Source organism: Channa argus, chromosome 1, assembly GCF_033026475.1.
Source record: "Channa argus isolate prfri chromosome 1, Channa argus male v1.0, whole genome shotgun sequence".
Taxonomy (NCBI): Eukaryota; Metazoa; Chordata; class Actinopteri; order Anabantiformes; family Channidae; genus Channa; species Channa argus.
Genome location: NC_090197.1, coordinates 36,802,389 through 36,940,555, shown reverse-complemented (window position 1 = coordinate 36,940,555; position 138,167 = coordinate 36,802,389). Strand labels below are relative to the sequence as shown.

At 38.8% G+C, this 138,167-nt stretch overlaps 11 protein-coding genes across 16 annotated transcripts; 5 read left to right on the top strand and 6 right to left on the bottom strand.

The window, feature by feature from the left end:
* Positions 1–1,329: 1,329 nt before the first annotated feature.
* hmx3a (H6 family homeobox 3a) lies at positions 1,330–4,463 on the bottom strand. Its single transcript, XM_067517634.1, has 2 exons — positions 3,802–4,463; positions 1,330–2,916 (listed from the first exon to the last, which is right to left on the bottom strand). Exons 1-2 carry the CDS (start codon positions 4,088–4,090, stop codon positions 2,294–2,296), a joined length of 912 nt encoding a protein of 303 aa, XP_067373735.1. The 5' UTR covers positions 4,091–4,463; the 3' UTR covers positions 1,330–2,293.
* A 17,982-nt stretch (positions 4,464–22,445) lies between these two features.
* On the top strand, positions 22,446–27,134 carry ikzf5 (IKAROS family zinc finger 5). 2 transcript variants are annotated; one of them, XM_067517622.1, is made up of 4 exons: positions 22,446–22,903; positions 23,028–23,191; positions 23,501–23,674; positions 23,913–27,134. In XM_067517622.1, the coding sequence occupies exons 2-4, from the start codon at positions 23,059–23,061 to the stop codon at positions 24,869–24,871; spliced, it is 1,266 nt and encodes a 421-aa protein (XP_067373723.1). In that variant the 5' UTR covers positions 22,446–22,903; positions 23,028–23,058; the 3' UTR covers positions 24,872–27,134. The 2 variants fall into 2 exon arrangements, with proteins under 2 accessions (XP_067373723.1, XP_067373712.1); XM_067517611.1 differs by having other exon boundaries at positions 22,447–22,899.
* On the bottom strand, positions 26,887–33,453 carry LOC137133697 (CUB and zona pellucida-like domain-containing protein 1). The gene is made up of 21 exons (XM_067517533.1): positions 32,872–33,453; positions 32,561–32,617; positions 32,317–32,415; positions 32,060–32,104; positions 31,873–31,971; positions 31,614–31,664; positions 31,377–31,475; positions 31,135–31,179; positions 30,954–31,052; positions 30,696–30,749; positions 30,510–30,608; positions 30,248–30,292; positions 30,064–30,162; positions 29,916–29,951; positions 29,692–29,833; positions 29,253–29,458; positions 28,746–28,921; positions 28,378–28,608; positions 28,135–28,295; positions 27,128–27,372; positions 26,887–27,018 (listed from the first exon to the last, which is right to left on the bottom strand). Exons 1-21 carry the CDS (start codon positions 32,936–32,938, stop codon positions 26,972–26,974), a joined length of 2,202 nt encoding a protein of 733 aa, XP_067373634.1. The 5' UTR covers positions 32,939–33,453; the 3' UTR covers positions 26,887–26,971.
* Positions 33,454–35,436: 1,983 nt separating this feature from the next.
* On the top strand, positions 35,437–39,731 carry agt (angiotensinogen). Of its 3 annotated transcripts, none has more exons than XM_067517589.1 (7): positions 35,437–35,593; positions 36,679–37,123; positions 37,307–37,673; positions 37,959–38,083; positions 38,184–38,329; positions 38,821–38,977; positions 39,074–39,731. In XM_067517589.1, exons 2-7 carry the CDS (start codon positions 36,719–36,721, stop codon positions 39,248–39,250), a joined length of 1,377 nt encoding a protein of 458 aa, XP_067373690.1. In that variant the 5' UTR covers positions 35,437–35,593; positions 36,679–36,718; the 3' UTR covers positions 39,251–39,731. The 3 variants fall into 3 exon arrangements, with proteins under 3 accessions (XP_067373690.1, XP_067373699.1, XP_067373682.1); XM_067517598.1 differs by lacking the exon at positions 35,437–35,593 and adding an exon at positions 35,653–35,935; XM_067517581.1 differs by lacking the exon at positions 35,437–35,593 and adding an exon at positions 36,245–36,276.
* Positions 39,732–40,679: 948 nt separating this feature from the next.
* cog2 (component of oligomeric golgi complex 2) lies at positions 40,680–49,161 on the bottom strand. The gene is made up of 18 exons (XM_067517546.1): positions 49,004–49,161; positions 48,144–48,305; positions 46,753–46,818; positions 46,592–46,672; positions 46,362–46,465; positions 46,042–46,150; positions 45,534–45,713; positions 45,120–45,244; positions 44,685–44,811; positions 44,436–44,575; positions 43,363–43,424; positions 43,126–43,277; positions 42,801–42,986; positions 42,598–42,670; positions 42,207–42,349; positions 41,597–41,736; positions 41,187–41,370; positions 40,680–41,033 (listed from the first exon to the last, which is right to left on the bottom strand). Exons 1-18 carry the CDS (start codon positions 49,058–49,060, stop codon positions 40,938–40,940), a joined length of 2,187 nt encoding a protein of 728 aa, XP_067373647.1. The 5' UTR covers positions 49,061–49,161; the 3' UTR covers positions 40,680–40,937.
* Positions 49,162–50,344: 1,183 nt separating this feature from the next.
* Positions 50,345–78,698, top strand: pgbd5 (piggyBac transposable element derived 5). 2 transcript variants are annotated; one of them, XM_067517558.1, is made up of 7 exons: positions 50,345–51,123; positions 59,620–60,050; positions 62,992–63,126; positions 66,337–66,517; positions 71,507–71,704; positions 72,678–72,801; positions 73,209–78,698. In XM_067517558.1, the coding sequence occupies exons 1-7, from the start codon at positions 50,751–50,753 to the stop codon at positions 73,402–73,404; spliced, it is 1,638 nt and encodes a 545-aa protein (XP_067373659.1). In that variant the 5' UTR covers positions 50,345–50,750; the 3' UTR covers positions 73,405–78,698. The 2 variants fall into 2 exon arrangements, with proteins under 2 accessions (XP_067373659.1, XP_067373667.1); XM_067517566.1 differs by having other exon boundaries at positions 50,349–51,123; positions 72,696–72,801.
* A 12,587-nt stretch (positions 78,699–91,285) lies between these two features.
* Positions 91,286–101,044, bottom strand: klf5a (Kruppel like factor 5a). Of its 2 annotated transcripts, none has more exons than XM_067517497.1 (4): positions 100,745–101,044; positions 98,606–99,719; positions 97,089–97,148; positions 91,286–93,590 (listed from the first exon to the last, which is right to left on the bottom strand). In XM_067517497.1, exons 1-4 carry the CDS (start codon positions 100,907–100,909, stop codon positions 93,412–93,414), a joined length of 1,518 nt encoding a protein of 505 aa, XP_067373598.1. In that variant the 5' UTR covers positions 100,910–101,044; the 3' UTR covers positions 91,286–93,411. The 2 variants fall into 2 exon arrangements, with proteins under 2 accessions (XP_067373598.1, XP_067373607.1); XM_067517506.1 differs by lacking the exon at positions 100,745–101,044 and adding an exon at positions 100,339–100,642.
* A 1,959-nt stretch (positions 101,045–103,003) lies between these two features.
* On the bottom strand, positions 103,004–120,039 carry pibf1 (progesterone immunomodulatory binding factor 1). The gene is made up of 18 exons (XM_067517471.1): positions 119,405–120,039; positions 119,124–119,224; positions 118,569–118,767; positions 118,347–118,466; positions 116,909–117,042; positions 116,318–116,426; positions 116,107–116,226; positions 115,940–116,001; positions 115,617–115,742; positions 115,000–115,098; positions 111,360–111,525; positions 109,374–109,524; positions 109,091–109,181; positions 108,509–108,611; positions 106,051–106,181; positions 104,731–104,815; positions 103,293–103,472; positions 103,004–103,086 (listed from the first exon to the last, which is right to left on the bottom strand). Exons 1-18 carry the CDS (start codon positions 119,669–119,671, stop codon positions 103,033–103,035), a joined length of 2,298 nt encoding a protein of 765 aa, XP_067373572.1. The 5' UTR covers positions 119,672–120,039; the 3' UTR covers positions 103,004–103,032.
* A 171-nt stretch (positions 120,040–120,210) lies between these two features.
* On the top strand, positions 120,211–128,450 carry dis3 (DIS3 exosome endoribonuclease and 3'-5' exoribonuclease). The gene is made up of 21 exons (XM_067517460.1): positions 120,211–120,861; positions 121,222–121,379; positions 121,599–121,795; positions 121,975–122,048; positions 122,199–122,366; positions 122,579–122,743; positions 122,896–123,009; positions 123,438–123,575; positions 123,761–123,907; positions 124,301–124,417; positions 124,517–124,618; positions 124,790–124,854; positions 125,095–125,179; positions 125,312–125,439; positions 125,761–125,847; positions 125,970–126,126; positions 126,857–127,071; positions 127,183–127,351; positions 127,450–127,608; positions 127,707–127,829; positions 127,989–128,450. Exons 1-21 carry the CDS (start codon positions 120,643–120,645, stop codon positions 128,055–128,057), a joined length of 2,856 nt encoding a protein of 951 aa, XP_067373561.1. The 5' UTR covers positions 120,211–120,642; the 3' UTR covers positions 128,058–128,450.
* Positions 128,451–128,587: 137 nt separating this feature from the next.
* bora (bora aurora kinase A activator) lies at positions 128,588–133,671 on the bottom strand. The gene is made up of 12 exons (XM_067517484.1): positions 133,518–133,671; positions 133,093–133,247; positions 132,828–132,934; positions 132,514–132,559; positions 132,353–132,428; positions 131,989–132,024; positions 131,808–131,864; positions 131,436–131,716; positions 130,446–130,608; positions 129,757–130,346; positions 129,519–129,659; positions 128,588–129,344 (listed from the first exon to the last, which is right to left on the bottom strand). Exons 2-12 carry the CDS (start codon positions 133,240–133,242, stop codon positions 129,324–129,326), a joined length of 1,668 nt encoding a protein of 555 aa, XP_067373585.1. The 5' UTR covers positions 133,243–133,247; positions 133,518–133,671; the 3' UTR covers positions 128,588–129,323.
* Positions 133,672–133,713: 42 nt separating this feature from the next.
* mzt1 (mitotic spindle organizing protein 1) lies at positions 133,714–136,576 on the top strand. The gene is made up of 3 exons (XM_067517519.1): positions 133,714–133,982; positions 134,176–134,321; positions 136,066–136,576. Exons 1-3 carry the CDS (start codon positions 133,931–133,933, stop codon positions 136,087–136,089), a joined length of 222 nt encoding a protein of 73 aa, XP_067373620.1. The 5' UTR covers positions 133,714–133,930; the 3' UTR covers positions 136,090–136,576.
* The last annotated feature ends 1,591 nt before the right edge of the window (positions 136,577–138,167 follow it).

The window sequence follows — 138,167 nt, the reverse complement described above, 5'->3', positions numbered from 1 at the left end:
TGTTGAAATACATTAGTTTTCATTGCTGTCTAAGTTTTGTAATAAATTAAAACTGATCGTTGCTATTTTATTGTGGCGGTGTGAGTTCCCTCCCTCCCCTCATAGCCGCCTGTCCGCACCTGCACTGCTGCTTTGTAATTTTGTAATATGATAAAAATTAAAATAAAACAAAGCCCGTGTATTAACTACAACAATTTCAGGCTCAGGTTCAGTCAGTGTTGTAGGTAATGTGATGTGGATGCTGACAAATATGCCTTAATTACGGCGTGATTGTGAAATCTTTTTCTCTAAAGATTTAAATGCACTTTTATCACCATGAGACAAGGCTGCAAATGTTTTTAATTTCCATTAACTTTCTCTCGAAGTACTTTTAATAATGTTAGAAGGTGATTTAAATCTTTCCACGTTTGCCCAGAAGTTGTTTCCCTGTATGAAAATCGTTAAAGCGGGGTAATTTGCATTGAACAAATACGCCTTTATCATTTAAAAAAATAAAACAAAAAAACGTATTAAATGTTATTGAATCAAATTATATACAAGCATGTGCATGACAAGGCATGAAATGTTTAGTGACACCTGTGGGACCCTGTTTAACCAGTTTCATGACAGTTTTCTTTCTTTTTTAAGATAAAAAGTTTTTTTCCCTGCTACAAAGAAATACACGCTTCAATTTAAGATTAAAAAAATTATATGTCTGGTTCTCATAAAACATAAGTTGTTTAATTACACAACTGGCCGATATCATTACTAAGTGGAGTTGCAAGTTTTCTGCATAGTATTTGTAAAACAAAAATCAGTGTCGAGCTCATAAATGCATAAACGTGTTTGAACTCAGTATGAAGGAATAATGAATCAGAAAAATAAAATAATGTTTTAGAAACTTACGACCCAAACAGTTGGGTGGGCATTTGGCACCTCGCAGTAAGCACACAACAAACACACCATGGCCATAGGAGAGAGGAGAAAAAAACGAGCTATCCGACAGGATCTCATATTCAGGGAGTAATGTCCTCTGCTGAATACATTTACCCATAATTTTGACAAGATGGTGACAATTACGCATCTAATTTCCCGAGCCACTTTTTTATGTAAAATAACGTTTTTTTAAGTGTATACCAGTGAGGAAACCCACCTGCCCAAGCCCTCTTGTTTGTGTGTGTGTGTATTTTATTACATTATTATTTTTTGCGGGGTTTTTATTTCTAAGGTTATGGTGGCAACATGTAAAATGTTTAAAACAAGTTCTTTCCAGAGGGCTGTTCCATTCGTCCTCTTCAGGTCTTTTCTGAACCACTACTAGATGCAAAAAGAAAGCCATAGAAAAATGTGTTAAAATGTAAGGAATAGCCTCCATTTATTTCACAATATGGTTCAGCAATACAATATCAAAACGTTGTTACTGTACAAAGGTGAAACACCCCTCCCTGCGCCTCATTAAATTTATACATTTACATATTTTGTACACCAGTGTGTCGATATTTTGCGCTCCTGTTAAAAAAACAAACAAAAAACACAAGAGACATTGGAGCTCACGCTTGTGCTTGAAGGACGTGTCCGTGTGGAGGGTACAAGAGTGAGAGTCACTAAAACTAAACATAAAGCTACATGGATATTTTACAGTTGAAAGTGTCCTGATTGTCCCCCGTCAAGCGGTTTAAATATATAAAAAAAGGGAAATATTACAACAAATCTGCTCAGTAACTAGACTGTAACTAGATGACAAAAATAAACCTGTCTGCAGTTTCGTGGATTCATTCATTCACATCACACAGTCACGGTATTGCACATCATCATGTTATCAGTTCCGGAAATGCAAATTAAAAATGAAAAAAATCAAAGTGTGTTAGATGATAAGCAGGCCCGCGCCTTTAGGTTGCCAGTTTTTGTAAACATGGTGATTTGTTTTTTCTTTTTTTCTTTTTTTGGGACATCACACAGACTTTCTTTGTCCAGCAACAGTCGATGTGGAGAATGTGTAAAGTAAAATTGGAAATAAAATACAACTCATCAGACTGTATAAGCAGGTGGGATCCTGAGATGATTATTTCATATATTAATAATAATAATAATAATAATAATATAAAACATGGGTTTGAATTGTCTGATCACGTGTAAACGGCACGCACCTTTACGGAAAATTACAATAAATTTGCCAACAAAGGTCCATTTAGGCCTGACAGTGTGTCTCTTTTATTTTGTTTCTTCATTCTGTCAGTTGTACAAAAATAGTCTTTGTTTTTAAACTTGATTTTGGAAATAGAGAACAACTTAAGGCCGTAAAGCTGCTGAGTTTTCAGACCGGTCTGAGCAGCGGCACTGAAGTGACGATGGGGTGGGAGTAGTAGACCCCGGGGTGCGGGAAGGTGAGCAGCGGCTGGCTCACGGGCACGTTGGCAGCGGCGCCTCCGCTCTCTGAGGCCGAGTTCTCGTGGTAGAGGATCGGCACCCGGACTATTCTCTGCGCTGCGGCGTGGCTAAGGTTCGCGGCCTCCAGCTCCGCGGCCAGCTGCCTTTTCCACTTGTTCCTCCTGTTCTGGAACCAGATCTTCACCTGAGTTTCCGTCAGGTGGAGGGACGCTGCCAGACCGGCCCGCTCCGAGCTGCTCAGGTAGCGTTTCATGTCGAAGGTGGACTCCAGCTGGAACACCTGGCTCCGAGAGAAAACCGTGCGCGTCTTCTTCTTGCGGCACGGCTTCTTGTCCTCGTCCCTCTTTTTCCACTCCTCCAGCTCGTCTTTTTTGGCTTCTTCTGTGTCGCTCTCCTCCAGGATTATTTCATCGCCGCTTTTGTTATTGTTGTGCTCATCGTCTTCCTCGTCGTCTTTGGTGTCGGGCTCGGATTTGAGTACCAGGTCTGGAGAGTCTCTGTCCGTGCCCGAGGTTGGAGAGGAGTCTCTGGCTCCTGGTTTCTCGTTGACTGAAATGTAGACATAGGGAGATGTGGTCATAAACACTGGGGCCTGATGCTCTGTGTTTAATTACAGCCTGTTGATACAGGACAGCCTGTAGGGCTTTAGGGAATACTATATGGTTATAAAAATGCCAAAATAATTACTTGCCACATAAACCTAAACCACTTTTAAAGCTAGAAATGACTGACAACATCGCACTGAAAGCACTTAGATTACAGAAATATCCAAACTGTCGCCTTATTTATCACATTTTTTGAAACAAAGTCGGGTTTTACAGTCACTGTCTTAAAATTACTAACAAACTCAAATGCTTCCAAAATCGCTTGTTTTCTTTGGAGGAAAGCACGACACTGGCAATTCATAAGGTCCTGTTTTTATCCCACGGAAACAGTGTCAGTAACCGAGCCTCTGGGGTAAGACGTTCACAGAGAGCGTCCAAAGACAAATCAAAAGCACGCTTCGCATCGTCGCCCTCATCCCAGGATTTGGTGATGTCTACTTCATTTTATGCACGGCGTGTCACTTTATTGATCTATTATCCTGTCGTGGCATAACAATGGGCCTTCATAGAGGACGAGGCATCATATCACTGAAGGCTCTGTGGTGCACTAAAGACAATTCATGTTGCTATTATTTGCTACCACCAACAAGCACAAAATCAAGGTTTATCGAGTAAGGGGGGGAAAAGAGTTATGAGTTGGTACTGACAAAATATTATGTGTGAAACTGCACGTTTCTTAAAGGTCATATGCTGAATAATATTTAAACAGATAATGAAGTTTCTCTATTAACGAGTAAGATAAAGACATCAACACACGAGGAAACGCTGAAACTGCTTTTGCATGCGCGATACTCTGTCTGTACCTATATTGTTTTAATTTTCGTCTTACCTTCGGTTCTGAGCAGGTGGGCGGACGAGCTGAGGGTGTAAGGGTACCACCACGCCGAGGTGCGCTCCAAATAGTGAGCCGGTAGACTGAACCTCTGTGCCGGCAGGTCAAAGCGTGGAAAGTTGAAGTCCCCGACTTGGGAAAGAGAAAATCCTCCCTCTAAGGCGGCCTTTGTGGCAGCCACTACGGGCTTGGGTTTGGATGGTTTGCTATCACAGTTCAGCAGGTTCTTTATGAAGAAAGGAGATTCCTTGGCCGAAGCGCACGTCTCTTGCGTTGTTTCTGGCATGGCTGTGGTTGTGGTCTGAACGCAGAGAACCACGGAAGCAGGAATCACCCCCCCCCGAAAATAAACGTGGCTGACTTAAAAACTGACGATGTCCTGACTACGGAAACTCCCTGTTTTGTTCTTCTCGGCGCGTTAACGCGTAGACTTGATTTCACACCCGAGGAGCGCGTCAAAACATACGTCCTTCTAAGCTACAAAATTAATAAAACAAGATCTTCAAGAGGCAAAAACATGTAGAATCACGAAGATGCCTCATTCTCTTTTGTCAAAACGTAACGCGTGTCCACCGTGTCAGTCAGTCTGGCGTCTGATGCTAATGATGAAATAAAAATGTCATCCAAGTTAAATGCGGAAAGTATAGGCGATTGGGCATGTACAATGGCAAATGGGATTAAGGGAGAGACTGTGCTACAGAGAGAGAGAGAGAGAGGGGGGGGGGGGAGAAAGAGAGAGAGAGAGCATCCTCCCCTCTCTGTGCGCTCTGGCTGCAGGCGGTGCGCGCTTGCCTGTTATTGGTCTCATATAGTCCCAATTAGGCAGTAAATGAACACAGGGCTGTTAGCGCCCAAAAAAAGAACAAGCACCCCAACACTCAACTAACATCACAGTCAGACACAGGCTGACAGCAACGACGTTTTTAATGTTTAGTCACACGTTGTTGAACCTCTTCTACTCCGGCTGCAGGTGTCTGCTGGACGTTGTTTAAAATTGTCATAGAAGTAGATTTACGAGATGGTAGAAAACATTTAACTTCCACAACTGCCACAAATGATGTTTAGTATTTCGAGGCATTTAAAAATAACATTAGCCTGCAGGCCCAAAGTCTGCATTAATTACCAAAGGCCTTGGGGCGGCGTTTCGTGTGAGTCTTCAAACTGAATAAAAAAACTACTACTACTGTTCAGCAGCAAAAATGCGGCCACTTTCTTTCGAAAATAATAATATTACCCTAAATAGTTTAAAAGTCTCGTAATGGCGTTAATTTAGTTATTTTTAATCAAAAAGTCCCGTTCTTTCAGGATTATTAAAATGTTTATTCTATGTGTGCGCCGTCACTTGTCTTCTACTACACAGTCTTCATCAAATGGTCTCCATATTTTAGCCTCTAAGTCAGAATTTGAAAAACGCCTAAAATCAGGCTGCAGCTACTCGACATGTCACCAATGGGCGATTAGATTCATATTTCTAATTCATTGATTTTCAGCGAGGGCCACTTCCACAAAGTCTGCTTATCACACTATTCATTTATTCCTCCCTAATCGATTTGGTTAATTCATCCCTCAGATTGCGCTCTTTGTAACTGTGCTAAGTATATTCACTCATTGATATTAATTGACTTGTTAAAAAGCAGTCCATTGGTGGGAGTCTGGTGTAGAAGAAGAACGGGGAGGCAGCGTCCTCTGTGGGTCGTGGGGGTGAAATGCAAGTGTGTGTGTGTGTGTTGACGTTTGTTTCAATCACATTGTGGTGAGATTTCATCATGATGTTACAGTACGAGTATTTTCCTCCAATTTGGGGCCAAAAGTGGTTCTCCACAAGGCAAACCACTAAATTAAAGGTTAGAAATGAGGATTTTGCTTAATGTTGGATCTATGGCATTTAGTGGTTAAATTCAAACTCCTAGAAAATAATGTGAGTCATCTCATTGTCAAGTTGAAGAAACTAGTTTGCAGAAACACTAACAAGCTGTTTTCTTACAGCATGTGTGCTTGAAACAGCTCGATCACACGTGTGACCTAACAGACTCATATCAGAATCATCTTCTGAAACAATCACATTAGCCACGTGACATGCAGTCATCACGACAGGTGTCAGGTAAAGGTTGTAGTCAGTCCCATGGTGCTTTATTTTTCCATTAGCTACATGGACTGTCACATCCGTGTAATTAACACGTCTTATTCATTTAGTGAGCTGCTCAAGTGGAGATATCATGTTACTGTCATGTAATTACCACCTTTTTTACGTGTTCATCATCTGATGTGGACAGCTCTTTAGAAAGGGGGCCTGAATCTTCTTCAACACACTATAATTTTTTGTATTAGTTGTTTGGTTTGGAAATTGTACTGCAGAGTATATTTAGTCAAGTACCAGTAAAAATTTGGATACCAGAGCTCTCTTTCACTTGGGTGCAAATAATTTAACCTCGTACCATTTATATGCTTCTCGACACAGTGGAAAGCGTAGTAGTAACTAAGTCTATTCTGCTCAGTTGGCATTATCAAATACCTTGGGAAGTACAACATTCATTTTTAACAACTATGGAAATCAACTTAGTTCATCTGCATTTTACACGTTTTTCTCAATTGGCTACTGATTAATGCCAGAATTTAATCCATAACGGGTAACAGGTTGTTGAAGATTTCTCACATTTATATACATACATACATACATATAATAGTTGATCTCTAAATTAAAAAAATACTTGAATGCCAGATACAAGTTGCAAAAAGAAGAAAAGGGGCTTATACTGCTACAAGGTTTGAGTATTTCCTGCAGTATTTCACTGACAACTTCTTCATGCTTATTTTTATGAACCCAATACAAACAGGCATCATATTTGTTACTGAAGTGGCACGGAGACTATTAACTGACCTTTAACTAGGTTCATGTTGCTCGTTTTTAAATGGTGAGAAATAAATATATTTTTGTGAGTTGTTTAAATATTATTTCTCCTTCCTTAAAATTGCTTTAGCTCTTTCATATAGTGACACTTGTCGAACAGAGCTAACGAGTACACCATAAATACTTCCTACAGTGCTTTACTGCTGTCCTGACAGTTTAACACGCTTAAAAATATAAACTAAAGTCCTGTAGTTTATAATTAAAAAAATACAGTTGATATTATGCATTGATTAGAAACATGCTGTGGACAGTGACCAGAGGCCATATAGGCCTTCAGAATGCTCCATAAGTCTATTTTTGTTGCTCCTCCGGTAGGTTACTGTGACTTTTATATTATTTATTTCAAAGCACAGAGATATTGATTATTTCACAAGGAAAAATGACAAATGGCAGGAGGGAATGACACCGTCAGCAGGTTCTATTAAAGAAATGATAGTGTTGCTCGTGGTTTGTTAAAAGGTCCAGTTTAGATACTTTATAGGTTTACATCCATCATCTTCTAATGACCTATTTGATGAAAAACACGCGCTCTGGTGACAACAGCCCTGTGCAGCCAACTTCGCTTTGTAATTGCTCCCATATTAAATATAGATTTTTGTTTTGATATCTTGTGAGAATTCCTTTCTGTGGGTCAAAATTGTGATGAAAGACGTGGATGCAATGGCAAAAGCTCAGTGGGAGAGAAAACTATGGGGAAAAATAGGTGGGTATGATATTTTGTAGGTAAAACTGAGTTTGTTAATTTGAATTCTAAGCAGCAATAGAGGAAGTATCCAGACCCTTTGTTTAGTAACAAACAATAACAAATATAACAATACTGCAATATAAATATACATAGTTGCAGGTAATAGTCCTGCAATGAAAATAGAAGGGTAGTTTAGCATTATTGGAAATATGTACAGTACTGCATGTACAGTAGTACTCCTTATCCACCTATATATAGTATTACTGGAATAAAGAGGTAGATTTTTCTGATGTTAGGAGTAAAAATGTAAAACAAGTAAAAGTGCTACAATGAAAATTACACTTTAGCAGAAGTATCAGTATTATTGTACTTAAGTACATAATACATGTACTTTAAAGAGTAAAATGTGCTCAATGTATTAAATGGTTTCTGTCTCTTACAACATTATATATCATTAGATTATTGTTGCACATGCACTCATGACTCAACTCCATTGTTGTAGTATTGTAGTTGATCAAGGTGAAGCTAATTTTATCTACTTATTTTTATTAGTAGAATTATCTCTGACAATACATAATATGTTTTATTTAGAAATGTTGTAATGTAAAATCTTAATCTATAAAGCAAAGTAACTGACGTAGTAGTAAAAATGGAAGTAGGCTACCAAGTACCTAGAACTGTGCTTTAGTACAGTACATGTAACTTTCCACCAAGGGGCCTTAGCCTAGTTTAGCAATCAGGAAACTAAAGAAAAACATTTATGTTTTATCCATCTCAGTAAGACTATGGATCATGTGCTGCTGTGTTACTGCTGATATAACAAAATCTAATAGTTCAAAATTGTTCTGATCTAGGTAAACATGGATGACATCTGAGGAAACATTCTCAATGCTCGTAACCTAGGAGTCCAGTGGTTTTCTTTTGGTATGAGGAATTGAAATAGACAGCTTGCATGGAATCCTGTTGGACAACAAGATTTTAGTGTCAAACTATATCCACAGAGACAACACCATTTATTGCTGAAACATGTCCATCCTGTGTTTCCTTTTTGCACTTTTAACAGGACACTCCAGCTGGGACGCGCCATTAAACCAGTGAAGGCCAACGCTGAGATTGTTTAGATTTAAGTATTGCATTTAACTTATAAAGGAATTGGTGGCCCTCCACTGACCCGGCAAGCTTTAATTGGGATTGTGCAGGTATTGATTGCAAGTGGCCAGGCGAATCTTGAATTACGGCCTGATTAGCTTTTACTCGGGCCCTTGCACCAGCCAATCGAAGGAGCTCAATGTCATTCAGGTTGGAACACTTCAGCGGCCACTTGACTTGAGGGAATCTTGTTACTTTCTGTGTAAACAGGAAACAACATGTATTTAAGATGAAGATGGCAGCCTTCCTGGCAAATGTACCTCAAGTTAGAGGCTGTAATATTCCCTGAGTTTGTTATTGTTTTCCTTTAGAAATAATTTGGCAACATCATGCTTAGCATACCCCTCCTGAGATAGATATGGACACATTATCTCTCCTCTTCTCATTTTATCACTCCCTTTATTGTTTCCCAGCAGAGAAGATGACCTCTGTAAGGTTTGGATGGAAACAGTCATCTGAGCGATGTAGCTCTTTTTCTCTATTACCAGCAGCTTCGTCTGAGCCCTCCGGGCACCCAGCCTTGATTTTCACCCTCTGTACATCCCAAAACTCTGCCCTGGATCGTCAGCTTTTATCCAGCCTGCCTGCATGTGTCATTACAACTCGGTAATCTGGAGAGGGCAACAGAAAAGTTCTCATCAGTGTCAGCCTGAGATATAGATATGGGCCCGGTAACAAATGGCCAAATGCACAGGCAGCAGAGCAGACCATCAATAAAGCAATTTCTTGTGTCATAACAGCCACGCTTTTTCTAAAGCCAACCTTTCAAAACTTTTCCCTCTGCAAATCGCTGCAGCCCCACCATTAGAGTCCTGCCTTGTGAATTTAATGGATTCCGTACAAATAATATTCCACCATAATGGAAAAGGTTGAAGTCACTGAAGACAGATGAAGTCATAAACACGTATAATTGAGAATCAAAGACCGATAAATTTTAAACTGCTATCCATTTTCTCTTTTTAGATGATGATCTATGTCAGCCTGGTTCCAGGAAAATGGAAGAGATTATGGGGGAAAATTATAACAATAAATTTTCTAAACATACACCTTGATTATGCTTCGATTTTTTGGAGGGGTACAGGGCGAGGGAGGGGGTTTGAAAGAAGGCTAGGATTGCTGAAAGCTTGCTGGCTAAATGGCACCATAAAATAGGCTCCCCTGCTCTTTTGCCTGCTGAGCAGAGGCATGCCTGGAGGTGTGATTTTCACCCCTTTAATGGGGGAAATGAATTGTGTAATTTATTGCAAACGTGCACACAGTGAGATTAGATCAGCATATCCCATCAAAGGAACAACAATCAATCAGCCTCTAGTTAACAGCATGAAACACATAAACCAGGGCACCTAATGGCTTTCCAATTTAACAGATTGATAGACTTATCCGGTCCTAAGGGATGAATTAAGAAAACCGGGTACTTTCACACAGGCACTGGCACTTTTGACAGGGCCTCCCCCCCAGCTTACTTACCATCCTCACTCCTAAATATAAGGATATGGTTAACATGAAAATAAAGAGTCAGATTTCCCAGTTCTTTTCTCCACCCCCTTTCTGTTTGAGAAAGCACTCCAAAGCTGATTTGTTATTCAGATGAGGCAGGAGTGGAAGTGTGTCAGATGTGGAGAATGGGCTCATTTTAATGACCTGATTATCGCGGGTCATTTGGAACTGTGAAATCAAGGGAGCTATTCAAAGCCACTTAACAATATCTAAATGTGACCCGGGTGACCCATTCGACCAAGAATGTAGTGTACAAGCTTGAAAATATTAAAGGATTGGTTTGACACTTTGAGAAATATTCTTATTTGCTTTGATGTCAAGACTTAAATGGGAAAATGTATATTACTCTTGTGCTTGGTTTGTTTCGATGGTAGAAATTTAGCACTTTTTAAGCTTACAAAAACATGTTATATGTTGTATGTTTAATCAATACAATAACCACAATTTGTCATTTTATGGGGGTATATGTACCAGACATGCAGTTACTGTTGCCAGCCAAGAAAAAACATCACACACCCTTCATAAAATATTGAATTCCAACATATGTTTACAAATCAAATTTGTGTCCAAGTCAAACATGCAAGATATAAGGTGTTGATGAGTGAGGCTTATTGGCGTCCGTAACTCCCATTAAGAAAACTCCTCATTTATATACAGTGATGCTGTTTGGAGAATACACAGAGTCCACCGGAGAAGTGCAGTATTAGCAGCAGCTAATGCTAGTGGGCTAATGAGATTCAGTACAACCCCCCCAAAAAACAAACCAAGCTTTAGCACCAAATATTCACACTATATTGACTAGGTAACAGATTTAACAGAAAAAATGCTGACCAACAGGAATTAATTTTCTTACTGATGCGGTATGTTTAGCTTGGACAAAAACATATAGAGACTGACTATTTAAAGCAGTAAAAACAGTGGGCTTAACCCGGTGAGGTTAACTAACGGTACCATCTTTGCTAAGCTTTGCTAAGAACACAGAGCCTCGACTCAGCGTAATGCACACTTAGTGTCACCATATTATCTTGTACACATCCACACAGACAGATGATCTCTGTGTCACTGCATAATTGAGGAGCTTTTTGTATCAAGGATGAGAAAGTGTTACGCTAGACCCCATCACCAGACCAGAGGAACCGAGTGAGACCAGAACCAACGGTCGAGCACTTCATATCCTCTGTGTCTGATGTGTACGTTCCACCACTATATGACTGCAGGCCTTGACTCAGACACTTCAAGAAATGGATTGAGATTCAGCTTATGGACTGGAAATGAGACAAAATTGATTACCAATTGATCAATAAATTGGCTAATGAATAAGAGCCCATTACTAACCAATCAAAACTAATAGCACTTTAAATGCCTCTTTGTTACTCCTTTTCCATCAGCTTAGTGGAAAACCAGCTATTTGACATGCAACAGGATCAATGCTGCAAAACTGAAGAGGGTAACAGGAAATACCAAAATACAAAACAAGAACAAGACTATTAAACTCAACAAGCACCTCAGTGAGCAGTTCAAAGACCAGAATTTGCGTTCCTACTAGACACTAATACTAGTATCCATCCTGTCAACACAACTCCGCTGACCCTCTTGTTTGGTCTGTGAGTACAGCAAGTAGCACATGATCACAAGGAGCGCCCAAACACGATGGCCCCCCGTTCATGAAAGACAATAATTGGTGTTTGTTTGTTCTCCTTTCTCCCTCTCGTGTCACTGGGTAGTAAAGAGTGCTATTACTGTGAGCTTATTAGTATGGCTCTTTTGGAGTAGCTGTCAGTACTCCATAATGAGAGGAAAACTGAGCTCAGAGAGGCCTACACACACACACACACACACACACACACACACACACACACACACACACACACACACAAAATTACTGACACACACATAAAGAAAAGAATCTTTTGCAATTCCTTCAATGTGTTCAGTTCTTACAATGTTATGTATTTATTGGAATAAAATAAAGATAATATTATTTTTGAGTCAACTAGAATGTCAACCTCTTCTTGGAAAGCAGAGACAGAACTATAAGCCACTTGGGTTTGTAATGAGACATCATCCAAAAAAACACATATGAGTGTGATATGCGTAAAGTAGAAAGAAATGTGAGGAACCGTTAAAAGCAAGTCTTAAGTAATTACCTTGCTTGTATATTCACCATATATATCACCAGCAGCCAGTCAGATACAAGGATTTAATCTACATATTAATGTACATTATTTTACAAACCAGTGTGTTTTTCTGCAAAATGTTCAGAAAAACACAACAATTCATCATTATTTTTTATGTATTGTAAGTATTATTATTTCTACTACCACATGGAAAAAATTGGAAAATTGGCTAAAATTGAAACAAAAACATAAAACTAAACAGAATAAAGAATTAAATACTGCTGCTGGTACAGATGTCAGAGAAGGTAACAATAAGTTATAGGTAAAAATTACCCTCTTCTAAACATATTACTACTCAAAATTTGTGATATTTGTGCAGTGGAGAACATGTCTCAGAAGGTGTGTGCTTAACTCTATTTCTGTACTGCAGTTACAGTATCTTGGATCTACTTACAAACAGCTCAAGAGACCCCTGTGGCTCTCTTAAATTTAAGGGTTATTTTAGATCCTGAGAATTTGAAGGAAAAATGTATTCTTACATTTGCAAGTATGAATACTTAAAAAAGTTTATTTAAAATATACTTCATTTTTTGGAGGTTGAAAATTGGCTCTGATGTTTGTATAGTTTTGGCCATATTTTGTAGGTCCCGGTTATATGTCGAAGTGTCTCTGGGCAAGACACTGAACCCCCAACAGCCCATTCCCCTCACCAGCAGTTCAGTGCTGGTCCAGGACCGGTAGAAATTTGGGAGGGTTTGCGTCAGGAAGGGCATCCAGCGTAAAAACTGCCAAATAAACATGCGGACAATGATCCACTGTGGCGACCCTGAACTCACGGGATAAGCCGAAAGCACAAAAAACAAACAAAACAAAAAAAAGCTTCCATACAGATATAGTGTATAGATACATATATACATACTGCAGATACATATGCATATTTCAAATGTAACCTAGAATCAATAAACTCCTCAAACATTAAATAGAAATAGTCTGAGTCATATCATCAATTTCTTTTAGTTTAAGTAAAAATGGAAAATGTACATGCACATACTAGGAACTACAACCAACCCCTAATGGATCTCTCAACAATACTCTCTAAATACATCAACCATTCACTGCAGTCTTTGACAACTCTATCTTCCTCACATCTTAACGCACCCCAAAGTCCTCAGGGCACCTGGGAAAATTAACCATTTAATAGCAATAAATAACAGATTCTGACTCAAGGGGACTTCAAATCAGCCTCTCTCTTTCACACACAAACACGCAACAACACATGTACACACACACACACAAAGATTGTGACAGCTTTAATATAAACTGAAAAGGTTTTAACTTTGTGCATTTAAGTTTGTTTCCTGGAGTAAATGATGATCAAACAAATTAACAAAAAGAAACAAAGCAGCAATGATAAGATAATAAGGTTACCTTTACCTGAGTACCTGTCCAAGCACAATTTTGAAGTACATATACTTTACATGGGTCGATTTTAATACATGCTTCTTCATACTATACCTTTAGCTATACTATATATTAATATCTTTTTAAATAATGACAAGCCACAATACTAATTGAAATTTAAGGTGGTTCCAACTCGACCAACTACAACACTAAAATGCTACTTTCTTATGTAAAATGCTACATTTGATCAATTAGTAATTATAATCAAATAACACATTTAGCTTTAACACATTTTAACAATAATTACATAATTAAATGCCATTTCAAATTCCTAATTTGGAGTATTGCTATGTTTGCTTAAATTTACATTTAGTATTATTTGGCAATCTGCTTTTGTCCAAAGCAGCTTAAACACACACACACATGCGCGCACACACACACACACACACACACACACACACACACACACACACACACACACACACTTAGGTTTGCTCAAAGACACGGGGGAAACAGGGATCAAACCACCAACCCTGCAGTGACTGAATGACCACAGTCACCCTGCTGTCTTTATCAACAGGGAGTTGTAGCAAGACGATTCTGTGCTTTTTTTATACTGTTGAACCCACTGTTACATCTTGGTATTTATCTTTTCTGTCAATGGCCTAACCATTAGTGCCTTGTACTTCTTTCCTTACTTCTCTCCTTTTTCTTCTCTGACAATGTATACTGTTACAGGGCCTTGTATTAGTCAAAATGGAGCATTGATTATTTGTAAAAACATAAGTGCAAATCAAATCAAAATTGCACAGGGACAGATGAGAGCTGCCTACCTGTGCACACACAGGAAAAAGGGGCAGTTATTGACCAATTGATTTGATGTGAAGGAAGGGCATTCTTTTTCCCGCTGTGGAAAACCTGCAACTGTAAGGTTAGCAATCACTCCTCCACCTCACTTTTAACTATAACTACCTCTAACACCCAACTGTGTCCTCAATCTCCACTCCAACTGGCCCAGGTATGCAACTTTTCCGTCAGCACCGTTATGTATTTGGCTTTCTATTTCACTTTAATAGGGGAGAAATTGGCAACATATTCTTTTACAGCCCCATGGCACCATTAGAAAGCCTGCTGTCATTTGGATTATTTATGAAAAACTATTTTATGCTTACTTACATTTGCTGCTTATTTTCCCCAAGTGTGACCTGCAGCAGATTTAGCTTCATTTCGAAAGCCTTAAAGCCAATTCTTTATGTCTGCAGGTCAGCCTTCTCGATTGAGTCGAGATTGAAATACCAGTGTGTAGTGGGAAAGGTATGGCAAGAGGAAACCAATAGTCTTTTATTGTGCAGAGGGCTATACTAAAGAGGAAAGGAAGGGGATACTAAAAGAGGAGAAACGATAGAGGGGTGAAGCCGGGGGAATGAGGGTGATTTCTAGTTGGATATTGAACTGGAGACACCTGCAGAAATAAGAGGCAATGCAAAGGCAGCAACAAAAGTCGAGGAATGAATGGGCCACAAACATCCAGCTGCTCATGAGCTGCAAAGACAACAAAGACCAGCCAAGAACTGAGTCAGCAAATTGGTATAGAAAGCAAAAACACGAAAGGCATAAAAAGAAAGCGGTCTTAAATCCACAAGATTTTATATTTCATCCAAAAACACATCAAATATCTTTGCTTGTGTAGTGTTTTACAAGGGCTACAATGATAAACCTTGGTAGGGATATGTGTTTCTCATCTTTTTCCCCTGTGTTTCTAAAATCTATACTCATATTCTTTTCTGTGCAAGAAAATTGGCAATCTTTGTCTTTCAACGTATCAAATAAATCAAAATAAACTTCCTCACTAAGGAGCTCGACAGGCCAGGACAAAGCAGTCACACTCCCCTTTGCAGCATGCATCTATACTCATAATCCCATACTGTAGGGTCTTTCATTCACACAGACACACACGCACACACACTTTTGAGCTGGGTTTGGCCTGGGCTTTATACAGTGACCCTAATAAAGTGCGGCGTGGCTGGGCAGGTTTGTCACTGTCACAGGTAAATGATGTAATTAATGAGTGTGGAGCGCCTTGGATGGAAGCCGGGGTGTTAGCTTTTAAACACCTCTCCAGCTGACTGGGTTTGGGGAGGCCCAGCTGGACACAGCCAGCGGATCAATATGGGGTCAGGGGTCAGTCAACCCTCCCATTATGGCTGAGGTGGCGCCCATCATCGTCTGGCTAACGATGCCTGCAGGAGGGCCATAGAAGGAGCTCCAGCAGGGAGAGGAAGCAACTCCATGGAGCTTGGTAGTGAAGCTAGTGTGGGATAAATCCTTAAATTGGCACCACCTGTCCGTAACGTGTGTTTACATGCACGAGTATAAGACGAGTATCAAACAGATTGTACTGTGGCTAGAAACTCTCAGTATTGTGTTTTTCCAGAAATGCTGGTCGACTTGTTGGGTCACAACTGAACAATAAAGCAGAGAAAGTCTGAAATTTTGACTCAGTGACTGAAGGTTTTGTTTTTTATATATTCGTCCTTTAAAATCAGCATAAATCAAGCAGTAGCAGTAGCAGTAGACAGGAATGCATTAGCTTTCTCCTTTATGTTAGGACTTTATGTTACTCCGCTGGCAGACTATTGAGAAAACAGGATTTTAGAACAAAGAACCAGCACACATGAGGACTTCTTGCAGGGTTTAGCTATTGTTTGAACAGATCTCCAGCTGAATGCACTGATAGACCCAACATTGCAGAGCTGAATATTGCTGTATAACAGGGGTCACCTGGTGCCCGTGTATCAAACTGGTAGCCCTTCACGTTGATCGGTTACAAGAAGTAGCTCTCAGTTTCAAAAAGGTTGGTGACCCCTGCTGTATAATGTCGTAGCCTGTTGCTGTTTTTAGAAAATCTGTTATGACACAAAAATAATCCCTCTGTATGCGTATAAATAATTAACCTAACTGTATTTGTAGTAATAGCCTCTGGCTACTGTCAGCATTGGACAAAAAACTTGTTCCTGGTCAGACTGGTTTAACCAGCTTTTCACAAGGAAAAACTCATTTTGTTAGAAATTTTGTAATAACCAACAATGTGAAATCTGGTGTCTGTGCCCTCTTACACAGAGTTTACAGACAAATGCTTGCTCTCTAGAAATATGGTGATATTCTTATGTTCTGTATATCAAGTTTGATATCAAAATGGATGTTATTCCAAAAGATGTCGTCATTTTCACTTAAGATGACACTAAATCACAGCTTTAACACAATTTCACAATTAGGAACAACTTGGACAATAAACACGAATCTGTGTAATTATTAAACTACACTATAAGAAATGAAAATGTGAAGAGTTTTATGAGTGTGCTGTAAAGAATAAGCAGAGAGCTCATTAATCTAACATTAACGTCACAATAATGGAACACTGCATTTCAGACCACTCTTTACGGCACAGAGGTCAGAAACCAACAGCTAATTTAAAGTGTGTCTCACATTTTGGAGCTTTGAGTTTGTAGTTTTTAGATGCCCCAAGGAAAACCGTGAGTTTTGTTCATGATGTTGATACATTATAAATATTACAGCAGGGGAGCATGGGAAATCGTTCCTGGCCAGATTGGGCTTGATCAATATCCTCAAAGGGCAGAAGCCCCATTAATCTAAAACTTCCCTCACATTAGCAGGACTGTCCAATTCAGACCACTCTTTACTTAGACTCAATAGCCACTCCAGCAGATCCATACAGAGATCAAAACTCAACAGCTAATTTAGAGTGTGCTGGAGTTTTTAATGCTGTGAGCTCCCCAAGGAATACTGGGACTCGTTTTGTTCATGATGTCGATGTTATGTTATTATACAGATCTTTATTTGTTTTATAAAACATCATTATGAGCATGTTTTTCTCAAACAAGTCAAAAATTGTCAAAACATTGTCAAAGTCATAAAGCTATGGGGTTTTTAAACAAATTAAAATGGACATTAAAAAGCTGAAGCTGTAATATTATAAGGGTGTTACTTTGTAGAATATGATAATTATAGAATTTGCTTTTCTTTGAATGCATTGTGTAATATTGCAGGTGCTACTGGCAACATTATAGGGATACATAAAAAAAAACAGAGCTGTTGCGATTAATTGATCAATCTGTAATTAGCTGTTTGAGAAAAAAAAATTGGATTACTATTAATTAACATATTTTGATTGCCAATTAATCATTTATGTCAAGCATTTTTTATAGTACACTGTATGTATACCTATATTCTGTTTTCGAGCATTAGTCAAACCAAACTAGCAATTTGAAATCACCTTGACTTCTGGAATACGTTACTACACATTTTCTTACCATACGTTTTCACTATATTTTGACATTTCATTAACCAGAAAATTAATTTATTAGTCAAGAAAATGTAAATAGGAAAAGTAATTTGTTAGACTAATTAAAAGAAACTATCATTAGTAGAAACCCTAAATAAAAGAGGTTATAGTCAGTGCTATTAAGACAACGATTGAAGATCAGTAACAAATGTGGCAGACATGCTCAGAGTTGATCCTCTACGTGTGACCCATTGGTGTTTGAGGACGTGCTAGTGGACGCACTATATTATCTTCCTATGGGACAGAATAATCCATTAACAATCCTTTTGCAGTGTGAGTGAAATGCTCGTATTAGGGCAACTGTGCGTTCAGAGGCATCATTCAGGACAATGAGCTATGGCCAGAGAGTGACAAGCTAGAAAAATGTCCCCACTTTTCAGGCTTTACAAATGACGTTTGGCCACGATAACTCACAACTAGACACTTCATTTCAAGTTGGGAGATAGCTGGCCAGTCAAAAGCTATTATACCATCTTCTTTATTTGTGGCCCATGGTTTTGGTAGTAGGACCATCAAATAAATATTGCTAAAATGCCACTTCAGTCAAAGATATTGGCCAATTCTTTCTCTGTCGTGACTGGGTCCGGATGGCAACCTGTTTCTGATGGTATAAACCTTTAAGAGTCAGGTGATCAGGCAGCTGGCATCCATCAGTCCCAACGGCACCATGAGTTACTGGTGGACATATATATATATATATATATATATATATATATATATATATATATATATATAAATATAAGAGTGACCAATGCCTCTGATCCCTTGCAGCCATTCTCAAAGCATAATAAATGAATTGATTACCAATTTATCTTTGAGAATTGCTTGCTTAGAGGAATAATCACTCGCCGATAAAGAAGAAATGGCTATGAATACATTTCAAGGATGACAATCTTTGAGGACTAATAGTATAATTTGTCACCTGTGACAGTCTATTTGATTGTTTTTAATATTTCAGCCTGGTGTAATATTGGACAGAAACACACCAGGTTGTCAGAGCCAGGCTGAGATGTGTGTGAATTTGTCGAGTGGCGCTTTAATGCGGTAATAAGGCAGTCAGAAGAACACTTAGACTTCCTAAGGTGACAGCAGCTTTATCGCGCATCGCCTCATAAACTCTCATCATATCTGTTCGGCACTATTATGAAATGGGTGTTTAGCATGTGTTCGTGTGTGGGTGTGTGAACTAGAGACAGAATGAGTGAACAACTTGTGTGTGTTTTTGTGTGCAGAGGGTGATGAGATGAGAGCACAAAAAGATCAGCATGAAAAGTTAGTTGATCCTAACTGCAGGCAAAAAAACGATAGGTTTTGACCTTTTTTTATAAGAAAAATAATCCCATCCTCCCACGCTAAAGTGAAGCATTTCTCTTTTTGCTCCTATTCCATCGTAAAGCCCAGGCAGCTATGGTCAAACTTAGGTCAATAAAATGTCTGTCTGTCCATTGAGTTGCCACATCTATCAAATGATGAAAGTTTGTCTTTAAAGCAGAGATACAATTCAGTGGGGAGATAGTGGGCTCTTTCTGTGAGGCATGCAGGAAATTAATCAAGGAAATGGGGTTTTTGGTGTGCCTATATCACATCTAATCTATCCTTTGTCCACGTGTAGCCGGCTCCAAGCCTCACCAATCAAGAGCGACACGCTGGCTTTATGAAAAGCCACTTGTTCCCTGCATAATTGGGGGGTCTCATTGCTGAGTTAAATGTGAGGCGGAGGTGTAGGGAGGTGCAGTCTTGTTTGCCCATGTAAAGTGTGATCCAGATAATAGCATTCTCATCAAAGGCAGCAATTACATTCATTACAACGGCGCAAGGCACGCCTGCAAGGAAATTAAGTGGTGAGAGGAAAGAAAAGCTTAATATATACCTCCTTTATGCTATCCCCCCACCTCTCAGTTCTTTTTCAAATGCTCCACGCGGAGCGGGAGACCTCAAGAAAGAAACAGTCTCGGTAGAAGAAGAATAAATCTTGTCAAAGTCCCCCTTCACCTTTCTGTCTCCAAGAGCCTCCCGTCTACCGTTACTATGACTGCACTTGTCTAGGATTAAAAAGCTTTCCAGGAGGGGTGATCTCAAATGCAGCTTTTACACAAGCCCAACAAATGACACCAAGTCTTAAAAAACTGCTTAAGACCTTCTCTAAATTAAATTCCCATTTCTTTCAGGAGAAGTAGAAGCAAATTAATTGTCTTGTGTGGCATTAAACCACAGCCTGTAAACCAAGCAGTTAAGAAGAGAAGGGAACCTTTTCATTCAGGCCTTTTAAAAGTGAATCAGTGCAAGTGGATAACACTGTAACCTTCTCAAAGACAGGTGTTGTCCCAGAGTCTTTTCTACATGTGGCAGTGTGTGTATTCATACTCACTCGTATAATTTGGATTAGTCCTGCAAAGGTTTTGAGTTCAAGTTAGACCTTTTCAAAATGTTAAGTACATGAGTTACTGTGTAATTGTATCAAAATACACATACGTTTGGGATTAGTATGTTTGATTTATACTACACTAGATACATTATGTAATTGTATCCATGGCTGAATGTAATCCATTCAACATCAGGATGCAGTTTTTCAACGAACCAAAAGTAATTTCTCTGCAAGCTTCCATCACTGTGACCACAGCATTATTGAATGTAAATGCCAGACCAAGTAAGCCCTATTAGAGTATTACCTGCTCTCAGACTCATTAATACATTCGCAGTGCCCTTTAACAGAACCGCTTAATATATCGTGCAGTGGACATGTCATTAATGCAAAATTAAGTTTGACCAATTTTTACCCTCAAGTATTTTTAGGCCTAATAAATCTGTCCCTCAAACCAAAGGCTGCATTGGTTCTCACTGCAGGAAATGCTTAGCTGGAAACACAACACAAGATTATAGTTTTTTTCAAAGATTTATATTATAGGAATTAAAAACAAAACTACTGAAACAAATGAGATCCCCCTGAAGTGCGCACTTTGTCTTTTCAATCATTGTGGCTGTGTGTAAATTATTCAACAGGATCTGACCCTGTTGGAAACCTGAGCATAATTAAATTGCAATAAAATAACATTAGTGTGGACAGGCTGTTAGAAGGTGGTGTAATTGGCTGCTCTGTCAGTTATGGTTGAGCTGATGAGTTGACTGTCATGTCTCTGACTGGTCCTGTACACGTCCCCACCTGGGACTGGCAGCTGACACCGTCAGGCGTGACAGCTGACTGTACACCTAGCCATGTCTGCACCAGTGACAGCCATGATCAGGTCAACCTGACGAGTTAAGCTTGTTCTACAAGGCTGGGGCCTATGAACAAATCTCACTTACATGTTTTAGCTTTATATCCTTTGTCATCTGGAGCATTAAGTGTACAGTATGTAGCGGAAGGGGAAGGATCGTACGTGTTTTACTAACGAGACACGAGCGCCATCTTGTGTCCAGATGTTGTAGCGTACTCACATATGGGCTGGCAACAGTAAGGACCAAACAAACGTACCTGTCAAAGAATGTTAAAATGCTTAATAATTGTCCAAAGTGACAGCAACATTCAAAACACAACCCTATACACTATATAGAAATATAGTGTAGATAGGTGTATACATTTTCAACAGTAGACGGGTTACTCATGTTACGGGATAAAGACAACACTGCTCGCAGGTGTGCATTACTGCTGCTCAGACAGTAGTAGTTGTAATGTGGTAAAAGGATACAGGGGCCTCACTCAGCTTGTTCGTTTATCATTTTCCCCTCAGTGGTTCTCTCACAACTTTGACACATGCTGCAATGCGATCTTCACAAAGCGCTTACCAGTAAATTATTGATCGCGATACAACATATAAATGAGTCGATGGCTTTTTTAAAATACCGCATTTGCCACTCGCGTATAGTTGTAGCCCACATCTTAAAATGTCTCATGGTATGAAGGTGGGCATAGCTTTACTTTGCTGTTAGCAAAATGCAGTGTTTCAAAAACACACCTGTAGAAATAAAAAAACTTCCAGTAAAGTGTAAGGTCATAAAGCATAATAAACAGGTAGTGTTAGGCACAATTTTGTCAAATTATAAATCTAAGAGTAATATTTTCAAATGACTAAATGCTATCTAAAAACATATTAAGACATATCAATTTTAAACCTATGCAGCAGTCTGTAAGAAAGCACTAACGTTATTATTTCACACATTTATTTTTGAAAACAGATATTTTAAATGTGCAAAATACCCTTTTACTTCATGCATTGGAGATTGGCTTTTACATTAGTATATAATGCAATTTTTTAAAAATAATATACTGTTCCTTACCAAATCCTCTGTAAGTTAGCACATTTTAGGCCTTGTGGACTAAAAAAAAGGTGTAACGTCGGTCTTTAGACACAGAAAACTAGAGGGCAAGTACGTTATCGACTTATGCTTCACGTCACAAATGTTTAACCGTAATGTTTTGTTGATTTCATAACGTTACCGCGTGTAAAACGTTACTTTAGACCAACGTAGCACTGCTACTAGTGGGAACAGTTCTTCGCAGAAACATTGCGCGGAACGGATTTCACTGGTGCACACAAAATGAACTTTCACCCCTGAGACTGGTTTATTGTTTTGATTTAGCAGATTGTCTTTTGGTGTTAATTATAGCGAGTGAGTCGACGGAAAAAGTGAGAAACCAGTAGCAGTCTTGAGTATTTACTCATATGCGTACAGGGGATGTAAAGAATGGCCGTGCTGAGCAGATACCAGCGCTGGTGTTGATAAAGATGCTTTGCTCCCAGATAAGCTAATGTTAGCTGTGTGGCTAGCGTAGCGTACGTAGCTTTGGTAACAACATGACGATGATGATGAGCGGTGTGTAGGAGCGAGCGACCAGACATCGGATCGCGCCGATTTCCTGCTTGCCAGTCTCATTTCCAGGATTGTCCTGTCTTTGTGTCTGGACAGCCGCAAAACGTCTTATCCAAGCAAGCATACACAACTGTTTACATTGATCTGACAAGTCAGCTTCAAAGAGGTTGGTGTGTATTTTTCATAAACGGCTAGCTAATGCAATACTTATAATTTCTTTCTGTTTTTCATTTGTTTGTTTTTTTATGAAATGTTTTACTTTAGTGATTTTATTCTGGTGCATATGTGTCGCAGAATTTAGTGTTGGACATTTGCATCACTTTCAATGGGTGAGGAAAAGCCGGACACGCTAGACTTTGTGAAGGATTTCCAGGAGTATTTGAGCCAGCAGACTCAACATGTCAACATGATATCAGGCTCAGTTAGTGGCGTAAAAGACGCGGACGAGCTGCCAGCAGGTAACTAGCTGTGTGTCATTTACCTACTGTTTATAATGTTAGACGTCTGGGTTTGGTACACTTTGATTTAGTTTATTTACAGACTGTGGTATTTAGTGTATATGCATTATCTGGCATCCGGACCAAGAGTGTTATCACCAAGTAACAACTGAATTATTAAGGCTTTGTCATTCCTATTTTAGTATTTCATTAGAAAGTCCATCAAAATGTGTTTGTTATTGTTTTAATATCATTTTAGAACCACTAACTGGCTTGTATTGTAACTTTCTTTGTATAAATTACAAGTCTTGTTAATATTCCCCTGAGCAGATTGCAATCAGAATGGACTCGAACATCCTTCTGTGGACATGTCACTGGAGGACAGCTCAGGAATCCTGGTTGATGGCTTTGAGAGAACCTATGATGGCAAGCTCAAGTGCCGCTACTGCAACTATGCCACCAGAGGCACAGCACGACTCATTGAGCACATCCGTATTCACACAGGTAGTATTTGTTATTCATTTTTGGGGTAATACGTTGTCTTGTTTTGTCATTTTGGATGTTTATTCATTAAAATAATAAACATGATTGTACACTAAGGTTACATTAGTTATTATTATAACTAATGTTCCAACAATAACAGGTCAATAAAGACTAGTTGTAATTAAAATGTCAGTTATATTTATAAATTGTGGAATCTTAGTTATGAATCTTATTTAGCCTGTTTTCCTCAATTCAACAGGAGAGAAGCCTCACCGCTGCCATCTTTGCCCATTTGCCTCGGCATATGAGCGCCACCTGGAGGCTCACATGCGGTCACACACAGGCGAGAAACCTTACAAGTGTGAGCTGTGCTCCTTCCGCTGCAGTGATCGCAGCAACTTGTCACATCATCGCCGCAGACGCCACAAACTCCTGCCAATGAAAGGTGCTCGCTCACTTTCCCATAAGAAGATGCTGAGTGTTTTACAGAAGAAGGCGAGCTCACTGGGCTATGGCCGCAGGCTCCTTATCAACTTCAGCCCCCCTTCTATGGTGGTGCACAAGGCTGACAATGTGAATGACTATTCACATGAGCTTCCTCACTTACATCAGGAGACCTATGATAATCAGGGTCGAGCAGTCGATGATGGTCTCTCCACAAATCAAAATCACCACCACAATGATATGGTTATGGATAACCCCCTGAACCAACTGTCCACTTTGGCAGGCCAGTTGGCCAGCCTCCCTTCACAATCCCAGGCCCAGACTCAACCTCCAATGTCTCCCGGAGCAGAGTCTATCGTTGATGAGAAGCCCTTCCTCATACAACAGCCCCATCCTGCCACAGCTCCTGTGGCTGTGACAGCTAGCATGGCACATTCCTCTTCCCCAATCACTCCGGAGCCCCGGGCTCCTCCCCACAGCAATTGCAGCCCTGGAGCAGGGCCATGCAGTGAGCACAGTGGGCGTACCAGTACCCCTAGCATCTCTAACAGCCAACCCAGCACACCAGCCCCAGGTCTGTCTGCTCCACTCCAGGACCCCCACATGCTGCACCACTGCCAGCACTGTGACATCTACTTCCCTGACAACATCCTGTACACCATTCACATGGGGTGCCATGGCTATGAGAATCCATTCCAGTGCAACATCTGCGGCCACAAGTGCAAGAGCAAGTATGACTTTGCGTGCCACTTTGCCCGCGGACAGCACAAGTAATGGACGAACAAGGGAAACCTTTAACGGACAGCTTTGTTTTATTAATTCTATAGTAATTTTATTTATTGGTATTTTAACTTGGCCTTGATGTAGCCTAGCATTTGAAAGTTGTACTTATACAGGAAAATGTCAACATTCAGATAACTAAAGGTACCCATCCAAGTGTATTATATAGGGATGAACAGTGTTTTTGACGGGTTGAGAATTTATTTGTGGTGGTGGGAGCTTAGCAGCCAAACAGATTAATGCTGTTTGATGTAGAATGTTACCAAAATCATAATATTCCTTGAATATTTTATTTATTTATTTATTTATTTAACTTTAGAGTTTATTAAACCCAGCTCAGAGAGCTGTCATGTATTTAAGTACACACATAAAGATCTCAAACTGTTCTTTTAATGTAAAACATATTCAAATGCAAAGGTAACAGGGTAAGGGAACTAACAAAACTATCTTTCAGTTTACTTATCTAAGTATAAAATTGGTACCATTTGATAGAGACTATATTGCCAAATGCCGGACCGAGGTTGCTGCTGGATGTGATCCTTTTTTCCTAGAGCATTATTGTTAGGGCCAGAACACATATTTTGAGGAAATCATACATGTGCAGTTGCAATATATTGTTATTGTCAGCTGTCAGCTCCCACTGATGGAGTAAATCAACTGTAGCACACCGTTGCCTGCACCATTAGAGCTGATGGGGAAGGTTACCTCTAAAGCAAAACGGTTCTCTCTCAAAAGCATGTTCCTTTAGAAGAATACAAAGTACAAAAAAGAAACAAATGCTTTGAGTGGGCCACCCAAATAAATTCTCAACACTTTTTGAGCTATAACTAAAGATTCCTCAGATGTTGCTCATACAGGAATCAAACTGTTGGCTTTGAGTGATCGTACTTAAGCCTTGTTGAAATTATTTCAGTGCTTGGTGCATTACTACTATTTCTTTGCAGTGCCTGACATAGTTCTTGTGTTCAAAATAGAGAGGACTGTTACTTTTTATGATAGACATAATTACAATATCCTCTTGATAGACCCAGAACCTTAGAAAAAAAGTTTGGCAATTGTAGTTTTCTGTGGTAGCCATAATGTTTTTGCCAAAATCCTGCTCCATGAATGCTGCTAATAAACTATGGAACCAATGCCAGCTGTACAATATGGATGGCATCAACAGTAAAACTGGCCAAACTTTGTATCGATGGTTTTTGGTTAGCCAGCTATGTTTTTAAACTAGATTTTTCTGAAGTCGTTTTTTTTTTTTTTTTTGAAGTTCCTCAACTCAGTGCCCTTCTTCAACCAGCATCATGGTAACATCACTCATTTTATTTGAGTTTTGTGTATTCTCTGAAACATATCCTAAATCATTCTGACTTTCTGTCGAAGTCACCTTAATATTCAGTATCTCCATGTTTAGGACAGTGCCGCCAAGTTTTGTGTCTCATATCAGCACTTTTTCAGAATTGCCACGTAGCACTGGGGGTGCCAGGTTTTAACTTTTATAACAGTACACAACTTGAGAATCCCCGTTAATCGTACAGACGCCAGTGCTTTTCTGAATATTTACTGAGTATTGTATTCTGAGTGGTTGGATAGATGTTCAGTGTCAAAAAAGCAAAATGCTGTTGCAGCAAGGCTGCAGCTTTAGCAAGATTGTTGTTTGTCTTGGGTACTGTTGTCTGTTGCTTAGCAACATGTGTGGAGAACATAGTTATTGTTTTTAGGACCACCACCATGTCACCATGCTTACCAGTAATAGAGGTAAGCATCTAGTAATGGCTGCCTTATGTTCTCACAGCGTGTCGTAGGTTCATAGATTATGGTGAATGTTGAAGCCTTTTTGGTGATCACTCCCCTGCTTTGGGGATGGTAAATCATTTTATTGTGAGATGGATTAATCTAACTAATTTATAAGTAAAGTGTTTTCTAACTGAGCTGTGCTTTGTCTTTTGTTTGTATCTTCTCTGACATAATATAATACACAAAGACAGATTGTATTTTGATGATGCTTTTAATCAGATCCTGTGCTAAAACTAGGAAAAATCGTGAAAAGAATTGAAAGAGCTGTAATGATTGGTAAAGATGACTGAAAAAGATCAATGCATGTTAAGCCTTGTCCTGCTTAAAAGTCTCTTCTTCCTTTTTCTCAGAGTCTGCCAAAGAAAAATGGTGAAATGTCTATTACTGCCATGATTTTTCTGCTGATCTTGCATAATTCTTTAGTTTATTTAGTGACAAAACAAAAAACAATTGGCTACACACCTTTGAGTTGAATGGGACCCAGGACCAGAGTTTGGCTGTGATGTTTTGACCCCACATCTCTTGCCACACGTTTGCTGCAGCCGCGGCGGCAGCGGGAGTTATAATCGGAGGCTTGACATATCAGGACTTTGCACTGGATATAGACAGACTCTGTGGCTCGAAGGAACTGAAAGGCTTTAAATGTGAAACGGGCATAGGCACGGGTGCCAGTGATGTAGGCATAGTAGGTGTTGTCTACAGGACATCTGAAAGTGGAACAAAGACAGTGTAACTGCACAATACAGATACCCTGAATATGGTCACAGATTATCATGTTAGCAAGAGAGAAAGGGATTGTAGTGACTAAATATTTTATGTACTGTAAAATTATTTAGAAGTGATTGAGGAGGTTTCTTCAGATCCTGCATTGAAAATCACTTTCTTAAAAGTAACATTACCGCAGGTAAAAGTCCGCCAGTTACATTCTTACTTGAGTGTAAGTTTAAAAACACAGCCAAATGTACTAAAATATGAAAGAGCATTCATTCTGCAGACAAATGACATAACATATGGCCATCTGCTTGTTCCTGATGCATCAGTCCATAAGTGGTAATAACTGTAGCTGTGTCCTTAATAGTTTAGTTCAGCACAACCTGAGGTGATGGGTCAGGAGATGTTTACTGGGCTAAGAAAAAAGCTATACATGTATACATATATGTTTTTGTGTTTTTTATTTTAGCTTTTTATTTGAAATGCTTTGTATCATTGGGCCAAATGACCCCAGCTGCTCTTTATTTTTACGTGATCATAGGAAAAACATTTGGAAACTGCAATAGATATGTTTAAAACACGTACGGTATGTTTGTAAATAGCTGTAAATATAGTGGAGATCAAGTGTAGTTGTGTGAAAGTGTCATAAAAGAAAAATATTAAAGTTAGGTACAAGTACTTCAAAACTGTATCTTGTCACCCCTCACAGTTTGTACTACTATGATGACTTATGATACAAGGCAAACTCTTCTTCCTACCCGCTACGGACCAGGTAATACGGTCTGCTTTGGAAGTCATGGGGTGATGGTGAGGCAATACAGGTGTCAAGAAAAATGACCAGATTGTTGTCGCCCCGAATCAGGTCTACTTGGACGTACAAATTCTGGTTGAGTGTCACCACATAGGGAACTTGGGTCACCTGAGTAAAAAACCACAGCATCATGTGTAAGCATTTTCAACAACCTTATCTGAACAGTCATCACTTTGCTACCTGAACTTACCTGAGAGTAGAAGTTGCTGGATGTGTAAAAAGCCATGCTAGTATTGAATCTGCCTGTGCCTATAATGCTGCTGTTACCATGATGTTCGACAAGGTACATAATCTGAGCCACTGAGTCTTGCTCCATTCGACAGCCCACGTTCATCTTGAAGTGAGTCTGCCGTGTGATCTGACCAGAGCTAGATGTGTAGGCACGGATGGTGTTTGTGTACACAATTATGCCTTTCTCAAACTGTTCAAGGTAGAAGATATTGAAAGTAGTTACACTCAAGAATCCCCTTGTATCTGTATCTTTCGTTTTTATGATTTATGGGAGAATTATATTACAAAGTACTGTGTGTTAATATTTTCCAGAGGATGATGAGTTACCTTACGAACGTTTCCACAAGCGTTAATAGGGAAACTGAAGACCACCTGATATGAAGAAACCTGGGGTCTGCAGTTGGGGTCATCCAAGTACAGACTGTGGCCGTCATAACCCAGAGAGTTCAGGTAAGACCTCTCAATCACAATGTTCATGTTGTCTGAGGAACAGTTCACTCGACCTGATTAAAGACGGTATTTAGTTTAAGTTTTCTCTAAGTTTGTTGGGACAGTAATATTTTAACAAATATGTGAAGGATAGACAGGAATCTTTAGAGAAACATTGTGAGAGTAGTGCACGTGGACTACATTCTTTTATGCCCCTATAGCACCACAGGCTTTCTGTGACAAATTTTGCCTGATGACATCAACCTTGTAATACACTCGCTTTATAATAGTCATTATGCACTGTTATCACAGAAGCTGATCGAGGCTGCAGGAACAATTAGCACACATATAATTCAATAAAAACTAGATGTCTTATACCCACTGTGGACTCCACTATGATTGTACCTGAGCGTGATGGCAGAGAGCTTATGAACTCAGCAGAGAACCCTCGGCCAACCAGTGAACCATCAGTTCGAAAGACAACAGTCAAGTAGTTGGAGGAGGAGTAGAAAGAGTTTAGAGTGTTGTTGCACACTTTCCCCAGATATAGTGAACTAGTAGACGGTCCATCGTAGACTGAAATGTAGTCACAGGAGCAGCAGTTCTCCAATCTGTAGTTAAAGAGATTAGTCATTAGTTAGTATGAATATTAATTCATCAGGGCAAACATTGAAAAGCAAAGCCAAGTGTCCTTGACGGAATAATGTAGAGCCTAATTCAATTTTATTGTTGCATATGGTTCCTGAGCTGCTGTATTGGATTGCATTAGATTGTACAGGTGTACCTAATAAAGTGGCAATTGAGTGTATATAATTATACAAACAGCTTTCTGTTCTTCACTCACTCCAGGTATGTGAATGCCAGGAAAATTCTATGGTCCTTTGCAGCTTGGAGCTGCCAGACACAGTTGGCATTGCTGTAATAGTAGCTGGGGTATCCTGGGCTGGAGAATGTGCCGGAGCCAAACAGAGAGCCTCCACAAAATGCTAGGGGTGGATAAGATAGCACAGGTGTCATTGTAATTAGCTGTATTTGCAGAGGCCTTACTTTGCATGTTGAGAATCCTACCTGTGGTTGGACTATAAGTTGTGGAAAAGCAATAGGCTGTAAATAAATAAATACATAAATAAAAATAAGACATAACATAACATTGGCATAAGTGTGAGGTTTTTGTAGAAACTGTGATGTGCTTAGCTTTGAATGACATAAGACCTACAGTAGTAGTCATGACAACAGTTGCCACGGTATTGACATATGCTTGTGCAAGAGCAGCTTCCCAGGTCCCTGCCGCAGTTGTAACGACATGAGTCCCAATCTGAAACGCACAAAAAGGTATTAAAACGCTCCACCAATAATGACACGTATAACTTCCCATATAGCTTGTTTAAAGATTTTCATACGCTTTGTATACGTGACAGGAGCGGTTGTGGTCCATTCACAGTAATCTAGGACAGAAAAGAATAAAGTTATTACTGTAAATCTGCCTGTTCCTACAGATTAAAACAAACATTAAAATACACTTGCTGTTTATTGTGCAACTGTAAAAGAATATTTTCACACCATGGCTGTACAATCACTGAGGAGTCTGAGAGACCTTAACCTTGACCAGGAGAGTGATGCAGAGTCTGTTAATGCTGTTAATTTGTTAGACTTGACACTTACAGTGGTAGTCATGACAACAGTTTCCACGGTATTGACAAGAGCTCATACAGGAGCAGCTTCCCATGTTCAAGCCGCAGTTATGGCGACATGAACTCCAATCTGAGAAAACCAAGGATGTGTTAAAACATTTGTTGAAAAATTGTTGAAATATTGTACTATTTCACATAAAGGTCAATAGTCTCAGACCTGTTGTATCAGTAGTCGTAGTATAATCCGCCATAGTAGTTGATGGACAGTAAGCTACATAACAAAAGAAGAAAAGGATGATGATTTATGTATTTTATAATAATTTATAAGACATGTGTTCTTTGTCTTATACTTGAACTGAAAATATATTTGTCATTCTTAGCACATTACAGTGGAATTTTAAAGACTGATTGCTCCAGCCAAAGGGAAGGCTGCAGAATCTGTTGCTACTGTTGATTAGTCAGACTCAACGCTTACAGTAGTAGTCATGACAACAGTTTCCACGGTATTGACAAGAGTAATCACACGAGCAGCTTCCTAGGTTCCGGCCACAGTTATAACGACATGAGTCCCAATCTGAAAAACACAAAGGGGTTTTCGAACACTTCACCAACTGGTGACCTAATTTTACATATTGGCTGCTGAGAGGTTTTCATACTTGTGGTATACGTTTCAGGAGTGGTTGTGGTCCATTCACAGTAATCTAGGACAGAAAAGAATAAAGTGATTACTGTAATTTCACCTCTTACAGTGTGAAACAAATATCATAATACACCTACTGCTTATTGTGCAACTGTAAATAAAACAGTATTTTCACACCATGACTGTGCAACCACTGTGAAGTCTTCCCCAAGAGAGACTGCAGAGTGTGTTAATGCTCTTGATTTGTTAGACACTTACAGTAGTAGTCTTGACAACAGTTGCCACGGTATTGACAAGAGTAATCACAGGAGCAGCTTCCCATGTTCAAGCCGCAGTTGTAACGACATGAACCCCAATCTGAGAAAGACAAGGGGGTTTTATTAGCTACTTCAGTTTTAAGTCGCTTTTTTGCGTCCGCAAAATGACTAAATGTAAAACATTTTACTAATTGTTAAAATATTGTATTATTTTATATATAGGTCAATAGTCTCAGACCTGCTGTAGTAGTCGTAGTATAACCAGCCATAGTAGTTGATGGACAGTAAGCTACATTATAAAAAAGAAGAATTTGATCACTTTTGTACTGCATCATCATTTAGAAGACATGTGCTCTTTGTTTTTCAGTCTCAAACAAAAATGTACAATATTTCTTGTTATTCTCAGCACATACACTGGAATATTAAAGACTGATTGCTCCAGCCATGGTAGGGCTGCAGAATCTGGTAATACTGTTGATTAGTTAGTTGAAGCTTACAGTAGTAGTCACGACAGCAGTTGCCACGGTATTGACAAGAGCTTTCACAGGAGCAGCCTCCCAGGTCCCAGCCGCAGTTGTAGCGACATGAACGCGAGTCTGAGAAACACAAAAAGGTCTTAAAACATCTCACCAATTAGTGAGATATGTATACATTTACATATAGGTTGTTAAAAGGTTTTCATACTTGTGATATACAATTCAGGACTGGCAGTGGTCCCTTGGCAGTAATCTAGGTCAGAATAGAATGAATTACTGTTAGTTCACCTCTTCTTATGGTGTAAAACAAACAATATAATACACCTGCTGTTTATTGTGCAACTCTGAATAAAATAATATTCTCACACCATGGCTGCACAACCATTGAGAAGTCTGATAGGCTTTATTCTTCACCAAGAGAGGCATGTAGAGTCAGTTAATACTGTTGATTTGTTAGACGCTTACTGTGGTAGTCATGACAACAGTTGCCACGGTTTTGACAAGAGCTTTCACAGGAGCAGCTTCCCAGGTTCCAGCCGCAGTTGTTACGACATGAGGGCTGAGCTGGGAGACAAAGGATTTAAGGATGTTTTGGGTGAAATATTTAAATATTTGTCGTATAAGGCATTTAGACAGGGAAAATTCAAGGCAATTTAAAACAAACTACTATGACAGGTTTTTGTTTAATCTAGTAATAGGTTTTTTTTACGTGTAGAATTTGGTGTTTCTGTAGTTATTTCCTCAGTTGTTTGGAAGCGACTGGCACCTGATGGATTATGAGGAAAACAAAAACAGAGCACAGGGTCACATACAGTACACAAGCCCCTCAAAGACCAGTGACAGCACATTTAACTATGACTAATTATATTAAAAAAACCTAGATTCTGAATCTTTCCCACTAATGCTCAGTTGCTCAGAGTAATGATGTTACAATTACTGCCCTTAAAATACAAATGCAAGCTGTTGTGAGTAAGAAAGTAAAATATTTCAAAACCAAACATTAAAAATTGTGGAAAATACCTTGCACTCCATGTGTGGCGATCAGGCTGCAAAGAACCAACAGAGTCCACATGGTGAATCTGTTCATCTTCAAACTTGCTTCAGATGTCGAACGTTGCTGCTTATATACCCACAAACCTGCTGAGATGGTTTGGTGTAGAACCCATAAAGTTTCTTATGTCATCAAATGTGATAAATTGGGCTGTAAAAATGCATGAGAAACACACACTTGGTTAACTACCATAAAGAGTAGACAGAGATAGTTTACCTCTAGCATCAGGATGTGTGTATAAGACGTAGGGAAGAACTTTATGGCGGCTTTTGGGAACTTGCATTTCAGTCTATAAAAAATATCGAGTAACACGAGTTTCTTCGTGGTGTATTACTACGAACATCAAATTTTTTAAAACATGTATGTTAAAGTTTAAAAATACCAGGTGATTCGCACCTAGATTTACACGGGGGCAGCGCTGTCGCATCACAGCTCACAGTTACAAGTTCACATTTTTGGCCAACGGTGGCTTTTCTGTGTCAAGTTTGCATATTGTCCACGTTCTTGTGTGGGTTTCCTCCCACAGTCCAAAGACATGAATGTTCGGTTAATAGGTGACTCCTAGGTGTAAATGGTTTTCTGTCTGTGTGTGTTTCTCTGTGTTGGCCTATCGATAGACTGGCGACCTGTCTAGGCTGTACCCTGACTCTCGCCCTATTACAGCTGGGATAGGCTCCAACCCCCCAGTGACCTTTAACAGGATAAGCAGTTACAGATCATGGATGGATGGAGAGACAGTGTCAACTCTTCTGTGTTACTATTTCATTTTCAAATTATATCATTAGATAAAATAATGCGTTTAAAATTATTTGTGGGATTTAATGATTTAATATTTGTAAGGTCAAATATAATGTTTCTGTCTTCTTCCATTAAATCCGATGCAAATGTATCTACATCCGTATCACATCATATTTTTCTATGTCAAATTTACAGACTGTAATATCAGAATGTATTTTGTCTCCTAGAGGTCTGTATATTAACAAAGAAACAAAATATGGTCACACCGGTGGATGAGGTGAAAAACTACTATTCCAGTCACCAAAGTGAATGATTAGATAAAAGGTCTTTATTAAATATGGACTGGCACATTACAAAAATACAATTACAGTTTGTGAGAATGTGAGGAACCCCCCAAAAACATATCACTCCTGGCATAAAAGCATCATATTGCATCACACTGTATGATTAAAAATCCATATTACTGTTGTACCTTAAATATTTTCACTGACACAAATCTAATGTAGATTGTCAGTCTTGTGTAAAAATTGTAACAAAATATTTGTTTTAATATAGGCTACAGTTTAAATAATTAAGAATAGGGTCATTTCTTATTTGGAAAAGCATTTAAGCAGGAAAAGCAGCTATTATATACAAATGATTGGAGCTGAAAAACAGAGGTGACAAATTCAGTTGTAGGCTGGAAAATGTTTCCTCTAAAATAAAATTTGATGGCATTGTGTAAAAACATAGAGGGCCCTAAAAGAGCATCCGTAGAATTAGTATGACTCCAGCTTCAACTTCTATTTGCTTGAAATGGAAAACTCTTGACTTTTTATCACATCTGTTTATAAATGTGTACTAAACTTTAGTTTATGATCAAATATCTGCAAAACTGAATTACATTCCCATCAGCTGAAGCTCTAATTTCTGCTAATCAGCTAATAGTACCATACTAACTAAAATGGCCTGGTGGATCAATGGCTAGAGCATCAAGTGTCTCAGTTCAAATCCCAGCTCATGCACCAGATGTGCATGAGCCTCTGGGCACCGGCTGTGGCCCCCCCACTGCCCCCCTTCTGGGGGATGTGTTCAATGCAGGGGTTAAATTTCGTTGTAACAAATATGTGCAAATGTATATGTGATGACAATAAACGCTCCATTCTAATCTATGAGACTAGGATTGGTGAATACATTAGCTAAACAAATCGCCTGCTTAACTAAGACATATTACCATTGTGGGTGTGATGCAACTTTTACAGCAATGCATTTCAATGATAACCAGACAAAGCATGTGCTGTACTCTTTTTAGTGAGAAAACCTAGCATACCCTGCTCTGTTGAATCAGGTGTGTGTGAAGGATTTTACCCTATAATACACGTAGTGGGCTGTCCACACATGTTGCAATTTTATATCAAATCCAAACTACATTGCCTAATCAACTTATTTGCCTTGCTTATAAAGAACATTAGAAATGTGTTTGCTCTTTTCCCAGGAGATGCTGGGTGTGATATCAATCCCATCGTAAAATCATTTATAGTGACTGCAGGAGAGCTACGTCACATCATCACATCAAGCAAAACTGCAAAAAAATGTGCGTCAATACCACTGTTCCCTTTTAGCAAGTAAACATGTCTACAATATGGTGACATCTCACTGAGTCCCACGCACCGAGAACAAACAAGCGTAGTTATCGCTTGGCTTCCCGCTTCTGGTTTGTGGAAGCTGAGTTCCACTTTGCTCCACCAGGATGGGCTTGCATCATGGAGCCAAAGTCAACACGCAGAGGGACACTGGGTGGACAGTCCCTCTCTCTCTTTCATCAGAACAAGCTGTGAGTCATCACAGAAGACCCCTGACTCAGCGCTGCTTTAGTTAATCAGTAACCCAAGTGGGAGCACCATCGCAAGCTGAGTTAATATAGAGGGGCAGCAAAGTCAGGATCTCAATCAACCACAGCAGCAGGTATACACGGTAAGTCCAAAGGCAGATTTGATCACAGTAATTGTCTTTTGATTGTGCAGAAAAGTTAGTGGAAACTCTTCAGAGATGAGCAAAACATTTTTGAATATCGAGAAATTATAGGCTTTCTCATATTTTTCTAAATCTAAATCTAACTTTCAGTAGAGCTAAATCTCTGTCATAATGTCTTCTTACAGCAGTTATTTTTAGTTTAATTTAATGGTTACCCACCACCTAAAGACTAATTGTGAAATAGATTTTGTGAAATTGCTCAGTGTGGACCGTTGTGATTTGTGAATCTGAACATCAGTTCAAGATTATTCTGCGGGGGTTTCGTTTCCATGAACGTATCAGGTGGGTTGCATGTATATAAGAACATTTGAGACCACTGTATTTATTGATTAGGCACCAAGGTCATGTCCTAGGACGTGTCCAAATAGAGGAAAATCTAGTGTTTGCTCACCTCCTCCAAGAGTTCATCAGTCCACATTTCTGCACATTCAACTTAAAGGCTAAAGTCCTGCTTTGTGCATGGAGGTGTATGCATAAAACATTTATGTTGCAGCTTAGATGACCAACAGCAGTACATGAAAGTGTTTAGCTACTCTGCATTTGGTAGGAGCTCCTGCAAAATAATTAACAATTACAATGGAGGAAATGTGAATTATTCTTCATTTTATGAATTCTGATTCTACGTAGGTGTATTTGAATACTTGTTAAAACACAAATACAGCTAAAACATATCAAAATGTATTATCAGTTATAAATTGTATTTTTGTATTTTGTTTGTATAGTTTCATCTTGTAAGATTGCCAATAAATCCAAACTGGCACAAGCAGAGATGCACACCTCTGCATTTTCTATCCAACCTCTATCACTGACAAGCAGTGGAGAAGATTCACAAAAAGGAATCAATCAATCACTTACATGTCACTGTGATTCCTGTGTTTCTGTCAGCCAATCCTGTTTGAGACGAAAAACCCGATCCAGGCAGATTTGTGACTAAAGCCACAATAATAATTCTCAGACTCAAAGAGCAGTTCTTATGTTGACATAATTAAGATAATTCATCTCGAAATGTTTTTCTCCTTTCACAGAAACAATCTTTCTTGGGGTCATTGCCAACAACAGATAAAAATGCAGAGACTGTTTCTACTTCTCCTATGCTGCTACCTCTCAGGATGTCAAGCCAACCGTGTCTATGTGCACCCTTTTAGCCTATTTGCTGTCGGAAATGTCAGCTGTGTGAGCCCTCAGACCCAGACCCCAATGCCTCAGGTGACCCTTCCCGTGGCCCCCCTCGATGTTGAAGCCCTGACACCAGACAGCAGGGACCCAACAAAAGTGAACACGCAGAGGCAGAACATCACCGAGAAGACGATGGTTCTGGCAAAGCTCTTGAACTTTCTCGGCCTGAGGATGTATCAGGCTCTCAGCAGCAAGCAGCGCACCACCAACACCCTTATCTCTCCAGTCAGCACTTATGGCTCCCTTGTCAGCCTCTCCCTGGGAGCATCTAGGAAGACAGCAAGCTCATTCCAGGTCTGTGCTTTTGATCAGCTGTCAGTGTGAAGAGCGTTCAAAAGGGGCTTTAGGCAAGCAGACCCTGCTGATTGTTTGCTATTTGGAAAGAGGGGTTTGTTGCTGTGGTCCTAGCCCTTTACCTGATTATCATGTCTTGTACTTTAAATCCAAGAAGTTGATCTTTCGCTTCTTTCCTTCCAGGGTTTTCTGGGCCTGAGCAGTGGAACCGACCTAGATGACTGTGCCTCCTTAGTGGGGAGACACAACGTTCTCAAGACACTACAGAGCATTAACAGTCTAGTGGAGGATGGACCCAAAGATAAAGTTACTACCCAGGTCTGGGCTTTCACTCGCCAGGACGTTCAGCTGTCTGAAGACTTTATTCAAGGCACACAGGACTTCTCAGATGCATCTTTCCTCCGCAGCGTGGACTTCTCCACACCTGAGGAGTCCGAGCAGCTCTTGAACCACTTTCTAGAGAAGACATCAGGCGGGAAGGTCAAGAGCATTTTCAAAGATGTGAACTCCAGCAGCGACTTCCTGTTTGTTTCTTCCTTCAGCTTGCAAGGTCCGTCTCCTCCCCTGCTTTTCATTTTACATTCACTGAGTGGTATTTACTGATAACACAGATTCAGATTCACAATTTAAAATAAAGATATCACATATTCAGGGCGATGGTATTAAACCAACTACTCCATTTATATTTTGCATTTAACTGCATTTTGATATATTGTGTTAATCATTATAAACAAAAAAGTTTGCAATGAATTCTGAATGTCTTTTACAGTCTAAACACACTTCAGTCAATAAATGCAGCTCTACCTGATTGTGTTCTCTGGCTGTGTCTGTTTAGGCAACTGGAGGACAGCCTTTCAGCCAGATAAATCCTCCTTGCAAGAGTTTCATGTAGATGAAACCACCACAGTAATGGCTCCACTGATGACCCACACGGGTCAGTACCAGTACCTGAATGATAAGGTAAATCTAAGTTCAGAAGTATAGTTTTGTGTAGGAGCTCTGGGCTTGTTAAAATGTTGTTGATGCAACTCATCTGTGTTTTTTTTCTTTCGCTATGCAGTTGCGGCGGTACACTGTTGTAAAGCTGTCTCTGAGCAAATGGTCATACATGTTATTGGTCGTGCCTCATGAAGGAGCCTCTCTGCATGATATAGAGTCTAAGCTGCTCACTGACATGTCAGGCTGGGACCAGAGCCTCCAGGAAGGGTAAGTATTTTTTTTTTAAACCAATAAATCTGGACATTTTAATCACTCCCCTATTCTTCTCACAAGTTGACAGACTGGTAACCTGAAACTCTTTGAATCTTTTGCCATCTCAAACTCAGCAGATGCCATTTACCTTTGTTTTCAAATAAGCTCATTCTAAAATGTTACACCTATTGTGTAATTATCCTATTACAACAGGTCCCAACAGATTTACATTTTGCATTATTTAAAAAACAATAACCTAAATGGATCTCATTTTGAAATTAAACATTTAGCCTTTAAATAATGATTCTCAAACTGTATTTATCTGTATTTCCAAAGCCTAATTATTTACTAAAACAAACAAGAAAAAAATTCTCTCCAGTTTATTCAAAAACAATATGTGCCACTGTATAAACGTCACGCTAAAAGACCATAGTTACTTTGGTCTCAGTAAAGTATAAGTAAGTAATGTAGCATTGTAAGCCATGGATGTTTCTTTCCCCCTGCAGATTGTTGGAGCTATCAGTGCCAAAGTTCTCCATGTCTTCTGTGACTGACCTGCGTGAGCTGCTGACCTACATGGGCACGCAAGTTGAGGATGAAATGTTGGGGTCCAAGGCTGAGTTCAGTCAACTCAGCAACAACAAACTCTTCACTATAGATAAGGTGAACTATAAACAATCAGTCAGTTTATAATATTCTAAAACAAAACACTGACTTGTTCGTGTGCATCATTAACATGTCTCTGTTCTCTCCTGACAGGCGGTTAATACAGTGTTATTTGAGATGTCAGAGGATGGGGCAGAACCTCAGGATACTACACAGGATGCAGGCATCCCTCTGAAATTGTCCATCAACCGACCTTTTTTCTTTGCCGTCATAGAGGGAGATTCTAATGCTATCCTCATACTGGGCAAAATCACAAATCCTACTCTCTAGAGTTACAGTATATTGTACCTAAAACCAACAAACACCTCAGATATAAAACATTTAAACATACAAGACCCATTTCTTTACAACATACCTACAACTTCCAAAGAGGCTGAAATCAATCATGCAACAGACATTTAATTGACCCTTGTTTTTTTTTAACTGAAATTATGGACACATACAATACATGAGGATTAAAGTACAAACGTGCTCATGACTGATCCATCAATACTCAACATCAATACGCACTGAAGTTTTCTTTCACCACCTAGTCTTCACAAGTGCAAGAGTCACTAGGGATCCTTGTATCAGTATTTATGAAAACCTGTTACTTGCTACACTGTTAAAATCCTAATTTTATTCTGTAAAATGTATTATATCAGAGTTCTGTATAGTATCGACAACGAATGATTAACTCATTGTACATTGTAACTAAGAGTTTATTTTTGTTTTGCTACAATTTCTGAAATAAAATGTCTACCAATTAAAATGTCTTTTTATTGGGATTTTAGGCAGTTTCCAGCCAGGTATTGTCATATTAGTGCTAAAAATATGTTACCTTTTTGATAATGATGTACATCAAAAAAGGTGGGGACAGCTCAGAAAACTGAGCAAACATTAGAAAATTAGGTTATTATGGTTATCAGATGCCGTGTTGATATAATATATAATGTAGCCATTGCAGTAGCAATTTATACATATTCACGAATATAACAAATATAAATTAATGTGAAACATAATGACAAAAACGAAACATCAGCATTAGTGACTGTTGGCCTGTATCAGTAGCTTAAACGGTAAACTACTCAAATCACTTTTCACTGCTTCTCTTTCACCGATTTAGACACACACACACACACACACACACACTCTGCAGCTGGCCAACACTCACTGGGAGGGACTTAGTTGGGGTTCAGTGTCTTGCTCAAGGATACTTCAACAGGTGACAGGAGGAGCCGGGCATCGAACCAACAACTATGGGATTGGTAGACGACCACTCTACTTCCTGGGCTACAGTCACATTTATGAGCTTAATGCTCAAAAAGTCCAAAACCAGTTATTTTAGGCCAAATTCTTGATTTACATGTTTGTGGATTATTAATCTGCAGCGTTTCATTTTAGTAAAATCACATTAAAACTTAAACCACAAGACCCAGTGTCCAAACAACATTATTCAAAGTTCTTTGTTTTATTCCCATGTCAATTATGTCCAACATATATTACACAACTTTGATTTAAAAAAACAAAAAAAAACAATTTACATGTTATAAACGAGCAGAATTCTTATTTTGACATAATCCTTCACCAAGTAGCACAGATTAGGCAAATGTTTGTTTTGGCTTTCTCTCTTTCCTCTGTCTTGGCCAACACATGATCAGAGCAATTGTTGTCTATAGAGCAATGCATATCACCAGAATCTAACATTGGTAATTTTGTAAAAAAACAACCAAACATTCCAATGTCCACCATGCAGAACCAATGACGAACCAGCCTTGAGCAGATGCACCTCTATCAGTGCCTTGTTGAAATGTTTGTGCTTTAAAGTTTGTATTAAATAGACATTTCTTTTAATACAAAGAGATGAGAGCAGATTTCAGTAGTGCCAGTTCTGTCGCAGATTATTATTTTCCTTCCCAAACCTGCAGGTAATGAGGGGATGAGTGCAGCATTTATTCAGCAGGGACTCAGCCTTTTACTAGTTCTGTTCGGCAAGTTCTCGGGCCTCTTTCACAAGGTCCATCAGAGTGGAAAACATGGAGATGTCACTTGGCTGAAGACCCATCTTTTGGATCTGAGACGCATAACACGATCAACAAAGCGGTGTCAGACAGTTATCAAAGAATTTCAGGTGAAGCTGAAATTAAGCAACTTAATCCACAGTAAGTTTTTGTCTAAGGAATAAGAATTGTATATCACCTATGCGCATTTGATAAAGGCAACCCACCTGTTCCCCTAAGTATTCGACATCCAGTGCTAGTTGAAGACGGATCTTGCTGTCATCTGTGGGTCCACCATTTGCTCCTGCCATGGTAGTCGTGGTTGCACCCTTTCTAGCTTGTTTCAGTCGCTTCAGACTTTCCTCCATCTTTCTCACTGAGCTCAGCACCTCTGAGATTGTCTCGTAGTACCTGAACGCAACAAATATAGAAAATAAAAGTGAGAAAAACAAACTTTGTGTATTGCAGTCAGAAAGATACTAAAGAAAGAAAATTTTAAGAAATTTTCAGAAATAAAAATATAAAGGAAATACTGTTTCTCTTGTATTAAACATAAGTTCATTTAGTAAACAACACTGGTAATTTTGTAATAGTAGTACTGTATCTGGGTCGGTTTATTTTTTGCATGTAAATTTACTTCTGTGTGCAGTCAGACAGTGCAACTCGCAGCCACTCTCGTGCTGTAGATGAGGTGACCAACCCCGTCGAGTCAGTCAGCAGCTGATGTAATGGACGCAGGGCATTGTCCATGTATGCTGATGCACGCACGGGAACTTCCTACACGGGGAAAAAATATAATGTTAAAGGCAGAGCAATCTCTAGATTTCGTACTTGTTAGTGGCAAATACACACTTCCATTCCACGTATGTTAAGAGTTTCTCCATTTGAAGTTCATTATGTTGTTAATGTTGCAGATGAGGAGATTCTGTAACTTACATCTTACATTCCTCTCTCCATTTAAGTTTATGAGTTAGTGTTAATGAGGAGAGTGTTTTTTCTGTATTTTTAATAGATCAGTCACATATTCTAGCCTTTCCAAGTAACCACAGGCACAACCAGAAAGTGCATTTTAAGTTTGGAAGATTTCATCTTTACTTTGAGCATTTTAAAATTGAAAAACTAGATTTGCCCCCAAGGTTTTGTCAAAATTAAATAGTGCTCCCAGTGTTTACTCCAGGATCTGTTAGGAGAGAATGTTACATGATGGACTATTGCAGAAACACATAAATGTCTGCAATTTCACTTACTTTATTAGTCCTACGGTAGAGCCGTGGAACCTCAGAGGCACTCTTCAGGAAACGGCAGCAACGTTCAGTAAGATGCTGGGTCATCCTGGCATTCAAGGTGGGGACACTACTTGATAAGCAAGCCTTAGAGTCCACTAGTGCATCTGACATAGCATAGAGCCACAGTAAATTCCAAAACAAAAACAAACAAAGGGAAAGGGAAGAAAAAAAAAATAAAAATTACAGATTCAAATAATGTGGCAGTGCATTAAGATGTTGTGCTGAAAAGCCTGTTGGGATATTGACAGTCTTCATTTGTTAAATGGACACCAGACTTTAAGAATAAGTAAATAAGATCAAGCTATTACTTCAAAGAAAGTAAAATGCTGCTACCGTGTTCACTGTAGCTTACCTTCCACAATAACAAGGTTTTTGAAGCCCATTGTTTCTAAATGCTTTTTGACCATTTCTGACAACTCCGGGATCTACGAGAAAAATGAGCCGACTGTTGAAATAACCATTGAAGATGTCTCAGAAAGGGACATTCATTGATGCAATTTTTAGGCTAGGATTAACTCTTTAAGTTACTAATTATGTAAATGAGTGTGTGTGCACCTTCTGCTGCAGCTTTTGGATGTCAGCAGCAATGTACACCAGCTGTTTAGTGGACAGAGAGGCAGGACCACCACTCTCACTGCCACCCTCATCCATTGACGTCCGGCTGGAGGTGGAGGAGGCTGAGCTCGGCAGAGGCCTGGTCGGCTCTTTAGTCACCTCAGGGGGTGAAGTCTTAGTCAACACCTGCAGGGACAATAATCCAGATAAAGAGGAACAAGAATAAGTTATGGCAATGAATAAAGCATCTTCAGATTGTTGCTCTAAAGACTTTATCAATTATCAAATTAATTTGGGTTAGTTATTTTTATTCATTTCAGTGTACCTCATCAAGAAACTTGGCATATCTTGAGTAGAGCTGAAGTGTGAGTTTCCAGAAGCGATGGGCCAGAGGTGACAGGTAGACCTTTTCTGACCAGCACCTCATCAGGCAGGACCACAACACCTCGGATACCTGGAGGTTGAATGCACTGCCAGCTGAAGATGAACAGACACAAAGTTAATGCAGCAACAGTGTGTGTGCGTACACCCAGCCACATCCACACCGACTGCTAGTGCTCACCTGGTGCTGCTTCAAGACCATCGCTGATTGCATTCTCCAGACTCCCAGCTATTTCTTTGTACCTGAAAAACACGTTGTATGTTTGTGTACTTTACAGTGTGTGCATGTATATAGGGGTCGGAGAATGTTAAAGAGAAAATAGCTTTTCTGCTTTTTCAGACAGATGGGTGACTGTTCAGTGCAAGCTCTAGTGTCATTTTCATGGATTATGTTTTGTAACACCCTGACACATATCCTCACATTTTACATTTCCTCCATGAAATTCAACTCAGAGGCAACAATTCAACTTTTCTGCCAGCTTGTCTTTTATCATTAAAATCCTGACAGGCATACAGGACATTTTAATCAATCCTCATCTCTTCAACATTCTACATGCTGAATTTACACCTTGGCCAACATCAGACAATATTCATTTGACATAAGATATCTAAATGTAAAAGACTCTAAAACCACTATTCTCAGATGCAGGCAACAAAATTAACCTAATGCAAAATTATATGCATATTATTATTTATGCATTATATTATTATATGTACTACATGTATTTATTTTTTTTGTCCTTTCGGTTTATCCCGTGAGTTCAGGGTCGCCACAGCGGATCATTGTCTGCATGTTGATTTGGCCGGATGCCCTTCCTGACGCAACCCTCCCCAATTTCTACCTGGCTTGGACCGGCACTGCACTGATGGGGAGGGGAATGGGCTGTTATGGGTTCAGTGTCTTGCCCATATGTACTACATGTATAAGAGTCTTTAAAATCAAACTATTAATTAATTAATTAATTATGCACTTGAGGAATATTGAAAACATCCGAGGTCTAGCTACAACTCTCACTTACATGTGCGATGGCAAAAGCTAGCGAAAGGGGAGTTTCTTTTAGCATAAAGACCTAAAGACAGCATATCCTTTAGGTATTTTTTTATTATCTTCATCAATTTAGTATTTTATATTAACTTCTTCAAAAGCTACATGGCACTTTAAAGTCATATTAGTGTGAGGTTTCCAGCGAACAAAATGGCCGATTTGTTCTGGAAAAAGATGTAGAGAGTAGACTGTATTGAAGTAACATGTACCGTAGTTGAAAGTAGACAGGCAGGTTCCATTTGTTGTGAAAGCTGGTGTAGGAAGGATGCACTCTCAGTCTCTTCACACTGGACTGTGAACTGCATTGACGTTCAAACCGTCGCACAAACTCTATACTCATGCTGTAACGCTGCAAAAAAAAAAAAAATCAGGTGTCAAGACAAAATAAACATACACACACACTCACACGTGAATTTGCAAAACTTCTGCACAGTGACACAGTGTGAATGTGGTTGTACCTCATAGAATATGTCAGGGTTTCCAGGATTAAAGAGGTTTGCCAACCTCTCCTCTATTCCTTTGATTATCTCTGGCCACACAGAGTTCACCAGGAAATCATAACCCGGCACTACATCAGCTTTGTCACTGTGGAGAGAGGGAAAAAAAGCTCATTAATATATGTTATAAAACTTTACATTGGCCACTACTTCAACCACTCATTCAATCTAGTAGTAACAATATCTGAAAAACCCGGAAAGAACAGCAAATATATATTTATCAAAGTGTGGGAGAGAACATTACACAGCACTGTCAACATGCTGAATGCAGCAGCTTTACACCTGAAAGCAGAAATTTGCTTTTCTAGTGCAGTCAATAGGGTTTCAAATACCAACAAACAATTATTTGATCTGTGAATGCATTTGATAAAATCATCTCTGTAATATCACTGATACCTGGATATGGCCGCTCCAGTCACCTCTCTTAGCAGCCTACAATGATGAGGAACAAACTCCAACAGTCTAGAGTACATTAACTGGAGTCCATTAGGATTGGATTTTACCACCTCTTCTATAATCACCTAACAGCGGAAGACATAAAAGAATTTATTTGTTGTACCTATAAAGTGCAATAAAACAGGACAGACACCAATTTGTTAATATTAAATATAAGAAGCTCAGTATTTATGTGGAACAATCTCTTGCTGTATTGATTATGAACTATTGAGGCTACATCAGATGGCAAACTTATCTTAGTTTTATGCAAAATGTATTTACTGGGGATTAACTTAATATATCACATCTAAAGCAAAACATTATATCTTAAAAACCAAACCTGCCCAATAACCTATTAAAGCATGTGTGGAATACCTGGTCCATGTATGGTTTGACCAGCACCTGTCCTACCAGGGCCTCAGCATCCCGAGTCTTGTCTATGGTAGCATATGTCCTCAGGCAGTGCCGTACCATTTCCACATTGGATGTTTGCAGGCCTTCAATCAGAAGGCCCTCTAGGGACTGCTGCAGCATGGAGGTGATCCCTGCAATACGCTGGCAGACGATGAAACTTTGTCACATACACGGTTAAAAAATTGCTATCAAAAATATTTAATTATTGTAGGAAACAGACAGAATAAATAATCACGAATGGTGTAAAAGAATCAAATATTTTGTGGATATTTTCTTTATACTCAGTACACATGGTAGCACTGATGTTCTTTTCCAACTCAGAAATGTCCTAAGCACTTACTGGATGTAATTATCCTTCTCAAATAATTAAAGGACTGATGCACTAACAGAGCAGCCAAACTGAGTGACTGACTAAATAAGTAGGGAGTGATTTATTATCTGTCTGATTGATTGACACATGAATACTTACTGGTCTGACTTTGTCTAGAAGGGGCATGCCTTTGCTCTGAACAGCATGGAACTGCAGCTGGTTGAATTCTGTAGCTATCCTCTCCAGGATCTGACCTGCTAACAATGGCCTGTAGACACAAATGTTTAGTGCAATATCGCTGCATGCAGGGGTCCAAGCTCAAACAATCTGAATCCTCTACTTTACTGAATTGAATGGATATTGAAATTGAATTACTGAAACTAATATTACTGCCTTCACTTATTAAATCAGTTAAACAGGTTATACATCAATGCATTTACAATAGGTGTCGTATGTTACTACACGTGTAGGTTTCCCACCTGCTGATTTCCAGAGAACTGGATTCTTTGGGGTTCTGTGAGTGGAGGATCTTTTCAATCTTCTCCACTGAGCGCACCACCTGAATTAGCCTCAACACACACACCTGAAGGATTTCAATAATAACATGACATCATTACTTTAGATTAACAATGTAAATAACTGTCTACTATATGCCTTCTTAATGTAAATTATGATTAAATAAAACCAAGCAGAAAGATGAAAAGCAAACCTTTTTTTTCTGCAGATCATCCTGTTTGGACAGCTGGTTGTCTATAGCCTGAATCACTTCGCTCACACAGGAACGCAGACTCTGCAACAGATAGCAGCATGCCATAAGATTGTCTGGCAGAAAGAATCAGGACTTGCAGCATATACAGTGACAGTACATACCATAACCTCCTCTCGTAACTGTCCCAAAGGCACAGAAAGCTGACTGAGGGCCTTGTCCATTCCCACCTAAGATGAGCATGCAGAGATTAGATCTGAGATTACAAACAGTATACAGACTATCATATTAACATTTGTCTAGTTGGCTACATTTCAGAATTGAAAAATAAACTTAATTGTCAAGTACAGTAAAAAAAATGTAAAACATAACTGTTAATATGAAACAGTAAATATTATCATTTAAAACTCTATACTAAAGATAGATAAAAACATTAAGCAAACTTACATGAAACCTATATTGACAAACAAGATTATAGTTGACTTTACTGTATATATTATGACAAAAAAAATCTCAGTAGACCTGGATCCTTACAGTTGCAAGAAAATGTAATGGCACTGTTATTTTTATTTTGCTGAAATTTTCCATGAAATGTCATCTGATCTTCAAACATATCAACAAGCACTATTTGTTAGCTGATAAAAGTGAAATAGTAATGATCTTTAATGCATTTCTTGAACACAAACATTAAATGTACAAGTCATGGAAAAGGAATCCCAACATAGGGCTTCAGAAGTCACTGGAGTCAGGTGTTAGCAAACACCTTAGTCCAATCAATGAAACGAGAATAAAGGTGCGATGGGAACTAGAGTTATAAAATCACTATATAATGACATGTACTATTTACCAGCGGCATCAGCTGATATGAACCATGCCTCACAAAAAAAAGACATGTTAGACAATCTACAATCAAGAGCTGCTGATTCGCATGCAGCTGGAAAGAGTTAGAGTAATTGCAAAGAATATATTTATTCAGTCTGCAGTTTAACATACTGTCTGTAAATAAAGACAGTTTGGTATTATGCTTGTACCTGGTGAGAGGGGTAAAAACAAAGCACTTGTTTGAGCTCACCAAAGGTGGTTCTTAAGATCAACGGCTTCCATCTTGTCCCTTCAGGGATCGCCACAGTGAAACGTGTTCCACATATCAATTTGGCATGAGTTTTTGAGCTGGATGCTCTTCCTGCCGCAAATCTCCCATTTTGTCAGGGCTTGGGACCGGCACCAAGGTGGCCCTTGGTGGCTGGACAGGGCCACAACTATTGGTGTGGGATTCAAACCCACTGCCTTCTGCATCCCAACCCAATTGTCTAGTTGTTTGTGGTTTGTCAACTTGGCAATTGTGATTTTTGTGAAGATCAAATCATATTTCATGACAAATTTATGCAGAAAACCAGGAAATGTCTATCAATGCCCATCATTTTCCTTGCAAACGTGTTTCTAGCTGCCCCCCATCTCCCGTGTTCGACAAGAGTCTGATTTAAATAAATTTTAAAAAAGGAAAATTAATTATTACAACCCCCATAGCTAATAGAAAATATCCATAACAACTGACCAGGTTTGTGGACAAGTTAACAAAGTCTGCATAGTCCTTGTTGATGAGCTCGACCATGGCAGTTTTCAGCAGCTTATAATAGAGTTCAAGGTCTTCTCTCATCTCCTCCAGCTGGACCTGCTTCCGACAGTCAGCTACAAACTGGTCAACATCAAAGTCATCCTGAAAACCAAGAAAGTGAGAGAGATAGGCAACAGACTGTCAGGTCAGGCAGAGCACATAGATACAGACAGACACAAAGGTTCAGAGAAAAAAATCTGGTTACGAGATGAATTCTCCGTCGACAGTCCGGAAACATCTGTGTCATTTTTTTGGCCCAGAATTCAACTTTATGGCTGGTGTGAGTTTTCTCAACAAGTCTCCTTTTTCAGAAAGACACAGAGATAATGCACACGTTCCAGCTGACTACTCCCCTGCCTGGTTATCAAATATTTACCAGTGATTCTAAAATTCTGCTGCCCCAGTGCTGTGCAGGACCAGAAAGACTGACCTCAGCACGCCTGATGTAAGTCCTTGTGCTGGATACCTGCCAGTAAAATTCGTTACTATTCATTCTTAACTAGTTTTTAAAGTCCATCATGGTCTTGCACCAGCTTATTTGTCTGACATGCTGTTTCTATTTATTCTGTCTTCAGACGTTAGTAACGCCCTTTGACTAACATGAAGGATAGTATAACTTTAATGTTTGACGTACAAATAACAATAACTTGCAAGGTGAACGCTTAAAAACGCTTAGAAATTTAATCAAAAACTTGAATTTTAAAATTAAAAGCTGTTGCAAGTAGCTAACGCTAATACTAACTAGTTTAACAACGCAAGCTAGGGTTGGTCATTTAATAAACATGTCAACGATTTCTCACCTTCATAAAAACATCCTTGTCGAAGCACAGAGAATCTGGTCCCTTTGGTAGATTCATTTTGGATTATTAAACACAGCTACAGCATTCACAGCAAAGTGACAAGCCTCCAGCTAGCTCCCGTAACCAAGCTTCCGCAAACATGGCAAGCGCACCAACGAAGAAGGCGAATCAATTGAGCAGACGACTGCGCCCTCTAGAGGCTGACATTACACCATGTTCTGTGGCTGTGTGTGACGGGGGGCGATGGATGCATCGATTATCCTTTGCAGAAGTTGATTCTTTCGCATTTAAGGACATTATTTTGTCTTTAAATGCGTACAAAGGGGACAAGCTTATAATCATATTTTAATATTTAATTTTTTTTTCCAGGCACAGAATGATTACTATGGCTTGGATCAGAATGTATGACCTCACTGACCCCTGATAGATTTGTTCATATTGTTTAGTCTTTAAAAGTTGGCTCAATGATGGAGACATATAAAATATGTAGGAATAATAAAGTGAAGAAAAATCCTTTTGTCTAATAAAAAAAAATTAATAGCACCTGAACTTCTTATATTCTATTTGGATAACTATATAGTTTACTGTTATATATTGTACTGTTTAAAAGTTAAAACCTTCATAACAGAATGCCTCGCATTTCGTCGTGACATCTATTTCCTCAGTACGTTTGTGATGTAAGTCATAATATAACAACATAACACATTTCTTTAATTTGTTTAATAAACTGAGGTTAGATTTCAAAAATTTGTAATACTACAAAGCCTGCTCATATGTGCACATCTTTGAGTTTCAAGGTGAGCAAATTATCAGCCACTGTTGTTGACATTTTCTTAACTTAATGTCAGTGTTGATGACAGCTAACAGTGCTGATATGTATTTATGTTATTTCAGCAGCTAATGCTACTGCAATTTTATCATACCATAATTCCCTTTAGTATACCTTAGTGCTAGTATATTTCTGTCATCATTTTCTTTTTACATTTTCTATTGAAAAGTCTTAGTTTAAAAAAAAAACTCAAATTGGCAAAATTTGCTATCAGGCCCCTATTTAGTCATTAGCGGAAGGTCAGAACCTCAGGCCATTGGCATGATAGACACCAAGAACCTTTAATTAAAAATGTGCCTAATAAAACCCTGTTATGATACAAAACAATTTTAATTACAAATGGCCTAAAAAAATCTTTCAATACTCTAACATGCTGACTGTACTCTACATACATATATACAAATTTGAATTTATCAGATTATCTAGCACTCTTTCATTTACTTTAATGGATTGTCTCCTTTCAAAATTGTATTCTCACATTATTTTAACACATCTTCCTGTTCCGTCCCTTTCTGAGTTTGGGGTCAGAAAACGCGATCTTATTGGACACGGGGCAGGACTGTGATATCAGGTGATGCAGCAGCAGCCACTACTCTTTCTATTTTCTCTCTGTGAGGAGAAATCGCTGGTCTCCCAACCCGGATGCTCTGCTTTAACTATTGTTCATTTTGCCCAGTGCGCAGCGCTATAGGCAGAGCGAGGAGGTGGAAATATTTCAGTACCCTTGAAGCGGACAGCTCTCACCGGATCCACACACCTGAGACTGGTGGGCAGGGGGAGCACACTTCATAACCTAAGATAGGAGAAGAGGAAGCCGCAACATTAAAGGGAACTCCTCCCTGTTCTTGTAACATCGTGATCACTTGCACACCACTGAAGAAAGAGAAAGAGGGGAGCAGAGCATCACTACACAGAGAGATGGCGGAGTGCGGGCGGAAGGCGCTGTCTCTCCTGGAAGCGGCCCGCTCCCGGTACGAGAGCCTGCAGATATCCGACGACGTGTTCGGCGAGTCTGGGGATGACAGTAGCGACAATCCCTTCTACAGCACCTCCGGAGACTCCGACTCAGACAACTACATAGCTGAGGTCGGGGAGGAGGAGCAGCAGCAGCACCGCCACCACCAAAAGCGGGGTGATGAGGAGAGTGGACGCAGCGGGGGAGCTGGAGGGGGAAGCAGCGGGAGCAGCGGAGCCGGTCCCCCGGGCTCTCTGTCCCGTAGTCAGGCAGAGGAGGAGGGCTGGACGGAGGCTCTACAGGATATCACGCTGCCGCCGTACAAAGAGACATATGGTGAGACGTGATGCATGACAAGATGAATAAGGTCATTTGCGCAACGGGGACGACGGGAACAGACTAAAATAACGCAAATCGTGCTTTTCAGGTCAGGCAGGCCGATACTGTAGCTGTGGAGGTGCCAAAACCCCACACAAAAGGCTTTTCTTTGGTACAGCTGACAACAAATTTCAAAGTGTGCGTGCATCCTCCTTATGCAAAGTGTGTGTGAGTGTGCACAGTCAGACAGAAGCGTGACAGTGCATCATTAGATGCTGTAGCGTTAGGTTAACAGCCTTTGATGCTTCACCCCTTGGTGCGGGTGTAGCTACACATGCTGTCCTGTGTGTTTCAGGGCATTGCAGGGAGGCATGCTGTGCAACGTAGTGAAACAGCATGTTATCTCTCCTGGATTTACAGCGCGTACACACACACACACACTCACACACACACACACACACACACACACACACACACACACACACACACACACACACACACACACACACACACACACACTTTACAAGCAGTCCGGTGTATATATATAAAATACAGGCAGAAAAGCATATTGCTCATCCAGGATACCAAAGTAACTACCAGAACTCGTAATACATTAGAAGTTGAACAGCGGCCTGAGTTTTGGTTCCTGTCCGATGTGTATGTGCAAACAGGAGACAACCGTGTTTACTGTAAATTGTGAGAACCATGCACCAGCTCTGATATGTCTTTGTCCCACAAGCATGAGCTCACAAATGGTTCTCACGCTGCTTAAAACCCATTTCTAAGCCAATATATGTACAACAATATATTTGTCTTAGTCTTTTCAGAACACTTTTTATCTGCAGTACATCCAGCGTGAATAGCGGAGTGCAGAGGTTTGGGTTCATAGTGCTGGGCCCTCCATCAGCCTAAATTTGGATTTGGTCTCCTCTCTTGTCTCTTTTGGCTCAGCTTAAGTAAGGACAATTGGTGTAAACGCCATGTTTGAACCAGCATATGATTGCAGCAGATATGGACCAAGCCTGGAAAGTGTATAAAAGCATAAGGACAAACTTTACTGTAGTTAAAGTGGCAAGAATAAAAGGGAAATTAAAGAAACTGCCCTTGCTGTGTTCAAAGAGGATTTGTATTAAAAGCTTTTAAAATGCTAGTAGCAAAATTAACTAAATTATAAGGACTGAGAGACACCGTGTGTGTGTGTGTTTTAGATTACAATACAACTATTGTTTCTCCTCTTGATGTTACACGGTGGTGGCATTAGCTTGCCTCAGAAAGCAGGCTAACTGAGCAGGACACAAATAAAAACCCCAGCAATTCTGTTTTTCTCTGTCCATGCTCCAGATTTGAATGGTTTCTACTCATCTCAGTAATCGAGCTGATCATCTTCACTAACCCTACTTTGAGAGAATGATCCCTTTTTTACTCTGGTCTGAACCAAAGTGAGCTGAGCAGGGGTAACACAGGAGTTTCTTTGGTGAGGAAAAGGTTACAGCCTGTCTCTGTACTCTCACATCTGCCGTGCCCTGTTTGGCTCTATTGACTTAAGCAAGGGAGACAACAGGTGTGCCTGTCTGCTTGTGTCTGTTTGCACAAGCTCAAGTAGCGTGGGTGTGGTCCAGCAATCCTGGCTCAGGGTTTTGCTTATTAAGAGCTGTCTGGGAGTCCTCAAGTAGCAGAGATGGTGCTCTGATTCATCCAGTCTGAACAGTAAAGATAAACTGCTTCCTGCATCACTATGAATGTCTCACCACTGATTTCAGAGAAAAGCTGCTTGAGGTAGATTAGGTTTTATCTCAGTCTGCCTGTGCTGAACTGTGCTGTGGAAATATCATGAGTGATATTTTCATCATGTGTCTGGATTTCTTTGTTCATGTTGTACATCTGCCCTCCTTTTCTAGTTGTCTTTTGTTCACCTGCCTGTCTGTCTGTGTTTTACTGTCTGGCTGTGAACGCCCTGGCACAGACACAGCGTAGATGTGGCAGCTCTGTTCCTGCGACTGGACATCCCGTCCATAAATCACCAGCCAGTGTCACAAACATTGAGCTTGCCTCATGCAAACTTTGAAAGATTCCATCTGGTTTGGTCTTGGGTTTGTCCTCCTCAGTTTTGAAACGGTCACATCGTTTTTGAAACCATGCTGGGTGTTTGACTTGCATAAAAATGGAGTTTACGCAAGGTCTGGTTTATATGTGACGCGTCCTCTTCATCTCATGAGACTGTTTTCCCTGCTGTGTGACATGGATGGTGAGGATTATGAAGCACGCATCCACATCGCAGATTATATAACCACTTTACAGTGCTGTTGAAGGGAATTAAAAAGCTATTTATTCATTCACTTTGCTGAGTGCATCTGATAGATTACTGGTTCTCACTAAATGTCGGTTTATTGGTCTGACCCTCTGTTTCTGAATGCTGCCTCTCTAATTATCACAAAGCCATCTGGAAAAACCTCACACTTACACACACACACACACACACACACACACACAAAACCTAAAATGTATATGTATGTGTGTGTGTGTGTGTGTTTTGTCTATATATTCTCTCTATTGCGGTATTAATTTCTGTATGTAGCCTAGCCAGAGCATGATAATTATTTTTGGCAAAGTAAGAAAGTCAGAAAGTCACTTTTTGTATCATTGCAACTAAAATCTGCATTTGAAACTTTTTCTTCTATGTAAAAGGGATATTCACTATGGATGTTATGTTCATGGAGTTGTCATTCACAAACCATGTAGGTGTTTGTCCCTAAACAATAAAAATAGTGCTACTGCTGATAACCACTTCATCATTTGGGATTATATGCAATGGAGGTGGAGATTTTGTAATGAGTAATGAGGAAAATTTATATTGAACTATAGCCAATATTATTAGTCCAAAGTAGCATTGTGTAAAGTTTTGACATAGTTTTAGAGTGATGTAGGCTGGAGATTAGCTGGCAGGGATGTATAAAAGAAGAAATACGAAGATGAAATGATTCCATTATCCATAAAAATGAAGAGATGAGCTGAGGTGAGTCATTTTGTCTTGGTGGGCCTTCCATCTCAATATCTATTTTTATTGAAGAGTCACTCTCTGAGAAAGTCACAAAAGTCACTCTGGGAATTATATTCAGCTTTTAAGTCTAATGGAATGCAAATTAATGGATTTGAGCCATGCCAAGGCTGCCTTGGCTGCAAGCATCAGTTTGGGCATCTCTAATCTTTTTTTATTCTTCCCATTCTCTGCATGTTGCTTAAAATCGAAGCTTAAGTCCTTAATTGTTTTGGTTGCAGCTAAGCCGCTCTGGACTACAGAAAGGGTAGAGAGAGAGTGAAAACCTTGTTATACAAAGCTTAGAGATAATGAAATTGTGCTGTTCATTTGAGCCTGAAGTTGATGTCCACATTCTCTCTCAATGAGCCAACAACCGAGAGAAAATCTCTAACTAGAAAAGGCAATTTCCAAGGAAATTACGTGGGAGAGCTGTTAAGTCGCCCGGTAGAGGCCGACCGCTCAGAAGCTGCTGAGAGCAGAGGCGTTTGCACGTTCAAAGCCGCAAACGCTGAAGAGAGATAAATACGAACAAAAAGAGAAAGAAAGAAGATGACAATAAAAGGAAAAAATCCAAAATCCCAAGAAAAGTTGAATTCAGAAAAGAAAAAAAAAGTAGAAAGTAACAATGGAGGAAGTAAATAAGTAAAAAGTTGATATTTAAAGTGTAACGAAACAGAAAAAGAAGCAAAGTAAAAAGTTGCTATTGAAAGTGTAAAGAAAAAAGTAAGAAGTGAAAAAGCAACAACTTGATTAACAAAAGTTGAAAGAAGTAGTAAGAAACAAAGGAAAAGGTAAATATTCCCAAAGTTAAAAGAAACAAAGAAAGAAGCAAAGTAAAAAAGTTGCTATTAAAAGTGTAAAGGAAGAAGTGAAAAAGCAACAACTTGATTAACAAAAGTGGAAAGAAGTAGTAAGAAACAAAGGAAAAGGTAAATATTCCCAAAGTTAAAAGAAACAAAAAAAGAAGCAAAGTAAAAAAGTTGCTATTAAAGTGTAAAGAAAAAAGCTAGAAGTAACTACTTAGAAATGAAGGAACCATTTTAATGCTGAAAAACTGTTGAGAAAAAAAAGTTGAAAAGAGCTTTTAATTTGAAAGTGTGTTTCCTGTCTGTGTCTGTGTGGTAGTTTGTGTGTCCACTGTAGGGAGACTTCAAAACAAACTCATTTTAGCATTTAAATGCTAAATAATTAAAATAAGAATGATAAAAGGCTTTTATTTTGAAAGTGTGTTTCCTGTCTGTGAGGGTGTGTGTGTAGGGAAACTTCACCACAAAGTCATTTTAGCATTTAAATGCTAAAAAGTGGATAAAATATTATGAAAGGCTTTTATTTTGAAAGTGTGTTTCCTATCTGTGAGGGTGTGTGTGTAGGGAAACTTCACCACAAAGTCATTTTAGCATTTAAATGCTAAAAAGTGGATAAAATATTATGAAAGGCTTTTATTTTGAAAGGGTATTTCCTGTCTGTGAGGGTGTGTGTCTGTGTGTGTCTCCACTGTGTATGTTGAGGGGAAAAAACTCAGGTAAAGTGTGTGGACACAGCTCTGAGGCTGATTACATGACGTCATGCAGCTGTGTCCGTTACCATGACAATGACTGCTGCCTGCCTGCTGAGTCATGTGAGCCAAATGCAAAGGCAGGCTGGAAAAGTACTGAGACTATGCCTCGCAAAATGCTCAAAATATGAAAAAGTATTAGTCCTATCGAAACAATTCAAAAACTGTGAGTGACAAAAGGCTTCAATGAACACACTGATGTACTTTATTTGAATATACTCCATAAAATGAAGGCGTGGTGGCAATTTGAAAACAGCCCCCCGTTTGTGATTTGAGGAGAATTTAAGAACCTCTGTTATAATGGGCTCCAATGGGAGTTTCAGACGGCACTCTCTCCGCTTCTGGACTCTTGGAGAAAGAACCGTCAGTCCTGTCACTATGAGAGTTATATTTACTGAAAGAAGACAAAAATACCTACATTCTGATGTATAGTTTGTTTATGTAAGATTAAAGTTGATTGAAGGAAAGAAGGAAAAGAAGGAAAAAAGTAGCTAAAAGTGGAAGCTGAAAAGTTAGAGTGCGTGTGATGTCACCCACTCTAGCTGCTCCAACATTCCGCAATACACACTAATGGAAAAGTTGAAAAAGCTCCAAAAGTTGCCTAAAACTAAAACTGCGATTATTCAAAAAGTATAAAAGATACAAAGAAGCTGATCCACCCAGAAAAAGTTGAAAGGATCTAGACCCGTATAAAGTTTAAATGAAGTTTCTACTCCAAAGTATGATGACACAAGAGGCAGATGAAAAGTGGCAAGTTGAAGGGAAGTTTTAAGTGGCTTCCATTCATTTTCAATGGGAAAAAAAGTTGATAAAAAGTGAAATATAATAAAAAGTATAAAAGTTATTAATAAGAAAAGTAATAGCATAGATCTCCTAAAAGAGACCTACGTTTAGGAAGTGGAACGAAGTTTCTACGACAAACCGTCTAGGAGGAGATAGTGACCGAAAAACGGCGAAATAATAATAATAATAAAGAAAAGGATCTCATAAGTGTGAGAGCTGTGCTTACAGCTCTCCCACTAATGAGAGCTGTGCTTACAGCTCTCCCACTAATTAACCAGAACAAATATACCATGCAAGTTGTTGCATTGTGTATGTACTGTGTGGCCTCAATGCGACAACTAAAAGCTTCTAGATAAAGAGCCCTGAAATGCTACATAAATGTCACTCTGCTAGTTTCAAACATTTAAGATTCAAGATTCAAAGTGTTTATTGTCATATGCACAGACAGAACGCATGTTTCCCTGCACAATGAAATTCTTACTTTGCCGTCCACTCTAAATGTCATACAGTAAGTAAAATGAGAATAGGAAAAATAGAAATAAAATAAAATACAAATAAAATAAAAAATAAGAGCAAAAAAAAAAATAAGAGCAATAAGGCAATAAAGGTGAGGTAGTGCAGTTCTTAATGAGGCAATACAAAGTGAGGTATTGCAGTTCTGAATAAGGCAATGAAGTGAGGTAGTGCCGTTCTCTGTGAGGTAGTGCAGTTCTGAAAATAATGAGTGTGCAAATGCAAAATGTGATTCAACGTAAACAGTTGTGTCCATGTAAACAGTTGTGTCCGTGTAAACAGCATGTGTTATGTTCATGGTTGCAAACTCCTGTCAGCTGTTTAGGAGTCTGATGGCAGAGGGGAAGAAAGAGTTCTTCAGTCTTGAAGTCGTGCATTTCACAATTTTGTACCTCCGTCCTGAGGGTAGAAGTGTGAACAGTCCGTGCTGGGGGTGGGTCTTTGAGTATGGAAGCAGCTCTCCTGTGGACTCTGCCGTGGTAGATGCTCTGCAGAGAGGGCAGTAGAGTCCTGGTGATCTTCTGTGCAGTCTTCACCACTCTCTGCAGGCAGTTGCGGTCCATGGCAGTAGTGCTGCCGTACCACACAGTGATGCAGTTGGTCAGGATACTCTCAATGACGCAGCTGTAGAAGATGCTGAGGATCTTAGGCGACATGCCAAACTTCCTCAGCCTCCTCAAAAAATACAGCCGCTGTTGGGCCTTCTTGACCAGCTGTGTGACGTAAGGTGTCCAAGTGAGGTCCTCACTGATGTGGAAACCCAGGTATTTAAAGCTGCTCACCCTCTCCACTTCAAGCTCCCGGATGAACAGTGGCATATGCGTTCTCCTCTACTTTCTTATGTCCACTATCATTTCCTTCATCTTGTCCGTTTTGAGGGTGAGGTTGTTGTCTCCACACCATGCCACCAGACTGGCCACCTCCTGCTGTAGGCTGCCTCGTCATCGCCAGCAATGTGTCCTATCACTGCGGTGTCGTCCGCGAACTTCAGGATGATGTTGTCCTTGTGGGAGGCGACACAGTCATAGGTGAACAGGACGTGGGGCTGAGTACACAACCTAGTGGAGTGCCAATGTTTGTGATGATACTAGCTGAAGTCCTGTTACCAATCCTGACAGACTGAGGCCTGCCAGTAAGGAAGTCTAGGAGCCAGTCACAGAGGGTGGGGTGTAGACCAAATGTGGACAGTTAGTGGGTGAGTTTGTGGGGGATGACCGTGTTGAAGGCGGAGCTGTAGTCGATGAAGAGTATCCTCAGGTATGAGTCCTTATTTTCCAGATGAGAGAGGGAGTAGTGGATGGCAGCAGCAATGGCATCCGAGGTGGACCTGTTGGGCCGGTAGGCATACTGCAGAGGGTCGATAGTGTCTGGTATGCTGCTCAGAATGTGGGCCGGCACCACGCTACTGAAGGACAATAGATAGGAAACAGTTGCAGCCTTTGAAAAAGAAGCAAAAATCCAGCAGGCAAGTGGTTTTATAAACTTGTTTTTGACAGTTCTACCCCTACACATCTTTTTTTTTTTCATTTTAGCAATCAATTTTACTATTTTGTGCTTTAGAGCAGGCTTTTGATTTTAACTGTTTATTGATAAGCTAAATATTTCAGAAAATATTTGGGGAGAACATGCAAACTCCACACAGAAAGGCTGCGACTGGTTGGGGATTCGAACCGGGCACCTTCTAGCTGTGAGGTGGCAGCACTAACCCCTCTGTATTTCAACATCCATGACTTTTAAATATTACAAATATTTCTCCGCTGCTTTTAACTATTGACTGTTTTATTCTTTTTAGCAAACTTAAGCTTCCCTATTCATCACTTGCAGCAGTTTTGAACATTTATCCTTTTTTTCTACTTAACAGTTTGAACGGTTAGTCCACACTTTAAACCAACATTTTCCGACCCGTTGTTTCTTCTGACTCACTATAAAGATAATTTTTTTAATGCAACCACAAACAACTACAGAATTACCATGTAGCTCTGAATAGGAATAAAAGCAAAAACAGGTCTATTATGATGATGTGATTTGAACATTCTCTTTATGTGTGTTTCCAAATCCACAAGTTTAAGTGCATCTTAGTGCAAAGGTCACCATGGCTGTTTGAAGACGTATATGACAGAACATGATGTGAACATGATGTGGTTTCAATCATTCCCTGCCATTACACTAAAGCAAAGAGACATTGAGACCTGCTGCAAGCATATAAACACTGATGATAAGCATCACAGTGTGACAAGCATCACAGTGTGGTGGGTGTCATGTTGTCTAAACGTACTAACCGCTGCCCTGGGTGTGTGACATTCACACCGAAAGCTGCTGTGGCTGATTCATGAACAAGTTGAGTGATTATATGTCCATGCTGGATGTATTTAGCATAATAGATGTTCTCTCTGATGTAGCTAAGAAACACACTTGAGCTTAACAAAATACATATTTATCCTGTCTTCCATGCCAAAACAGAAATGTTTATTCAGAAAAGTCAGTCAAATTGAAGGCTTGTTGCCGAAGTTTAACTAACTGGGATTAGGTGACAGTTGTCAGTGAGTTAGCACATATGGGACTCTCTATCTATCAGTTTTCTTTTGTAATGATGTTTCCATTGTTTTTCCTTCCCGTCCTGATCCAGGCCCTGCTCAGAAGATGCCAGCCACCGCCACTGCGATGGACTTCTTCCAGCTCTTTGTCCCAGACAATTGCATTCAAAACATGGTCGCCCAGACTAACATGTATGCCAAGAAGTTCCAGGAGCGCTTCGGGTCAGATGAAGGCTGGCATCCTGTTACAGCCCAGGAGATGAAGGCATTCCTGGGCTTTGTCACCTCCACTAGTGTGCATCGCTGTGAGTCTGTGCTCAGCATCTGGAGCTCAGGCTTCTTCAGCAACCGAAGCATTGCCTTGAAGATGAGCCAGGCACGTTTTGAGAAGATCCTCAAGTACTTCCACATTGTGGCTTTCCGGCCATCACAGGGAAGCAACCAAGGCCTCTACAAGATCCAGCCCTTTTTGGACTCCTTGCAGCAGTCCTTCAGCTTCACCTTCAGACCTTCACAGACACAGGTGTCTAGCAACAACATAAATTTAATATTTGAACATCAGCAAGGGTCAGAGTCAGCAAGATTTAACAATACAGTTCAGTGATGGTAGCCCCATTATTCCAATTTCCCCATTAAATTCCAACAAATATAACACATTAAAACCACAGTTGTCAAACAGCAGAGAAAATCATCAGATATTTTAGGTATAAATATACTATAGGACATAAGAATAATATATAGAAAGCAGTATAATGTTAGTTATGCTCTTGAAGTGGGCGAACCCTCAGCTCCCATAGAGACTCTTAGTTTAAAAACCATCCACACAGCAATTAATGCTTTCCATACGCACTCATTTTCAATGACCCCATCCAAAATACTTATTTTAATACTTCATTACTGCTGTACTGTATACATTAGATTCAGATGTATGCAAGTGGGGCAGTGGAGCGCCAGTGTTGCTGTTCTGTTAGTGGTGGTCTGGGTTTTATTCAACACCTACTTTCTTCTCTAGATAAACGGCAGCATTGAATGAGTGAAAAGGACGATGAATAAACTTCCTCAATCAAATCAACATTTCCATATTGTTGCTATACAGTTGTCCAACTGGATTGCTGTATTATCTGTATTTGAATGCAGAAAAAAAACCAGGAAAGAAATAGCTTGAGCAAAGAGAACAATCACGCAAGCTTAAAGTCAAAATGTCTAATAATAACAACAACAGCAATATACAGTATGCTTAAGGCCACAGTATGTATTATTTTCAAATGCTTTTCTAGAAGTATGCTCCAAAACTTATATTGATGTGGAGAGCCGCTGTCAAAGCTTCCTGTGACCCAAACTCTGAACAGCACTGACAGTAGTATAGAGATTTTAAGTTTTAAGAGAGAGGCTTGGCCTTACGACCAACTACCGGATTGCAGTTGTTCTGGCTTCATTAGCAAGTTCTGGGGAATTCGATTGAAATTAAATCTCATGAAACATAAATGACTCAGGAAATGCATTGTCTTGTTATGTGACAACAAATCATTAAACAGCCTTTTCTAATTTGTTTGCATGCATCAGCTGTCATATTCAGGATCAGGGTACCAGAGGTTGTTAATCATATTCCAGGCTACGCTGCAGCAACTCAAAAGCTCTAAAAATTGAATTAATTATTCTGAAGTAGTTGATTGAAGTGCTACTGTATGATCATCTTCGTCGATAGGAGAGCCAAGAGCAGCCACTTAAAAACAGCCCCCTCCTACTGTTATAACCACACCTAATTCAGCTCTGTAATTTTATCATCAGAATTGTTGGTGGTTTGGTGAAATGTGGTTTGATGCAAAACTCCATTGAGTTTTGCAAAACCAAAATATATGACTGATACAATGAGGGCAGGCTGCTTGTTAGACTTTTAGTGTGTGTGTGTGTGTGTGTGTGTGTGTGTGTGTGTGTGTGTGTGTGTGTGTGTGTGTGTGTGTGTGTGTGTGTGTGTGTGTGTGTGTGTGTGCGCGCGCCTGTGCATGCATTTGTGGATGTGGGTGTGCACGCCATTAGCAGAAGCGGGGTGCTTGTGTATCTAGGCCAGTTTGTTTTATCTGCTGGTGTTCTGTGCCAGAGGCACAGAGTGGGCCCAGATACTCAGTGACACAGACTTCGACTGTTGCTCCACACGCAGTGGAACAGTGATTTACCTATTTAATGAGTGACGGAGATAGAAAGAAGGAAATGATCATTTTCACTATTTGATGGTTTGATGTGATTTGGTCCATGACATATCAATAAAAAAACAAAAAAAAACATGCTAATAAAGTGAAATTTTGCCATCATTTTTAATTCAAATGCATGACATGTTGTCATAACAGGAGTTTCTGTGTGTGACCTAGATTTATTCATACATCAGATCATTGATAATCATGATAGCTCTAATTCTGTGTCAGTCTGGCAGTTCTGCACTCACTGAGAAAATCTGTGGACTCTGCTTTGTATTGATTTGCAAGTGTCAAATGTTTGAGTGCATGTGTCACAGTCCTCATAGCACTTTATCCCGTGCAAGACGGTGAGTGAGTAGGTAAATGGATTTTCCTCCTTTCTTTGTACAATGCAGGATTAGTGTGAACATATGCAAATCATTCACTTGAAGCTACCTGTGTATGAATGTAACCACCTTGTTATCTGCAGTTAGAATAAAATGTAGAGAAATTTATGTGATGACCAAGCGAAGCAATAAAGGATAAAATATTTCTTAAAAGGCTATGGGGGTTTGAGGGATATCATCCATTCAAAGGCTTAATAGCTTCATCAGTTTTCACTTGTGTAATCCATAACTCCATATTTGACTCGGAAATGTTGCTCTCATTCCTAAAGCAGAAGAGAGAGGTTGGGTACTTCTCATTTCAGCTTTAGTCAAATTTGGATGGCGGCAAGAAATACGCCACAGTCGACAGAAATTTGAAATGCAAATCTTTATTGTGTCCTAACCCATCCAAACCATTTCGAGAAAATAACCCCAGGAACGACTAAATGTGGCCTAGTCAACCCTACTTCTGAAATGTAGCGAAAGTTTTCTCTCAAACATTTTCTATAAATTAAAGCTGGTTGAAAAAATGTCCAAATGTACTTAGTGTAAATGACAAAAATGCTGAAGATTGGTGTTTTGACCATCAACTAATTACTTTTACTGGAAAATCATTTCACTCCATTACACAGGAGAGCTTATTTCAAGGTGAATTAGAAAAATATGAAAGGGAATCAAAATCTTTTTGTTTTTCAGTGGTTATGTTCAGAGATGTAGACAGACAGACAGACAAGCAGAAATGATGACAGAGTTATATGTATACAGTAACAATAGGAAAATCACACAATCCAGTTTTCTCTCATATACAAAACTTGTTATTTTTCATTAAGACTTCTTGCACTTTACTTGTGAAAGGGTTATATAATAACTTACACACTGTACAGTAACACTGTCTATGTGGTTCCAGGTTCTTCATGAGCCCTTGATAGACGAGGATCCAGTGTTCATCACCACCTGTACAGAAAGAGAGCTGAGAAAGAGGAAGAAGAGGAAGTTCAGCCTCTGGGTTCGACAGTGCACCTCGACTGGATTCATCTGTCAGGTAACAGCACACCATACTAGTGTGTGTGTGTGTGTGTGTGTGTGTGTGTGTGTGTGTGTGACTATGAGAGAGAGAAATAAAGGATGGAGCTTGTTACAGTATGCCACTGTCTTGGGGACTCAATTAACAATCAGAAACATCTATCAAAATCACTGTGGTTTGAAGTCTGATTAAAACATGAAAAGAAGCAAGAGAAGGTGAAGAAGCGTAAAAAAGACTTCAAATTTTTATATGATGCTTTCAAACCTCATCGCATAAATCTTGTATGTTACATCAAAGATGCAGGAAAAAATCTTCAGGCTTTCATGAAAACATCAGGGACTTTGAGGTTGCCAATGTTGCATCATTTTATAATAAATGCAGAAAATGTAAATTTTGATTTTAAAAAAATAATCACTCTCTTCTATTGAAATGAGAAGATCTGTCTGGGTAAAATATTGGTTGTCAGATTTTTCTTTTGATGTCGATACGAGCAGAGCTGCTCTGCTCACTAACAACCTTGTCCTCACTGCAACTTTCCACTCCCACACTGGTTGCTTATATAATGGTGCCATTTAACAGAGGCCTGGCATGGCAGGAGGAATGACAGACCAGGCCATAGCAGAGGAATGAAAATGTAGCTGACAAACTTTTTTTATAAGAGTCTTACTGGTTACAAGTGCTTGAGTCAGCCTCCTAACTTCTCGGGATTGTGATGCCCAGTCAGTGATAGGACTTACTGCTCTTCCAGACTCCAGGTTGTTTAAGTCAATTATATATTTTTTTTACCATAGTGTGAATGTATCAGAGTGTGAATGTTCAGGTTTTCCATCTAACCACCCACAAACAGGCTCACACCGACACACATATATACGCACACACACACACACACACACAAACACACAAACTTGCTTTGGAGGACATAAAACATTTACCTTCAGCAATGCAGATTTGGGGTATCTGTTGGGCAGTATCTGAGATTTCTTCTCGCTCGGAAGAAGTGAATTGGATTTCCTCTGCAGTGCAAACAGCAATGCAAATTTGTTTAGGAGAGAGAGGGAGAGAGAGAGAGAGAGAGAGAGAGAGAGAGAGAGAGATCAACATGACATCATAGTGTCTCCATTTTTCAGACACTGTGCTCTTGTCAGATTAAGAATATCTTTGATTTAAAAATAAAGTAGTTTGGATTCAAAGAGTTCAAATGCTATCAAATATGTTTTATTTTGATTTGAGTAAACCAACTCTTTATACATTAGAAAATACATTAGGTTTGGTAGGACATAGTAGAATAAGATGCCCCCTATCTTCTCTGGCAGTTTATTACCAAACTGCACACTGAGCTCATTTGGGCGTTGCCAACATCAAAACCACAAAAACATTGATTGCTGTTACCTCTGATCTGGCCTCTCACTTAGTCTAAGACCGACTCAGTTCAGCATCATAACTAGCAGGAGAATAAACTCTCTGCTAATTACAGACACACAGTATTACACAATCACCGTCCCAGGTGGATGTAGTGTAGAGGTGTACATTTACAGTATTAACTGGGTAAAAGCTGATAATGTCACTGATCAAATCCGTTGCTTTTAGTGGGGGTGCTTCACTAACTAGTGACTGAAAGCACTGTTGTCAGCTCAGCTGTGAGTCTCAGTACATTACCTACTTGTTAAAAGGCTATTAAAAGACAACAGCAACCATAGGAACAATTGTAATGTGATAACTGCTGCAAACAAATGGCTGTAGAGCTGTTAACCTTATAAACAGTGCTTGTTCCGCCTAGATTTTAGTGAGCAAAGCTTAAAGGCTGAACAGTGATATATTGCCAAGTCAATAACAGTATATCCACCATCATGAAATTCGAAACCAATTGAACAAAAAGTGTCAACAAAGTATGCTGGGTTTTTCCTGTTGAGGCCCAAGGACAAAACTAACCAGTTTTTTGAAGAATTTGGGTTTGACTGTGCAGCAATAAATTAATACAGCGTTGTAAAGAAAGGGCTTTTCACTGCACAGAACCCATAAATATAAATATCTCCGGAGCAAGGCTATACTGCAGGGAAAGGGTTTCCTACTTTTGTCTGGGTGAAGTCCAAAGTTACATTAGTGGAAAGAAGAGCAACAACACTCTGAATTTCAATTTGCCTCTGTCCTGTTTTTTAGTTATTGGGTTATGTGAAATAAAATAATATTGCTAACCATTCAACTTTTTGATCATAATCCCATGATTTTCTGTGTAAAACAACGTGTTGTGTGCAAGAAGCAGCACAAACGATGTCATTAAATGTTTCATCTGTTTAACAAATAGGCATTAGCAGTCACGCTGGCTATGGCCATTTGGCAGTCGCTCAGTCTTTACCAAGTCCACCGTACGCTGATGGGTGTCTGCACTGACATCCTCTCTCTCTAAATGAATTGTGTTGAGAGAGAGAAAAAAAATCAAAGAAATAAAATGAGTTAATGGAGTGAATCAATGAGATTCCATTAGCCTGGGCACCACACAGGGACACACACACACACACACACACACACACACACACACACACACACACACACACACACACACACACACACACACACACACACACACACACACAAACACACAAACACACAAACACACACAAACACAGGCATGGACTGACTACTTAGTGTAATAGCAACAGCCCTGATGTAGCTAATCAAACTAATGCCACAAAATTCATGAACAACAGCAGAAATGTGTAAGAGAGACACTGGGCCGTTTGTGTACACTTCTGTTTGCATTCTGTATACGAAGATAATGGATTTCTATGGAAACCACAATATTCTTCAATTTGCTTCAAGATTTGTGTCTTCAGATGCTTCACATTACTGTACGCACCAGTGTGTTGATCTTAGGAACACAACCTGTCCTCTTTTATCCAGATTAACATGAAATTTGTTGTGAATATATACAATGTCAGAACATCACTGCAATATCCAAACAGTTAGGAGATTACAATTGTTTTGTGAAGATTTGACCCTAGAAATAAGTATGGCTTTATCTAACTGAACCCATACATGTTTCCCAAATTGAATTTTTATATATTTTATAACCCAGTGGCTGTACAATTAAATTTCAGAAACTTCACAGCCTCTAGAGGATTTAGATTTGTATAAGAGCTGAAGGATTTTCTAACCTAGAGTACAGTAAAATAGTATTTCCCTTCTGTTTTAGCCACAGTAGATATCCTGTCTTTTCTCCCAACTCTGCAGATCTCAGTCCGTTTGAAGGAGGGCCAAGGTACAGACGGTCTGGCCACCTTGAAGAACAAGCCTCAGCTTCACAGCCTCGTGGCCAAGCAGCTTTGCCAGAACATCTCGGGCAAGAACACCATCATCTTCACTGGGCCGTCAATCACGAGCCTCAGCCTCTTCACTGAATTCAGCAAACAAGGTACACAAACAAGTTACCACAGCAGATAACTGTGTCTCCCTCATGATGTCGAAATAAAACACCTCATTGCTCATTTTTCCCCTCCTCCCTGATTTTCTGCTTTGGTGAACAGAGTATTTTTCTCCTCATCTCATCTCTCTGCGTTTTTACAGTTGTTATGTGTTTATGTTTAATTATGTTGTGATGATAGCATTTGCAGGCTAAACTGCATATCACCTTCAAATGAGACTTTACAGTGCTGCAGTATCCAGTTAGGATGATTGAGTTTGGAAGAACAAGCACTCTTCTATCATCAACTTAACTTATGTAGAAATTATATTCTAAAATGTCTTTTCTAAAATGTCATTAGATGACTTAATGCGTAGCTTTACACAATGAGTCCATCTTAGTAGTAGTTCTGTGTAACTTTTCACTTGTGAATTGTTGTTTTCCTATTAGGTAATAAATAAAATCGGTGCACTTAGCAGCCTTATGTACCTGAAACAAGATGATGATGCACCAAAATGGGATAAGCAGAATCAATTCACCCCTATTTAAACTTAAGAAAAACGCATATTAATAAGTGAATCTCACACTAAGGTAGTTTTACAGATGCTAAGATGTTTTATTGCAACTCAGCCAACACTGCCCATAACAGCCCTGATATGCACTGTACAGATGTTTGACTTGCACAATAAATCACAGAGGATTTGGCTGTTCAAAACACAAATAATCAATAGGTCAAGTATGAGTAAAATGGAAGTGAAAGACAAACACCACTTACTAACACTACACCTGACAACCAAAAGAAGCTCTGAATCAGCACTGCTTAGCAATATCCTTGATATGTAATACTTTAAAGGAAGGGTTTTACAGGAAAATGTGATATTTCATAGTGAAAATCAATCTCTAAAGCAGAGCTCTGATTTCAGTACTCCAAATTTATTTTTTATTTTAAATGTATAGTCCTGTTGTGGCATGGTGAGGGACATTATAATCCTCTTCAGCAACCTGTCTTCTTTTTTGTACTAGTAGTAGACAATGTCATAACAGGCCAACATTGATGGAGTAAAGTAAAGGCAGAGGATAAATATTCAGCATTACAGATCAGGCTGCTTGCATTGATTATATCCAAAGATATAATCAATATTTGTCATCTCGAAGGAACCACAAGGCACCACTCTGACATAAACTCAGTTCTGACCATTTGAAGACATTGTCCAAGAGTTTTCTTTCAAATTTATGTCGCTGGATTAATTAGCAGAGTTAATTACCCTGTGCTACTCTGCAGCATTTGCTGCCTGTGCACACACATGCTCCACAGATAGAATTCATTTTCCAAATTGAGAACAAATCAGAAGCGGTCAGCCACATAATTGTTTCAGTATTGCTCGTATGTGTCTGAAATAAAGACATGAAATGGATAGAAAGGCAGAGATGGCACTCAAAGAAGACCAGAAGTGGCATAGCCGTCAGAGACAGTTTACAGAAATTTGTTGTGAGTATTCAGTCAAACCTGAAGAAGAGTACATATAAATACGAATGAATACAGTGATGGGGCGGATAATTTAACCATATTTCCTCACGACTCTCTTCTGTCTGACCATTTTTTAATAACATTTGAATTTACAATAACAGACTATATAGCAGGTAGGGAAAAATTCCACTATAGCAGATGCTTAAGTGAAAAAGCTGTCAACAAATTTAAAGAAATTATTTCTTCATCATTTGCTTCACCATATGTTAATACAATGGAAAGTAGTCTCCTTAATGTTACTCCTGCACAAGTAGATTATCTTGTTGACAATTCTGCCGCCTCACTACGTACAATACTCGATAGTGTTGCCCCTCTAAAAAAGAAGGCAGTAAACCAGCAGAAGCGATCTCCATGGTATAGTTCACAAACACGCAACTTAAAACAGGAAACACGAAAGTTAGAAAGGAAGTGGCGTTCCAGAAAGTTAGAAGAATCTCATTTAGCCTGGAAAAATAGTTTAAAAATGTACAAAAAAGCTCTCAGTGATGCCAGAACAGCATATTATTCATCATTAATAGAAGAAAATAAGAACAACCCCCGGTTTCTGTTCAGCACTGTAGCCAGGCTGACTAAGAGCCATAGTTCTGTTGAGCCTACTATTCCCTTAACTTTGAGCAGCAATGACTTCATGAGCTTCTTTATGAATAAAATTGTAGCTATTAGAGAACGAATTCACCAGATCCTCCCCCCAAAAATTACAGATAGATCTTCATGTTCAACAGTGCTAGAGTCATCGATAAGGCCCCACTCCCTGTTAGACTGCTTTTTACCCATAGATCTCTCTGAGCTAACTTCAATTATTACCTCATCTAAACCAACAACCTGTCTGCTAGACCCTATTCCAACTAAGCTGCTCAAGGAAGCTTTACCCTTAATAGATACATTCATATTAGATATCATAAATCTATCTTTAGAAACAGGCTATGTACCACAGGCCTATAAGGTAGCTGTAATTAAACCATTACTTAAAAAACCCTGTCTTGACCCAGGTGTTTTAGCCAATTACAGACCAATATCTAATCTCCCCTTTATTTCTAAAATAATTGAAAAAGTAGTCGCAAAACAATTATGTGATCACCTTCATAGGAATAATTTGTATGAAGACTTTCAGTCACGATTTAAAGTTCATCATAGTACAGAAACAGCACTGGTAAAAGTTACCAACGATCTTCTCATGGCCTCAGATACTGGACTCATCTCTATACTTGTTTTGTTAGATCTTAGTGCTGCATTTGATACCATTGATCATAACATTTTATTACAGAGACTGGAACATGAAAATGGAATTACAGGAACTGCACTAGGTTGGTTTAAATCTTATCTATCTGATAGATTTCAATTTGTTCATGTTAATGATGAATCCTCCATGCACACAAAGGTTAGCTATGGAGTTCCACAAGGCTCTGTGTTAGGACCAATACTTTTTACTTTATATATGTCTCCTTTAGGCAACATTATTAGAAAACACTCCATAAATTTCCATTGTTATGCTGATGATACCCAGCTATATTTATCTATGGAACCAGATGAAAATAATCAGTTAATAAAGCTTCAAGCATGCCTACAAGACATCAAGGCCTGGATGTCCCACAATTTTTTACTTTTAAACTCAGACAAAACTGAAGTCATAGTATTTGGGCCCAAAAATCTCAGAGATATGATGTCCAACCATATTGTCACACTAGATGGCATAAGTCTGGCCTCCAGTACTACTGCAAGGAACCTTGGGGTTATTTTTGATCAGGATCTATCCTTTAACTCACATATAAAACAAATCTCTAGAACAGCCTTCTTCCACCTACGGAACATTGCCAAAATTAGGAGCATCCTGTCTCAAAGTGATGCCGAAAAACTGGTCCATGCATTTGTTACCTCTAGGTTGGACTACTGTAATTCCCTACTTTCAGGATGACCCAGTAACTCCCTAAAGAGCCTGCAATTAATCCAAAATGCTGCAGCAAGAGTGCTGACTGGAACTAGCAAGAGAGATCATATTTCACCTTCACTAGCTTCTCTCCATTGGCTTCCCATTAAATGTAGAATAGAATTTAAAACCCTGCTTCTTACATATAAAGCTCTGAATGGTCAGGCTCCATCATATTTAGAAGACCTCATAGCACCATATCATCCCAGTAGACCACTTCGCTCTCAGAATGCAGGCCTACTTGTGGTTCCCAGAATTTCCAAAAGTAGAATGGGAGGTAGAGCCTTTAGCTATCAAGCTCCTCTCCTGTGGAACCAGCTCCCAGTTCAGATTCGGGAAGCAGACACCCTCTCTACTTTTAAGTCTAGGCTTAAAACCTTCCTTTTTAATAAAGCATATAGTTAGTTATAGTTATTCTGCCATAGGCTTAGACTGCTGGGGGACCCACCCCCAAATGCACTGAGCTCCTTTCCTCCTCTTGACCATCTCTCCTCTCCTCTCATCCAGCAATTGTCACCACTGTATGTCATTAACTCTGTGTGTTCTCTCCCGTAGTTGTCTTTGTCCTCCTCTGTCCCCCTCTCTCTGTCCCTTTCTGCAGGTGTCCCCCGGCTTTGAAGCTGTGTGTCTTCCAGCGTGAAGCTACTGATCCTACCAATCTGCCAGATGTTTTGTTGTTGCTTTTGTTGCTCTGTTCTTTTCTCTCTCCCCTTTCCACTCACCCCAACCGGTCGAGGCAGATGGCCGTCCACCCTGAGCCTGGTTCTGCTGGAGGTTTCTTCCGTTAAAGGGAGTTTTTCCTCTCCACTGTTGCCTGTGGCTTGCTCCAGGGGGAATTGTTGGGTTCTCTTTATATATCTTTATAATCTTGACTTTATTCTGTAAAGTGCCCTGAGATGACTTTGTTGTGAATTGGCGCTATATAAATAAAGTTGAATTGAATTGAATTGAATTGGGGGAAATTAGAGCTTAATTATTTATTTATTTCAATTATCTGATTGATTTTTGTAATCTATAAAACTACATTTTTTTTTTTTAACTGATAGTCCAAACTATAGCCTGCGATGAAGAACAAGAGCATATTCCCATTTTTATAAAAAAAGAATCAAGGGAATATGGGGTAAAATAATGACAAAAAATTTAACAAAATCAAAAGTTACTAATTCTTTCATTTATTCATTGATGAAATCAATGGGGAAAAATCAGGGGAAAATCAAGTATCTTATCTTACACATTATCTGACACATTGTTTGTAGGAATGTGATTATCTGTATTCATTACTTCTGTGATTCATCTTTTAGTTATTTGCATAATTAATAGCTTTAAAATAAGAAAAATATGACGTAAAAATTTGACGTATTTGTATTTGTGTAATTTGTGCTTAAAGACAAATTATCGAAATATTTGTCATTTAATTTTCTGTTGATTTGAATATATATTTAATCCACAAACCAATATAAATTAGTACTGTTTGGTAGAATAAATTAAGTGCCTCGAAAAGTAATTGTACAAGTAGCTTCAACAGGTCCTTGTATTTACCCTCATCTAGATATTTACTGCTGTGGTCTGCTGAGCACCAGGAAGAGTGACTGTACCGGTTTACCACAGAGCATGCTGGTCTGTGGCTCCACTCCAGCACAGCGCGGCCATTCACGAGTGATGATGAAAGGCAGCATGTCACTGATCAGCTGGTACAACAAGGGACACTTCAGGTTCCTCACTAATGCCTACTCCCCAACAAAACAAGGTAAGTTTTTATATCACAGCATTGGGCAGTTTTACTTATGTAGTACTGTCAGAAATATGACACACACACGTTAATTCATAAAATGTATGTATTTAATAAGCCATAGATCAGTTATAATAGTTGGAAATTATTCAGACTGACATGAATCTTGTCATTGTCATGTTTGGATGCAGGTCACCGTCAGGTGAAATAAGATCCTCGTTCAACATTTGTGTCAGGGAAAATCAATGAGAGCTTCTAATCCATGATAATCCATGATAATCCATTTCCAGAAGGAGCCAGGATCCCAATATCTCCCCTCCCCTTACGACGTAATCCACCCCTGATTTAACCAAGGTTTTGTTAGGTTTTAGTTCTATTTGAAGAACCACAGCGTGTGAAAATATCTCTTTAGATCCGTTAAACTGTTAGTAGCCAATATTGATTTTTATTCCACTCTGTGTGTGTGTTAAGGAGAACAAATAGTTGTCATCCCATCAACAATTGCAGCATTTCCATCCCTTTATAAACATTTTAAATAAGCCATTTTTAAATATGACTGTTATGTGTTAAATATTATGTGCCTGAGCTCACAAAACTCGAGTTTAAACATCCAGCAGACTCTTATTTAACCAGATACTTACTGATTCTTCACTAAACACAAGTCTGCACTTTTTCTTTTTTTTTTCTTTTTTTTTTACTCTTCAGCTAATAAAAAGTAAAGTAACTCACTGCAGCTTTTCTTGATAAAACTTGAGATATTTTTCAAGGCATTGAGAAAAGTGGTTCTGTATTGTGCGCTGTGGCTCAGTGTCATTGCTTCCTGCAACATGCATGTTAGAGCAAGCCCCTTAAGGGAAAAAAATGAAGAGACAAGAAAAGAAAATAGAATAAAAGCATAAGTAGTAGCAAGGCTTTCACTGTTCCCTTTTGTCTGGTTATTGGCACTGTGACCACAGAGATGAACTCTCTGCTCTTTGTCTCTCACTATCAGTATCTGTGTTTGTGGCAGGTATGATCATTAAGAGGAAAAGTGGGGAGATCCCATGTCCACTGGCTGTGGAGGCATTTGCAGCACATCTCAGTTACATCTGCAAATATGACGACAAGTACAGCAAGTAAGTGCAACATTTCACAAATCAGCAATGGATTACTATGTCATCTCCAGCCTGCTTCTTTAAAGAGGCTTCATGTTGATCCAACCTTCTGTCTGTAAATTAACTATAGAATCCAGTACATTAGTTTAGCATATACAGATTTTTCATACATAAAACACAAAGTAAATACACATTTTTCTTGTTTGCTGCTTGTGGTTCTCTTCTTGCTCAGTGATGACAAATTTGAAGCAAATGGCTAGAGAGAATTAGGTAGATTCAGCAAATCTGCCATTTTCAACTCTGCCATTATATTATGTTTTCAACATAAGTTACATAGTCTTACTTTAAAGTGAACTATTTTTAATGAAGCATTAACTTAATTCCTTCATTTATAAGAATATTTGAATAGAAACTGTTTTCTGGCACAGGTACTTTATTTTCCATAAGCCCAACAAGACCTGGCAGCAGGTGTTCTGGTTGAGCATCAGCATTGCCATCAACAACGCGTACATCCTCTACAAGATGTCTGACGCCTACACGGTCAAACGTTACAGCAGAGCACAGTTTGGAGAGAGACTTGTTAGAGAGCTGCTGGATCTGGACGACTGCTCCCCCACACAGTGAGGAGGAGGAGGACAGCAGGAGCGTCTAAACTAAAACACACACAAACACAGTCCTCACACACACTTCCAAATTTCATTATAGTTGTGCAGACTCTACAGTCTGTGTCTGTGTGATAATACTGAAGTAGTGCCAAGCCCATGTCTCTCTTCCTTTAGTTGTTTTTTTTTTGTTGTTGTTGTTGTACTGTAATTATTCAGTAACACACGACTGCACACTACACAGTAGAGAATCATGAGCCATGGGACAGTACACATGACTAAACTGCAACTTTTAGCCACTCAGATTTACTAAGGATTTGTCATCAGGAGCTATTTCACAAGCAGAGCTGAAGATGAGAAGTCGCCTTCAAGTTTTAACTCTTGCCACAGAGTGAAAATACTGACATGCGCCTCAGTATCCCACCCAAGTGTTTAAACATCTATTCATCGGGCCGAAAAGCTACACGTAGCTCAATATTTATGCTCTGCAAAAACACCTGCGACGATGTTACAAAAGCTTAGTAAACACGGACTATGGTGTGTTCACACGCTGCATGCATAAAGAATCTGGATCGTGGTGTTCTCTTGTTCAGTGTGAAATGATTTCTGCTCCAGGTGGGTTTTTTAACTTTTGTTTATGTGTATGTATTTAGCAAGTGGAACTGCCATTTGTGCGCGTGACATTGAGCCTGAGGATGTAAATGTACAGGCGTTGTGACTCAGACGTGTTGTGTTGCTACGCAGTGTGTTCACTAGAGGAAGACTGTAGGCTGGCATAAAGCCACATGCAGCAGTGTGCTACTAAATCACAACCCCCTACTTCAGAAGAGCTCAGAAAAATAAAACCAAAAAGATTTGATTGGTTCCCAATCCTTGTCCGCAAGAACCCCTGCCCTGCACTGTCCATTGCTGATTGGCTGAACACACCTTATCCAGGTTGTGTTAGAATAACCCATAACAGCACTAACATATAAAGGTGCATTGCTACAATTTTTCTACAAGTTTTCCTCTAAAACATTATGATTTGCATTTCTACAGCAGGAAGATTACCCTCAAATTAGTCCTCTTACTATCAAAAACACGACATTGGTACTTTTCTACGCACAGCAAGCCAAAAATGGACAACAAAGCCTGGATTCAGCATTGTTTTTTAAAATCTCCTGTGCTGCTTTATCCTGATTGTCAGCCACAAAGTACAAAACATGTCTGAAGTTCTACAGAATGACCAAACCTGAAAATGTTCACATATTATAGATGATAGTGTAAGCAGCTGATTATAATAATAATTTTCAAGTCCCTTAAATAATCTACAATCTACTCTTATACGACAAACTCTTGCATTGCCATAAAAACTTGTCATATTTTCCTGTTTTGTTACTTATGTGGTGACTGTACTTTGGATTTGCAGGACGGAGCATGTTCACAATGGCCTTGATTATATGTTCACTAAGCCAGTGTTGCTAAGCAACAAGTAGAATCTCGGCCAGTGAGCAGGGGTTTTGATAATATTGCTTGGCATGGTTTAAGTCCAGGAAATAAAAAGTGAATCACTGGTGGCTTATACGAAGTCCCAGAAAACCCAATGTTGCAACCAATCTTAATGGTGATAAAAGAATGCTGTGCTTTTTTGACTTTTGTCTTCCACATGTTCTGACTCTGATCTTAAATTAGTGTTATCAGAAATGTCAAGAATAAAAACTGATATTCAATAATTACAATTTATGAAAGCATTTGCAAGTAACATTTGATGCAATGTGCATTTATTCTGTAGAACAATCAATTTCCTGCTGCTTTTTTTTATCTGAAATGGAAGCATTGATGCATTTTGGACAATTGTTGTGAATTGTTGTGGCACATTTCTTGTTACCTAACAGATTTAAACCTGCCATGTCTTTGAAGTGTTAGGGGACAGACAACACAATGCACTTAGGTCAGACCACGCTGCTGTGTGTCGCTTTAACGAAGAATTCAGCTATGCTCAACATGTCATACGATCAACATGTAACTTTCATGTGGGAGTCGTGCGATGAAGATTTCAAGTTTAGATGTGTGCTTGCTCCATCAGCATGTTTTGATGTGTGAAAACCTTCTAGTGAGATGAGATGACGTTGTCACGCTGGCAGAGCAGAGTTGCTGAGTGATTTGCTGGCAGGTCTATTGCACTTTCCCCCATCACAGTCTTGCACTTTGAGGAAAGTTGTACAGTCAGAAATGTGTTTATTAGATAATCCTTTAGTTTGGAATTGAACCCAATTATAGTTTACACTGTTCTAAGAGAATAATGGAAAATATGAAAACATTATCTGTAAATATAAGTGAAATGGATTAAATAAAATTACACTAATGGAATAAAAAGTAAAGTAATGACTATAGCCAAAATTTAAAACATGTCTGCTGTAGATTTACAAGATACAGTCTGCGTATGGTTTGTTTACATATAATTGTATGTTCATATTCACTCTTTCACTGAGACTTAAGATTGTGATTTTATTTTATTTTTTTACTTTTTCACTAACCAAAAGCATTGATGTTGTCATTGTTGCTCCTGTGTGTGTGAGAAACTTTGAATGTCGTCATGTCTCTAATCACTGTTCACCTCAGAGTAACACTGTTAATGTTCGAGGGCAGCCCTGTCATGTCATGTATTTGTCAGCTTGTGTTTTAATACAATATTTGATACTGACAAATTACACACACGTTTACTATTAAATTGATTGAATAACAATGTTCAAATGAAATATAACTGTGGCCATTGTAGAGATGCATCTTATTCCTTTTTTGTAATATATTTTAAAAAAAGCCCTGCTACTAAAATTTTTCTGTATCCACTTGGTTTTATGCACATTGTCACTCACTCACTCACTCACAATTCATGTTGATATAGGTAATTTAACACATTGCTGTTTAGTATTGTTATACTGTTGTCCTTGTTTAAGATTTTCATGTTCCCTGCACCACCGGGTACGAAACTAAAGCTCGGTTGGTCATAAAACGCAGATATTACATTGTTCTTTAAAACTGCTCTTGTTTAATGGTGTTTAATTGTTATTGTTATTTCAATTAATAATTGGCTAAATCTAGACGATATCATGTTCCATTGTTATGCTCCCAGTGGAGCCTTACCATAACCTGTTATAAAAATTGTTTTCTCTTCCTAAAAATATCAACTTCAAAAACAATTATTTTGTTAGTCCCTGAATCAAATACTAACATTTAACAATCAAATGGGTGAAATCATCTAAATGGCATAGAAATCATTACTAACTAAAGCAGAAATAGACACTGAGGGAGAATACAGTAAATGAAGCAGAAATAAAAGATAAAGGTGTTCAGAGTAAAAGAAACCCCTGTCACCCCATGACAAATTTGTGAGGTATATATAATTTCAAAATATGTCCTAGGGTGAACTGAGAAATATTTTAATATGGAAACTTTAGCATTAATATACAATGCATGTACTTCCCATATGAAGCAGGTTAAAAATTTATAAAGCTGATCTGCAGCTCATGGTGGACTGAAGTCTCTCTCTCTCTCTCTCTCTCTCTCTCTCTCTCTCTCTCTCTCTCTCTCTCTCTCTCTCTCTCTCTCTCTCACACAAGCACATGTGTGTGAGAGAGACAGAGTGAGGGCAGACCTACATGGCAACAAATTATATACGACGCTAAGAAGGGGGAATATTTGAAGTTGGCCACCCTTATGGTAATATTGTTATCACCCAGTTGCAGACTGCAAGCTGAGCAGCTCTATTTGGTCAATGGTGCAAAAATTGCTAAATTTTAAAGCGTTGAGTTGATACCTGAAGTTATTTTTTTCTTTTAATAATTTTAAATGTTTCCATTCAGTCTGCTCTACTGATAAGCCAAGAATTAGATATTCCCAGTGCCTTATGCAGTGGGTTAGTGTTGTTTATGTCCTGAAATGGAATTTATGTGACTGAATAGGACAAATTACGTTTTAAAGGATCCTAAGGAACTAAACATAGTAAAGTCGTGTCCTTTATGGTGTGAATAATAAAGATTAGAGAAATGCACTTATCACTTCCACAACAGATTTTTAGATGCTAAAAATGTTTTATGCAGCCCAGTGCCCTGAAAATACTGCTGTAGCCACTGGGAGTCAATAGTACATCGAATAATATGAGTTCACAGCTCAAAAACATTAATAGGTTCAGATCAAACCTGTTCATAAAAGTGATAATGGTTAGCAGAAAAGTGTGAATGTTTTATTTCGTTAAACTACTGTGTAGAAAGCTCCGACGTACCAGTGCCCCCAAAAAGTTTCATGTCCAATCAAATAATTTCGCCTTAAAACAAATTAAAGCCAACAATATCAAAGAAAGGAAAATGTTTCCTGGAAGGGAATTATTAATTTGTTTATAATAGTGTTGACATGTTTCCATTTACAAACAGCAGAGGTGTCTGTTTCATTTATGTTCATCCATTCATGTTAAATGGGGAAATGAGAGTGTGAACCTCTGGGTGGATAGCAAATAGAAAAGTGCAGGAATAATTTGCTGTTAGATGAAAGGTAACATTTATGGCTTGTCTTGTCTTTGGCTTATCAAACGAATGTTTACAAAAAGAGTCTAGGGAAAGTACTTTGACTTGCTGTCAGTTGTTTTGTGATAATGAAATGTAGTTGTGTGTATGAAGATGTTCATGTATGTGCTGTGCCAATGTGCCATCTCTCTGAATTATTATAGCTGAGACAGTTATAAGTAAAGCTACTTAGTACTCTAAAGGATTAGCATTGGATGTGTTAAAGAATTCAAATGTCTAACCTCAGGGCTTCATAACTAACAATGTTGTACAATATATTCAATACATACACTGAATGGACTAATATAAACTTTTCAGGTGCTAATCCAACCACTGTATAAATAATAGTAGAATTAGATGTAGAGATAGGACCTCAGCAACCAAATAGTCAATAGCGGCGTCATATGCAGGAGTTGTAATGCTAAAACACACCACGAGTTCACATTTTTTTAATGCACAAAATGTCGGAAATATTATTAATATCAAACACCTAAAGCAAATTAAAGATGTAGAACTTTTTTCACTTCATATGATGCTGGTTTGTAACGGTGGCTGCAGGAACACTGTGGGTTAAAGTCTTATCTGTTTTCACAGGAGGGCCAGAAGGGGGCGTGTGTGTACGTGCATGTAACTTAAATGTTGGATTGAGTAAAATGCCTAAAATAACTGGTGTATGCTGGACCAAATAATTTTCCAAAATGTGTGGTGATGAGTTGTATAAGATTGTTGTGCAAATGTGTCTTCATTAAAACTCTCCACAAGTGAGTGCTCCCTCGAAGAGTTGGAGAAGCTTTTTGTTCTGCAGCAAACCATGACAAATGATGTAGACAGCACACATTTAAGTAGAGCCCACCGAAGATGCTTTAACAATAAGTTTCTGTGCTTTCTTTGTCGCAAAGATACATTTGGAGCCAAAATACTGCTTCATTATTAAATTGCTCATCTTAGACCATGAACAAATTGCACTAATCCTGGTCATTCCTTGGGGTCTGATAGGCAGCCTTGCTTATGGTTTACTTTTAAAAAAGTAGGATCCTCCTCATAGTCATTAATATTTGTTTTGAACACTCCCCTTGACCTATAAAAAAGTACACCTTTTTGCTGCATGTGACATAACCCAACTTTATTATCCATTCATCCATCTATTCTTCATATAAAACACCTGACAGCTAAAATAAGACATATGGGGTAGGGAAAATATAAATGACCCTCTATTGCTTAACAAAACTGATTAATCATCTCATTTTGTGGCACCCCTGAGTATTTCTTATACTCTCCTTTATTGGACAAAATTAACTACTTTGACACAACTTGCACACATGTGAGATGCAAAAAAATCTATGCGAGAGATTCATCAGGTGCTGACACTAAAAAGTTGTCCAAACAAAAGCAAAAAATAAATAGCAGATTTCAGTGTTTTAAATGTGGATGTATTGTTGTGTGCTGAAGACCTCTGCTCAGCAAAGATTCCTGCAGAGAAGTTCTACTATGGCCTAGCTAAAACCTGATGTCTCCTGTAAGTTAACTTACAAGGCCAAGCTGCCTCACCGACTTTTTGCTGCCAGGTTACAGTGGGGTTGGTCTTCATGCCATTTCTGAATTGTATTATCAAGGACTAACTCTGCTGTGTATGGCTCCCTCTGTCACTTCACTTGTGCACTTCCAGTTCTTACACTTCCTGCCAAGCACTGATTTTGTTGTAAAGTGTATGTGTACACTCTCTATTTCCCTTTGAGTATTTTTCTCTTCATTTGAAAAGCTGTCAAGGCTGCAACTGCAACATGGCTATAAATTAAGCTGTGTGTAACCTTGCCAGCTTTTCTCACCAACTTCTACCTTGAGCTGTGTAGACCTGCCACTATTGCCACTGCAAACATGAAAAATCTAATAAATGTTCCTGGTTTGGTACACCGACTCTGGTCAAAGATGTGTTTTGATTGTGGAAAATATTTCATGTGTTGGCCTTGCATTGCATGGTAGAGTGAAACAATGGAAAAAATTCATTCCTGATACAGAAATGGTTGGTACTGCGCTTTGAATGAAACACAGTGTAACGTTTTCCACTGAAATCCTTAATTTAAATTACATTACATATAAATCGAATAGTAGTAGAAGAGCAGTGGGGATGAGATAATACAGTAAACGCTGACTGTGATAATCCTGTCCAGTCTCTATGCCTAGTCATGTAAGAAATTACATTTTGACATTCTCTTTCTTCTCAAGTCTTTCAGGGCACACCTAGAATATAATAGTTTTGATATTTCAGAATAAGATGGTGTTTTTAAAGAATGAATTCAGATTTACTATCAGCTCCCAGGCTGTCAAATATATTTATGCTGACTTTACCTTTCCTGCTTTGCATTGCAGAGAATGTGACAAAGCTCACAGTGTGGTCTGACCACCAAAGAAAGGCACGCTGTATTGAAATAAAAAAAATGGATTTCCAAACTTGTGTGCAAATTGACAAATGAACGCTTTACTGAAGAAATGCAGTTCCAAAATAAAAAGATTTAAGAAAAATTAGGAGAAATGTGCTGGTCTCATTCTCTGGGTTATTCCTGAGACGGAACCTCTGAAATAAAAGGCCTGATCTCCTCTGGTTCACAGGGCAGAAGTATAATTAGGAGCCAACTACATACAATAAAGTACAATGTAGGTGGAAATTCAAAAACTCTGCAGCTTTTACCATCAGTGTGTAGATTATGCAGAACTAATAACCTTAACAGAAAAATCATTAATGCAAATCATTAGTAAGGGCAATAATGTTGTACAGTATTCAAAGACTTCTTTGACCATTTTCTCTTTTACGTAAGAGTAAAGCATTAAAAATGCAGCTGTAACATCAGAAAAATGCAGTAGAGGGCAGCAAATCACAATTCTCACAGTCTCTCAGGCCATCAGCTCATTGATCGCCCACTGAGGGCTAAAAGGATTATAATTGGCCTGGGCACCAAAGTGACAGTGTTTAATTGGATTATTTTGTACCATATTGATGACTTGCTCAATGATGAGCTGACTGGATGACCTCCTAAAACTCAAGGTAATTCAAATAGCAAACTCCAGGAAAAGCCGCTTTGGCAAAATATAGTGGCATGTTGTTTCATCTGCAGAGTTCAAGAAGCTTTCAGTGAAAATATTATTTCTGCCTCTGACTGCGAGCTGTGTGTTTTAATGTGTGCACTTGTGTGTGTGTGCGTGAGAGAGAGAGAGAAAGAGAGCAAGAAACCAACAGCAGGACACACAGACAGGATGAGCAAGTGATGAAGAATGGAGAAGCCAGACAAGCTAAAAGCTACAGCTGTGTTCTCTCCAATGCCTGAAGGTACAGCTCATAATGATTTATACAGAACAGAGATGCCTGAGGAGAACGTACAGAATAGTCAAAATTAGTAAGGCCCATTGCTGAGCTGTAGCTCACCTTCAGGGTTCACACAACCCAACAACAGTTCCCACAGGACAGGCCTGATCAGTGGAAGAATGTCCCAAATAAGGAAAACAGGAAGATTGTTAGTTCACATTCAAGAGGTTTTTAATTGTTATGAAGTGGTGGAATTGATTTTCACCTCCGGCTTTGCATTGTATAGGAATGCTGCCTCCTCCAAATAAAGACAGACAAAGAAAAAAAGACACTGTACAAAATAGATGAGTCCTACTTGAGTTTTTATGGTAAGACAAGCCAAAATAAAATCTGCTAATAGAGTAAGATTATGTCATCGCTGCACTAAATAAGGAAACAGCAACATCAGAAGAAGGCTACTGAGATCTTCCACATGTGAAAAAGTGTTAATTACTTTCATGAAGTATTAGTGTTGAGTAAAAGTAGTATTTTTTGCGGAATAGACCATTTTAGAATCAGTGGTGCTAAATCCCAAACTGTTAACAATAGAGCTTAGTTTAACAAGCTTATCAGAGGTGGTAAGTAACTAGATACATTTACTTAAGTCCAATTTTGCGTTACATTCACTTTACTGGAGTATTTCCATTTTATGCCCCTTTTGCTTTTCTGCCACTAAAATTCAGGGGAACTAAAAGCTTCAATTAAGTAATAAATCATGACGTATTAATATGAATTAACTGTCTGTCAGCACATACATCGGTTAAAATCTATTTAAACTCAAAAACCAGCTGTGGTGTGATTGTCCAGAAGGTGAGTCATGACAGTCATCAATACATGAAGTGTAATAAAATGGTAAAGTAGAAATAACTAAAAACCTTACTGAAGTGCAGCCCTCAGTCACTTTATGCCACTGTTCAGAATCATAAACAGAATATTAGATTACCTAATTATCAATCCAATCCTGAGTAAGCATTACAGGCAAAAACTAATTTAATTTGACTAGTGATATTACATTATAAATTGGTATTGTATTATATTTTGTTTCAATAATTTTAAGAATAACTGAAGCTTCCAGATAAATGTAGTGGAGTAAAAGGAACAAAGTGTCTGTTGTGTCGGGTCAAAAGTGCAGCCACATTTCTGAAGAAGCTCAAACAACTGCTTGTTTCTATTGTAGCATTGAACAAACGTTTTTATTACATCAGTATGATAAAAGTTTGGAAAAAATAATTGTGGAGTGGAAGTTTGTACAAACACAAAAGGAAAATCAGATATTGAACTGAAGAACTGAAGAAAAGCCTGCAACTGTGCTGTAATCCAGTTCTAGTCTTTTGCACCGTATGAACCACCTAGTATAAGGGCACCACCTCATACACTCCAGAGCCATATTGTAAAGCATTACTCATAAATATAAAAGGGGACTAACAATGGAGATTCATGAGGAACGTCTTTCCCAAGTTTATAACCTCTGTCTCCACAATGTCTGTCTCCACCCATCCTATGTGTGCAAGGTTATGACACTCTTAGCCCACACTCCTTCATTCAAGCTCTTATCCATGGATACTTACTGACACACACCTCTGCTGTGTCATTATGCTGTAAGACATTTATTGATGTATTGTCAAATATGGTTTTCTGTTCTCATCAAGCACTGGGAAGTACGTGTCATGTCATGAGGTGTCACTCAATCATGCATTTTTGGAAATGAGTGAAATCACTTTTAACAACGCAACATTTGTTTGTTTGGGTTCTTTGTCAGGGAAGGAGCTGATTGTAGATGTGCAACGATTAACCACTATCTGTATCTTTCTCTTCTGTTTTTTCCTGCCTTGTTGCAACACTGTTGCCTAGAGAAGGACTGTTTAGGAAAATGCAAGACTTTCAATTTGACAAGACATCTGCTTCCAAAAACTTACGTTTTATGATTTAGACTTTTTCTTTGATACATTTTTTGAATCATGCCGAATATTTGCAAAATAGTAAGTGCGTATCGTGAAACAAATTGCACCACCAGCAGCACACAATTTATTGCCCGCAAAAGCCCCAAACTTGTTCAAAATCCTTAGTTTGTTTGATGTAAAGACGTAGAGGGTGAACAAGTAGTTTTGAGAATTTCATTTCCGATCAGAGACATACACTAAAGTGACTTAAGTGTAACTCACTAGGAATGACTGCTGTTGGACTTCAGACTCAGGCAAGGATAATGTTAATTAGCTCGCTATTATAATGAGTTCTTTTTTACACAAAGGTGTGGAGAAAGTCTGCAGATTGCATGCTGCGTTTTTTTCCAGTCAGGTGGTCTGTAACACTGCTCTGTCATGTTCCCTGGTGGCTGCACACCAATGACTCACTGTATACTCTGCATAACAGATAAATAGATAGATAAATAGATACCAGATAGATAGATAGATAGATAGATAGATAGATAGATAGATAGATAGATAGATAGATAGATAGATAGATAGATAGATAGATAGATAGATAGATAGATAGATAGATAGATAGATAGACAGATAGATAGACAGATAGATACTAAATAGACAGACAGACAGGCCGGTTTTTATTTCTCATGCACACAATAGCTCCCAGCTGTAGTGTGTGTCTGCATTGTGTGTTTTGAGAGAGCCTCACTTCTCCCACTCAGGTCACATCTAAACAAGAGGACAGGGTCAAGACCATACAGATTAGACTATTACCATTATGATGTTAGTAGGACTCTAGGGTGGAATCATGACCAGCATTTTATGAATACCAGGTGTCATACAGAACAGTTAAACTGATGCAGAGCTGCCAAAAAAGAAAGCAGAAAGAAAATGTTGCAGGAGGGGGCTGAGGGGTAGTGGATGTGTGACTTTTGGCGTCTTTAATTGTGTGTGTGTGTGTGTGTGTGTGTGTGTTTATATACGCTCTTAGGCCATATGTTAAGTGGCTGTGTAGGTGTTGGGGGATATTTTGCCTGCCGCAGAGGGCGGGGGGGGAGGGTTGTGCATGAGTGAGGCCTCCGTCATATAATAGGATAATGTTTTATCGGAAGAAAGGAGGAGGGACGGGGGGTAAAGTGAAAGGGAAGAGAGAGGCTGATTATTTTCATGAAGTTGATCTGGCATGGTTGTCCACCCACAAAACGTTACAACCTGTAATAGTCATGCACAAACACACACACAGACACACACACACGCACACATTGATGTTATGTACAAAGGGTAGTATCCGGTCAGACAGGTTAGGGCAAGCGGAATTCATTATGTAACATCTATTCATGTAGAGAGTTATGAGCTTATCCCCTCGCTACAAGAGACTGCATGTCTGTCAGCATGTGCATATGTATGTACTGTATATACGGCCAATTAGATGATTATTTCCAGACTCATTCTGCCATTTTAATTGAAGTCAGTGTAAAGTTATAAGCTTGTTTAACTTATTTGTTGCAACATCTCACTTGAAGTGGCTCGTATGAATATGTGCATCACTCTCTCTCTGAAAATGTGGCTTTAGACAACTGATAAGTGAGGACATTTATGGTCTCTTACTCTCTACTGTGCTGTACCTTCAATCTCAGTCTCCTTTTACAATCTTAATCTTGGTTCCTACAATTTACATTGTCATTGAGGAATTTTGTGGAATCAGCTAATATTTTTTTTAATTAACAGATCTCTGTTGTTGTCCAGAATCTAATTACAGCACATCAGCCAGACACACTGCTCCACGGGGACACATTTCAACAAAAATCCAAAAAGCTGTTTTTCTTACAAATATTGTCCAAACTGACGTGAGTTGCTGTTAATTTTATGTGCAGTTCGCCAAAAGTGGCACAAGGAAATGCCAATTTGGAGCACACGGAACAATATTTAGTGAAAACATGGGGGATCATAACTTTTGGAATGAAGAAATATATATAAACAGTGGTGTCGTGTGTCTGGTTTATGTGGTTGTGGACAACAAATGATGAGCTAACCACTTCAGGCTGCAGAATTACACCTAACCAAAGTGGGCAGAGAAGAGTTGATCTTGATGTTATTGTCTGTACTCTGTGGTGATTGTGGACGTTATCATTCACCTGAAAAATGGGCATTTGAAAAAGTTATGCTTTGAGTTTACAGAGCTACCAACTATCTACCTTTTTACATAAACCAACAAATCTAAATCAGCCAAATAAATGAAAGGTTATTTATTGTTTAGGTTAAAACAAGTTATATAGTGTACCTTTCCTTCCTTGGTTTGGTGTATTTAAATACCTTTTTTAGGCATGAAGAATTATTCATTGACTCATAGGCAAACAGAGTACGTCTGGAATAAAACATATTTCTGCAGAAACCTTTTCCCCTCTATTTGTTGACCATATCATGACCCCTAAAAAATTGATTTGTACCATGTTTTGTCCAACCAGAACTTTTTAAACAGTATTTGATGTCTTTGTTAATATGTAGTTCACATCCCTGGTCGACCGTGGCTGTTACAAAGGACAGTGCCACTTGGACTACTGCAACGGTACAACCCAGTTGCAAACTTTGTAGCGCGTGTGGAGTAGTTTGGGTTCGGGAGGTTCGACATTCTTCTCAATTCAGTTACAAGGGGTGTGTTACCACATTGTTTCGTTTGGTGTGCATCCATTGACCAATAAGTATATTTAATAACAAATCACTATGCGTGCAGGTATAATCTTCTGTTCATATGATGATTATAGAGATTTTTGTTAAACTTGATTTTCTTTTGTAACTAGTGCTAATTTATGTTTCATAATTGTTTTACTTTCTTCTTTTATATCCATTACAAAAAACAAGTACATTAGAGAAGCACTAGCCAGCCTAGCTCTATTTTTCAGTGGCCTTGCTGTGTGGAGTTCTCCTATGCAACATAGGACCACTCAAACCAGAGACATTATCGTTAGCATTATACAGTAAACTTAGGTTTAGAATAATCGCCAGGGTATAGTGACTCCTCAATAATTATCTGTCCTTCATTCATGTTCTTTCTGGTGCAGACGTTAACATACAGTAAATCCCTGTGAGCTCTGAAAGCCGGCTTTCACAGGGCTAACAGATGAAAGTGCACTTAGGACTGTGAGAAATGTGAACTTAAGGTGAATGCTTCAGATGTCAGATTCTGACTATAGAATACTTTACATTTTTTTTACACCTTTTGCCGTTTGACCTCTAACTCCCCCAAGCATTCGAGTTTCTAATGATGCTAACCTGCATGTTTCCGAACTGTGAGAGCAGCTGGAGAAAATCCTTACATAACCCGGGAGGACATGTGAAGACCTGAGATGACTTCTGACAGTTTGTCACCCTGTGCATGTGTGTGTGATCAATGTGTTTACAATTACTTCTGGCTACGACCCAAATTACCTTTAGGGTGGTAATTAGGATGAAAACAATTCAAATTGCTTGAGTTCAAATCTGAGCAGGAGCAAAAACCTGAGTGACAAGTTTGAGTCAGTAATAACTGCTAAAGTGAATTTAAACAGAATTCAGATGGGCAGATTTCACAATCAGCAAACTGGTTTGTTAAAAACATTAACTTCAGAAGTGACTATTGCAGATTCAGTTTTGTGTCTTAATACACATTTCTTTCTTATTAAAATGCTTATTGTTAAATGCCTTTAATGTTTTGTTTTCCTTGCAGTTTTTCCAAAGCAAAATGTGATTAAGAACTATTATTGACTATTATTGGTGAGAAATAAAATCTCTCAACATGTCCTGTCCTGACATTTCACCTTTCCCACAACATCAAACTACCTCGGTTTCCCCACTGATATCTCTTTGGTGCACAATTGTGAATAAAGCCCGATTTATGTCCTGCCTGAGCACATGTTTCAACTAAAATACATCAAATTATGAATGTCATGTAATCTCAATCGTTCTGTCTCATTGGGACTTTGAATTCAGTAATTACATTTGCCTCCAAAGAATGAGAGGTCAGCGTGAGCAAAAAAAACTGTAACAATGACACTATTGTACTTTATCTATAGAGATTTAAGTTGAATCAAGACAAACTGATTCTTCTGACAGAAAAATTTGGTGCATTATGCTGCAGCTTGAAGTCTTTAGCGTTCATACTAAGTCAAAAGCTATTCACCCGCATGTAATCCCCCCTCAGTCAACAGAAAGTCCTACTGGTCCTCACACCCTCCCATTTATAAAAATGCAATTCTTTAAATGCTGCAGGATCCCATGACATGTTTCTGATTACACAAAAAAGAAGCAGAAGGGCCCATAGTGTTGAACTTTAGAGTGAGAACATATTTTGTCACAAAAAAAACTATTTGACTACTTAATGCTTTTAAATGAATACGTTTTATGAGGTAAAATTAAAAGCGTGTGCATTCATCTCTAAATAAGGATAATTAATAACTTCAATAAATTTCAGTATTCTTCTATGCAATGTTAAAGATATAGATATATTCCTATGTTAAATGATGACCTTGGCTAAATTTTCTACTAATTGGAACTGAAGTCTTAACATAAAGAGCTCACTCTCATGGACTAAACCAGTAAGATTTAGAATGGCAAACCAAACAGATCTATGAAACCATAAAACATGAGAAAAAATGAAGAAATGACTGGCTGTTTGGTCAGGGAGGCTTTCATTACAGTCCACCAGTCTAGGAGTTAACATTGAGCAAACAGCTATGATTAAGTGCATGTACATAACATACATGCTGTATATATGATACACAGAGACCCTTCTCTTTTTTTACAAATCACGATAAGAGTCACACGCCTCCACTTCCACACTCTTAAGTGTAAAAGCAAAAGGGTTTTGTTGTATCCTCTAAAAGCCCATTCACAGTCGTGACCCTGAGGGCTTTGCAGGTGCAAAGATATCCATCTGATATGGAGCAAAACCTAATAGGTTTGACCTTTGAGCTCAGCTTAAATGCAGAGTAAAACTGTAACTTTAGCGATGGTATAACTGTAGCTCAGCTCAAGGTCATTGGAATACTGTACATTTCTGCAAGGCGGAATTGTTGTTACCAGAATGTTCCTCTGAACACTCTTTATCGGGAATTGCGTTGATCTGAAGTTATTTTTTGGTTTGTGGTTTATAGGATTTGTCATGTTATTCTTATTAGTCATTGTGGTGAGATGTTGAAACTCCTTGACAGCTAATACTATGCTGTTATTCTTCACATGGTGAGACAGTGAGAAAAAAATTAGACCTGGAAAGAGTAAATTAATAAAACAACTTGTGGCTATACATAAAACAAGACTTGACTCTTAAGAGCAGCAGCTGAAACTGCTTAAGAACATTTGGCTGTCGGGTTCAACCTGTTAGTCGGAAAAAAACTATGGTCCCCTTCAATCGCCTCTTCCTCCTACAGTAATAATCACAGGCTAAATTTCAGTGTTGTTTTCACTTGATTGTTCAATCTGTACTTCATGGTCTTTAGAGGGTTTGTTATTTTGCCCTAACTAAACAGCACTAATGACTGACATATCCTTCATGGTATTTACTTAGTTTACAAGCATTACTTTAATGTGCTTATGTAAGTTTTTTTAAATTTCTGACTTATACAGCACCTCTGTAGCAGCACTTTTGTCAACACTTATTAAGTGCAGCAAACTAAAGGTCAAGAAATATGACACAATCCTCCCATTATCTATGATTTGTGTATATGTATCATGTTGCTTTTAAATATAAATTACATACAGAGCACATAGCATCAACAAACCAGCTTTATTTTATATTAAGCTCCGCAATAATAGTATTCCGATGCTGGAATACACCATGAACCAATTAGGATTGCTGTGTACCACAAATATAGTTGGAAAAATGTGCAACTTGCTAACTGAAATATTGTTTAAAGTCGTCTGTAACCTACATTTTTTTTTGCTTCACCTTAATTTGCTACAATAAAGAAAACAATAGCCTTAGTCCAGCCTGTATTTTATGTTATTATTTCAATATTTAAATCCAAGATTCAAAATTCATCCTGACAAAATTATACAGGTTAGAATGAGGTGTGAATCTTAAGTGCACATAGTTAGAGTCTGTCTCTCTAACTAAACCCTGTGATAGACTGGTGATGGTCCGGTCTGGGGTGTATCTCTCCTCTCACACAATAACCGTTGGGATGAGCTCCAGCACCTCTGTGATACTTAACAGGATAAGAAATAAAAACAGATGGATGGATGTCATTTTTTAAATTTTTGGGAGCTCTAAACAGTCGAAAATCGCTGTTTCTTTTGTTGTTCCCCAGAATAGAAAATTGTCTTGCATATAAGAAATCAAAATCCATTGGCTTTTGCTTGTTAAACAGCAAAACTTGGTGTCAACACTCAGGTGATATTAAAGAAAGGACTATAATTAGGTAAACTTTGTTCATCTTTAGGAGGAGTCAGAGACTGAACTGGACCAACCATTGTGATTCGGCTGGTGCTACACCTGAGTGAGAGGTGCAATAAGATGAAGAAGCCATTTATGTGAACGAAAATGCGATTCTGTATAAAAGTATATTCCAGTATGTATTCTATACCAGCAGCCATGATAAGCCTCTGCTATTTGATTTCAAACACCTCTGTGTTCTATACTTTCTAACTACTGAGCAGTTCACCTGAGGCAACATATTTTAAAATGAACGTAGCGTCTTGGAATGAAATCCTCCTCAATTTTTGATATTATCTTTACCTTTGTGATAGCATGTCAGCTGTTCTGGTATCTCTCAATCTCTGATAACAACATGTTCTATTCTGAGAATATTGGGAAGGGTTGACTTTGGAAGGAGTTTCATATGTGTGCATTTGTAAGTGTGTGTGCTTGTGTATGTGTGTGTGTGTGTGTGCATTGGTTTTTGTGTCTATCTGGGCTCCCCATGGTCACTCTATTGGTCTTCTGAGTGGGTGGTCTGTTTCAAGAGAAGAGCACTGGAAACATTACACCTACATACACACACACTGACACAGGCACATACACACACGGAGGGAAACTGGGAATCACACCAACGCAGCACAGCAGAGGGTGGAGCAGGCAGGAGCCTTCTTCCAGATGTGTGACATTAATTTAGTTGATCCAAAACATGAACCGGTAGCTCCCACTCACTCATCACCAGTGTGTGTGTGTATGACATTTATCCTAACTTTTGTAAATTTGTAAATACATCTGCAAGTCTACGCATTTGTATATTCTAAATAATTCTTAAGACTTGGGAGGAGGGGTAATGCAGATAAGAAAAGAAAGAAGACACGGGCTTAAATATAATTTTTCCACTTGGGTTTTATGTGAAGGAAAAAATTGGGCAGAGCGGACTAAAGGGAGAAGAGGTACACAATTAAATAAAGGGGAAAAGAAATGAGGAGTGGAGCAGGTTGTGAGAGCAGTCTCCACTCTGACCCACACAGCAGCGCCCCTGGACTTTCATATAATACTTTCCACTGGGGAGGAGAGGGGGATACGGTAAGTGGAAAGACAAAGAGAGAGGGAGAAGAAAAAAATGAAATTAAATAAGAGCGGAGGAGGAAAACGAAAGATGTAGGAGGACGGAAGTGGTTGACTGGGTGCCCCTAGAGATTCTTTTGTTTGGATTATTCTGCATTTCACTTCTTTCACTCTCTCTCATCCACCTCCCTCTTTTCTGACATCTGAGGTAGATTACAACAGAGACCCTGGGTCACATTTGTGACTTAAACCAAGAACATATGGTGTGTATATGTGCAAACGCGTTTGTATGTCCATCTCAATGCAGTGGGATTCCCCTCCGGTCCCTGAGCGGTGGTCAGATTTATTTTCTTGTCCATTGTCTCTTGCTGGGATATCAAAGGACTATTGTTTGTTGATCAGCAAGGGTGCTGCAGGTTACTTGCAGGTCCTGGATGAGCTTTGCTTCTCCTCCACATCTCTCCTTTTTTTATCTCCTTTTGCAGAAACTGAACTTTTAAGTATGTTAGTTTACTCTTCTAAACTTTAATAAAAGACCTATGGACAAAAACATGAAGTATTACATGTCCATAAGCATTGCAATTAAGTCACTGTTAGCAGATAAAAGAAGAAAGGTCCCTATTAATTTCAGCACAAGAACACACTTGTAAAAGTGTCAGTTGACTTTATTGGATCAGCTTCACTCAGTTGAAAAAAAAAACAACTTTTGTCTTTGGAACGTTAAACCACAGAAGAAATAAAAAGGACTTACAAAATAAGTTGTTGGAAGGACAATATATAAAATAATGGCATCAAAATGTCTTTGAAAAGAAGACAAAACCAAAAAGAAAACAAAAAAGGTTCAAATATTTTTGGATGCAGGGCAGTTTCCTCTTTTTGCCCTTTTGTTTACAAAGTAATAAGAAAAGAGGAAAAGACAAAACAAAAATCAGTTATTTACAGTGCATATATTTACATTAAGGCATCTCTGTTGGGGAGAAAGACTGTTGATCTGATACAATCCCCACTTCAACACAATCAAATAAATAGATTTACGAAGATACATTACAGTGCTATATTATCTTAACGCTACCTGCAGTGAACAAATACAGTTATAGGTGCTGGCTGAATCACACCATCAAAATGGACATCGGCACATAAGGATGGGTTTACATATTTTTCAATGGGAATACAATGGGACATAAAAGAGATTCCCCTTTTCTGGCTTATTCCACAGCCCAGATCAACTAGCAAACACTGGCTTTGGATGCACAGGGAAAGAATTTAGACCTGGAAATATTAACTTTAAAAGTGGATGTCTTTATGGCTAATATGGACACAAGGAACACATGCAAGGACCAGGAACTCTTCCATTATAAGTATTGAAAGAAAGACTTGGAAAAAAATGTGAACCCATGCTTTAACAAAACATTCGGCTCACCGATAGAGCCACATTACATGTTAGTTGTCTACAGAGTCAGACCTGTTACATTACAACCAATGGTGAGTAACCTTGTAATTTAAAGGAAATGTACTTTTGTTTCCAAGATGAGACTCAATAGTTAAGAAATACAAACAGCACCATGTGTGTTTAAAGGACTGTCTACATTGATCACTGCTCTGCTACAGCTGAAGGAAAACACATAAACCAGAGGAGGAGGCACTTAATAAGGTGTTGATAGATGGCGAAGATGATACTTTGGTTAAAACATTTGAAAGAAGTAAAAATGCAGGATGAGATAGATGTGCAGTAATTGTATTATGGAGATGCTTAATTCTAGCTTGTGCATCAAATACAGTCAAAAGTGTTTTAACTGAAGGAAGTCTAGGATATGTCTAAGGGTTCTGCTTACAATTTTAAATCCATTGTAAGACTATTTGAATAATTCATCCCTTAATTGCTGCTCTTTAGCAACCATCCACCCCTCTCTGTTTTTGTCGTCCTCAGGTCCTCCCTTTAAAATCAAAAATCTTTCTGTCTCCATCTGTAACCCTCCCGTTTTTTTCCGACTCTATCTCCCCTCTCTCCCTAGAGTATAAATGTCTTCAATTTTTAATATCTGAACAGAAATGATTTGTGAGATTCAGTCCAGTAGTGATAATGATCGTTCCAATGGTGAATAAGATGTGCGGGCCAAAAAAGGCTCAGACTTAGATTACCAATTCTAGTGCAAACCAAAGGATTAGGTTAAAAAAAAAAAATTAAAAATTAAATCTGGATATTCCAGTTGTACAAACAAACTAACAAACCGTGGAGGAAAGAGACATTTGGTTTGACTAGTTTTGCAAACAAAAGCTTCTCATTTATAAAAAAATAACAATAATTATGAAGCCAGTTCTAGGTTAGAACAAAAGGTTACAAGTTTTGAGTCATAAGTGCTTTAATTCCAGTCACACAAAAGAGTCCAAAGGAACTGGAGGAACATTTTTGAGCTACCATTTTTTTCGTTTTCATTTTTCTTCTTCTTTTGTATTTGTCAAAAGAAATCTATAACAACAATTTCTGGAGGTTAGAGAACCAGGAACTTCATCTGGCCATTACTTTTCTACTTTACAACCTCCAAATTGTCCCAGTCAGCCAGGCTAAGATCGGTTTTGTTAGGCTATCGTACCATTTCTAGCCAAAGATAGCAGCACCAGGAGGAGCTGTGGTATCAGTGCAAGCTGCTCGGCAACAGGCAGCTTGTAACATTGTAGTTATAGGAAAATTAGTGTTTTATGTTTGTCAGAATAGTGCTTGTTTATTTGTAGTGTGTGTGTGTGTGTGTGTGTGTGTGTGTGTGTCCAAATGATGCTGCTAGTTCTGGTGTCTCTTCATATGCAGGGCGAGGTGGTCTGACCGGGAGAAGGAGCGTGAGCAGACAGCACACTGGAAGGGTTTGGCGCCCGTGTGCTTCCTGTAATGACGCGTCAGCTCATCTGAACGAGCAAAACGCCAGTCACAGCTGTCCCACGTGCACCTGTATGGCTTCTCACCTGCAGGATGGGAGACAAGAGAAAGCCTGGATGAGTACAGCTGGTCTCTGAAAAACTGAGCAAGATAATGGCACTGAGCTAAATTTTTTCTGTCTGCGAACAGACTCATCATTGTGTGATTACAGGTACTGAAAGTACTGATGACAGTGATTATCATTAAAACAGTTTCTAATTCCCTGAGTTATGTGATTCATAGTTGGGTGGAGGGACAGGGAAAACAGGCTTTACTAAAAACTCCAGTTGTCTAAAAACGTACACAGTCATAACACTGTCACAGGCATTCAAACAGACTCAAAATACTAAAGCTGCTAAAGTTTCCCACGAACAACTGGTTGTTGTCTGCCTTCACCGAGCATTTCTCTTTGACAGATGTATGTTTGCTCTGACTGTCATTCAAATAATTTTCAACCACAGCCGCAAGGATTTTGTGCAAACTAGTCAGACCTGTTTCAAAGTGAGCTGTATGTTTGTTTACTAAATTTACAAACAAAATATATCTTTGCACTCGAAGTGCTTTCTGTCGATGCAGACAATGAGAGGTGAGATGACATTTGATTAAAAGGTAACAATTTTATTTTGTTTTTTGCTTACAAGAAAAAGGGATTACACCTCTGGCCAATATGATTCAAATGTTATTTAATGCAAAATTTGTTTAGCAAGGAAAATGAAGCCAATTAATTTGAAAAGCAGAAAATATTATTTTATATATTATTATATTATTAAAATAATTCAACTTTTCGTAATGAGAAAGCAACTGCAGCAACATTTCCAGTCATTGTTAAATAGTGAGATTGTGTTTTTATTTATTCACTTTGCTATATTTTGCTTGTTTATCTCTATTTTTGTTGACTAGAAACCACAGGGCACAGATGATATCCATCTTATACAAATCTGTTTAAAGATGTCCTGCCTTTCTCTACCCTCTTTTCTGGAGGGCATTGCTACCATCAGCTTAAAATTCTCCAGAGGTGCTGAATTCAAGACAGGGGACATACTTAGCCAGACATTGTCTTCACTCTTCATACTCATGTGACTTTTGCAGTCACATTTCACGTTGGAAAATTCCTCGCCTGCTAAGCTTCTTGATCATATGGGATCATTGAATCATTTGGTATTTGGGTTTACACACTTGCATTCTTAGTGTCATTTATAAATGTTATTTCCCCTACACTTACTGCACTCATGTCACTCCCCTATCAGCACCCTGCAACCTCCAGGTTCTCAGTCAGCACTATCCAGTCAGTGTAGTAGTCCCTCTCTGGTCCAGGCCAAAGGCGTCAGACTCAATATTATTTTTGTTTCATTTGACCAAAAGATGTGCTGGCACAAAATTTGATCGTGCAGGTTTGTGAAAAGTGGTTTTCTTTCCAAACAATTCTTGTGGGTAACAGTTAAGTTAATGTAATGTTCTTCATCCTTTTTGATCACTCCCCGAAACACCCAATTATAAGTGTAAGGCTGTGTAAGAAACAATTTGTGAGTGTAGACATTTTATTAAAAGACAACAACTGCACCTTCTGGTTTTAGTGGCATGGCTCTTTCTCTACCTTTTAACCACTGCTACTTTCTAAACAGTGCAGCATCAATATTGACATTCAAAACGTTTAACAGCCTGCTGATGCGCCACATCATAATCCGGTTCTTTTAGACAATACCTTACCAGGTGGAGCGTGACCAGGCCAAAAGTGAAAAAGCTGAGGTGTTCACAGGTTGTTTTGTAACTTTTTTGGATTCCATTAACCTTAACTTAAAATCACAGGTGTACATATTTCCGTTGCAATAAGGTTGCACCTTGGGGCTTTTATTAATTTAAACAGGTTGTATTCAGTGCTGCTGGGAACAAGTTTTAATGGGATATAGTGGAAATCTAGTGAAGTCTGGTTCTTTTTATTCTCATGGACGATTTGTAATTCCCCTGCAAATTTTAAATAATATTTCATCATCTGTGTGTCTTTCCAGAAACCATGTCTCCATTACTCTGTGAACAACTACTTTTTTAAAGAAACAGTAAAAGTTGTTGACAGTATTTTCTGTGGGATACTCAGACTAATAAGGCACTGGCTCTCAACCAACCCTTTAAACAAGCATAGCAAGTTCCTCAGAGTCCCTAAAACAACCACAGTAAACCTGTTAACCCGTTATGAAGTGAACTACAATTGTATCGCTAAACTTAGAAACACACACCTGAAACTGAACACACTGAGTAGAGACAATGACAAGACCGTGAGAAAAAAAAATAACAGTGAACCGAGACTCTTCACTTCTTTTAAAATGTTCACAAACACATGCACCGAGGCACACACACATACATTCTGTACACACCAAGACAGACACACAAACAATCAGGGTAATGGATGTTGATGGAGATTAGAGTGGGAACTCCCACGGGGACCCAAACGCATTAGGAATCATCTCATACAGATTACTGACAGGTGTGTGTGGACATGTCTGTGTGTGTATATGAGTGTGTAAGTGTGCATTCAAGCAGCTGAATAAGAGAAACAGAATGAGTAACAGACAAAGATAGAAATAGAGAAGAGAGCAGGGGGGAAGGGGGGCTGCAGGTGGGAGGGAGGAACAAAATCAGAGGAGAGGATGATTAAATGAATCAAAGCCAATGAAAAAGGGGAAGAAAATAACAAAGCGAGACTGACAAAAGCAGAGAGGATATGGAATTTGCTGCTACATCCCTCTTTACATGTTGTGTTCTCGTCTTGTGGTCTGTAATAACTGCAATAACCATAATCAGCCTGCAGCATGAATGACGCCAGATCTAATTGTCGTGTCATGTTCCCAGTACTCAAATGTAAGGCACGCACACCCTCGGTGATGTTCTGAACAAGTAGTTCAGATTTATAAGTGGAACAGATTCTAGATCGCAAAGTGTGTGTGTGTGTGTGTGTGTGTGTGTGTGTGTGTGTGTGTGTGTGTGTGTGTGTGTGTGTGTGTGTGTGTCCCAATGAGTGAGGAATGTACACATATCAAGAGAAGTTTTGTTTTGTTAGCTGGAGTGAGCACCTAAGAACTAGTTTGTTGACTTTGCTCACCCAAAACGTAAAAAGGAGACTTAATGAAAGAAAGAAGAAAAGAAAGGCAATAAAAGGACTAAGAAGATGTTATCCTTAGACAGCTCTGGTATATTTATAGTGTCAAACAAGCTCCACTAGTCTTAGAAAAGTGCATTAAGGAAGGTAAATGTGGATGTCTGAACAGGCACTGGGATCCTGAGAGAGATGGCACCGCGCGTCTCACGCTGACCACATAGTCTGAGAGTCACCCCCTGGCAGAAGTGTGTCACTTCCACCTGTTTTGATGGAATAGTATATTGGGCAGAGGATGGGAATGGGGTAGGATACATTTACACACACATGCCAAGAACACAACACTCTGCCTAGCAACATGGTGCCAGTGCAGATACCAAAATATGAGTCATGTTGGCAGTGTCATTTTTGACAGGTCCTGTTTAAAAAAGCTCTATTAATTAGAGGAATGTCTTACCCGTGTGAGTCCTGAGGTGAGCCTTCAGATGAGATGACTTGGTGTAGACCTTCTTGCAGCCTGATTACAGACAGGGAGATAAACACAAACAAAAGGGCTTACTCCAAATCCAAATAATTCACACGTGCCAGATATGCATTTACCCAATAAACTGAGCTGTGGTATGCTAGAAATGTGAACTAATGAAGAACAGAAGCTGTTTGGTTTGAGATATAGTATGTTTGTTTTTGTGTTTTGTAGAAACACAAAGCGAGAAATGTTACCATGTGAAAAAGTGGCTTTTGCCATTTGCTATACTGCTTTGGTGAAAACTACAACTTTTAGTTGTGGGGCGATTGTGGCGCAGGAGATAGAGCGGTCGTCCACCAATCTCCCCAATTGCTGGTTTTATACCTGGCTCCTCTGGTCACATGTTGAAGTGTCCTTGAGCACTTCACTAAACCCCGACTTTGTTGCTCCCAGTGAGTGTTGGCCAGCTGCATAGCAGCTCCCCCATCGGTGTGAGAATGGGTGAATGAGAAGCAGTGTGAAGTGCTTCGAGTACAACTAGGTAGAAAAGCGCTATGTAAGTGCAGATCACTTACAATTTAGTTTGACAATAAAGTTGAGATATTCTAAATTCAGGAATACAAAATCTTTCACACATAGTTTTGAGATTGCAATTTCAAAAAGGTCATTAAGATATTTTTTTAAACTTATTATTACTTTCAATAAACAAATGATAGAATTTCATGTATTGCAAGGATTAAATCTTGAGCAGCAGCAGAAGTGTGACTAATATACACTTGGATAAAGTGAATCTATCCTTCTGTGGATGAAATGGATCTGCTTCATCTGACTTTAAAGAAGTTAGACGTGTGCTAACATGCTGCAGGAGGCTCCACTTAAGCCTATTTTACACGCTGCCACAGGCTAGCTGACATTACATGTCCTACAAGTAGGTGCGCATTGTAAAGTTGCAGCGTGTGCGTGTAAGCCAGTTAAAAAAAATAAATCTTTTAATCCGTGCAGGCAATCTCAAGGCTGCATATGTGTATGTTTAAAGACACATCAAATGTCTATCTATCTAATTAAAACACCCACACACACACATGCACACACCATTCCACAATCATACCAGTGAGGACTTTAAAGCCACAACAATGTGTGACAGCTCGTGGCTGAGAGCGCCGGAGTCATTTGAGGTGAGATGATAAATGTACAAAGTAGGTTAATTGAAAGACACTGACTGATGGTCTCCCCTGCCAAAATATTCAAATTCCAGTGCAACATGTTCTCCGCTGTGGCTGCAGTTCATATCATGACTCATAGGCCTGGGAAAGTAATTCAAAACACAACATATAATTTCAAAGAAATGCTTGGGTGTCTTAAAATAAAGCTGGTTTTCTTAAAGCTGACCTTGGTGCGTGACCAGAGATTCACCTGACCACAGCAGTGTGTAAAAATAAACATGCTCACACAACAGTGACAAGAATGAGCATGCACATACAGTGGCAGACCTTTGTCATTGCTCTAACCTGGGTAATCACAGTGGTGGATCCGTCGCTTCTCCAAATCTGGGTTGTTCCTCCGGTTGTAGCGGACAGACAAGGTGTTCTGCGCTGGATTTGGGGCTGAGGTTGTCACAGGAGCTTGTGGCAGGACTGCGGCCTGGCCTGGGACTGATGTGGAAGCTGTATTAAGCGGCAGGGTTAAGCCGCCTGGTCCTGGGACGGGTCCCAGTCCAGGGGTGCTGCCTGCCAACTTGGAGGCAATGGTGGCTGCATATGAGGGAGGAGGGGACATGGTGTGGAGCAGCTCCTTCTGCCTGTCGGGGCTGCCGGGCTCGGAGCTCGGGGGAGAGGGCGGCAAGTAGGGCACCTGCTGCTGGAGGAAATGGTGGTGAGCCTGAGCGTGAGGGTGTGTGTATGCTTCACTGCCCAGGCCACAGTATGCAGGTTTGGCAGACTGCTCCTGTTGAGATGCAGATGAAGCTATGGGCAAATCATGGAAAGGAGCATGGATTGTGGAAGTCGAGGTGTGTTGTAGCTGCTGAGCCTCCACACCATTCCCATGGTGAGGGTCCAAACCAGAACTTAGGAGCTGAAACAGTGAGCCGCTGTTGTCATGGTGGTGGAGAGCATGCTGCTCAAAAGGAGATGACATTTCCTGTTTGACAAACACTTCTGACATTGAATTGCCACCTCGGCTGCTTCCCGACTGATGGAAAACACTGGTGAAGTCCGGTAACCCTGTTAACGTCATATTTATGGCTGAAGTTTCCATGGCAATACGACTGGGGCCATGCCCAGATGTGCTGCAGCTATTTGTGGTCGTGGCGTTGGGGCAGTGCGACTGTAGGTTGGGGGAGAAACAGGGGGACGCAGATTCTGTTTTGATCTGGATGAGACCTGTGTGGTTGTGGTGCTGAGGGGGCTGTGCTTGCTGACACAGACCCATCTTCAGGTAGCTGATATTAGGGACATAAAGATTCATGTTGAGGGTGTAGGGAGCCCCGGTATGATCATCAGCGAAGAACTGATCCACTGCAGATGGACTGTCTGCGTGGGACTTCTGCTGGGTGTCTGCAGGATGTGGATGGGGAAGAAGCTGAGGTGAAAGATACCTGTCCATTTCACAATTTGCCTGTTGCTGAAATGACAAACACACAAACAAAATGTTGTTTAGAAGCATATTGTATTATGGCCTTAATGTCAACGTTGGTTCAATAAATATGCATCCAGTCTTGTAGTAAGTTACTTCTCGTGAGACACAGTGAAACTATTCTGAGGCACTATTGTGAGAAGACAAAGGTTTGATAGGACAGTCATCGTGAAAACATTTATCAAGTAGTTATCAAAAGCCAGTTGCTACATTCCCACTCCGCTTGCAAAGCTGAACTCAAAAACCTACCAACCTATGGGGCCACATTCTAGGGGGGGGGACACAAGGAATCAGACCTAATCCAGCTCATGTAAAATATGAGAAAATGTACACATCTTTAGTTATGGTATCAGACTAAAGCGGCAACTAATCGCTGGTTAAACTGGCATTGCAGGCAGAACGTCATGTGAAACATCTTCATCATATTGTGATTCATGTGAATCTGAAGGATCTAACTGGTGTAAAAGTTAGGGGAGCCCTGCAGCAGAGGATGAAACAGCAACATGAAAGGGAATGAGGAAACACCCATGCCTGCCTGCCTGCCTGCCCGCTGCAGCAGCAGCAGAGGTCTGGGGCTGAACTGCTATTTCTAGGCTCCTGATCCTACCAGCTGTTACATCGACCTCTCTCCTCTCTCTTGCACAAGTTTTCTTGTTGACTGGTGACAGAGTTGCCGGGACCCTTCTGTCCAAAGCTGGAGTCAGTTGTCCCGAGTGGTATGATGGTGAGAGGGGACGCCGAGAAGAGACCAACAGCTGGTGACCAACTGGCTGCCACAGAAAACATGCGGTGAATGCGTTTGCAGGCGGAGCAGCTCGCGGCTTCGCGTCCAGCTGGTCGCAGTCTGCTCGCTGTTTACCGCAAATAGGGCACGAAATAGTGATAACCTCCACGCAGCTAGGCCGACTCCCGTTTAGAGGCCAGCCAACAAGCTGGATCTACTACCGATCTGCCACGCCCATTCAATGAAATACATCACTAATGAGAAGCGGTGTGATTTCTGACGGGTTTACCTGTGTGTAGTCATTTTGCCCAGCTTTGTCTGTCTCCGTGATCTTGCAGTCCAAGCCGAACAGCGCCGAGTCCTCCAGAGAGAATCCAGCGGGCACAGTCGGCTTCTGCAGCGGATAGAAGTGATCCTCCTGCCCGCCGCCGCTCATCGTGAGTGTCGCGGCCATGAAGCTCCGGTGCAGCACCGCAAATGATCGTTTGTCCTGTTATGCTAAATATAAGAGGATGCTACAGCGCTCTGGCAAAGGAGTGGAGCTGACGCGGTGGAATTAGAAATGTATGCCTGTTTGCTACATCTCCTGACACTTGTTTCATCCCTCCACCGGCCCTCAGACAGTTTTCTATCTCCAGTTGTAGGGCGGAGCTGCCCACTGTAAATACAGAACAGGCACAACCCACCGAGCCTCTAAAAAGGCTTTGATCATTCATTCACCGGCCACCGCCCTACGCTCATCCAGACACATTAACCGTGTCGTAACGAGTACACACAGGACGAGCCTGAATGCACAGGTTACAGCCTTTCTAACAGCATATTTGTGTCTTTCTTTTAAGCTTTTATAAATTGGTACTCTGGGGCGTGCAGTAAAAACAGCAATACAGTATAAATACTCTGTTTTATCACTCCTGCATTTAAGATTTTTCACTTAAGGGCAACAACAGAATTACAATTTAAGAAACAAAAGTACACATAATCTAGAATGACCTATTGCACAATAATAATTGTATTATAATTTCATATATATTTATTTTTTTAATACTAAATAAACGCTGGGATAATGCATTCGACACTCCTAGGTGCAGCCTAGTCTTGATTACGTCAAAATTTAGTTGGTTATACGTAGGTTCATAATAGGCTACTTAGAATTTGAGAACTATGAAAAAAATATATTAGCGTTAGAGTAATAAAAGTGCAATATTTGCAATCATTTAGTGGAGTACAAGTACACAATGGCATAAAAAAATGAGTAAGTTCATTAGTTATTTTCCACCACTTGGAATGGGCTATATTTTAAAAGGGAATATCTATCTATCGAGCTCTATATCTGCTTTGATTCTAAATATTAACATTTGTTTGGCCCTGAGCAGTATTTGTCAGGCTATACCCGTTTGTCTGTTTTAAGCCTTTAAAAGCACACTTTAGCTGTCGCTTCCAGAGAGGTCTCAAAAGAAACATTAAACTAGAATGGCCAAAATCAGAGCAGCAGAAGCACAAAAATTCCGGATTTTAATCCATAATATGGTTCAAGCTCCTAAAATACCAGATCCAACATTTCCCACAATGCAATTAAGTCTTTCTTTAGACTCACAAAGCCTCTTAAAAACCCACTTTTTTCAAACCCCTCTCCAGTTTGTAATGTAGGCTTTTTGATGAAAGTCAAAACCTAACTGAAATTATTTTCTCAAATTCAGAAAGCTACTCTGAAGCCACAGTAGATGTTATTTAGCAATTTTCACAAGATAAGCTCTAGTGACAAGTAAAGCAAACTTCACCGCAAAATTTGTGCAGTGTTCCTTTAATGTGTTGTGTGATCGCAAGGAATTTTAAATAATTTACCAGGGCTGCCTTGTACAGTGAAGCAGATGGTGTTTACCATTTACACCAATTACCAAATGCACAGTGGTCTATCTATCTTCACAGTATGAGGTCCTGCCATTATTATTTACAATATTTATCACACTTAATCCAACAGTTTATTGTGGAAAACACCTTATACTATGTCATTTCAAAAATAAAGGAAGTGTTCTAGTTATGTCTTATAACAAAAAAAGAATGTGGTGTATCGTCAACTATTGTAAGCACATTTTAAAGAATGCATTTGAGTAACAAAAAGTAATGAAAATGGGCAAAAGAGCTTTACGATACTCCTCTGAGCAACATGATTTGAATTAATAAAAAGTAGATAGATTTCTATAGTTAAAGCCTCCGCTAATGCAAATCAAAGGCTAAGGTTCCTGCAATGCTGTTTGTCTATAGACAGCGGTGTCTGCAAACCTGGAAAAGATGAGGAAATAATGATAGACAGACCTAATAAAACAGAGCATGGCCAAGGCAGAGGAATTTTGGGCAGTCAGTTTGGAATGTGTACCCTGTAGAAGGTAATACCTCTGGGTTTGGACCAGAGCAGCATTTATCCTCTCTGGATAATGTGAAACGATGAGAATAACAAAACACTCTGACAACAGTAACAGTTCATGATTTAAAAGTTTAAAATACAAATGCCTTGATAAATCATAGGAACGGTATATAGCCCTGAGTTACAATTAATAGCACCAATAATACCCTAAATGTTCATTTTGGTTTCTGCTTCACCTTTTGGTACCAATCAGGAACATCTTTCTTGGTCTGCAAATGAAAAAGACAAAGAAAAAATTATTATCAGAGAAGTAATTTAAGTTTAATTTAAGTTACGCAATTGACTAAAAAAAAGCTACAATGAAATCAAATTACATATAACAATTTATCATTTCTCCTTGCTCCTTTGTATGAACTGTTCAGGCAGGTTAAGTTGCTGTGATTCATTCAAGGGTGTTGCCAAGTCAGACACTTACAAACACAGTGGGTTTGGGTTTGTTCGGCGACTCTTCTTCTATGGTCCTGTTGATACGTTTGAGATGGTGTTTTCCTGCACCAGAGGTCCTTATTGCAGCTTTATCTGTTTCCAAGAGGTTTAGAGCGTCTCCTTGTCTGGACTGCATGCTGATGAGGACCTGCTTCATCACCGCCAACTCCTTAAGAAAAATGTAGTTCACAAAAATAGGCACGTCAAAATGTATTAAAAAAAAATTAAACAGGAATATTTATGAGAAATAACAGGGAGTATAATGTTGAAAAGGTCACAAATCTAGACTAAAACATAATTTCAACAGAAATAATTAAAATTACTGTTGACCATTTACTGTTTTATATAGCTTTATGACATTTTGTATCTTTCAGCATAATATATTTTAAAACTTTTAAAAATGCAATGTTTTTAAGAATTTCCATTGCTGATTCTGGGGACATTTCTTTCCTGAACCATGGGCCTCCACTTCAAGTCCAACCATAGGACATCTTTTATTACTTGTATTAGGCTCAACAAGCTCAAGGGTCTGCGGGGGTGGCAGCAAGGCGGAGGGGAGGACTCAAGACCATTTCACGGTTCTATTTATCAACCCTGAGGACATGAGCCCTGGCATGTCACAGTCACACACACACATACACAGACGCACACACACAAACCCTCACACACCATGGTGGCATCTCAAACAGCTACGCAGAAGAACAGCTGTCTATGACAGAGCACATAGTTCATACAGCAAACGGCTGGTGTGTGGGGGGGGAAGACACACTCCCACGCGCACATACATATGAGAACACACACACCATCTTGAAACACACATCGCAACACTGTGTACCAACTTGTCTGCTGTGAATATCAAATGCCTGCACATTTTTTTATAGAAAGCAAAGCTGCAATAAATTTACTAAACACAAACTACTCTACGCTCAGTTAATCCCTTTACATTTTTAAGCAAAAATGTAAACGTATTGCTTCCAACTTCTAATGTGAAGCTTTTCTTCAAATTCCCTTCATTTCTGTTACCATATTTTAGGTGTTTGTTGGAAATGAGAAAGCACTTAATGTCACCTCGTCATTGTAAGAAATCGTAACAGAGACGAAGAACAAATTTCGATGTTTTAGAGTCATAGGAAATGTTCTATTTTGTTATAGTTTGAAAAATAGACCAGACCATAGACAATTTGTATATCACCTCAGCAGTCACGGCATCAACAGCAGGACTCTGACCTGCACAGCACTGCATGCGCTACAACATGGAGGACTGTCTAAATAAACCTTCATATTCAACAGAAATGTGTGCTGCAATCAACCAGTTCTAAAACAACAGCCCTCTGCACTAGAATATAACATGAGATACTACAAAACATCATAGTGAAAAACATCAAATAATTTATTTAACAAACAGCTAACATCATTAACATGTTTACCTCTCGATGGTTGAGGAGACGCTCCAGATCGGCCGCCATGTTGTCTTTCACTTGTTGCAGTGCAGTTCTTTCTTTTCTCAGAGAACTGGGGTACACCCAAATATAGGCAGAGAGACAAGATGCTGAGTTAAATTATTAATTTAAAATTAAATTAAAATCTGTTTAATTACCGGGTCATGCAAAAATTGCTAAAGAAGTTACGTAGTTTTCTGTCTCACTGATGCTTTAGCATTTCTAAAGTCAAGATATTTCTAATGCAGTACACTGTAAAAGCTAAATGTCCTTTGATAAGCAGGGTGAAGTCAGGTTAGGTTCAACTCAGGATGCAGGATTGCTTCACTGTGTGCTTATTGTAGGTGTGATTTCCAAAAAAGAATAGAAAGAAAGACCCTCTGGGTTGTAGCAGTTTAGTAGTACAGTATAAATCACTGGTATAAAACTATGAACAGCTACACAATGAATTAAAAGTAAGCCTTCAATTTCTAAAATATACTAAATAATCAACTACTTTTTTAAAAACCTGTAAGAAAAAAAGCATTATACCTTGTGAGAAAAGTCCAAACTTTTTACAGTACTGTTGCAGTGTTCTTTCCTAGGGCTGTGAATCATACAAGCAGGAGCTTGTAATAGGGGTGCTTTTAAACAAATCATCTTGCATATCTTGCACAGTACAGCTTGGAAGCCTAAAGACCTTTTTGGAAAAAGGCTGGGATTGATTGGCTTTGCAAAGACATTTATATCAGCTGATTTGAGCTGCATGAATCTTGAATATCACAAAACAGTTAACACATATAATAAATAAAACAAGAATTTTGTCTCTGCTGTTAAACAGATAACACAGTAGTGACACAGGAAAACTTGTTGGATGGGGAGGTTTGAGATGCTTGAGGGCATTTAAAAAGGATTTTTCTACTCTTGTGCTTGCCCCAGGGGAGTTCTCAGTGGTAGTGAGCAGTGAGAGAAAACCAGTTTGCATATTTCTCAGGTTAAAATACAGAGGGGGTCTAAGAACATTTGGTTTAGTGGCAGGCAGCTGTAGGTGTGTTGATGTGAAACACAACAGATGTCCTAATGCCGGCATACTGGTTTGGACAAAGACAGAATGAACAACATGTGAGAGGAACAGAAAACAAAGGGGGACAGGGACAAAGCAGAAGCTGCTCAAGGGTAGGGAGGTATGACCTGTTGCCATCACAAGTAAATTCCAAGATACAAAATGTAACAACTCAAATTAATAGTTTGGCAAAAAAAGAAAGTATGCCTAATGGCATTCAATTAAAAAATGTCAGTTGTTGTGAATGTGTGTTCCTACACATGTACCTGACATCGTCCTCGAGCGAGGTGATGAGTTCCTTCAGTGTGCTGATTTGTACATCCCTCTGTCTTACTGTCTCAATCAGGTAGCTATAGGGCTGCTGCGTCTGTCGTAACAGCTGGTTGGCTGCAAACAACTGAAGAACATCACACATATATGTATACTTAAGTAAATGTAGAAAGAATTGCTTTATCTACAAAATGCTGGGGTTAGCTTGGGTTCTGTTGGGTTCTGTTTGTAGTTCACCTCAGGGTCAGGTCTACATTTTCACATGTCGTACATGAAATGTAATGACTGAAGAAAAATAACCAATGATCCTAGTCAACGAATTTCCATTCCATTCAACAAGCACCAAAAAATGCAAATTGGTGCTCTGAGAAAAAAAGCAGATAAAGTATATTCTCTGGTCAGAAACAAGTCATAGGTTTGGAAGAACGAACAAAAAAAAGACATACTATATATTTTTTGTTCCATTTAACAAGTTAATGAGTTACTTCTGTGACTGTAAGCACTTCATTTGTCTCAAAGTTGGTTCTTTATTCTGTACTTAAACAGCCCTTTCTAGTGAACAGTGGAGCTCAATAATATTGAAACATTATATTTTGTTTGTATATGTGAGTTTGTAAGAATATAATTGTGTAAAATATATTATTTAAAATGCATTATTTGTGACATAGTAATAAATATTAAATCATGGCTATAATGACTGATGCAAGATTGCATCATTATGAAACTTGTGGTTTACACCACTAAACTTCACAACAAACGGAAAAGTCATGTATGGTGCAACAACAACAGCTGAATTACAGTCACTACGATGATCAATATTCTGAATATGGTTCTAACATTAAGGAATCAAGGAATATTTCCTCTATAAGGCTGATGTCACATGTTGTTAACATTATTATTTTTTTTTTTTAAAAAGGCCAATGTCGTCAAGTTTATAAATGACTGCTTAAGCAACACCCACAACATTTACCTATCTTCGAGGTCTTTAGGGTTGGTTTTAGAGTCCATAAATATCTTTTCTTAGGAAGGTATGTTTATGTAATATCCTTTTTTTAAATTCTAGTAAATTAGAGCTGAAGACATACAGTAAACTGTAGTAATCTTAAAAATCTCTTTTCGTTAATTCACGGTCATGAAATAACTTTGTTAGGGTTTTTAAGATATTCCTATAAAAGCCTGCATGTACTATACATAATATACAGTAATAATTTTCAGTCAGCAAGTATTATGTTTAAAATCCGTGAAACCATAGATAAACTGTAGGTGTTAAACATTAAACAATTTTTACAGCCAGTAAGTAGTGAGCACAACTGGGTGGGAGGGTAAAGACAATAGTTAGTCAGGTCATCTGTGTGTGGGTGGTTAAGTGGTTAACACCCTTGCCTTTTCTAGTGAATATAAAGAGTAATTTTTCACCCTTTCATACTTGATGAATCATGGAATGCCAGTCACTCACAGTTGACAGTTAAATGGCAGGTTTATTTAGTCTCAAATCTGCCCATTCTTTCTATTCTCGCTTGAACCAGCTTCACTGGCTGAGATTATACTGTAGTGAGAACTGAACACCAAGCAAGTACACTGGCTGCCAAAGCTGTCGTTCTCATCATTTCAAACCTTATTAGATGTTTTGCAGCATCACAACACAAGTAGTAGACACGTGCTTTCACAGTCGTCTAACCACAGGCAAAATGCACACACCCACAACTATATTATTGAGTGTTGCACACATATGCACATGGTGTGCCAAACACAACAAAAGACTCAATGATTGTTGGGAGAGCAAAGAGCATCGTATTCATGCTTTTCCACTGTGTCAACAAATGTGACAGATACTAAGACTAGAACTTCTTGCTAATCTCATGTAAGGTCTGCAGCGTCTGTTGTCTTTTCTCAAACAACCCATCATTTTCCTGAAAACGCCTTCAAAGTAGACTAACAAATTTTGCAGAATCATAGTTAAACTGTGACAAACGTCAGGGACCACAGTCATCACTGAGTCCTGTGTTTTAATGTATGTGGCAACCAACTCTGCTCAATTAGGTGTTCTTCTTTGGTCATTTTTAGAGAGAAAGACCACCTTCAATGTGGTTTGATGTAATGCCTGTACAGGCTGTCTTTGAGATCATTAGATGTGCTTTCGTAGTTGACTTTCACCGATTGTAATGCAGTGATGTAAGAAGATTAATGTAAGCAGACGAAGAGCCATGAGGTTGTCTCTGTGATAATGACTCTCATATCATCCCAGAGAGGTAACGGCCAGTTAAAATAAATCATTATCACTTCAATAGATGCTGTGAAACAACCATAGTCTGTGTTGCTATTGGATATTTGTGATGGTGGGAAAAAAAACAAGTGCATGGTTCTGTTTTAACATTAAAAGAAACTTTGACCCATTAACAATATTCCCTAGATAGGCACAGACCTCTATGCTGTGTATGTCTGTATGCTTGTTACCTCTTCAGATATCTGTCCTGTCTGTGACTTGTGCTTCTCCAACTCTCTCCTCAGCGACGTATTCTGTCTCTCAAGCTGCAGCACCCTACGGGCCAGGTGTACACTACCCAAAAGCCACACAAACAAAATTATAGAAATTCCAAAACAACACCAACAAGTTTACACTAGTGTGTATTTCCAGTTCTTTCTCCTAATGCTGTAACAGTTGGAATCAATTTTGGTTTTTGGCTGCACATGCATACTTCAAATCTAAGACTTTATGTGGAATGAAGAGCAAGTGTTTTTATACTATTTTTAGAAAGTACATACAAATAATAAATACAAATAATAATGAAGCTTAAGATCTAGAATAAACATATCCTTTAAAGCCTCTTAAAGGTCGGTTTGAAGGGTTACAATTCACCAAAAAAAAAAAAAACTAAGCCAAAGAATGCAAGCTGATATAAATTTAAAATGTTTAGGTTTTTTTGCAATGCAATTTGGTAGGAAAAGCAGACTGTAAAATTTAAAATACACAAAATACTGATCGGAATTTTGGGTAGTGAGATGTTTGGCAACATGTCCTATCCTTCAATATATTACCTCTGTTTTAGTCTTCTTTTGGCTGTTGTGGGAACATTGGCTCCATACCCATACGAGAACAAAACTCTCTCTGCTTCCTCTTCATTCTCAACTGGCAACAAATAGAAAAAAAATGCTGTATATACATGATCTTAGGATTGAATCATGCTTCCATAGCCCTAAACATCCGGTTGATTCACTCTTACACAGCCCTTGATTGGACCTCCACACTAGTTGTCGAATGGGTATCAAAGTCTGTTTATATAGGAATTTTTATGGGAATGTCCTAATGCTGTGTTCTTACTTTCAGCTGCCTGCATGGTGATATGGTCCAATTCTTGCTCAAGCTTTTCGTATGTCTCAAGTTGAGACACCTGCTGGGCATTCTGAGCTTGCAGCTCTGCCACGCGCTTTTCTGAGGATGTCTGCAGCCTGTAGAACTCCTGAGTAAGAAGCTAAAAAACAGGAAGAGAGGTGAGGAGTGAAAATAAGAATGGAAGAAGGGGATGAAAGTTGGGAGAAAGAGAGCATGTGACAGAACTTTCAACTTTGTTTTCTAAAATGCAAGATCAATATATTAACTGCTTCAAAATATACCTTTCATATTCAATATGTGGAAAAGCTGGATAATGGGTTAATATCTTCAGACTTGTGATGTATTTTTATTACGATAAAAAAAACCTTTTACAAATGCTTATGTGACTCTTTCCCCAAAATGGCTTTAAATCTCACTGTATGAAGAACTAGAAGAAAACCAAAGCTGCACTACAATCTCCAGTGTCAATTCCTAAACAGTGTTTTAAAAAGAGCATTCATCCAAGATTATGTGCAGAGCATTATTATATCTTGTTTTTTCCCCTCTGGCAAGCATGGAAGAGCTCCAAAGTAGCTACAGTAGGTGAAGATGTGGACTTCAGCTCAGTGCATCCAGACATCGAGATCAATCTCTCCAATAAACTTATCATATAAATGGGTATGCTACATCGAACAGAGATAGGATGGAGCTGGCAGAGCCACATATAAGGACTGATTGCTGAGGAACAAAAATCTATGTACTATGGATTTAAGCATGAATTATGTATTTTGCTCATATGAATAAATGTGATATTTGTGACAAGTAAGCAACTTTAATACTAAGGTTGGTGATCCATTTTTTTAATATATTTTTTTATGATTACCAAACCTAAAAGATATAGTAAAACCTATAATGAATTTCATCTAGCGGCTCCAACTGTGAAATCAAAACCTGATTTTAACTTATGTGTGTTCCAGAGCAACATCGCCATTGTTCACCAACAGAGGCCATTGTTAAAAAACTTTTTAAAAAGATGTCAGTGAAAACAACTGCACTGGGAAAAGTTTCTTCTTAAAAGCAAAGACCCATCACTTTTTACTTGACTATATTTTGCAGAAATCTATTCCAGAGACTGTATAAAAGGGTCTTGTTCTATTGCAGAGATGAACAAGCCAGAATCAGGTTCTGTCTTTGCAGACATTACAGTGAGTAGATAATTCATTGTTAGTGTTAGTCTCTTTATGGGATTTGTTGACAATAACAAAAAACACTGAATAACACAGGCCATTTACTTAAGTAAAGTAAAAAGTGTATAACCCTTAGACATTTATTAAAGCTTCTCGACATCCGTACTTGTGTTTAAAAAGAAAGAGTGAGTGTTTAAAGTAGTTGGATGAATTATTCTCTGCAGAATAAAACTGCTTAAAAGAATAAGTGACTATAATCAACCATACAAATGTCTTTTCATACACAACCTTTATGTTGAGAGTAGCAACATATGCCTCAGTATAGAGCTAACAACTGCATGTAGACAACAGAAGAGCATCAGGAACACTATTACACCGCTATACACAAATTTCATATCACTATGTCTAATAAATTACTGTGCAATCTTTCCTGCTGTATTTTTTTCCAAACACACTAGAACAGTCCATTAGTCTCGCAACACTCTATTCTATATGTCCAACTAGAAACCACGTTTTTCGTTTATATTTAAGATTGCAACGGAAAATGCTGATCACGGGACATGTTATTAGTTAACATGTTGTTGTTATTAGTATATTTCACAAGTATTTGTTTATTGTTAAATATCTAGTATTTAGCCATCTACCTGTTACATTATGAAGCCTTTTGAACAGCAAACAAAGCACTAACTGTTTAAACTCGAATCATGACAAGAGCCAAACAAAGAATAAATCTATAAAACTATGACTGACATGTAACAGTGTATATCCCTGTAGCGCAACAAGCAAAGCCTTTGCTTCTTTTGAGTACCTCCAGTTTCTTTTGCTGTTTCTCACACTCAACTTGGCATTGGGCCAGGGCATTGGCCGTCTCGTCCTTCACCATCTGAGCGCGCTCGGCTTCGAAAGAGTGGAGCTTGGCCTGGTTGGACAGTTCTGCTACCCGGGTGTCAATACCCAGCTGGAGCTGACGAAACCTGCATAGGTGGAGACACACGCAAGTGTTAGTAGGTATGCTAAAAAGTCAGATTTCATGTTTTGGGTGCAGACATATCATGTGAACATGTCTGAATAATACATAGGGTAAAGTCAGTTCTGGGCTAGTTGTTGAGCTCAGCATGCCTAGTGGTTTCAAACTAAAGCTGCAATGTCATCCTTCATATAGATGTAATATCATGTACAATAACAATACTTTTTTTATTTAATTGGCAAGGAATTTATTATTTGATGTGCCTTGCACAATGAACAATTTTATGTTGTTTGACTTTTGAGGTTTATAGTGGCACCGAATAGTTTGGCATTTACAGCATTACCCTAAGTCACCCAGCAGGAAAGCCAAGTCTTGAATCTTTTGGTTACAGAGTACTCCTCAGTGGCGCTTGCAGCAATTTTTGGTATTGTTTGATCCTTCACAACTCCAGTTGGCAGCTAGAGAAAGGTGTTAGTACTTGTGAAGTAATTATAAAATGAGAAACACAGAGACAGAACGTATTCTACGGTTTCGTTTTTTAGATGACGTAATTATTAATTACAGGTACACACAACGTCAAAGTCTCATCCCATAAATGCATGTAAATGAACTGGCAAGCTCACCAACAACAGGAGGACAGTTAATAACATCAGTATATAATGATCTAACCGTTGCATATGCACAGAAAGTACAAAATTGCAAACACAATACGAACATTGGCAGTTGATTTTTTTTTAATAGTAGATTTATCTTTTAGCTTATTTATTTGAATTTTTGAATCATTAGGGTTCTGTTAAATTTGAAAGAGTAATTTAAGACAATATTACATTACTGCTTTGTGTTGTTCGATTATTATGAAATATTAAAACTATAATTTTCTGCTTTACTAAAAGTAAAACACAAACAAACATAGGTTTTCAAGCCACTTTCTCCAGCAGCACATGAGCTTTCACACAGAGACTCTATCAAGCCATGGTGGTTGGTTTGAAAATATTAATAACTCTCGATTACAGCTGACCCGATAGGATTTCATCATTCATAGAGCATAGGGCTGAGTGCTCACAATGATAGACATGTGCACATGGTCGACATTTTATGCCTTCTTTTATAAAAGGTGGCTGTAGTCTAAATGCAAAAAAAGAAAAATGTTACTAACAAATGTAACTTTAACAGAGGAGTGCAGTCAACTGTTTCTCTGTCCTTTCAGATGCTGATTTTAATGGCTATATTTACACTTGAGGGCTCCCTAAAGACATTTCATTACAAGTTTAGATCTACAAAAAGTGAAAATGGAAATACTCGTCGCAGATCACTGTAACAGGCATTCTGAAATAGATCGCTGAGATTCAAGTCGACTCTCTATGCTACAATCATCTGACGCCATTTGAAGCTTGTCCGCCTCATTCTTTGCACCAAATATAGGGGCATGCCTGGGGTTAGGGGTTAAGGGCTTGTGGCTAGCATCTGTCGTTGCTGGCTTGCGATGCGACACAGAGAGAAAATGTGAGCGCAGCAGAGAGAGAGAAAGAGTGCAGGAGAGTGAAGTGTGTGTGAGTGTGTATGGAAACACCAACAGCTGGTGGTTTGGATCCTAGGAAATGACCGGCATCCAGTAGTAACCAAGGGCAGGGACACAACTACTGCTGCTGCTGTGCATGTGAGCAACTATGTCTGTTGCAGACATAACATTGTAAAATAAAGTTTAAATTAATAAGTATTGAAATAGGCAATTAAACATATTTACAGTGAAACCTCTGTAAGCAAAGGTGATTAAGTTCAGTTTTTGTTTAAGCTGTTTTAGAAAACTGTAGTAGATGTGTGAGTTTGTCAATATAAAACAAAACAATTCAGAGGAATCAGAAGCTATAATACATCCTCCATGATCACACAACTGAACCAACACCTTAATAAAATGGCTTCAGCATATACTGAACATTCTCACCTTCATAAAGGGAGAATGTGTTACATAATTGTTGTCAAAGACTGCCATAGCTTGAGCTAGGTCTATCTAATAAGCTTCCAACTGAGTGTGAATGTAAATTAAATGCAAGCTGTGACAAAAGATTGATCTATACGATTCCTTCCTTCCAAAGTGTGTGTTACTAGATAAATCAGTTGCAAATACAAAATCAAAATTATAAAATATAAATTATCTGATCATATAAGACAGACATGTATTTGGACAAATATAAAGCAGAAAAAAAGGGGGCTCATACCAGCTTAAACTCTGTGTGTGTGTGTGTGTGTGTGTGTGTGTGTGAGCACACGTATGTGTCTATGTGTAGCAGCCCTACAAATTAGCTGTTGAAATTTCAATGCAAGATTTGAAACTTTGTACAAGGCCATAACCCAGAGACACTATTTCAGGCTACAGTGATATGGTCATTGTTGCCCGGAGCAGAAATACAGCCTAATCAGCCACTTGGACACAAATCAATAATAACAGTGGAAGCGACTAAAACAGTTAATTAAAAGCAGATGTTTGGGTTTTCTCTCTCATTGCAAAAGCTGTTAATAAAAATTAAAAATTAAACAAGTAAAAAAGTAAGCCTACAGACGTTATTCAAAATCATAGGTGACAGCTGAAGCAATGTGTATTACATACACAATAAATTGTCTTTGGTACTGCACAGTATCCTGTCTCTCACTTTGCATTCAAATTGAACTCCAAGTACTCCAAGAACTCCTAGTTCAACTTTGTAGTTCAACTTTGACTTCCATGTGACATCCTAGGCTTTGCGTTAAGCAAAGTGTTCATGTGATTGTTAGCAAACACAGCCACCAAAGTCCTGCCACACCCATAACATGTGCTAATGAGATACTGACGCTGGCTTCAGCATCAGAACAAGCTCACAGGTTTCAGACAAAAACTGAGAAATTTAAGCTAAGCATAAACTTATGTCATCCGGCTTGTGTCATAATACACAAATTTAGAAATTACTTAATAGCAAAGCAAACCAATGATATTTGTTTTATCAATGTTTGGCCTTGGCCACCTCCCACACACAAAATGATAACGCTTTGCTAAATGGCTCAAAACATGATGTAGTTTACCATTTAGCACCCACACAGAAAGGCTGCTGGTCAAGGGTTCGAACCAGGGAGCTTCTAGTTGCAAGGCAGCAGCATTAACCACTACACGATGATGAGGAGGATGATACCAGGACAATATATCAAAACAAATTAGTAAAACCAGCTTTGAGATATTTTACTTTACTACTTTACTTTGAAGATTCCCATTTTATGTACCTCTGTACTTCTACTCCACTATATTTCAAATAGAAGATATTTAACTTTTTATTCCACTTACCTGACAGCTTTGGTTACTAAATACCTTGCAGGTCAGAATTTCACTGACATTTCTAGCTTTAGAAATAAAGAATAATGAGCTACCTGGCTGACATTGTTATATGTAGTTTAACACATTACATAATCTCAGTATGATGTAAACTGTGTTACTTTGACAAATCGTAAAACTTACTGTTCCAGCAGCTGGTCATATCTGGACTGAATGTCTCTCTCTGCAGCCAGTGCTCTGTCCTTCTCCAGGACTGCATTGTCTCTGGCCTCACGCAAGTTCCTGGTTAAAAACCCACACAGTAAACAAATGCCCCAACACCTCTACATATGAATCATCATGTTGTTTTGCTTTCTATAACAGAAATGAATTTCCTTCTTTCTGATGTTGATAGCTTGTCCCTCTCATTAATATATACAATATTTGTAATTGAATTAGGCTGCACTGTATTTTCCCAATCCATAATTATGAATTATGTCCTGGAATAAATAAAAAAAAACAAAAACAAAAAAAAAAAACATATATATATATATATATATATATATATATATATATATATATATATATATATAAAACATAAGATGCATAACAGCACAGAATCACTTAAAGCAGTGTTACAGGCTACACCTGCAGTTGATTATTGAGACTGATAATCAGGAAGTTCTATTCCTAGACAAACAACAGTGTTGACATATTATCTGAAAATAATGCATATGGCAATTTACCAAAATGCATAACATCATATTTGTTCTTATCAGCAAACAGAAGTGTGTTCGGAGCTATATAAAAAAGACTCACACCTGTTTTCTCTCTCATACATCTCCCTGGAAGTTCTCTGCAGGTTATCTATCTCCTGACTGGTTTTCAGCCTGATGTTTTCCAAATCCTCCCTCAACTTGTTCTCATACTCTGACTTGTAGTGGTCTCTGTAGCAGAAAAGGGAAAGAAAAATATGAATCCAGGAATGAAACAGCATTTTCTTGACAGTGGTCACATCAGGTAATTTTAACAAGTAGATGAAGCCACCTAGGTTTAAATTTCAGTGATATTTATTGTCACACTAATATTTGTGGCATGAAATACCAAAAATACTGGGGACTGATTTAAAACAGCAGAGCCTCACCTGGATGCTACATATTTTTCAAAGGCATCTTCTCTCGCCTTTTTGGTGTCTTCTAATTGTACCTGAGGCACAAAAAAAACAATAAGTGAGAATTTATAAGGTTATTCTTTCCTTATCCTGAAGCCTTTTGTTTTGGATGATTATCAATGCTGATCAACTGTATGGACCTGCAGCCTCTCCAAGCGGTCTTCTTCATGTGCACAACGGACACTGAGCTCCATGTTTTGCCTGTGTAAGTACTCCTTGTCTTTCTGCAGAAGTGTGACTGACTGCTGCAAGGTTGCCATCTGGAGGGCAAGAAGAGAAAAAAACATCCTGTATACACAAAAATTTTAATTAATGTTATGAAAACAATATATGAGCGAGTGTGTGTAGTACCTCTTTGCTGAGGGTGTCTCTTTCTCTGGTAATTGCAGTGTGACTCAAATCTAGCGTCTCAAATCTCCTCTTCAGCTCTTTTAGTTCTGCTTCAAAGTTGTCACGCTGACTGCAAACCAAAACAGGATACATGTATATCTGAATTTCAAACTTACATACCTAAAATTTCAAGTATATAGAGACACTAGAATTCACTGGCGTACAGTATAGCACTTTGTCAAGGGCTGTTCAGTAAACCATGAAATAGCACTAAAGTAATCATACATATCATTTCCACAAAAACATACACTCTCCCTCTTAAATTAAAATCATAGGCATTTGGATAGAAATCTGATAGCTAACAGTCATCATCTTCATATCTCAAAGGATATACATGTGGTAAAAGTACTTTTTTTAAGCACACAGTGCAGCAGGTTGCTGTTAAATCAATAGAATCCTGGATGTCGCATTTCATCTTATTCAAAGGACACAGTTGAAAACTGTCCCGTAGCATTCAACAGACTCAAAGCTTGCAGGCTCATTTGATGGCTCTCCTCTTCAAATGAGCAGGTCTACTGATAAGTCAGCGGTTATTCGCCACACAAAACACACCGTTTGATGTTTGGGTATGTGTCTCGACGATAGTCTCCTTCTTGGATCTGCTGTTTGGTATCAGCCAGCTCCAGAGTCAGTCTCTGACTCCTCAACTCCAGCTCAGTACGCAGGCGACGCTCCTCCTCATAGCTCTGTGGGTACACAGATATATATAATTTATATTTAATGTATATAATTTATATAAATTGTCTGGTTTGGAGAATGTGTTAGAATATTTTATATTTTGTTATATTATGATATTAAGTACACTTTTTTCAGAAATTCAGGCAGAATCCCTGTCATGAACATTTCCATAAGCATTTTGGGTCATACATTATTACCACTTTCTGGTAGCAAAATCAAAATCAAAATGCTGCTGGATGTTATTCAAGATTATTCACACACTTCACATTGTTATTCATTTTCAAGTGGGAAAAAAAAAACACACAGCAAAGGCATGCTCCTGGTAACAAAAATGTCTAAATAATCTGTTGCATTCAAACAATGTTCACTTATATTCATATTTGTTAAGAAAAGCTTGTGGAATTGTACCACTAGCTGTGTGTCAGTGACATAAGTTGTTTTTTGCCAATTTTTGACCATTATCTAATAAACATGTGATTTATGTCTACAGGGTGACTGCTGACTGGAGGCTTTTTTAGTGAAATCACACAACTCATTCTAGACCACAGGGTGAGAGCCTGTCCATATCAAGGATGGTTTAACTAAAATGTCTAGCATTAACAGATAACATTTATTGAATTTGTGTCTTTTTTTCCATTATCACATTTATCTTAAAGGTAATTGAAACGTGTGACCCTCTATTTTTAAAATCTGCCCTTCTAATGAAATTACTCAAAGCCCAAGGGAGTGTTTTTCAAGATTTACTGTATTTATTCTGGACATTTATTTGGATCTATATCTTTTCCAAGGGAGAACAACATTCAAATTTATTATATATCATGCATATTATCTGCATAAGCTAATAGAGCTTTAAATCCACTCAGACTGATGGCTTTCTCTAAAATTCAAGTGTGTTGCAGCTCATTCCAGTAATAAAGTACATATGAGAAACCAGTCATCCCAAATCAGACTTAGTACAAGAAAATGTAACAAACTGTCTCATAACCTGGTTGCACGGTTATGACTATGAGCTCTGTATTTAATATCTATACAAAAGAGGCCCTGATAGAAGGGCCATGAAGATAAAGACACTGATATACTGACGTTTTTAATATCCCAGGGATGAACAAACGTTTTCATATTACTTACAGCAATAAGCACCACTGTTTGCATTAATGATTGACACTGCTGGTGGATTTGTAACATTTTTTTGTCTTGAGTGTTTTTTTTTTTAAAGAAAAAGAACATAATAGCAAGTGCTGAAGAAATAATCAAAAAAATGTTAAATCCATAAATCAATTAATTATGATAGAATTCAACATGTATATGGTACCTCCATCAAAGCCTTCATCTGGGCTCTGTGAGTATCCAGCTCTTCACTCATGCTTCCTCTCTTTACATTAAGCTCAGCCAGCTGAGCCCGGAGTGGAGTCACCACCTCATAAAAACGCAGCTAAACACACAGCAGGAAAATAAAAATCATCATATGCCCTGACAGCTGCTGGACTTTATCATTGTGTTGCTCTGTTTTAAGGTAAAGCTTCCCCACACTTACAGATACATATTCCTGTATGGAAAGTTTGTCCTCGGGGAGGTCACGAAGGTCCTGGTACCTGTCCTGGGAGATTTCCAGATCCCTGAGAGACCGGCGCAGCTCTCCAGCTTTCTCACACAGCTGACGGTTGGTCTCCTCTAACTGCTGCTGCCTGAGCAGGATGGCTTCCATCTCTTGCTTACGTAGAGCCTGCTGCTTCCTAGAGAGGGCAGTCTTTTTTTAGTACTGTCCAATTTATTACATAGAAGATACAGGTAAAAGGTATAACAATAACCATAACAACAATTTGTATTATTTATTAATTATAATAATAATATACAGCAATTTTTAGATCATCAAATTTAGCATTTAAGCAAGTTTGTACATATATATTGTTTTTGTTTTAGATCATCAGATATTTAAATTATTATGCATCAAATAATACTATCAGAAGCTCTTGGTACTGTTAACAGATAAGCTATAACTGCAAATGACCGTCCAGATGAACAGATAAGTCACGAGGTTTAGTGAAAGTTTTCCCTACAGTGTGACAGTGGCCACCTCCACCTTTCTTACTTGTTCTCCTCCTGCGCAATTTTAAGCTGGCTGTCCAGTCTCAGGGCCAACACTTGTTTTTGGTGTAAAGCATCATTTAGCCTGTCCTCCAGCTCCTCGATCTGAAACACACAGGAGAGGAAACACAAAGCTGCAGTTTTTTACTCCGTTTTCTCGATGTTGAGGAAAAGCACAAGCTATGGACAAGTTACATTCACACATCCACATTAAACACTGTCCATCTTTTCTAAACACATCCTATCTTTCCATCTCCTAACTGTGTAGTGTCGCTCCTCTTTTACCTTAGACATATGGTCAGCCTTCATGTTGTCTATAATAAGATTCTTCTGAGAGAGCTCGATTTTCAGCAGCTGGACGTTGTGCAGCAGCTCCTTCCTCTCGATCAGCTGACGGGTCAGCTTCTGGGAGCCGTAACGCTGCTCGTCGGACGAAGACACGTCCTCGGTTGTTGGAATGGTTGTCTCCAGGCTGATGTCCTCCGACTCCAGGTCCAGCGAGCTGGAGACGTTGGCTGTTGTTGACTTCGGCTGATGCTTCTTGGGAGGCATATCGTGTTTTTTTTTTTTATTAGCCCCTCTTTCGGATAACTAACGTGAAGTAAGATGTCACTCCAGCAGCGATTAACTGATTAGAAAGTAAAGTCAAAATTCTCGGACATCGCGGTGTTGTAACGGCAACGTTAGGCTAGTTTGAATGGTCGGTAAGCAAAAACATATTCCCACCTAGCAGCATTATGCTTAGCGTTGCAAAGTATAGAGTAATGGTTGCAAATTAAGTCACACTTCGAGCAAATACCATACAACCAGAGCTCAACCAAAATACGATACGGTATCGCTACGCCGAGAAGCTGACAACAGAAGTGTTTATATTTTCAACAGTCCCGCTTTGAGCCACTTGCTAACCGCCACCACTTCAGGACGACTGGCTTTAGGTAGCCAGCTACAGCGCCCACTGTGGGCATTGGCGTGCAAAACAACCGGCTTTACAAATATCTAGCGTTATCATATGTCACAACCGCAGATTATATGTTGAGGTATTATAGTTTTTTACATTTTCATTTTGTGTTGTTAGTTTTTTATTTATGCAGCCTGTGGTTATTGCGTTAAAATATGCAGTACCTCGCCCAAACATATGCGGCGCTATAACATTTAAACACGTTATGTTTGGGGCCCTCCGCTGCCTTCTTTTGCGTTGTTTTTATTAAACAAGAATTAGATGGCCAACCAAAGTGAAACACAGTCCTTAATTATACTTTACATGAAAGAGCTAAACTGTTGTTGTGTTTTATGCATACAGTTTGTAATATATTTTGACAAAATAGAGATACGCATATAGGAAAATTTGACAATTTTAAAGGATCGCCTCTGGTATGGTTAGTATCCGCATCCGTAAACTCAGGGAAGTTTTTATTTCGGCCCACTAAGTTAGTTTACACATGGGTAGCTAACAGTTTTCTAGGAACCAAACGCTGGTAGAAGGCGATATTTAATCAAAAAAAATTGAGGGTTTTATTGTCACCATGTTGAAATCTAAAACTTTCGTTAAGAAGACCCGGGCGGGTGGGGTGATGAAAATAGTCCGTGAGCATTATCTGAGAGATGATATTTGGTGCGGAAGCGAAGCGTGTATTGAATGCAAACAGGAGTCCACGGTGCTGCAGAAAGACGCGTGTATTGAGAGCAACCTGTGCTCTTATCCACATTATCTGCTGCCTGACACGAATGTGGTGCTACATCAGGTAAATACCATAGTAGCGCTTTTTTAACTAATATAATAATATATGAACCACCAAGCCATCTGCCATAATCTATAGTCGACATCTTTACGTGTAACTTTCCAGACTGGACTCAAAATCAGTGGCCTTTATGATTTCAATTTGCATATAGCTTGATTTTCACCCAGTTGTAGATTCTGCTTTGTCTTTGACTTCTTTTTGATAATAACAATGTTGTTTTAATAGAAAATTACCACATTGTTTTGATGTAGAATTGAGTAAAGGTGATTGTTTCATCATTTGCTACTGATTGTCATGAGAACATTTTCTTTAAATCTTTTTTTTTTGTTCTTGTTTTTTCACATATTTCCCTGTGTTCTATAGATTGATGTGCTGGAAGATCCTGTGATTCGTAATGTAATTATCCTTCAGACTGTGCTGCAGGAGGTACGGCACCGCAGTGCACCGATCTATAAACGACTAAAGGACATCATACACGAGAAGGAGAAACACTTTTACACTTTTACCAATGAACACCACAGGTACAGAAATGCCACATTGTTTACTGCAACTGGACAGTAAAAGTATGTATAAGTATTCATTGAAAAAAATGTTCACTGTTATTCCTCTCATCAATGATCTCCTTCATCCCTTATGATATACATTTGTTTTTTAATAGCACAAACAAATGTTTTGTCTTACACACAAATATATATATATAACATTTTTAAATATTAGTTGTTGTCATTTTAACCTTCCAGAGACACATTCATTGAGCGTGAACCAGGGGAGAGTGCCAATGACCGTAATGACCGTGCAATCCGCGTGGCAGCCAAATGGTATAGCCAGCATCTAAAGGCATCTGAGTCCAATCAAGAGGAACTCAAGGTGGTTCTCCTCACAAATGACCTGGGGAATAAACAGAAGGCAGAAGAAAGTGGTCTGCTGGTGCACAAATGTAAGTTGAGAAAGAAAATACCACATGGCTCAATAGCAGATAGAAGGTTAGCAGTATCAGTGATTTAACCACCATTTATTTTTGAGCAAGCAGTAACTTCACTGCCTTTTGTATTTGTTTTCAAACTGCATGAGTTGTTTCAGTTCTTTGTCACAATCATATGTTCAATTATATTCCAGGTGAAGAGTACATTAAGAGTCTGATAGCAAATCCTGAGCTTGTGGATCGTCTGGCTTTATCCAATGATGACAGGGTAAACAAACACATTTTTGATCTATTAAATTTAGTCATTTTGTTTCCAGTTTTAGGCAAAATGAGACTGTGTGTATGCAACTTAGATGAGTTTTCTTGTGGCCAAACGCTATAGGCCATCATTTGCTCTCTTTTCTCCTTCTTCCCTCAGAATGAGACGACCAGCAGTAAGGTGTTATTCCCAGAGCACCTCCCTCTGTCCAGAATCCAAGCAGGTATTAAGAATGGCTCATTCCTCCAGGGGACCTTTAGGGCCAGCAGGGACAACTATCTGGAGGCTACAGTCTTCGTCCAGGGAGAGGGAGAAGACAGCACTGAGGTATGTGTGTGTACATTTGTTTGTCAGTGTGTTTAAGGGTCTGCATTACTACAAAATTTGGACTGTATGGATGAGAGTTAGTGGGAAAATTTGTCACTTTCTGATGAGATGTATGTTTTATGTTAGATAAATGATGACAACTTAATTGACTTAAAAAAATACAAAAGTGCTGCATTTCAAAATCTCTCTTCTTTTTCAATGGCTTGCTGCAGGTTCTCATCCAGGGTCTTCAGAACCTCAACAGAGCAGTGCACCAGGATGTGGTTGCAGTTGAGCTTTTGCCACGAAATCAGTGGGTGGCCCCTTGTTCACTCGTGCTGCAGGATGAAGGCACAGCAAAAGACGACAATGTTGAAGAAGAAGAGGAGGAGAAAGCAGTGAGTTGATATGTGATTCACAAGAACAGTAATTAGACCAGCATTGTCTCTGCTTATAGTAAAAGGGGATCCAGCTGTGCTACAAAAATGCTTTGCTGTTCTTTCTTGCTGTAGCTTCTTAATGATCTGTGTCTTCTGGTATGTGTGAGCAGTTGAGTATATTGGCAACTGAAGCAGCCAGAAAACCCACAGGTAAAGTGGTGGGAATCATCAAAAGGAACTGGAGGCCATTCTGTGGCATGCTCAATGTCTCTCAGATTAAAGAAGTAAGTGTAGACTCCTCCAAAATGCAATTTGCCCTACTGTTTATTTTGGCTGGCTTTACAGCTTTGAAGCTGTCCTTTAAAATAGTTTGCTTAAATGAATCATCCTCTTAATAATTGCTTTATATGACTGCCATTTGGTTAGAAATACAGGACTTGGGATGGCCTTGTTTTTGCCATAGTGGAACTTTCTAATTTACAGTTTTTATAGGTTAACATACCTGAGTGTGTGCATTCAAATAACATAAGTAATGTATTCCAAATATTTTATACTGTTTATCTGTATGTTGCAGTATGGAAAATGTACTGACTGTGGAGCTGTATATTCTGTCTATCTACAAATCCAAACAAAATGTATAAACTGTCTAGTACTTTCTTGCCTCTACCCTCAGGTCTGACCATTCCTTTTTCATTGTCTTTTTTTTGTTCAGTCCACTCGTCACCTTTTTACCCCAGCAGACCGACGTGTTCCACGCATTCGCATAGAGACACGTCAGTCATCCACACTGGCAGGCCAGAGAATCATGGTGGCCATTGATGGCTGGCCCAAAGACTCCAGATATCCAAATGTGAGTTAAACCTCAGACAGTCAAATTCTAACCTAACTTGGATATCCTGTGGTTAATTCCACATGCCCTAGTTTAACAAGAAATGTAATTGTTAATATTGTCTAATTTTTTATGAAACCACCTTTCATTCCAAGTAAAAATATGCCAAAAACACTAAGTATGTAAATTTCTTTCTTTTTTGCCAGGGTCACTTTGTGCGTAGCCTGGGCATTGCAGGGGAGAAGGATACAGAGGAGGAGGTTCTGCTACTGGAGCATGATGTCCCTCACCAGGACTTCTCTCAGGCTGTGCTCAGTTTCTTGCCCAAGATGCCATGGGCCATCACACCAGAGGTAAGGTCTGCAGTTGTTAAACGGAGAAATATTTTAGTCACTAATTTGTTGAGTACTTACAAGTGAGACTGTCAGCCTTTGTTTTAAAAATACCTATGTATACATATATACAACTTTGGTTTAATATGTAAAATCCAATATATTCATAGTGGGTAGTGGAGTCGTACTGGAGTGCATTATATTACAAAATGGTTCTATTGTTCTTCTTCTTATATTGCACTCTAGTACGACTCTGCCACCAACTATGACGTTGATAATAAACAGAGTAGAATTATTAAGTTTCTGACAGTCAAGTTGTAAAAGTAGAATTCATGGTGATATTGGAATGCATTAGATTGTACAGGTGTACCTAATTAGGTGACCAGTGAGTGTAAGTCCGTCTAATGTGTATAGGACATGGTGAGACGGGAGGACCTGAGGCATCTGACAGTGTGCAGTGTGGATCCTCCAGGATGTACAGACATAGATGACGCCCTGCACTGCAGAGAATTGGAAAATGGAAACCTTGAGGTACTATATACTACACAAACACACAAAGTTATTTTCGCGTGTCTTTTTTTTTTGTTTGTTTTTTTTCACAATTCTCTGTATGTGATTTGTTTGATATAGGTGGGAGTCCACATTGCTGATGTCAGTCACTTCATCAGACCTGGCAATGCTCTGGACAAAGAGGCAGCCAGCCGCGGCACCACTGTGTATTTGTGCGGCAAGGTGAGGAGACATGGATGCACCTGGTCAAGTTTTATTATTGATCAATTATACTAGGATTAATTTGCTGTGTGTAAAGATTTCCACAAACAAAACTGTGTCTCTTATCTCCTTAAGCCTGGTGATTTATATATATTTCACAAATGTTATTTATTTGTGATGTTGTCTCAACAGAGGATAGACATGGTTCCTGAGCTGCTTAGCTCCAACCTCTGTTCTTTACGCTCAAATGTGGAGAGGTGAGTGCTGAAGATGTGCGCACACACACTTTCTTTTGCACAGTAATCAAAGTTGATGTTTGTTAATGCTCCAGCTTTTCTTAGAGGGTTACAGTGTATAGATGGTTCAATCCAGTGTACTTCATTTTAATGCATTAATGCCATCTGAAACAAAATGCCAACCAAATACCAACGATTTGTATCTATAAATATTCTGGAAATGTTTGTTTCTGATTTTTTTATTTTAATTTGTTTTACAAGGCTGGCATTTTCATGTATCTGGGAGATGAACCACAATGCTGAAATTCTGAAAACAAGGTTTACAAAAAGTGTCATTAACTCCAAGGTATAGCAGCAATATGCAGACATAAAACCACAGACATACATTTATATTAAGCTATTTTAAATTGCGATTGCCATGGAATATTGTCTTGCTATAGTTATTTCCTGTGTTCAACTTTTGTTTGATCTGGTTCAGGCTTCTCTGACCTATGCTGAGGCCCAGATGAGAATAGATGACACCGTCAAAAATGATGATATCACCAACAGCCTACGGGGTCTCAACAAACTAGCCAAAATCCTCAAGAGACGGAGGATAGAGAATGGGTGAGGTCCAAGGAATAGTGATTATAATAGAAGTAATAGAAATACAATATGTATAGTTTGGTTCATTTAATGGTGTTGCCAGAAAATGCTTGTGCTTTTTCATTTGTTGTCAAAATCAAGCAACATGCATTCAACCAAGTTATACCAACAACTTAAAATACCAGTAGTAAGAATTTGGAAAAGCAATTTGGAGATCAGATATAAGAATCGAGAATACAGAGTTTAGTTGACCTTCCTTTCTATAACCTCTAGATTTTTAACTATTTATTTGTATCACTTACATGTCTACTTGTTTTCATGTCTTGCAAATGGAATCTTTAGGGCGTTGACACTGTCCTCATTAGAGGTCCGTTTCCACATAGACAGTGAAACCCACGACCCCATTGACCTGCAGACCAAAGAACTCATGTACGTGACTTCTGCACAGAGCATTGTGTAGAATAACTTTTTTTAAACAATATTCAAAACCTACATTTTTAATTTGCTTTTGTTTTTTGTGTGTTTCATGATAAATTCATGTCTCTTACTAGGGAGACCAACTCCATGGTAGAGGAGTTCATGTTGCTGGCCAACATTTCAGTTGCTCAGAAGATTTATGATGAATTTTCAGAGTGTGCTCTTTTGAGGAAGCATCCAGCACCACCTCCATCTAACTACGACATCTTACTCAAGGCAGGAAAGTCCAAGGCAAGTAGAGAAAAATGGTAATGCAGAAATTTGCTTTGGTTTTCAAGTTGTATGCTTGTTTCTATCTCATTGATTATAATGGACTTATATAAAAAGATATGTTAACCATCTCCTGGGTGCATGTACTTTTCTCCATGAGCTTTTTTTAAACCTCATTGAGCTTTCTGCATTGTGACTTTGAAGTTATCTTTGCTAGAGGCAGTAGCCAAATAGTAGTCAATTATCTTTTTTTGCAGACAGTATTTCTAACTTTGAACTAATGAATACCTAAAATTTAAGATTGCTTTTTACCCCTTTCCAACTTATACTTGGTTGCACTGTAAGTCTTCTGAGACCTCTCTTGTTATTTTGTTGTTGTTTTTTTTTTTTTTTTTTGTAAGGAATAGCATCAATAGAATCAGTATAGATTTCTAGTAACTAGAAAACTGTAAATGTTGTAAAGTATAGTTTATAAATGAGGTTTAATATGTAAAATCCAATATTTTTCTTTTATTTACCAAAGTATATAAAACTAAAGATTTGCCTCGGGCTTTACAAACTGTAATATACCGTACATCATATGATGCCCTCTGTCTTAAGAACTTGAGATTGGATAATAAATCACTGCAGTAAACAAAAAAAACATCCCTAATGGTAAAGTTGTACTCACTGCACATAAACCTAACCATGGTTATGATTTCTGTTATAAATATATGTTAACGTCAACTTCTTTACTTCTATCTCTTGTCAGGATGTGGAGATTCACACAGATTCAGCCAAGGCACTGGCTGACTCCCTTGACGTGGCCAGAGTGGATGGCTTCCCATACTTTAACACGCTCCTGCGCATATTGGCCACTCGCTGCATGATGCAGGCTGTCTATTTTTGTTCTGGCATGGACAACGATTTCCACCATTATGGTCTTGCTTCACCTATTTATACGCACTTCACATCACCTATTAGGAGGTACAAACACAGATATTCTGAACTAGATTTGTTGAGTCAGGCATTTGTAACAAAACATGTGCACAGTTAGCAAACTACCACACCAGTCTGTTCATCTGCTCTCCTGCACAGATATGCCGATATTATAGTACACCGCCTGCTGGCAGTGGCCATAGGGGCAGACAGCACCTACCCAGATTTGATGGACAAACATAAGCAGTCAGTCCTCTGCAACAACCTAAACTACAGACATAAAATGGCTCAGTATGCCCAAAGGGCATCTGTAGCCTTCCACACACAGGTAAACACAAATGGACCCAATGGTGTGATTTAATCAGTGGTTGGTTTTTCACATTTTACTGCCAGTTCAAGCCTTTAATACAAATGTTCTTTTTCCAGTTGTTCTTCAAGAACCGAGGCATACTGAATGAGGAGGGATTTGTTCTGTTTGTAAGGAAGAATGCAATCATTGTACTCATCCCAAAGTTTGGCTTGGAGGGAACAGTCTTCTTCGACCCCAAAGACAAAACCGGTCCAAGCCTTGTTTTTGATGAAGAGGTATAAACACAAGTCATTAGTTTGTCTTTTTTTAGTAATTTAATTGTTCTCTGATAGTACATAAAATCGTTTTAAACATCTCTTCCGCTTGAATCTAGGGTCCCACTCTGAGGGTAGAGCAGCATACCTTCCACATATTTGACAAGGTGAAGGTCACCATCAGCCTAGACGACTCCAATATTCAGCACCAGAAGATCCGCATGTCTCTGATTGATCCTGTGGTAAGGACTGACAGAAGTGGACATGGGGTTCTTTATTTTAGCCTTAAAGCCTTTTTCTTCTCATCAACTAAAGCATTTAATGAGTTAACAAGTTCAAATAGCATTTTATATATTTGCTTCAGTACTGTATTTTGTGCATGTCCATTGCTTTTATTTTAGATCCCTGGTGTGAGTGTTCCAGCTCCAGACACTGAGCCACAGGCCAAGAAACCAAAACTGGACAGATGACACAGAAAACAATGCAGTAACTCAACCACACCACCAGCTGATCTTCCAGATCAAACTGTACAAGTCTTTGAAAGTATCAGTTGGGACTCTTTAATGCATTTTTAAAGTACTCATTTTATTACTCTACCACACTGATGCTGCATTGCTCCCACCTCCAATGTGCAACCCTCTTATTCTTATTTTTTTCCTTTTGAAAACTTGTTGGTACAGGGAGAAGAGCAAGTATAAATGCAGTGTAACATATCAACAGAATAGTATAGTTTTACTTGATTATGTAATGTTTTATTAGGCTGTTTGATTCTGTGATTTCTTGCACCCGTCTTAATCTGTAACAGTTTAAGTACAGGTACAGAAAGTGGTTCAAATAAATGACAGAAGTCATTCTGATCTGCAGGTTTGTTTGCATCTCTAAAGAACTTGTTCATAATTAATGACTGCATTTTTTCCCCCAATAAGTATTCATAATATTAAAGAGCAGAGCTTCAAGTAATTTAGTCTTACTAGGTCAAAATCCCGTAATCCTGAATGTATTCTCAAATATTTAAAGTTTTACAATGATGTGGTCAATAGTAATTTAAAGTTCGTAAACTGCAGTTCAACCCTGATTATGTCAGTCAAATAAATTGTGAATTTAATGTGACAATGATACAGCCCATGTTTAAGTAGAGAAAAACATTAAACAAGTGGCTCAACCAGCTTTTAATTCATTAGTGGCATTTTCAGTGTCTTACACTGTAATAAATATACTGAAAATCCAAAATAAGATCCACAAGTAACCTGAATTTAACTATTCTTACTCATACAGTACATGAAGAAAGCTCTTCCTATATTAAAAAAATATATATAAAAAGGGCTTTATAAAAACAAATACAGTACAAATCTGACATAACATGAAAGCCAGGATCTATCGGTTCAGTCATGTTAGCACCAAATTAAAAAAAAAAATCACTATAGCATTCATAATTGTGCAACTTTGATTAGAAAAACAACTTTGTTTTTCTTCCCCCTTAAAGATTGGGTAAGATTCCTTTTTCTCCCTTCTGACTTCTGATAAAACGCACTTTTGTATATTTGCTTTCGAGTCAGGCAAATTGAAACTTAAAAACTCTTAGAGGTCTAGTTTTTAATCGAGGGCCAGTTCACTAACTACATTAATTCAACATAAATGATTTAAACATAGTGTAAACATAGTTATATTTGATTGCAAAGTAATGATCTGAACTTCCACTGGAAGAGGGATCCCTTTAAATGCGTTAATCAGATGTCTCAGTGGTGAGGATAGAATGGCTGAAAAAAAAAAGAAATGTAGCTTAGTAAGATTGAAAAGAAAGGACTCATTAATCTAGCATATACCATACTGTTAAATAAATGCATATATATCATGTAGCATTTACTATTTAATAAACTGACATATTAGATCTAAAGACTCAAATGCTGTGCAAAGTTAATGGTTAACAGTACCTTTACTTTAGTGTGCTTAGTAAGTTGAAATGCTTCCTCTGGAAGGTTTGAGCTGAAGGACTCTTTGCTGTAACAGTCTGAGTGGAAACCATCTATAAGACTTGCAGTTCCTGCTGAGGTAGTGTTGTACCCACTGTCCACCTAGGTGTGCACACAAATACACATAACAGTCCATTTTAAATATTCAATTGGACAACTTACAACTTCTGAAACTTCTCAGTAGTTTCCTCACACAAACCTGCATGCTGGAATCACAGCGTATGCTGCTTCCCTCTGCCAGAAGAGAGACAAACATTTGAGAACCTTCTGTTGCTGAGACACTGCCCATACGAGAGCTGGTCAGCTGTTCTGAAGGCCCTCTAACTTCCTCTTCATTCTTCTCATCTTCTTCCTCCTCCTCCAACTTCTCCACATTATCCTCCTTGCCCTCCTCCATTTTGACAGGATCTAAAGGATTCATACCAACTCTCTCAGTGGTCCCAGGATGAACGTCCCGGGTCAGGGGTGATGACAGGTCTAGCTCCATAGAGGGGAGAGTGGAGGAGGAGGACGACGCAGTGGTGGTCAGTTGGTCCTCAGCCTCATGATTGTCTTGGAGCTTAGGATTGAGAATGGGGGAGATGAGTGGAGGGGACGCCCGGCAGCGGACTCTTGGCCTGAGCCTTAGCCTGCCATTGTGCTGGGGCTCACTGAGGTAATGGAGCTGGTGTGGGGAGCAGCTGCGAATTGGAGAGCAACCATCAACAAATGGACTCTCATTGCAGGAAGTGACATCTATGTCCAGGGGAGTGCCGTGAGGAGTCAAATCTCTCTGCTGCTTCCTTTCAGCTAAAAAAAAAAAAAAAAAAAAAAAAAGAGAGAAAATAGACATCACAGTGCCTTCCATTTTGGGATATTACAAATTTACAGATACAGAACGTAACTTACACGAGCTTATAGGTGTGTGTGCTGTGTGTGCAACAATAGGAGAAATTGTAGGGGAGACCAAACCAGCAGGAGATGACCTATCAGGGAAGAGAGGACTGGTGATGCTGCCCAGGCTGCAGTTCCGGAAGCAGCCATGCTGGATGGGGCTGGATGAAAATTGACCCTGAAATTAAAGCAAATGCATTTTAAAGAGTTAACGAAAATCTAAATCAAACCATAAAATGAACAATGACCTCATTTCTAAATGTAATTTTAAGCAAAAATCACTTTTTTAACTTTCGTTGACATAATGACAGAGAGGACCCCATGTCTCACATATCTACAAGATAATAAGATAACATAACATAACCAAGACCTATTTCCACTGTGGTTCTTGATGGAATAAAAAAACAGCACTAATAAAAGGATCCATGTACTTCTGCAACCTCATACCAACATCAAATACAATATGAAACCCTGAGTCATAAAATGAGCTGTACAGACAAGTCACACAAGTACATACGTAGACTTGCACTTCCCTAAGACACAACTGAACTCTTTAAAACTGTGGTAATTACCTGTTAAATTTCAGCAGGCACAAATTGGGAATAGTAGTTCTGGCCCAAGGAGTTTTTCCAACCCTTGCACAAATGGTTGGAGACACTCAGGGGCTCTTATAAATCTTACAAACCACACTAAGTTTGGTTTTACAAACCACTTAAACTGTTTGAAATGCCTCATGATTATAAATGAGATCTTTGGCTGATTATCTCATCTGAAACACATTAAGCTCTTTAAAAACATTACCATTGATGCTTTATATTGCTCCTTACCAAATATAAAAAACATACGTGTGACATAAAGTTAAAAAGATCACATATGCAAATTCCAATGTATGAAAATTCAAGATATATTCAAACAGATATTGCAGTTTAACATGGATTTACCCTAAGTATTCAGAAAAAAAAATCACCAGGCCATCATCATTTGATCCTTAAATTCTTTAATTACCGTTGAAGGAGTTGGGGCCGACATGCCACAGGACAAGGGGGATGGAAAGATAGACGATATAGCTTGTCCTTCACAACCTTCAACCCTTCCTAGAGGTTCTTCTCTTTGTGTGACAGAAGGCTTCTCCTGTCTGGCAGGGCTTCTCTCTGGGCTTGATGGGCTGGAGCTGTCAGAGCCACTGTAACTGCCGCGGCCGTCAAGGAAGAGTTTTCGTCTTAAGGAGGAGGAACTAAGACTCTCCTGTACGGCTTCACAAGCTTCCTCATAGCGGTAATATTCCCCTAAGGATAAGAAACAGATAAACATGGTGATAAGATGGTAAATAATAACAGACACAGGGTATGATAGTGGTACCATTTGATAGAGGCTTACCTAATACTTTTTCCAAATCAAATGCCAAAGGTAAAGAAAGAGTTGTCTGACAAGCAACTGTAAAACAAAACAAAAAACAAGTTACATTATAAGAAAAAAAGTAAAAATGGGGTATGTAGTTCACAGCTTGTAGAAAGTAAAGTCAAACGTTGTCTAAAAAAAATTAAAACATGACACCAACCTGATATTTTTTCTGTTTCCTCTGCAATCATAGGACCTACAAGTGCAATGAGACAGCGCAGCTTCATACAGTGAATAAGGCTGCAACTAATGATTATTTTGATAATCCAATAATCTCCTTATTTATTTCATTTTTAAGAGGTTTGTCAAAAGACAGAAATATGACAGCATTTCATACAATTACATTACATATAATTGTTGCTGATTCATTTTCTGGTAGTTGACTCCAATCATTTTAATTGTAAACCTTAACATGAAATGCTTGATGTGCTAAACTAGAATATGAGAAATCTAAACTCAAATTCCAATGAGAAGGATGTTACTATAAAAGATTTTGAAAGAGTATAAATATTACCAGAACTTACTCTTATAGGTCTGAGGGGCTTTACGTGAGTCTGTTGCTGCCCAAGGGGAAGGCACAATGGTTCCTTTGGTGAAAAACTTTATGGGGAGATGGACAAATGATACAATTACAAATGGCATTAAATAAGATCCAAAGATGCACTTTTTAAAATTATCAGCATACCCGGTCAATAGCATTCTGACGCTTTTCCTCAATGTCTGAGTCCATCCTGGATGTTTGTAAGGAAAAAAAAAAACAACTCACTCAAATTCAAAGCTTATTAAATTTGCACTCAAATCATTAAGATGTGCACAGACCTGCTCAATAAGTTTACATTTGTGAACAGGGTATTTAAAAATCAGAAAAAGCATTGAGGAAATTGCATAACATGAACCAGATATTACACAAGACATTGTTTAGATGGCAGGGAAGTCAAGATGATCCTTTTTGCCTGCATATTTACCAAATCACTGTGGCTATTGTATTTCATTACATACCTTGTCTGGCTGAGGTAGAAAGACTGTCTCTGGATTTCCTCTGGGTCTATGTGTACAGGGAGAAGACTGGCCATTTCATCAATAGACCAGTTAAACTTGGGTGGAGTCTGAGAAAGGAAAGAGGGAGAGAAAAATATATATATATGCCATATATAAACTATAAATGCACCATTCAAAAGAATGTAAAGAATATCAAATGTGTGTCTCTGTGTGTGATTTTTGATATACAGTAACAGAGCTAAAAACTGATATGAGCATAACCTACATATTTACAAGGCTTGGATTTGAAGACAGATGGGCTTGGCACCAGGGGTTCGTGTAGGTGGTGGTAATCATTAGGACTTTCAAATGGGTTACTAATGGAAGGCCTGCCTGGGGTCTCTGGGGTGATATGTAACTCAACACGGTCCCCCATCTTGTCTGAAGGAAAAAGGACATTTTGAAAATAGAATTGCAAAAGTATAATCCAGACAAACAATACACTCTATTTATTAGTTTTGTGTTAGCTAAATTACTAACACGCAGTAAATTTGATTTACACATTAACGTTAACTAGCTGTTAATGTAGAAGGAATATGGTTGTAGAATTAACGTTACGTTACACACGATTCCTCTATCCCTCTTTCTTAACACATTGCTTAAAACGTTTAAAAAATGTATTCAAATATTAGTTTTGCAATTGGTACTTACAGCTGTTAAAGAGACAGGATTTTGAAGATGGAGTTAAAAACAATCTTCATTAAAGAGTCAGCGAAAATCAGCAGTGAAAGGCTCAAACGTTTATTTCAATTTCGCTCACAAGGCTCGCCAGCCAATAGTAGAGTCGGCGGAAGTTCACGGGAACCAATCAAATGAAGAAAAAGATCGTCACTTCCTCTACTAGTTTATGTCGGTATACGTAGCCAACAATGGTACGATGCCAATTTAAATGATTGCATTTTTTTATATGACCTCAAACCACATCAAGCTTTTAAAGTATGACTGAACACATGTTGTAAGTTATTAACGTTGTATTAGCCCAGAGTGTCTTATTTTGTAGCCGTCTGCTATAGAGCGTGTAGCTAAGTGGCTAACGTTAGCGTTAGCTGTATTCAGCAGTCACCATGGCAAGTGCAGCAAATGCTAACCTAAACGCAGTCCGGGAGACAATGGACGGTAAATATAAACTGCACACGCAGTTTTTGACTTTGTAAAATAACTTTAAAATTAACATTTCGATATTATTGCATTTTGGGATACCCCCTGGATTGCTTATAACCGTTTTGCTAACAATCTTTACCGTGTGTGCAGCATCGCTATCAAATAAATGTAACGAGGTTAACTTGTAACCTTCTTCTTTGCCCAACAGTGCTGCTGGAGATGTCGAGGTTGCTGAACACAGGTTTGGACATGGAGTCTCTGTCCATATGTGTCAGACTGTGTGAGCAGGGCATCAACCCAGAAGCTCTATCTGCTGTTATTAAAGAGCTGCGTAAAGCTTCTGAATCTCTTAAGGTACAAATGCAAGCTCTCAAAATTGACCCATCTCTGTGTTTTACAATTTATTTGATACCTGCTGATCAGTAAGCCAGCGTTTCTTTTCAGAAATGTCAGTTTAAGTTACTAGAGCTTAAAGTAGTGTCCCGCAATCTTCTCTTTTGTTTAGTAGCCCAAAAGCAAAGTACCTCTATTTTGCAATAGAACCAGAAACTAATCAGAGTTGTAAAGTCTTTACAATAATTTGAGATGAGCCTTTATCAATCCCTCGAAGAGAAATTAAAGACAGAATGTAAATAAATGCAAACAAATACAAAAGAGATGGAAAACGTCATCGTCAGATCCATTTAAAAATAAGAATAAAACTTAAAATAGAAGAAAGTAAATGACAAGTCAGGAAATAATAGTCCCGAAAGCTTATTTTGAAAACGAATAGAGCAGGATTGAGGGTTGTCCAAAGTGATGTTTTGTAGCAACAAAAACCGTAAGTTATTAAGATTAAGGATACTAGCTTCAGAAGAAAAAACCAGAAGATGAATCAGGTAATAATACTTAATATTTGTACCGCTGCAACAGAAACATATAATACAATTTAATAACACTGTTTAACATGTTATTGGTATTGTATGGTACAAGAGAGTATAATATAGGGACATGTGCTAATAAACATATTGTAAAGCATAGTACACTGTTTTACTAAAAGAATATAGATATTTCATATTATTGGTATTGTGTAACAGTGTAAGTAATATACATAGTGCATAATCAAAAATAATAACTATTATAGGTATTAGGTCTGCAATATCTGCAAATCAAAGAAGTAAATGGAGAGGGAGAGCAGAGTGATTTTCCTGATTGTGCAACTCACTGTGTTGAAATTACCAATCAGTTAATCAACAAATTGTTTCAGCAATAATTATGACGTGGAACTGTTGTAAATACAACAGCCAGCATCAACAGTGAAAGCAGTGACGGAAAGTTGAGATCCCACACCTGCTACCTGCATGATATTATAAATATTGGACCTAGAGATCATCTGAAAACGAAAAACTCTAAACAAAGCTGTTAAATGTTTACAGTGATATGTTGAGTTTGGTGATCAAAAGATCAACGGCTTTTGGTCTTTCCCATAAGGGGTCACCTAAGATGAATGTGTTCCGCACATTGATTTGGCATGAGTTCTTCCTGCCGCAGGCCTCCTATTTTATCTGGGATCGGGACGAGCCAGCTGGCCCTTGGTGGCTGGGCCACACCTGGTGGGGTGGGATTTGAATCCGCTGCCTCCTGCATCCCAACCCAATGCTCTACCCCTGAGTCATAATATTATACGATGAGACCAAAATGTGCCATCAGACCATGCCATTTATTTTATTCTGTTGTGGGCGTTGTTGCATATTTAGTAGCAGGTATGTTTTATTGGATATCTTATTTTTTTTCTTATATCTAATTATTGGATATTTTATTTGTGATATCAGACTGATATCACAAATCTGTGATTCAGACATCTGTTATTATATAATGATGGTTAAATGGCAACAATTTTGTCATCCTAATAGTGGGAAACAGAAAGGAAAAGCCCAGATTGAGTGTCTAATATTTGTATCCTTTCTTTGTCATTTATTACCACCAAATGTTAGAACTATTTCAGAATTATGCATGGAGTACAGTTTTAGCTCTCATTAAATAGGTGTATTTCTATTAAAGGAAAAAAATATTCATGAATCATTATGAGTTAATACTGACTGCATATTTTCTTTTTCAGGCTTCTGAAAACTGCACAAACTGAAGATGAAAACTCATCACATCTTAATGGAATAAAGAACTTTTCCCGGTTTTGTACTTGCCACAGGCTCTCAGGCAAACCATATTTGTCGCTGTGTCCTTTGCACCTCCTCACTGATTAATATGCTTTTGTTCCATTTTTTTCAAAAGCTTTTGGTTAGATATACTGACGTCAGTTCCTATATTCAAGTCTCTTCCTGACATGAAAGCATGTTCTGTCTCAATTTGACGTTTCATGAGGTTTCTATTACCATCCTCTGTAAAGTGTGAGGGTTATTAACCTTGATATTAAGCCTTGATTTAAGAACATAATATAATTTTGGAAGATGTATTTTTTTATAAAATTGTGAAATCTCTGTTATTTGTTTACATTTTAATTTTTGTGTAAGCAGAAATTCCAACGAAATTCTTTTGCAATTTACATTGTCATTTACATTGTGACTATCAACGATGAAACCTAGTCTAAATTAAAAAGTTACAGTCAATGGCCACTAGATGGTGATGTCATTCTTTTTCCAGTCCGGCTTCATGCTGTGCAAGTGTCCTTTCCTGATACTGTGGTCTAAAAGCAAGACAGTGCTGTGACTTTATCAGTTCTTTTTTTTTAAGTGTAGTGATCTCATTTTAAACTTTAGCAAGCTAGTTTTCCAGAGATATTCAACTCATTCTTCAAAGCCTGCCTTTATAAGGAGCTGACTTTTCTGAAAGTGTTCTACTAAGGAAATGATCTTTCCTGTCACATTAGGTGAAAGGGACACATATTGGTAAAGGTTTTTACAGTAAAACCAGACCATGCAGGAGTGATCACATTCACAGGCAAAATACTTTACAAAAGAGAAGACTTGGACAATGGTCATTCTTTACAACAGGATATCCTGTTGAGCTGAAATCTTTGCTCCTTTGTGTGTGCTCCCTCCACAAAAAGTATAAGATATGTTGCAAACATGACATGAAAAAAAAAGTGTCTTTGATCATCCAGAACAGAAGCGCCTATATCATGTATCTAAGTGCACGGAGCATTGTTTTCTTTCTCTACTGTCTGTAAAATGGCTCTATTCATCTTCCAGACGAGGGAAAATGCTGAGAGCACAGAACATTTCTCCACAGGCCAATATAAAGGCTAGCAGCGACCTCTCATCCATACAGGACTGTATCAGTAGCTTGAGTATGTGTGAGTGCTTGTGTGTGTGTGTGTTTCGAGTTTAGGTGTTCATGCAGTGCTGTGGATGTCTACAAATGAGAAGCCCCTAAGCCATCTGACAGTAACGCCCTACCCCTCACAGTCACGCCACAGAGGAAGCCAGCGATTGAGCAGGAGTGCGTGTAAGCATTTCTGTCTTCTTTTGCTTTGTCTCGCCATCTTGACTGACAGGCTGTGAGTCTAAGTCTCTCTACTGCTGCTTTGATCTCTTAACACAGACTCTTTCTGTTCCTCAATGCCCGCGTCGTGTTCGCCGAGTATGAGAGGCTTACAGATACGGTGCAGTGGCTCTCCTTGATAGTTCATAAGACTGAACAACCCCAGGCCTCTGTGGGGGGTGAGCTGCATGAGATGCTGATCGAGGAAGGGCCCCATTAAAAAACTTTTATTAAACAAAAGGAAATAGTTATGCATGGCTTGATTGGCTACTGTAGGCATAGGTTTCAGGATGCATTGCTCCCTGTTTGATGTGTTTGAAAGGTTTCTCCTGATCCGAGCCAACTACTTTGATCTCAGTAAAACAAAATATTCCCAAATCCCATCGTCCTGACTGAGAGATTAGTGTCCATATATGCATAAACATCTAAGAGGCATTCAACTAGGGCACCGGTCAGGTCACATGACTGAATAAACCTAAGAGGCAAGCAGATCCTCACATCCAAACTTCTGAAGGTGTTTGTATATCTGATAATTATTCAGGCCGAAGATTATTTTTCTCTAATAAATTAGGGCAGTCTCATTTAAAAGTGAAAAATCTGTGTGTGGCAATTATAGTTCAGGTGCATGCAGTGGATATTACTAAAATAATTGGACAGGACGGATTAGGAGTTCCTTATGTGTAAAGACAGATGGGCTCTTTGTCTGGCACAGACCTAAATTAC

Coding starts and splice junctions, on each gene's coding strand:
- ikzf5 (XM_067517622.1), top strand. CDS start 23,059: ATGGGTGAGGAAAAGCCGGACACGCTAGACTTTGTGAAGGATTTCCAG. Junction 23,192..23,500: donor CGCGGACGAGCTGCCAGCAG/GTAACTAGCTGT, acceptor TCCCCTGAGCAG/ATTGCAATCAGAATGGACTC. Junction 23,675..23,912: donor GCACATCCGTATTCACACAG/GTAGTATTTGTT, acceptor TCAATTCAACAG/GAGAGAAGCCTCACCGCTGC.
- LOC137133697 (XM_067517533.1), bottom strand. CDS start 32,938: ATGAACAGATTCACCATGTGGACTCTGTTGGTTCTTTGCAGCCTGATC. Junction 31,972..32,059: donor TCCTGAATTGTATATCACAA/GTATGAAAACCT, acceptor TGTGTTTCTCAG/ACTCGCGTTCATGTCGCTAC. Junction 30,163..30,247: donor TCCTGTCACGTATACAAAGC/GTATGAAAATCT, acceptor TGTGCGTTTCAG/ATTGGGACTCATGTCGTTAC.
- cog2 (XM_067517546.1), bottom strand. CDS start 49,060: ATGAATCTACCAAAGGGACCAGATTCTCTGTGCTTCGACAAGGATGTT. Junction 46,466..46,591: donor ATGATCTGCAGAAAAAAAAG/GTTTGCTTTTCA, acceptor GAAATCCTTCAG/GTGTGTGTGTTGAGGCTAAT. Junction 42,671..42,800: donor TCCAAAAGCTGCAGCAGAAG/GTGCACACACAC, acceptor TTTTTCTCGTAG/ATCCCGGAGTTGTCAGAAAT.
- dis3 (XM_067517460.1), top strand. CDS start 120,643: ATGTTGAAATCTAAAACTTTCGTTAAGAAGACCCGGGCGGGTGGGGTG. Junction 121,380..121,598: donor TTTACCAATGAACACCACAG/GTACAGAAATGC, acceptor TTAACCTTCCAG/AGACACATTCATTGAGCGTG. Junction 122,049..122,198: donor CTTTATCCAATGATGACAGG/GTAAACAAACAC, acceptor TTCTTCCCTCAG/AATGAGACGACCAGCAGTAA.
- pibf1 (XM_067517471.1), bottom strand. CDS start 119,671: ATGCCTCCCAAGAAGCATCAGCCGAAGTCAACAACAGCCAACGTCTCC. Junction 116,427..116,908: donor ACATACCCAAACATCAAACG/GTGTGTTTTGTG, acceptor TTTGGTTTGCAG/TCAGCGTGACAACTTTGAAG. Junction 103,087..103,292: donor AACCCAAACCCACTGTGTTT/GTAAGTGTCTGA, acceptor TTTCATTTGCAG/ACCAAGAAAGATGTTCCTGA.
- hmx3a (XM_067517634.1), bottom strand. CDS start 4,090: ATGCCAGAAACAACGCAAGAGACGTGCGCTTCGGCCAAGGAATCTCCT. Junction 2,917..3,801: donor CCACCTGCTCAGAACCGAAG/GTAAGACGAAAA, acceptor TCTACATTTCAG/TCAACGAGAAACCAGGAGCC.
- bora (XM_067517484.1), bottom strand. CDS start 133,242: ATGGGGGACCGTGTTGAGTTACATATCACCCCAGAGACCCCAGGCAGG. Junction 131,865..131,988: donor GGAAACAGAAAAAATATCAG/GTTGGTGTCATG, acceptor TTTGTTTTACAG/TTGCTTGTCAGACAACTCTT. Junction 131,717..131,807: donor TGATTTGGAAAAAGTATTAG/GTAAGCCTCTAT, acceptor TCTTATCCTTAG/GGGAATATTACCGCTATGAG.
- mzt1 (XM_067517519.1), top strand. CDS start 133,931: ATGGCAAGTGCAGCAAATGCTAACCTAAACGCAGTCCGGGAGACAATG. Junction 133,983..134,175: donor AGTCCGGGAGACAATGGACG/GTAAATATAAAC, acceptor TTTGCCCAACAG/TGCTGCTGGAGATGTCGAGG. Junction 134,322..136,065: donor AAGCTTCTGAATCTCTTAAG/GTACAAATGCAA, acceptor TTTCTTTTTCAG/GCTTCTGAAAACTGCACAAA.
- klf5a (XM_067517497.1), bottom strand. CDS start 100,909: ATGGCCGCGACACTCACGATGAGCGGCGGCGGGCAGGAGGATCACTTC. Junction 99,720..100,744: donor GGCAAAATGACTACACACAG/GTAAACCCGTCA, acceptor TTGTCATTTCAG/CAACAGGCAAATTGTGAAAT. Junction 97,149..98,605: donor CCACCACTGTGATTACCCAG/GTTAGAGCAATG, acceptor GTCTGTAATCAG/GCTGCAAGAAGGTCTACACC.
- agt (XM_067517581.1), top strand. Junction 37,674..37,958: donor TTCTTCCTTCAGCTTGCAAG/GTCCGTCTCCTC, acceptor GTGTCTGTTTAG/GCAACTGGAGGACAGCCTTT. Junction 38,084..38,183: donor ACCAGTACCTGAATGATAAG/GTAAATCTAAGT, acceptor TTCGCTATGCAG/TTGCGGCGGTACACTGTTGT.
- pgbd5 (XM_067517558.1), top strand. CDS start 50,751: ATGGCGGAGTGCGGGCGGAAGGCGCTGTCTCTCCTGGAAGCGGCCCGC. Junction 60,051..62,991: donor TCAGACCTTCACAGACACAG/GTGTCTAGCAAC, acceptor ATGTGGTTCCAG/GTTCTTCATGAGCCCTTGAT. Junction 71,705..72,677: donor CTACTCCCCAACAAAACAAG/GTAAGTTTTTAT, acceptor TCTCACTATCAG/TATCTGTGTTTGTGGCAGGT.